Source organism: Prionailurus viverrinus, chromosome B4 (assembly GCF_022837055.1).
Source record: "Prionailurus viverrinus isolate Anna chromosome B4, UM_Priviv_1.0, whole genome shotgun sequence".
NCBI classification, from domain to species: domain Eukaryota; kingdom Metazoa; phylum Chordata; class Mammalia; order Carnivora; family Felidae; genus Prionailurus; species Prionailurus viverrinus.
In genome coordinates this window covers 43,781,245-43,925,423 of record NC_062567.1, presented here as the reverse complement: position 1 = coordinate 43,925,423, position 144,179 = coordinate 43,781,245, and the positions used below count along the sequence as shown (strand labels likewise).

At 44.4% G+C, this 144,179-nt stretch overlaps 3 protein-coding genes across 7 annotated transcripts; 2 read left to right on the top strand and 1 right to left on the bottom strand.

Annotated features, from left to right (window-relative positions):
• The first annotated feature begins 36,837 nt into the window (after positions 1-36,837).
• On the top strand, positions 36,838-52,726 carry GSG1 (germ cell associated 1). 4 transcript variants are annotated; one of them, XM_047867457.1, is made up of 6 exons: positions 36,838-37,061; positions 46,825-47,146; positions 48,498-48,563; positions 49,400-49,552; positions 50,228-50,339; positions 52,311-52,726. In XM_047867457.1, the coding sequence occupies exons 1-6, from the start codon at positions 37,014-37,016 to the stop codon at positions 52,651-52,653; spliced, it is 1,044 nt and encodes a 347-aa protein (XP_047723413.1). In that variant the 5' UTR covers positions 36,838-37,013; the 3' UTR covers positions 52,654-52,726. The 4 variants fall into 4 exon arrangements, with proteins under 4 accessions (XP_047723413.1, XP_047723411.1, XP_047723414.1 ...); XM_047867455.1 differs by having other exon boundaries at positions 48,498-48,686; XM_047867458.1 differs by having other exon boundaries at positions 36,839-37,061; positions 48,516-48,563.
• Positions 52,727-53,444: 718 nt separating this feature from the next.
• On the bottom strand, positions 53,445-89,481 carry FAM234B (family with sequence similarity 234 member B). The gene is made up of 13 exons (XM_047867454.1): positions 89,289-89,481; positions 78,084-78,482; positions 74,588-74,686; positions 71,037-71,225; positions 69,866-69,996; positions 66,095-66,242; positions 65,593-65,734; positions 64,447-64,590; positions 64,202-64,283; positions 61,057-61,212; positions 58,334-58,451; positions 56,553-56,773; positions 53,445-55,971 (listed from the first exon to the last, which is right to left on the bottom strand). Exons 1-13 carry the CDS (start codon positions 89,323-89,325, stop codon positions 55,966-55,968), a joined length of 1,872 nt encoding a protein of 623 aa, XP_047723410.1. The 5' UTR covers positions 89,326-89,481; the 3' UTR covers positions 53,445-55,965.
• A 15,831-nt stretch (positions 89,482-105,312) lies between these two features.
• HEBP1 (heme binding protein 1) lies at positions 105,313-143,902 on the top strand. Of its 2 annotated transcripts, XM_047868188.1 has the most exons (6): positions 105,313-105,324; positions 118,372-118,539; positions 127,211-127,349; positions 129,111-129,291; positions 129,943-130,050; positions 143,312-143,902. In XM_047868188.1, exons 2-6 carry the CDS (start codon positions 118,462-118,464, stop codon positions 143,481-143,483), a joined length of 678 nt encoding a protein of 225 aa, XP_047724144.1. In that variant the 5' UTR covers positions 105,313-105,324; positions 118,372-118,461; the 3' UTR covers positions 143,484-143,902. The 2 variants fall into 2 exon arrangements, with proteins under 2 accessions (XP_047724144.1, XP_047724145.1); XM_047868189.1 differs by lacking the exons at positions 105,313-105,324; positions 129,943-130,050 and having other exon boundaries at positions 118,347-118,539.
• The last annotated feature ends 277 nt before the right edge of the window (positions 143,903-144,179 follow it).

Genomic DNA, 144,179 nt, shown 5'->3' with positions numbered 1-144,179 from the left:
TTAAAAAAAAAAAAAAACAAGTAACACAATTAGAAATTCAGCTCCTCAGTCTCACTAGGCACATTCCATGCCTTGCGTCATAATAACAACCCAGCACTCACTGTAATAAAAGCACGCTGCCACTGAAAACTCACAGGGGTCAGACATGGGGCCCAACATTTCATACATATTGACTCCTTTCATCCCCACCACTTGGGACTATTATTACTCCAATTTTACAGATGAGAAAACTAAGGCTCAACCAGGTTAAGTGATTAGTCCAAGATCACATTGCTGCTCAGATAGCAAACCCAGATACCAATGCTGGGCAGTGTGGTGTCAGTGCTCCTGACTACTATGCCATTCAAAGTGGAGACCAAAATGGTAGCCCTGTTGACTTTTGAAGACTCATCAGGGGAGGAAGGGGAAGTTATAAAAACAATGAAATGCATTGTCAGTAAAATCCAATGGGATGCCTCCAAGATACTTAAGAATAGGCTTGTCAAACATACTGAGTTATTAAGAAGCACTGGCTCCACGGGACAGAGGAGAGAGACTGACAAGTAGTTCTCAAAAAAAAAAAAAAAGATGAAATCAGGTCACTGACCATTGGCAGGGTGAGGGAAACTTAAACGGGGAGGTCCCTACAGACAGGGTGAGGGAGGCATGCTGGCGAAGGGAAACCACCAGAAATTCATGCCAAGTGTCCAAGGGCCTGTCTCCATTGCTTAATGGGTCTGGGACTGTTTGAATGGGTCTTATACACCACTGCATTCCTGGTTTAGGTCTGAAAAAGGGTTAGTCCTGGGTCAAGTGAGCTGAGAGGGTTCTGCCTCCACCCACTGAGGTAGATTTCCTCCATATTTGTTCTGATTTCTTCAGGAAGGGGTGAAAAGGAAGGGACATGAGCTATCATTTAATACAAGCCCCCTATAACATTGATTTAAATCTCCCACATATTCCCCTTTCCTTTTGTCCCTCAGCCTTTACCTTCTAGCCCAGAATTTCCAGAATCTCAGTCTTTCCCTCTGCTCCCCAGTCTACACTTGAACTTAAAAGTTCCACACAGCCTGCTCCTTTTGAAAAGCATTCAGGTTGCCATTCTTTCTGCCCCAAGCAACAATGAAGCATCACGGTCCTTCATAAAGGGTCTGGAAAGGCTAGTCTTGCAGGACAGAGAGAAAGGGTCAGTGGTGACAGAGACCACCACCCCCCCCCCCCCCGGACTAAAACCAACCAGGAGCAGATGACAGGCACAGTTCCTGCCACACGCTAAGGACCCCAGTAGTATTTGTTGAAAGGAAGAGAGAGAGGGAGGCAGGGAGGGAAGGAGAGAGAGAGGGAGGGAAAGAAGACAGAAAAGATATTTTGTTTGATAGTTACAGCTGATTTGATGATTTGGAAACCTCCAGACTGTACTCAGGGGCTGCCAGAAGCCAGTGAATTTTTATTTTATAAAATGAATCAGATAATGCATTTTTATTAGTGACCTTGATGACTGCGTCGTCTATGAATTATGTTCATATCGTCTGTCTCCTGTACTAAAGTATAAACTGCTAAAGGCTAATGTGCTAAAATATTTTCTATTTCTATTTGCCCCTCCTTTATCCACGGTGCCTTTGGGAGGCTTGAGCTCTACCCAGGCTCCCTTGCACTTCATCGAGTTCTCCAATGGGAGGCACCGATGAAAAATTGGAGGGTGAGAAGAGAGAATGTATTCCCACCTGCTAGGCCGTGTTTGGGCCATGGTTGTGTTCTTCTACCAAAAGCCACAACTCTCATCAAACGGCCCTTTTCCAAAAGCCACAGCCCTCTCCAGGGCCGATAGCCACTCTTTCCCGTCACACCTTCAACTGAGAGGTGGTATGGGTTTGCCGCCATATTCAGATTCATCCTGCACATCACACCATCCCTTCCTGGTTCTCTAAACCTTACCCCAGGGCTCTGTAATTGTCCTTTCATTAAACCTTCATTCGCATGTTTATTCATTATGGATCAGTCACTTAGTATGGAGCTGACACTATGTTAGAAACACGCCTTTTTGGTGCTGGAAGCGAGCCCTATTTTGCCTTCCTGCTGCTGTCCTGGAACCCCAACCCCAGCCCTACAGGGACACCCCCACCTAATTATTTTCCCTGTATTAAAATTCCATTGAGGGTGATTAATATACCTCCGGGTTGAGGTTTAGAAATCTCTCTTACAATGTAAATATGACTTCTGGGAGGATCACATTCTTATCTTGATCATTATTGGAAGTGAATAAGCTCATTAGACTTTTTGGGGAAAGAGGGTAAATATAGCATGTTTTAAAAGCCTGTGATTTATTAGCCCTTATTTCAATGTTATCGCTTATATGACTCCCTAAACACATAGTACAGCAGATGTTGCTTCTGATGGGGACTAGGGAAAGGAAAGATTGCCCATGGCAGTGCTAAGGAGGATGCCAAGAGTGGGTGACTAGAGGGGCGTGAGGATATTGAGGACAAGCAAAAGGGAGTGTGTCCAAAGATAGGGAAGGACCCTGAAAAGAAACTGAATTCATTCACATATTTGTACGGGGCTGGGCAGGCCCCACCCATTTCCTTCCTCCTCTTCTCCACCCACCATTACTGCTCTACTTGAACTGCTACTTCCTCCTCCTCCTCCTCCTCCTCTTTCCCTCCTGTGTCTTTGGGCACCACTCATGTATTGCCTAAGTTACAGAGTGAATTCATGCTCATGATTGCCAAAAGCATGCCGGATACCTCTTGTGTGCCATTCAAACCGTTGAGGGTCTGGGGGAAAGGTAGGGAATCTGAAAAAGTGGTTCCATAAGGGCCCCAACATTTGTGGCTTTGCCTGGAATGAGTGTTAGTTGTCCGGATGAAACATCCCTAATCGGCAGGACTCATCCATCCAATGGACCAAGAACATCCATTCTTCCATATTGGTGTTCTCAAAATACCTGAAGGGATGGTGTGTTGGCAAACAAGGAGACCTCTTCCTTCTTCAGCATTTAGATAACACCAGTGCTAATCACATCACACAGGGTTGGGGGTTAATGACTCTCTGGAAGGACTCCCGCAGCTACGTGATTCTCTGAGGCACAGGCTTCAGAGAAGAAGAGAGGTGTCAGCTCTGTGCTCACATGTACAGTGTTGGGCTCTTGCTCATGGGATTTGTGGCTGAGGCAGCTTCTTCCCACTGCAGTATCTTTTCACCTTGTCACCTGGAGAAATAACATTTCCCAGCCTCCACTAAGCTCTGGCCAATGTGTTATAAGCAGAAGCAATGTGTGGCAGCTTCCAGAAATCTCTTTATAAGACAGTTGTCATGTGCTATTTCCTCCACCACCACCATCCCCCCCTTCTTAACTTTCCCTGCCCTCCTTCTGCTATTCAGAGTATGGATGTGATGGCTGGAGTTTGTGCAACCACCCAAGACCATGAGATGGGGGACACATGGAGAGGATAACAGAATATTAAGACCAAAGACTGAGTCCTTGACTGTGCATGATTGTACCAATCCTATACTGCTTGCCTCTAGACTTCTTATATTTGAAAGGAAAATAAATTTCTCTTCTGTTTAAAACACTGTAATTTGGGTTTCTTTGTTATACGTCACCTGACCAGATTCTAATTGAGAAAACATCTCTCCAAGCTTTGGGTATAATACCAAAGCTATCTTAAATAAATTCTAGCCCAGAAAGTCCACTGTCATTTCCTGAATTTCTCTGGAGGTGTCTTAATATGGACCTCACTTTCTCTTTCTTTCTGGGTAAGTAAAAAAGACAATATTCCATGGCCCCTAAAGATGCCCAAGTCAAGGTCAAATGACAAAGCAGAAAGTGCAATGGCATGTAGGGTCTCATCCAGGCCAAGTTCTGGTTCCTACGTTTCCAGAGAACAGCAGTACCCCAGCTTAACTATGGAATAGGTACGTGAAACCCACCTACATTTAGGGCCACGATCGAGATCAGTAATGATTCCATGTCTCTAGATGACTCGGGGACCCTTCATGAAAAGAGGCTCAGGAAACAGAAACACATCCTCAGCTAGAAAACAGCACTCCGTGAGTCAGATCCGGCACAAAACAGGTGCATTGGGCCATTTCAGGAAGTAGTTAACCGTGGAGGGAAGTGGCAAGAAAGGAGAAGGGAGGATGGAGAACAGTGAGCCGTCGGGAGTGGACACAACGTTCCCCATCACTCTTCCCTGCAGCTGTGCTGGTCACATAATGTGTCTTGATGCCTTCGTGATCTTGCCTGATGAATCTCTTTTCTCATCATACTTCACCTTCTCTGCTACCGTTACGCATGCCCCAAACGTAAATGCTAGATCATACCCTGGAGACACTATACCCTCCCGTAGCTACAGGTCTCCCTCTGCTCATGCTATTCTGTGTGTTTAGAAAGCTCTTGGCCCCCTATCAGTTGGAATGACACCTCCTCAGGAAAGCCTCCTTAGATTTCCTCTCGCAAAGTTACAACATTTTTCTTCTGTGCTTTCAGACCACTTTATACAGTCATACAAACTTCCGTTTTAGGGATAACCATGGGGCTGTTTCATATGTACATTTAATTTGCATGGATTTAACTGCACGTGCTCAGTAAACAGAAAGAGGGAAAAGGAGAAAACAAAGAGAAAGAGAAAGACATATTTTTATTCCAGACACCCTACAAAATATAGCTTCATAAAAGAAAAGCAAAATTCTTTTTTAATGGAAGCTCTTGGGGTACATGAGTGGCTCAGTCAGTTAAGCATCCAAGTTTGGCTCAGGTCATGATCTCACGGTTCATGGGTTCAAGCCCCACGTCGGGCTCCACGCTGACAGCATGAAGCCTGCTTAGGATTCTCTCTCTCCCTCCCTCTCTGCCCCTCCCCCACTTGTACTCCCACTCTCTCTCTCCCTCTCTCAAAATAAATAAATAAACTTTAAAAAAAAAAAGGAAGCTCTCACTAAAATGTAAAATGCAAAGACAAAAATGAAGAAAGTTTCTTAGAGTTTACTTATAAGATTTTTGAGGGGGTGACTTTCTAGACTGTCATTTCACTTTATATGCTGACTTTGGACTACAGCTTTGAATAAGATGTGACTCTTCTGCATAGTATCACATAGTGACTTCTCTAACTGTCCCTACACAGACTGCTCCAGGCTGTGAGCTTCTGAATGACAGCAATTTGTGTCATTCATTTTGGGGTCTTCTGGGCCTCGCACGGTGTTCTAGTAGACAGTTGGCGGCCAATAAACATTTGCAGAAAGGAAAGATGACTGGTCCCCGCATTTCCCACTGGCTACACCTGAATTCGAATCTGAGGGAAACTGTCTCACCCCATTCACCTGTACCACACCTTCTCCAAACTGTCGTCTGGTCCCCTCTTTGAAGACACCTAAACACGAGCCATTCACTGTGCAAAGCAGCACACTTCACAGTTTCGTTAGAAAATGTCTGACAAAGTCCAATCATTAAGAAACGAGGACTGTCCGGAGAGCTCACTGGGGCACCATGAGCAACAAAGGGAGCTGAGTTAACGAATTCTGCATCGCCACCACCACCAGTAAAATTGGCTACAGGAATCAGAAGCCTTTCCTTACTGAACTGATACCACTGGCTTTCTGCTATTAGAGTTTGAGAAATTGAAGGTCCACTTCACTCTCAATAATGATCCTAAGAACTGTCTTTGATATCTCCATTATCCAGAGACCAACCTTCAGGAAGGCTCAGAATGGCTGTGAACCTGGAAGTAACAATGGAGTAAAACAGCAAAAACAACAACAACAACACTTTTCATTGGATACGTCAACTTTTGACCACCCATCACAATAGATCAGAGAGATGGGGACCTGAAGGTGACAGTTATTGACTACTTGGCTGAGCCAGGGAGAAAATGAGCTCCAATCACAGCTGGTGCAGAGGGCACGTGTAGATCTTTGGTGAGAAGAGGAAGTGTTGGTTGGTTGTTTATTTCAGTTTCTTTCTCTTCTTCTATCCTCCCTCTACCTCGCTTTATAGGGGACCAAAAATCTTTGTTTTATATTCATCCATTAATTCAAGAAAAAATTTTTTGAATCTCTGCTCTGTGTCAGATACTGTGCTGTGCGGTCTTACAGGGACACAAAGTAACAGGAGATTTTACAACATTGGGTGGTAAGTGCTACAATAGCATACTAATTAGCATAAGAGAAGCATATATGAGAGGCACCTAACCCCATACTGGAAGACAAAATAACAATGACAATGACAACAATGGTAATTACTAAAGCATAGTAAGCGTTCGCTGTGTGTCGGATGCTGTTCTATGTACTTGAAATATATTAACTTATTCAATCTTCATTACATCTTTAAGCGATAGGTAAGCTTATTATCATTCCCATTTTCACCTGAACTAAAGTGGCAGTGGGGGGAAAGGAAGTAGATATTAAGGCCTATGATGACATATTCGATGACAGATGAGAACAGGTGAGGGAGAGGGAGTCATCTAGGGGAAATCTGAGTTTCTGGTTTAAGTGATGCATGGATGGTGGTGCCATTACTGACAAGCAGTTTCACCGAGGAGTTCATGTTCCATCCAGAGCAACCCATCTTTGGGAGGAGAAGGGGAGAAGTCAGCGACTCCCTAACCTTTCCCCATCCAATTCTCTGCCATGGTCAGGTGCCTGAAGCCATTCTACTGATGTCTGCAATCCAGCCTTTCTGGGAGATTCCTATAGGATCCTCAAGAGTCCAGGAGGCCGAGTGGTCACATCAAAGAAGTTAGCGTGGATGTTGTAACAGTGGAGGAAAGACTCACTTGAGACAGAAGACCCTTTCTAGAGCCCGTCTGACCAAAGGCCACACAACTCTGGAGTCTTACCACTGCCTATTCTGAGAGGGCTTTGGCTTGGTCACAAGAAATCGTGGGACTGGGCGGGAGTGGTGGGGGAGTGGATCTGCGTAGCCTTTAGCCTAGACCAATAAAATTTAGCCTACTAGTAAAATTTGTAGGATATATATCAGATGCCAGGTAGTAGCTAGATACCTTTGAGTCCAAGGTTTAAAGAAGCTAGCCTCTGTCAACCCAGTAGGGAGGGTGACTCCTAGAAAACGATCTATGGTATCCATTGTATTGATTGTGAGAATACAAAGCAAAGACTCAACATCAAAGAACCTGAATGGAACAAGAAATATAGAAACAAGAAGGGTGGTTTGGAGAACTGTTCATGCAGAGAAAACGTTGATGCTTTTCAATGGCAACTCAGAAGATAAGATCAAGAGGTAGGGGAGCAATTTATGAAATGGTACAGATGAGCTCAGGTGGAAACTAGATAGAAAGGTATAAGAATAAGAACCAATAAGAAGCACAGCATTGAAACTTACTACTGGAGATGAGGGTCTTTTGGGTCACAAAGGCAGAAAGTCCTTTTTTTTTAATGTTTTTTTTTTAATTTATATTGAGAGAGAGAGAGGAGTGGAGAAGGAGGGGCAGAGAGAAAGAATCCCAGGCAGTGTTCCATGAGATCATTACTTAAGCCAAAGTCAAAAGTCAGATGCTTAACTGACTGAGCCACCCAGAGCCCCAAATGCAGAAAGTCTTTAAGAACTAGGGCCCAAAGAGTAAGAGGTAGGAGATCTAAATAGCATAGAGCTCCAGAGAAAGGATATGAACACCAAATAAGAATACAGATGACCCTGAAAACCTGGCCCTGACCATTCTGTGACTGCAAGTGAGAAAAGGAGTATCTGCCTTCCGGGGACACCAGTAGAGGCACTGTTGGTGGTAGAAAGTAGAAGCTGGGGTGACTGGCCAAAAACTAGGTTAACCAGAGAAGAAAACTACAAGTGAGAGAGAAGCAAGAGGGTAAGTAATAGCATAGAAGAAGATTGAGAAGGAGAGTGCGAAGGGAGGGTGGGCATTTATGAAACGGAGTTATAAGGTTGGCGACAATGGCAAAGCCACCAGTGAATTTAGGAGAAAATGCAATGTAGCCAAGGGGCAGATGCCTACCCTTATAAAATCGTCACCCATGGAAAGAAACTATAACCCTCCCCATGACATCTGTGTTGGTGGCCTCACTACCTGACATGGCCCTTCAGAGGCTGTCCAGTCCAGTGGTACTCAAGAAAAGAAACCTGTACCAGAATATATTCTGAGCAGATTCCCTCATCCAGAACCGAGGTAGGCAAACTACAGCCCCTCCCCCCAGCCCCAAGCCACATCTACCAACACTGGGCACTTCCCAGCTGTGTCAATTTTTGTCAAAAGAAAGAAGAGAGAGAGAAGAGAAAAGTCGTATTGGAACACAGCCACACCCATTCATACACATGTTGTCTATGGCTGTTTCGGTACCACTAAACAGCAACATTGAGTAATTGTGACGGACTGCGAAACCGGACATATTTACTTTCTGGCCCTTTACAGAAAGTTTGTCAACCTTTGATCTAGAGGCCATATTCTCCTTTTAAAAGAAAAAAAAATTTAATGTTTATTTTTGAGAGAGAGCGAGAGAGAGAGAGAGAGCCAGCAGGCGAGGGGCAGAGAGAGAAGGAAACACAGAATCCGAAGCGGGCTCCAGGCTCTGAGCTGTCAGCACAGGGCCCAATATGGAGCTCGAACCCACAAGCCACGGGATCATGACCTGAGCCAAAGCTGGTTGCTTAACCTACTGAGCCACCCAGGCACCCCTAGAGGTCATAGTCTAAAATGTTAACAGAACTTAACAGTGTGTTTAATGACACCATTGATTTAAACTTTGGTGCAAGCGCCCTCACTAGTGATAGGCTGGTAGTGGCCTGTGGGCTGGCTTCTGTGCACACTTTGAGTAGTTCTGTCCGTAGGGCAGTGGGGGAGGATAGCTCCTGCTATCCCAAGGTCAAAAGTGAGTCCAAAGTGCATCCAAATGTCAGGCTCTAAGGAGACAGAGCCACCGTTCTACCTCTGTAAATGCAGTCACCCAACACTACAGAGACCTAGAACACACTGACACCCTAGCCACCATGTTTAAAAGATAGGGGTGCTCAGAAACCACCGAAAGGAGGCCCTGCCTCGAGGTTATTTTGATGAGAGAAGCGCTTATGTATATTTATGCGTGTTTATCCTCACGGTAAAACTTGCCTAACCATAAACGTCTGAGCGTATACTTCATTATGAAAGGTAAACCACCAAACTCTTTGCCAGGACAACAGTAAATATTTATTTTTATTCTCTGGAAACTTTTGTGAAGTAATTTCTCAATTTTAGCATCTAATTAATTTCCTTGGATCTGACTGTATGAGAAGTTCTAGGCAGGGTAAGGAACCATCTCCTTTGTTTCCTGGTGTGTGTGTGTGTGTGTGTGTGTGTGTGTGTGTGTGTTTTAAATCAAGGGTGGCAAGTAATTTCAGAAATACATTTATTATAACGGTAAGAGGGTAAGAAATAAGCTTCCTAAGTTCATTCATTCATTCGTTCATTCAGCATTGCCAAGCCTCATGCAGGAGCTGTTCTAGGTACTAAGGGTACAATGATGAGAAATATACACAGAAAAGATGGAGGTCGACGTAAGTTGGGTGAGGAGAGGACTCATCCATGAATTGATGCTGGCTCTGGTTCTAAATCTGATTCCAGACTAGTTGTTTCATTCATTGCCTTTGGCCTGCTGGGCCCACACAGTTCTCTGACACAGAGATGACCCTGGCTGAATGTGGCCACATTCTGACCCCGATCCCTCTGCTGGGTCAGACTCATCTCATTGCCCGGACACCCCTGGTATACTTGACTCACTACCTCACCCGGGTGGCAGGCAGATGAGTGTGGATGCCCAGAGGAGCTCTCCCTTAGCCACGCCTTCTCCAGCCTTTCCAGAAAAGCCCTCAAGGATTTCTGCAACCAGCCCTTCCAGTTGGGCAGAAATTTCCTGCCTTGGCAATCAAGAGGACTTGGCAATCAAGAGGTATTTTGTTTTGTTTTATTTTAAATGCACAGTACATCCCCAGGCAGCCCCACCCTCTGTTCTCATTCCATTAAATCTATTCCTTTTGGACCTTTATTTTTCTCCATTGGAAAGCGGGACTAGGAGAAAGGTAAGGAGAGAGGCTGGAAAAGTGAGAGTCTTCTATAAACATGAAAATTGAGGGTCCCCTGCACCCCTGTTGGCCTCTTTACTTTCTCCTCCCTCAAATCTGTCCCCTCCATTCATCACACACCCCAGCTTGTGCCCACTCTCTCACCCCAAGGAGTAGAGGCTGCCTTAATTAAGCTGAAATATATAATGTCACAGGAGCTGGCAATAATTAAAGGGTAAAGCAGACATCTGTGTCTTCAGAAAATAACACATATGCATACTGCTCTTAATTTAAAACTAATAACAATGTCACGCTAATATAATTAATGCCTCATTTATTAGGTCCAGTGGGGAATGAACTGTTCTGCATAATTGATTCTCCCAGAATCCTGGAGCCTCAAATTTGGGAAATCAAATTGTTTTAATATCTTTCGTTGTTCTGGAAATCTTTCTAAATACATTGTATTATTCTCTATTTTGCTAAATAAAACGCACCCAATACATTTTGTTACCCTCGTAAGGACAGAACCGCTTCCGACATTACGTACCCAGTGCCTGGTGGAGTTCTCGGCCTCCCAATACATGTTTGTAGAACAAATAAATAACTATCACCTCCAATATTGAATTTTGGGGGCGCCTGGGTGGCACAGTCGGTTAAGCGTCCGACTTCAGCCAGGTCACCATCTCGCGGTCCGTGAGTTCGAGCCCCGCGTCAGGCTCTGGGCTGATGGCTCAGAGCCTGGAGCCTGTTTCCGATTCTGTGTCTCCCTCTCTCTCTGCCCCTCCCCCGTTCATGCTCTATCTCTCTCTGTCCCAAAAATAAAATAAAAACATTGAAAAAAAAAAAAAAGAATTTTGATGGCAACAAAAACGAACTCTTGGGCTTTGCAGTTATAGGGAGCTCTTTGGCCTCATCTCTGATGGTTTTTTGCATTCTTATTTGTACTTTTATAATTCTCCTGTCTCCTCCTTCACCATAAAGTTGCCAGCTTCTTGCTTCTGTTTCTAAAAGTTCCTCCCTGCCCCATTAATGCACTGACTATAATCTGCCATAGATCAGAATTAAGCCTATTAGGTCATGCCTGAAATAAAAGCAAAGAAAAGAAGCAGAGTGGCTCTATGAATTTTTAATGGCCATATTGGCCACCCAAAGGCCTTTTTTTTGCTTCCTTCTGGATTCTCAGCAGTGCTTCAGATGACTGCTCTTGCTAAGGGAGTACCTCTCAGACAAGCGTTGCCATGAAAACTACAATAGAAACTCATAATAAATGAGTCTTACTTGGGTTAGAACCTCTCACCAGAGGTCATCCAGGAAAAGATTGCCGCAGATCATAGGACATCACATTTAAATTAACTGGTTCCTCCACACTTGTGAAGCAAAACCAACTGAGATCACATTCCAGAAAAGGGCGGGGGATGATAGGCTACAATATTTCTCAAAATTCAGGAGTAAACTTCTGCCAGGATATTTCAAATGGATCTTCCATTTGCTGGTTCTCTGGACCCTCTTTGGGTCCCAGAAACTCCAAATTCATTGCATAAGCAATCCAGCAGGACTGAGAGTTTCCCAGAGTTTCCTTGGAGTGGAAAGAATCTCTACTTTGTGCTAAACAGCTCTCTGACAACAGAGAGCAAATGGATGAAAACCCTATTTTCAAGTTTACCAAAAAATCATTTAGCCTTCAATAATATATTCTGTCACTCACAAAGAGTGCAATGAAGGCCGCAATGAACTGGTTTCTAAATAGGGAGGAAATAAGGAAATGAGATTAGCTTAGCATCAGACCATTGGCTCCCACCCTTGGTGTGCCTCTCATATCATCTTGGTTCCAAAGCAAACTGGTTTAGGCATAAGTTTTCTTCCCTGTACATGGTCTGGTCTAGGGCCAGAGAGTTTTTGGTTGGTTGGAGTAAGTAAGGGAACCAGGAGGCAGAACTTGAGCCTTACCCCTGAGTCAGCAGCTGTCTCACCAGGTGACCTCAGGCAGGCTGTCTGAGCCCTTTTGGATTCTAACTCTCTGGTCTGTAAAAGGAATGATGACTGTACCCCTCTGTTCCCAGCATGCTGTGAGACTTGGTTAATGGGTGTTTGGAAAAGCTTGTATCTTTGGATGAAAGCATTTACGAGTTTTGAGCTCTGTTCTTAGCTGAGCTTTTGTTCAGTTGGATTTTCTTGACTGTGGCAATGGACGGTCTATAATCCCTTTGGAGAACTAATTCCTTAACCCTAAGAGTGTGTGAATAGATGGCTTTATAAACCTCTTATGTCTCCCTCTAACTCATGTGTCATCTCATCCATGATCAACATAGATTGCTTCAACTCTAAGAAAAATCCTTTGAAAAGTTTTAATTTTAAAAATATATGGTATAAACTAGATTTTTCTAAATCAAATTGTGGATTAAATGTAGTAGTAAATGTTCCTTGCTTTAAAATTTCAATTTTGGGGGCGCCTGGGTGGCGCAGTCGGTTAAGCGTCCGACTTCAGCCAGGTCACCATCTCGCGGTCCGTGAGTTCGAGCCCCGCGTCAGGCTCTGGGCTGATGGCTCAGAGCCTGGAGCCTGTTTCCGATTCTGTGTCTCCCTCTCTCTCTGCCCCTCCCCCGTTCATGCTCTGTCTCTCTCTGTCCCAAAAATAAATAAACGTTGAAAAAAAAAATTAAAAAAAAAATTTCAATTTTGAATTTTTAGAAAAGATAAGGTTTTTCAAAGTGAATACACCACCTTCTGATATTCTCCTTTCTTTAAACAGCTGTGTTGACGTATAATGACATACGATACGATACGACATACGATAATGACGTATAATGACATACACTGTTTAAACTATATGAGTTGAAAAGTTTTTGCATATATATACATCTATGGAACCATCACTATAATCAAGACAATAAACGTACCCATTATCCTCAAAACTTTTGCCTGGATTCTTTCACTCCATAAAATTATTTTAAGATTTAGTCCATACTCTTAGGTGTATCACAGTTCATTCCTTTTCATTGCTAGGTAGTATTCCATTGTGTGGATATACCACATCTGCTTATCTTTTTGCTTGTTGATAGACATTTGAGTTGTTTCAATTCGGGGATATTACAAATAAAGTTGCTATGGATATTCGTGTACATGTGTCTGCGTGGGTATATCTTTTCATTTCTCTTGGGTAAATACCAAGAAGTTGAATGACTAGGTCTTATGGTACAATATTATCTCCTGCGTACATTCTGAACAAACATATTGTATTTGGAGAAAAGCGTGATACACGTGAATCCCTACATATGGTTCTCGATGCCTAAAATTATCATGGAACCAAAAAAAATGTATACTTTCTTCTTTATTCCTTACATTATGATAATAACAGAAAGAATTTGCTTTTGTGTTACACAATGCAATTTAAAAAATGCTTTTGCACACATTATCGTAATATATCCTTACAAGTCATTTCTTCTTCTCATTCTCTGATTCACTCCAGTTGATTGTCTCCTGACATAACAGCAACACCTCCAAGACTGAATGAAGTATTCTACCTCTCCAAAGAACTACATATCCAAGGAGCTTTTTCTCCCTTGTCTCTCCGATGGCAACACTTACCCCAAGTCATACGCCCTTGCCAAAGGCTGCCTTGCCCTACCTCAGAAGTGAATCAGCAAGGTGCAGACCAGACCCTCCACTGTTGCCTTCTTTCTCTCTCATTCCGCATGTCTACAGATTCATCAATCACTGAGGCTGCGGTTCATATCTTACAAACTTCTTGACTCCAGCCCTTTCACAGATGTCCCAGCTAAGAACATACAGAAACTGCTCTTTGGGTATTTCCCAAACAACAACATCTTACCATGTTGTTTTGGTTAGAAAACAATATTATTGGGGAAATACTGTTGAAAACCAAACTTCACATGTTCACTGTTTCAAGCCAGAAACAACTTCATTCAATGGTTGTAGAAAAATTGCAGCGAGACCTTTAGAACCTTCACTCCAGAAATCCCATCCTGTCTCTCTCCGTTCCCTACTATGCTGCCTGTTGCTAAGTCTTACTGCCTTTTCTCTCTCCGATCTCCCAGCATTTTTTAAGGTGTGGAGAAAACTGTGAAATACTATAGGAGATCATTCTAAAAAGAGTATTTAGCTTTGGGACAACTGGTTTTCTGAATGCAGAAGTTAGGTTAGATTCCTCCCCACACAAAAATGTAATTTAATATGGATTTACCAATTAAAAGTAGAACTACCCAAGCACTGGAAACATATGGAACTTTTAAAGTAACGTTAGGTGGGAGAAGTCTTCCTAAGCAAGACATAAAACCTAGAACGCATAAAGGACATTATTGATAAATTAAGTGGCTACGTAAATTTTCCATTTATGTAAGTGACAACCATTGTAATAAAGTTGAAAAGTAAGAGGCTGATTGGGAGAAAATATATCTCTTGCAATATATCTACATAGAGAAAGAAAGATTACTACTGTTAATATATTGAAAAGCTCCCTACAGGGGCGCCTGGGTGGCGCAGTCGGTTAAGCGTCTGACTTCAGCCAGGTCACGATCTCGCGGTCCGTGAGTTCAAGCCCCGCGTCGGGCTCTGGGCTGATGGCTCAGAGCCTGGAGCCTGTTTCCGATTCTGTGTCTCCCTCTCTCTCTGCCCCTCCCCCGTTCATGCTCTCTCTCTGTCCCAAAAATAAATAAACGTTGAAAAAAAATTTTTTTTAAAAAAAAGAAAAAAGAAAAGCTCCCTACATTGAATTGTACCCCTAAGATATATGCACTTTGGGGGCGCCTGGATGGTTCAGTCGGTTAAGCATCTGACTTTAGTTCAGGTTAAGATCTCACGGTCTGTGAGTTTGAGCCCCCGAGTCAGGTTCTGTGCTGACAGCTCAGAGCCTGGAGTCTGCTTCAGATTCTCGTTCTCCTTCTCTCTCTGCCCCTCCCCTGCTCATACTGTCTCTGTCTGTCTCTCTCTCTCAAAAATAAATAAATATTTTTAAAAAGTATGCACTTTGCTGTATGTAAATTTTACCTCAAAAAATAAAAAAGACTGTAAACAAATATTAAATCCTATTATTGATAAGCAACTGGAATATTTAGTGTACTGATATCTACAACTTTGTTCAAAATGCACAAAAATAAGGTAAATTGAGGGGTGCCTGGGTGGCTCAGCCGGTTGAACATCCGACTTCAACTCAGGTCATGATCTCACAGCTTGTGAGTTCGAGCCCCATGTCAGGCTCTGTGCTGACAGCTCAGAGCCTGGAGCCTGTTTCGGATTCTGTGTCTCTGTCTCCCTCTGTCCCTCCCCTGCTCACACTCTGTCTCTCTCTCCCTCAAAAATAAATAAACATTAAAAAAATAATAAGGTAAATTGATAAATTAATAAAGGAAGAGACAGAAAGATATATGATAAAGTAAATATAGCAAAACGTTAATTATCCATCTAGATGGTAGGTGTGTGGATGTTTATTTTTTTTTTTTTTCAACGTTTATTTATTTTTGGGACAGAGAGAGACAGAGCATGAACGGGGGAGGGGCAGAGAGAGAGGGAGACACAGAATCGGAAACAGGCTCCAGGCTCTGAGCCATCAGCCCAGAGCCTGACGCGGGGCTCGAACTCATGGAGTGCGAGATGGTGACCTGGCTGAAGTCGGACGCTTAACCAACTGCGCCACCCAGGCGCCCCAAAGGTGTGTGGATGTTTAAACTATACAATTCTTTCAACTGTTCTGTGTGCTTGAAAATTTTCATACTAAAATGTTGGGGGAAACCCCCTAAAATGAATAAGAAAATACATATAACTCCTGAGAGCAGAAAACAAAGAAAATCAACAATTTGAAATTGTTTAAAAAATGGATAAAAGAGGGGCGCCTGGGTGGCGCAGTCGGTTAAGCATCCGACTTCAGCCAGGTCACGATCTCGCGGTCCGTGAGTTTGAGCCCCGCATCAGGCTCTGGGCTGATGGCTCAGAGCCTGGAGCCTGTTTCTGATTCTGTGTCTCCCTCTCTCTCTGCCCCTCCCCCGTTCATGCTCTGTCTCTCTCTGTCCCAAAAATAAATAAACGTTGAAAAAAAAAATGGATAAAAGAAAGGACTTTCAATTTCACTTGGAATAAGAAAACATGTATAATGCTTGATAACATCCAACATATTTACACACACGGGAAAAAAATATATGTGTAAGGATATTTATTGCTTTTCTGTTTAAAACAGAAAATAAGAAAGGAAAAAAAATAGAAAAAAAGAGAAGAAAAGAAAAGAAACAACCCAAACACCCCTCCCTGGGGAAATGGTTAAGTAAATGACAGCGTGTCATGGTCCAGAACCCTGTCAGCGGTGACAAAGCGTGAAGTAGTGCTTTTGGACTGACACGGAGGACATCCAAGGTCTGTTGTTCACTGGGAAAACGGGCATCACAGAGCATTGTGTGTAAATGGCCATTTGCATAAAAAATAATAATAAAACTACGTGTGTATACAAATATACAGAAAAGGTGTCTAAAAGCATACATATGCAACCCATGATTCATCTTAGGAAAGAGTGAAATTAGAGGGAGGGATAGAAGACAGAGAAGGACATTTAAACTTCTACTTGGTAGAGTTCTAGATTACTTGGACTTTTTGCAATGAGCATGCAATACTTTGGTAACTTTTTAAATTGCCTAAATTGATCCAAAATGCTAATAATGACTAAAATCTACATATCACTAAAGCGCCCTGTGCAAATTGCAAAATTCAGTCAAGAATGCACATATTTTTCCCCGCCTAACATCAAAAGCCTGAAGTCTTGCAGACAAAACATCTGGTGATCTTTTACAGGATTTTTCTCTACTCTTCATCTCAATGTGTCAGCATTCGTGTCTATGAGCCGAAACAGTCACAAGCCTATAAATCATGTGAAAGCTCTTTCTTCTCCCAATTGCATCCCCCCAGGGCTTCACCCGACTCTGGATACAGTCTGCTCCCAATAGAAGCTCCATTGACAGAAAAGTGTTCTTAAACATAATGGAACACATTCTGAGCGAAATACCAAAGACTGGATGGGTCAGAGAGGGGAAAGTTTTACAAAAACACTGCACGCCAAAGGAAAGAGAAGCAAAGATGAGAAGTGAGCAAAAGCAGAAGGAAGATGGAGGCAGGGAGCAGACGAGGCGAGGGGGGAGAGTGAGGAAAGAGTTTCGATGTTAATGTTTGCAGTATTTTGACCCGTGAAAAAACTCAGAAGGAATTTCGCCACCTAGGCACGCACACATACATGCGTGTGGAGCCCTGTTCAGGAAACCAGAAGAGACTTTCTAGAAGCAGACAGCATGGTAAATCGTTCGTTCAGGGTGAGAGTTTTGGGTCTGCAGATATGCAGACATGGAAAGAGGAGCGGGAAGTGTTGAGTCAGGATACATTCTGAAAGATTGCATGCCTGCAAGGAACAGGTTCCCTGCCCACGGAGGGCCTCGGGGCATACTACAAACATCCTTGTGAGTGGGGAGGGCATTCAGCTTCTTGCCCAACTGCAGCTTCTCTGGTAGGGACTGGATGGTTTGCATCTGGACTCTGGCAAAAATACCTATGCTCAGGTGAAGATGTAATGTAACCAGGACCAAAATGCCTTTCGCAAAACATGTTTCTCACTACTGCTGTTTCTTACTACCATGGGGGGGGGGGTGGAATAACCCCCACCCCATGCCATGCTTTCCAGGGAGGCAGCGGTGCCCTGTGCACATAAGTCCTCATTTCACACTTCCATGTAGTCAGCACACACATATTGGGTACTTAATTCATGCCAGACACAGTGCTTTGTTCTGGAAATGCAAAAATGAGTCATATGACCCTCTCCCCAAGAATCCCACAGTCTGGTGGGTAAATATTTACCCACCAAATAGGACAGATGTTTGCAAAAGGCACAGTGACGGCACAAAGTCAATCTCGAGCAACTGCTGGGGAGGGGAAGAGTTAGACCCAGTGTCACAGAAGGTGAGCTCTGAGCTGTGCTTTAAAAATGAATCAGGGCTAGGGGTGCCCGGGTGGCGCAGTCGGTTAAGCATCCGACTTCAGCCAGGTCACGATCTCCCGGTCCGGGAGTTCGAGCCCCGCGTCGGGCTCTGGGCTGATGGCTCAGAGCCTGGAGCCTGTTTCCGATTCTGTGTCTCCCTCTCTCTCTGCCCCTCCCCCGTTCATGCTCTGTCTCTCTCTGTCCCAAAAATAAATAAACGTTGAAAAAAAAATTCAAAAAAAAAAAAAATGAATCAGGGCTCAAGAAAATGAGAAGATAAGCCAAAGACCGGAAGAAAATATTTGTAAAAGACATCTGATAAAGGACTCTCATCCAAAACACGCAAATAATTCTTAAAACTCAACAATAAGAAAACAAACAACCCGATTAAAAAATGGGCAAAAAGCCTGCTCAGGCACCTCAGCAAAGATACACAGATGGCAAATAAGCATAAGAAAAGGTGTTCAACATCATATACCATTAGGTGATTGACAATTAAAACAGCAATGAGATATCACCACACACCAGTTAGAATGACCCAAATGCAGAACACTGACAACATTAAATGCTGGTGAGAATGTGGAGCAACAGGAACTCTCACCCACTGCCGGTGGGAACGCAGAATGGTACAGCTACTTTGGATGACAGTTTGACACTTCCTTATAAAACTGAACGTACTCTTAGCAAATAATCCAGCAATCACACCCTTTGGCATTTACCCAAGGGAGCTGGAAATGGAGGCCCACGCAAAAACCTGTATGCAGATGTTTATAGCAGCTTTATTCATCATTACCAAAACCTGGAAGCAACCAAAATGCCCTGCAGTAGGTGAGTGGTTAAACAAACTCTAGTACGTTCAGACAATGGAGTATTATTCAGAGCTAAAAAGAAATGAGCTATCAAGCCATGAAGAGACATGGAGGAATTTGAAATGCATATTGCTAAGTGGAAAAAAAAAAAACCAACCTTACAGCTACACACGGTATGGTTCCAACTATGACATCCGTCCCCCCAAAAAAGGTAAAACTATGGAGGTAGTTGCCAGGAGTTGGTGGGAAGAAAGGATGAATAGGCAGAGCCCAGAGGATTTTTAAGGCGGTGAAACCATACCATACATTCCTATAATAGTGGATACATGTCATTACACATTCCTCAAGACTCATAGAATGTGCAACACCAAGAATGAACCCTAATCTAACGATGGACTTTGGGTGATAGTGATGTATCAATGTTGGTTCATCAACCGTAATAAATGGACCACATCTGGTGGTCCATCCAGATGCTGATAGGAGGAGAGGGTGTAAAGGAGAGCCAAGAAGTAGATGGGAACTCTCCGTGCTTTCCACTCCATTTTACTGTGAACTTACAAGTGCTCTAAAAAATAAAGTCCATTTAAAAGAGAAAAAAAAGTAAATAGGAGGTATCGCACCAGCTACCACACCTGTCAACGCAGGTTCCCCCTGTAGGTAAAAGACACAGGCGAGGTCAAGCCGTCTGGATTACAAGTGAAACACTCATGTGAAGAAATAAAAAACATATTTTAAAAACTCATAATTGTATCTGATGAGTTTACCATGTGACCAAGGTCGAGGAAAGCCAGATTATGAATCTAAGGCACGAAGCCCCCACAGTGGTATGTTATAAATTCCCAATACATGGTGGCTGTTGTTATCATCCTCCTTTGCTTCATCATTATCGTCATTATTCAAAGCATTCCAGGGAGGGGGCCACCTTGTTAAAGGCGCAGAGATTAGAAAAAGAAAAAACAGACGTGGAGTTGTTGAGTTCATAGAGAGTGTCTCTGGAACACAGAAATCGAGGTAGAAGCAGTAAGGAGACAAGCCAGGTCTTGTGAAGCCATAATTTACTCCCAGAGAACGTTTTATCCTGTCGATGAACAGAGATGGTCTAACGCAAGAGAGTACTTGAGATCAGATGTGCAGCTCTCAAAGACTGGGAATGGGAGCCAGCCTGGAGGCTGCCGCCATTGTCCAAGAGAGGAATTGTGCACTGCTCTGGAACAAGTAGCAGGAATGAGGGGCGGAGACGGAGATTGAACCGGTAGAAATGATAGACTTTAGTGACCACTGAGATGTTAGAGGAAGAAGAAGAGAGAGAAGCCGAGGATGACATTAGGGTTTCTGGTTTTAGTAAGGGAGAATGGTGGAGACACTAAGGGGAGGCACAGGTTGGGACAAGGCGGTGAGGTAAGGAGAAAAGAGCAAATGGTACATGAGCTCTCTGCCCATAAGTACACCCCAGATGGCCGTGGGCATCATGGCACCACCGACGACCAACATAGGTGCATGAAACACTAAATATGGCCCCGCCACTCTGTTGAGCCTTCTGCCCACACTATCTCATTTGATCCTTCCAAGAGCCTTATGAAATAGACACTGCTGTTATCCTTGTCTTACAGATGAAGAAACCAAGGCTTACAAACTTGCCCAAAGGCAAGCAGTAAGTCGTGGAGCAGAGCTCTAAACCCACGTCTCTCTGACTGCAAAGCTCACGTCCTCTAAACCAAAATGTCTGATCTCGCTGAATCGCCAGCACCTCCAGCCCCTTCTCCTTGTGACCCGGGACATGCAGCTTCATCCTCAAGCACAGCCAATCCCCACCTGAATGCATAGCTTGGTGAGAGAGCCCACTTCTCTTAGCTGGGGACCCTTGGCGGGACACAGCCTGCACAGCTGTCCATGGTGGCCCCGTGCTCTATTTCCGAAGCACAGTTCCCTTGTTCTCATCCTTAGGCAGGACTGGGACAATCGGAAGGGTTTCAGCCCTATAGGGGGGCATGTTCCACTTTGGGTGAACGACACTTCCCAGAGAAATGGTCTTTTTCTGTGTGTGCCTCTGTCCCCCTTGTATGCACTGCCCTGGAACTAAATAAGACATCATGATGAGGTGATTTTCATTAAAAAAAAAAAAAAATACACCTAGGGATAAAAACTGTACCAAGAGGAAATAAAAGATGGATGTGTATTTGGTACCTTTGTCATGAAAACCTTTGGGACTCTGAAATTTGCTCTCCTCAGCAATGTGCAGCAATGGCAATTGCAAGAGTTAATTAATGACTCTGACTTTTCGCATAGCCGTTTCCAAATGCTAGTCCTCAGGCCAAGTAAGTGCTTGAGGAAGTGTCGCTACAAGACAGAAAGAAAAATAGGCACACTGCAAAATGCTTGTGTGTGTGCAGGTCTGTTGCATACATAGGTACATCAGGACAACTTTTCTAACCGCCTTTCTTGGGAAGAACGCTCCTTTATTTTGAGACTATTATCTTCCCATTTTTAGGGCAGTTTTTACATTCTAGGCAGCAACTCCAAAATTCTGGAACAACTATTGCTGTTAGCCAGCCTTATTTCATCATTCAACCCAACGTGCGTTAAGCGTCTACTCTCTGTGCGGCTCTGGGGATGTCCCAGGGAGCAAGTGCCACCAAATGCTGCCCTTCAAGAGATTCCTGGCGGGAAAGATGGGTATTGACGATGCCATCAGAGCACGAGGAACACCAAGAAGGAGAAGCACGGGACATTGCAGAAGCATGTGACAGGCGTCCTCGCCTCGCTGCGGGGGGATCTGGGAAGGCTTCCTTGAGAAAAATGGCATTTAAGCTGAGTAAGAATGAGTAGGGTGAGCAGAAATAAACTGAATGAAGTAGCCCTAAGTGGCAGCAAAAAGTGAGGCAGTTTCGAGGAACAGAAGGGGCTCAAGAGCCAGGGGGCTGGCTATGTCACAGGAGCACTTTATTGTTTACATCTAGATGGTCTATGGCTAAAGAGGAAAGTTCCCCCACCATAGGGTAAGCCTGAATTAAACCCATAGTCTGCATCTCCCAAAAATGCTCCTGATTGCTTGCAGCAAAGTCACCAACGAATAAATGCCTGACTGCACACTATCAAGTAGTGTTTGAGAAATAAATGCTCAATGAGTAAGATTCTGTCCCTGGCTGAGGAGGGTGGACAAACAGGTTACTTTGCTGATCACTCTGTGCTTTGTTTCGTCTTGTTTTTTGTTTTTTTGCTTTTTTTTCTGATGCCTAAAATAAGAGGGTTGGTTCTTAGTGCTCTAAGGTCTATTCCAGGGCAAACATTCCATAACGATAAATGTGTAACAGCTACCATTTATTGAGCATTTAAAAATTGAAGTCACTGTGTTAGATGTTGTATCTGTATTATCAGCAATCCCCATCACAGCCTCACGAGATAAATGTTATTACCACCATTTTATGGATGAGAGACTCTGAGACATAGACCAAAAGTTCCAAGGTCATGCTCTAGTACATAGCAGATCCAGGATTCAAACCCAGTGCTGTCTGATTCCCAAACCCATGCTCTCTCTTACCAGTTTGTGCACACTACCGTGAAGTCTTGTGATGTTCTGTGATTCAGCTCCTTGTCCCTTTGATATTCTTCAGCATGGCACTCAGAGTCTCTTCTGAGCCACTCTTCCCCCTGGCTGCAATCACACTTGCCATGGGGCTGGTCCACGATACTCATCCCCCGGCAGCACTCTGCTTATGATGTTCATCCCTGTTCCCCCCATCACCACCTCCTTCCCCCACTAGAATGAAATCAAGTAAGCAACTGGACAATGGCCCGGAAATAAAACACACCGAGTGGGGTCATACAAGCACACAGGAGCAGACGTTATAAGAGAAGCTATTTGAAGTCCAACCCGGCTGATGGATGGAGTAATTCCTATGGAGTGAGTAACAGGATAAAGGTCTTGGTGGGCCTGTCAGCATCCAGAATCTCCTACAAGTATGACAATTGGACCACGTACACAAATATACAGGCATGATGCTGGCCAACAGTGGCCCAGGATACAGCGATGAAATTCCTGAGACTGTGGGACTGGGTGGACGACCAAGGCAGGCGCTTCAGCCCTGAGGAGCAAGGCAAGAAAGAATGGAGCCCAAGACTGGGGTTTGGCTCATGGGACAAAGAAGGAACCAAATCATTTATGAGGGATGCCTCATATGAGCCAGAACAGCAACAGAACCCACCCCCCCAAAGCAGGACGAGGGCTCTTCCCTCGGTGCTGGAACAAATTTGAGTCTGATGTCTTGGACAGGGAATCAGTGAGATCATTACACTTCTCTTGGCTACTTTGGTTCTAACCCTAGCCCTGATGTTTACTAGCCGGGCAACCTTAAGCAAACTAGAAGACAACTCTCCATGAGTCTCTCAAGTTCACACGTCTCTATGAGAGAGGTGCTGATTACTCTTTGTTCCAGATTTAGCTTTTCAAAGACACTTGTGTAACAAACAGACTTGGAAGATAGAGTGTCCCTTTGGAACAAAATACAAGAAGGCTTATTGCCCTTCATAAAAGATTTGGGTCCCCTAAGCTCAAGCTTCCTCTTTTATAGAAAAACCCACTTCAAGTACAAGTATCATCTGGTCCACCTAGCAGATTTACTCAACAAATTACATTCCTTCCACCACCTCTTTCAGAGAGGTGGTGAAAGGAGCCTAAAAAGCGCTCACCATAAATGCTAATGCCCTCCATTGTTAATAAGTGTTACTAACAATACAAACCCTACAACTTCACGTCCCTGCTCATTTCTCTGTCTCCATTTTGACCTTTTCAAATAGGTGTCAGGACAGAAGTTAGACACATAATTTGCACATATTGTCAAAAATGTTTACGCTTACTTCTTACGCATACCTTTTAGCTCCCTGACTTGATTATTAGTGTTTGAGGGCAGGGATCATATTTCCCACCTCTTCTGGATCAGGTATCTACACTTAGCTTTATGATAAAGATGCCCAGTAAACACTTGTAAATGATGGAGTCTCATATGTCATCGTTCTACATACCTATTACCAGGAGAAGCTTAAGGAAGGTCAATAGGAAAGAATGTTAATTGTTTTTAATCAGTTTTACTGTCTCTGTGATACAGGCTTTATAGCCTGGAAAGAGGGCAGGCTGATAAAAACTGTCCGTGGGATGGCAAGCCCATTGAACTTATCTGAAAGGCTGATTTAGCAGTTAATATGTTTATGGGATATTTGCATCAAGTGTATTATTGAGCACGGGCTTAAGTATTTATATATGCCAAGCAAATTGCAATAATTCACATAAGTTTTTTCCAGCAACTCATCATGTGGAACAAGCCATCTGCCCACCTACAGGAAACAGTCAGGGTCAAACCTCAGAAGCCACATCTTCACCCTGTTCCTGGGATCTCTGAGCCACAATGCATGCCATCTACTTCAAAAAGACATTAACAAAATTAAGCTCTAAGCTATTAGGGTCAGCAAGCAATAACTCCTATGAGAAAAAGCAAACTAAAGCAATGAGAACCAAAATCAAGCTTATTCTACAAATAGTTATTATGCTATTACTGTCATTATAGACAACGGGGTATCCAGGCAGTTTATTTTCTCCAAGACAGTTGTCCTACAGGGTGATAGAGGTACCTGGGTGGTGGCCTCCTAGTCTAATGGCTATACGTCTCGGACACATGGTTAGTAATGAGTTGAGAAGGCTCTCTCAATTAGTTGTGCTAAATATACGAAAGTGTTCCTAGAGTCACCAGCACAAATCCAAACCGATGCTGTCACTGAATATGACAGTCCACAAAGTAGTATATCATTTCACAAACATGCAAGTGAGGATTGGCACTCAAAAAGCACCCAAATGTGGAAGTCTACCAGTGTTATAATCTGACACACTATCAACAGCCAAATTATGGAAAGAGCCCAAATGTCCATCGACTGATGAATGAATAAAGAAGAAGTGGTATATATATACATATATATATATATATATATATATATATGTATATACACACACACACACACACACATATATATATACACACACACACTGGAATATTACTGGTATATATTTATATTACATATATATTTATATTATATATATAGTTAGTGGTATATATTAGTATATTAGTTTTATATATGTGTGTGTGTATATATATGTGTATGTATATAATGGAATATTACTCAGCCATCAAAAAGAATGAAATCTTTTCATTTGTAACAACATGGATGGATGGAGCTAGAGTGCATTATGCTAAGTGAAATAAGTCAGAAAAAAACAATAAACAAAAAACAAAAAACAATTTCACTCATATGTGGAATTTAAGAACCAAAACAGATGAACATAGGGAAAGAGAAGGAAAAATAAAATAAGACAAAAAACAGAGAGGGAAGCAAACCCTAAGAGACTCTTAAAGATAGAGAACAAACTGAGGGTTGCTGGAGGGGACGTGAGTGGGGGAGGGGATGGGCTAAATGGGTGACGAGCATTACGGAGGGCATTTGTTGGGATGAGCACTGGGTGCTTTACGCAAGTGATGAATCACTGAAGTCTACTCCCGAAACCAATATTACACTCTATGTTAACTAACTTGGATTTAAATAAATTCTTGGAAGGAAAAAAAAGAATCTGACCACACTTCAGCATGTTCATCTCCTGTGAGTAGAGAAATACAAGAGGCTCTACTTTCTGGTCTAAAGTACAGATGGCCCACCACATTCCTTAACTTGGATTTTCAAACACTCACACACACACACACACACACACACACGGCTTTCAGGTAACATTACAACCTGGGAAAAGAGGTGAAATCAGAAATGTTTCTGATTCATCATTAGCATTCACTGAATGTTCATTCAGTCCTCTCTTTCCTTTCTCCCTAAAAGAACCAGAAATGAGAGCTAAGAACGTGCCAAGAAGTCAGAGACAGTTAGAGACCACAGCCCGCTTCATCAAATGCTACCTCCATCCTGGCCACTCACACGTGGGGCGGAGGGTGAGAGGAAAACCCAGACAACCTGCTGCCGCTGAGAATGGAAACGCTTGTCTTTAAAAGCTTGTGCTGTGATGAGACCCGCCCAGATAGGTCCAGGTTAGCATCTCTAGGCAGAGTGCTCACTTGGGCCATCAGAAACAGAGCTTTCCCATCTCTTTGTTTCACCAGAACATGAAGCATTTGCAGTGCGAGCGAACTAGACTGAGAGCCAGCCTTTGGTCCTTCCCGGTTGCGCATTTGACAACCCCTACGTCACCCACTACCGTGCACGGCGAACCACGCCGCCCAGGATCGGGCAAACTCCGGCACATCCTCGATTAATGAACCCCGCGGACTTCATTAAAAATCAGAAAACGTGGGTCAGGTCTCACAAACCAATATATTATTGTCATTTGTTTCCACCTAAGAGGTGAAATTCCAACCTTGGGCAAGTCAAAATACAACCTTGGGCAAATCAAAATACTCTCTCTATAAATTAAGTACAATTATGCCTGGCGGCAGATATCAGATATGTCGAGTATAAATAGCTTTGAGATCTCAAGATGAAAGGTCCAGTTCTCTTTGCTCTTTGTGATGTTATTTGCAAGAATCCCCAGATACTGCCCTTTTCCTCTTTTGCCCTGTGCCTTCCACTCCCCTCCCCCAACCCCTTGGCAACTGAGCTCCAGGGAATGCTCCAGACCTTTTGCATCCGATTTGCCACAGGGGAAAGAAAGGTGGGGGAGCTCGGGGTTAAATTCTGAGATTTAGAGATTATTTGGAATAAACTCACCCCTGCGAACCAAAATTTCAGATAACGAGCAATTTTATGAAGTGCTGTATCAGAACGACTTGTGGTAGCTGCCATACAAAAGGTAATGTTTTAATGAGTGTTTTTGCTTCTTTTATTCAAGGGCCTTGGAATCCTTTAGGATGAAAGGTCCTGGGAGCCTGAAAGGGATTAATGACAGGCTTTTCGTGTTATTATCCTCCCACAGAGGCACCTACAATCTAGAGTGCAGAAGGCGAGTTTTCAGCCTGAAGCACTCAGGTGACACGCCGTTTTTGCTGCTGCAGAAATCCTCCTCGAGAATGACCCTCAGTGCCAAGAAAATAAAAGGAGGGCAGGAGAACAGTCACCCTCATCCCAATAACAGCATGCTGAGGACGACAGTTTGAATTTTACATTTTCCAGATGAGGAAACTGAGGCAACAGGAGATTAAGTAACTTGCTCACATTTAAAGATCTTATAAGGGGTGCGAAAACAGAATTTGAATCCGGGGGCACCTGGGTGGCTCAGTCGGTTAAGCGACTTCAGCTCAGAGCCTGGAGCCTGCTTCGGATTCGGTGTCTCCCTCTCTCTCTGCCGCTCCCCTGCTCCCTCTCTGTCTCTCAAAAAATAAATGTGTTAAAAAATTTTTTAAAAAAAAAACAGAATTTGAATCCAAGTAGTCTAATTCCAGAGACGAAGCTCTTGACAGGGAGACAAAGCTATTTAATCCTGTCCATTTCATAAAAGACCAGCTCAGGTGGGAATAGAGTCCCCTTACTCCTTCCCTGTTCCTCCCTCTGTACCTCTGCTCTCAGTGTGGGGGAACACCCATCCTACCCACGAGAGGAAGAGAGGAAGAGAGCAGGCCTCTTCCCAAGAGAGGAAGCTCAAGGAAAGGAGGGGGGAGTCTGCTGAGCATTGGCTCCTCGAGTCTGCCCCAGAAGCTGCTGTGTAAAGACAGATTGAGAGATCTAATAGCTGGAGGCTGAAGGAGGGCCACACTGAGCTCTGGACAGACACTTTCCAGCCCAGACCATGCGGAGCTCATTCAGAACAGCCAGGATGGTGAAAGAACAGAATACTACACCCAATAAGGAATTGCTGAAGGAACAGGGCATATTTAGCCTGGAGCAGAACAGACTTAGAAAACAGGAGGGCTATCCTCACGCACCTGATCTGTTCTCCTGGAAACAGAGATGAGACTTTGCCTGATGAACCCAAGGGAAGAATTTCCGCTAATTTTAGCTAATGCTCAGAGCTGTCCAAAGACCATCGCACCGCCTAGTCTTAGCAAAGGTGTTTAGGTACGAGCCAGAGGCCCATCGGCATCCTTGTTAGTAACACATCCTTTCACTTTCAAAAGGGTCCTGACTTGGGTCTACACTACTGGTCACCGGAAAGAGGGAACACAGACCCTGAGCTCCTGGATGACCTGTGTAGGTTTCAAAACATTTCTAATGTGTCATTTTTAAACTCACATATACAAGATTTTTTGAGATAGTAATCCCGTTAATGATTCGTGACTACAAGGATTATACTTTTTATCTACTTTTCCATCATTTCCATTGTGGTGATGGAGCATAGTCCTTCACAGGCCTGCTCCGCTTTCCTGTCTGTGCGCTCCCACCGGCAGAGGAAACAAGCCCAGGAATGTTGTGCTGAACGGAAAAGGCAGGAAAGTTCTGTTTGACTTGGAATTCTGCGGCATGTGGCAGCAGGGTGGAGGAGTGACTGAGCTCTCTGAACAGGGTGTTCTTTGGGGCCTAGAAAACTTGCTGAAAGAATCTAAGTTCCAAATAAACCGGGAGGGAAGGGCGGAAGGGACAGGCAGGGACCAGGCCAGGGGAAAACAGCGTTCGGGGACACAGTCTCACCCTTTGGTGTGGCAGCACCACTTTGTTTTGCTTCGTGCTCTTTCTTTTTTAAAGAAAATACATCACCAGGCTAGGGGCTAAAGTAGCCATTTGAATTACAGTTTATAGGGAGGGAGGGAGGGAAGAGAGGCCTCAGAAAGGAAAATCATTTAAGAAAAAGAAGTAAAGAGATCCTCGTGTGGTCTAGGTACCAGGTGCCTCCATCAGAGGACGCGAGCTAAAGTTCTCTCAAGTTCCTTTTAGTTTATGACGTGCTGATTTTTGCAAAGAGGAACTGCAGTCCCGTGCAGTGTGAGAGAGCAGAGAACATTTGGCTGGGGTCACCACTTCCCTGCTTGATTCTGGGGCTTTACCTAAGTCACTTCACCTCTTTGAGCCTCAGGGTCCGCATGTGTCCACATGAAACCTTGAGGACACCATGTTTCCACGGCCCCCTCTTTTTTTTTTTTTTTTAAGTTTATTTATTTGGAGAGAAAGCGTGAGCGGGGTAGGGGCAGAGAGACAGGGGGAAAGAGAATCCAAAGCAGGCTTTACGCCTGTCAGCGCAGAGCCTGATGTGGAGCTCGAACTCACAAACCGTGAGATCATGACCTGAGCAGAAATCAAGGGTCTGACGCTAAACCGACTGAGCCACCCAGGCGCCCCACCAAGGCCCCTTCTAACTGAAGTTCAGTGATCCTATGATTAAAGTCTAAAAGAGCTTGTAATTGCCCTGGGCACGTCCTCCAGGTAAGGCAATGAGATGGGAAGAGCGGCAGGAAGGGAATCTGTCCATGAGAGTTCTTGACATGCTTGTAAAAAGGAACTGGGCTGATGAGGAATGCAAGCAGGGAAGCCCCTAGACTTTTCCTCTGTCTTACTCCATGTCTGATGATCACCAAAGAGAAGAGCAAAAACCACTTCAATTGCCCCCCTCTCCTCTGGAAATATCCTCGAAAAATGAGATAATGGTGACAACTGATAGCGTCCCTTCTTCTGAGGGGCTGAGGAGGCACAGACAAGAGGCCTATATGACATCATCAGCTGATTTTATCAGAGGCCAGCTCAGGCTTCAAGCTCCATGGACCAAGCGTAAAGTGAGTCACCCAACACCACGAGTTAAAGCAAAGAATCGGGAAGGAGCAACCTGGCAAAATGTGGAAGGGAAGAGGGGCGGTCTCAGGGTAGGCATATTTGTAGAAGACCCTGAAAGCCCCAGGAAGCCAGAACGGCTGGGGACTAGTTACCTTCCCACACGGAAATTCTGTTCTAGGTCCTCAACAGCATCCCCAGTGCAGCCAGTTGCCTCTTAGATGCCTACACAGGCTCTGGACAAAACAGTCACCAGTCAGTGCAAACACACGTGTTGGAGTGAGGGGAACATATCTGAGCACGTCTCCTGCTGCTTCTGGAGAACGAGGTTTGGGTCTGTGCTGTTTGACAGCCCAGTTTGCGAGCCAGAGAACAAAGGCCACGGAGGGAACACATCCGCTAACGTGCTCTGTACAGCAATCCCTCCCGAAAGCCAGTGCAGCTTTGAATGTAGCTGTCCCCTCTGGGCAAGAGGCCACCAATAAAGCCCCATGCCCCTAGGTGAGTGACATCATAATAGTAGCTGTGTGTGCAAAAGCCTGTGTGTCAGGCTTTACTGTGTGCCTAGCTTTGATGTATGCTATCTCATCAGATGCTATAACAACCCAGTGAAGTAGATAAAACTGATACTATCACCCCTGTTTTAAGAATAAGAAAACTGAAGCTCACAGTGACCCAATGACCTAATCAAGCTCCCACGCTAGGGAGTGTCCGAGCTTACACAGACTTTGGTCCCAATTAAGGAAAGGCAATACTTCAAAAAAGAAAGAAGGAGCCTACCCACTCCTCTTTGCTTCGCTTTGGAATTTACTTGTATTTATGCCACTGTGGCTGTGAGCCCCAAGGAAGAGAAGGGTGTGCGCTTTCCTGCACAAGAGGCTCTAAATACCTGGCCAATCAGCAGCGTCTCCCTGCTCACTCCTCCCACACACTACACACAACTCCCAGGAATCACACTGGGTGGAAAAGTTAATAACGATCCCTGCTACACTCCGACACCAATTAGTACCTAATGTACGGAACACCCACGCAGTCCTCACCAAGCCCTGCAGGGCTTTATGGCCACAGAGAAAATGCTGTCTTTATTCTCAAGGAATTTACAGTCTTAAGAGGAAATAGGAGAAGATGCATATCAAGTTACGCATGGCATAAAATGCTTCACAAAATGCCAGGATGACTGGGAGGACCCGAAATCTACACATAGGTGGACGATGGCTCCAGCGGGAGAGCGTCCTTGGGGTCGGGTCACACTTCTACGTCCAAGGCTAATTGCGTGACCAGGCATATTTGCCTTGCTCGCTGTCCTTATTAAGTAAAAATGCACAGGCATACTTTCAAAGGCGTGCTTAGATTTCACAGCCTTGCATTTACTACTACGATAGCTAATACGCTGCACACTTCCCTTTACCTTTTAAATGCCTTTTGTGTCAATTAGGACTATTAATAATAACAGCCTCCATTAAGTAGATGTTTACTCTGTGTCTGGCACTGTTAAATGCTTTGTATTTACTATCTCATTTAATTTCTTCTAAGACCCTATGAAGTAGCTGTTTTTAGCTTCACTCTTCAGATACAGAAACTGAGGACTAGAGAGTTTTGAATAAACCGACTCAAACTCATGCAGCTTATAAGGAAAAAGTAGATTTGAACCAAGGTCTGTCTAAATCCAAACCTCCTAAGCTTAGAGTCTTCCATTTTAGCTTTATGACACCTTTATGAAGTAAGTAGGAAAGGTTTTATTAACCCCATTTTAAAGATGAAGAAATGGATTTATCCAGAGTATCAACAACTTACCTAAGAGTTTTGGCACTAATCCTGCAACCCATTCCACTTAACAGTCTATCCCATCGTCTTTCCACGGTATCAGCCACTACATACATGAAGAGGGAAAGCCAGAATATTATAATCAGCCTTGAGACCGATCATAAGCAAGAATGCAATCCATGTGTTTTTTAAATTGTTATTTGCTACGTGAGTAGCATCGCATCCAAATGTTAAAAATTCTACCCTTTACCCAGTAGAGAATGCAGGTGGTTTGGACTCTTCCAAGCCAAGCTGGAAATGACCTACATTTGAGAAAACTCGTGTCCTGGGCTCTCTCAAAGCCACACGGTGCCAGAGATGGTTGGAACCTTGAGCAGACTCGTTTCAGCGCTTACCACTCGAAACTAGCAGTTACGTTGGAATCGCCAATGATTCAGACTCCAAACTCCCCCGGAATCCCTCCCTGCAAGCCCTGTCTGCTCTCAGTTTGCCTCCGTAGAGAGTCACCTTCTCTGAACTTCCGCCATGTTTGTTAGTCATCCTAGTAAGTTGGGTAAAACGTGCGTTCAGGCTGTGATACTTTCGCTTCCACAGAAACCCTCTGAGACCTACAGTCCTGCTGTAACTTACCAGAAATTCAAGGGTCGTGATCTATACAGTCATATCCTCGGGTTGCTCATGGATAAAATAATACTAATGAGTCCACCTGACTGCATTACGGGGACTAAATGAGACAATGAACAAAAAAATCCCATAGCAGAATACGTTGCAAGTAATCAATAAATACTAGCTACCCAATATTGTATTACATCACATTATACCGTATTATGTTATTAACAATGTAATATCATTATATTATTACTACTCATGAGGAGTTTGAGTATATTGAATTTAATTAAGGAGAGTATGACTAATCAGTATAGGCAATTGGATTTTTTCTTTAAAAAACTCTGAGTAGGATCCTTTCTCAGCCAAACAATGGTTTAAGAAAGGAAAAGACAAGAGATAGAATTATTTGTATAGTCAGTTTGGATCACGTTGTGCCTGTGATGTCTGAATGGATCAGGGGAAGAAGGCAAGGTTGAGAACCACCTACCTTTCATATATGGGAGGGAAAAGAGGCTTACATGAAGAGCTTGTATTTTGGGGACCTTTGCTCCTTTACTCACAGAATCCTTACGTATTCCATTTTTCTGTTATAAATTAAAAGCAGTAAGGCACAGAGAAGACATGCCTTCCTGCAAGTCTGTGTATGAGCTGGGAGTGAGGATGGAGACTGAAGTGATTTCCATTTCTACCACTGTATTAGTTTCCTAAAACTGCTGTAACAAATTACCACAAACCTGATGGCTTAAAACACCAGAAATGTACTGTCGCCGACTCCTAGAGGCCAAAAGTCTGAAAGTTATTCCACTAAGCCAAAAGCAAGGTGTCGGTAGGGTTGCACTCCCTCTGGGGGCTCAGGAGCGCATCCTTCTTTGCCTCTTCCAATTCCTGGCCGCCGCCATATTCCTTGGCTTGTGGCCACATCACTCTGGCCTCTGCCTCCACAGCCACGTTGCCTTGTCCTCTTCTGTGTGTGCCCAGTCTCCCTCGGCCTCCCTCCCACGTAATGTTCAAAGTTCATCTAATAACAACTTTGTCCCATCTCTGGGATTGGCCATTTCTTTGAGGAACTCTTGGGTTTACAGGCCAAGAATTGAATGCTAGGTGCTCACTGCTACTGGGGAGCCTTTACTTCTAGGCCCTTTCAGTAGACAAAGCTAGAAAAAATATACATATATTTACGCACGTACATACAAACATAATACATAGGTGCATATTATACATATACACACATGCACACACATATGTACAGGTATACATATTTAGGTGTCCATATATATTTATATGCATACATATGTATATATATAAATAATACATATGTGTATATATAATACATATGTATATATGTATATATATAATATATATACAAATATAAATATATATATATATTATATATATATATATATATATTTTTCACACTGATGCCTCTAATTCCAGTCCACCCAATAAGGTTCCTTCTTGCCTTCCCCCATTCCATAGTTTGATGTCACTTTCCCATATGGAAATTCTAGCTCCCAACTGCATTAACCATGTTTCCATTTGCCCAGTGCCACAATACCTCTGAAATGTTTCAAAATTGCTTGCACATCTACCACAAGATGCATTAAGGATATTTACTAAAAGGAGTTCAAGAGGTGGCTGCCATTCTCCTCAACTGAACTTCACCCAAGACAGAAGGTAAGTAGTCACGAGTTACTTGGATTTGCTCTATTCCTTTTTCGCCTTCAGGGTGGTTGTAGTGTTTATATGAAATACAATTGCCTTCGTTTGTTTCCGTTTGTTTTCAGTTGTAGGTTTTTATTTCCCTTCCCATCTTGTTTTAATTTTAGTTTTGAATACGTAGAACATTAACATGCTTCCAAAAGTCAAAACGACACAAAAAACATTGTTCTCAGGCGAGGTGTCACTCCGTCCTGAATCACTTCCATCCCTGCCCCCCACCAAGTAATCAACTTCATTGTTTTTTGGTTTATCTTCCTGTGTCTTTGGTAACGATAAGCAAATATTTATGTTTTATTTGCCCTTCTTTCTCACACAAAAGACAGCATGTTCTATATCCTCTTTTGCACTTTCCAGTTTTGCAGTTAATATTTCCTAGAAATCATACTATATCAGTTCATGGAAATCTCCCTCATTTTGGTGTTTTTTAATTTTTATATAGCTGCACAGTACTCCATTGTTTGTATGTATCCATAGTTAATTCAACTAATCTATTTCGGGAGATTCAGGTAGTTTCCAGTATTTCATGACTGCAAAGAGCACTGCAATGAATAACTTTGTGCATATATATTTCCATATTGTTGGAGGTGCATCTTCAGGGTAAATTCCTAGAAGTGGGATTTCTGTGGTTAAGGGATAAACACACCTGTAGTCTTGCTCAATGTTGCCAGTTCTCCTCCAAGGGGCTGGTACCATTTTGGATTTCTACTAGCAATGAATGAAAGTGCCTGTTTCCCCCACAGCCTTATCAATAGAGTTATATTGTCAAGGTTTTTAATTTTGCCAGTCTGCCAGATGAAAAATGAGATTCCCTTGGTTTTTTTCCAATATGCACTACTCTGACTATAAATGAAGGTGAACATCTTTTCATATATTTAGGGCCACTTATATGTCTCTTTTCTTGAATTGCCTGTTTCTTAATTTTGCCTGTTTTTTTCTAAGGGAATTTTGATCTCTTTTCTCCCTTAATGTCTGAAAAATCTTTATATGTTAGGGAGAGTAGCCTTTTATCTGTCATATGTATTACTCATATTTTCTCCCAGTTATGATCTGTTTTTTACTTTGTTTATGGTGATTTTTGCCATGGAGAAGGTTTTTGTTGTTTATTTGTTTTTTAACGTAGTCAAATTTATCAATCTTTTCTTATCTAGTATCTGGATTCTTAGCCATAGTCTGAAAGCCTCTTTTTCACCCAGATTGTGAAGTAATTTGCCCACACGTTCTTCTGGTACTTGTATAATTTCATTTTTTTTACATTCAGATCTCTTGTCCGTTTAGAGTTTATTCTTGTATGTGGCATAAAAATGGATACAATTTACATTTTTCTAAATAGCTATCCAAGTGTGTCCCAATGTCATTTGTTAAAAAGATCATCTTTGCCCCAGTAATTATGGACATCACCTTTATCATATACTGGGTGTCTATATGGAGCTGCGTGTATTTCTGGACTTCCTCTTCTATTCCATTGATCTGTTGGCTAGTTGTGTACCAGCACCACATTGCTTTCATTATAGAGGCCTTGCAGCCTGCTTTAGTATCTGTTAGGGTTGGTCTCCCTCAGAGCTCTTTCCTTCCAGTATTTCCTAGCTAGTGTTGTGCGTCTGTTTTCCTAAATGAACTTTTTTTTTTTTAATTTTTTTAACCTTTATTTATTTTTGAGACAGAGAGAGACAGAGCATGAACGGGGGAGGGGCAGAGAGAGAGGGAGACACAGAATCCGAAGCAGGCTCCAGGCTCTGAGCCATCAGCCCAGAGCCCGACGCGGGGCTCGAACTCACGGACCATGAGATCGTGACCTGAGCTGAAGTCGGATGCTTAACCGACTGAGCCACCCAGGCGCCCCCTAAATGAACTTTAATATCAACTTGTCTTGCTCTTTAGAAATGCTCACCGGTATTTGTATTAGGGTTGCATTAAATTTGTAAATTAACTTAGAGAGAACCGACATCTTGATCAAGTTGAAACATGCCAAGAACGAGGCATGTGAATTCCTTTTGTTCAAGTTATCAATAGATAATTTCAATCTGGTGTCCTCCCTTAGGCATTTACTTAGGCATCTTAGTGAATACGAAGCTCCTATTGTACAATCGGATCATACATGCTATACAAGTTCAGAGGAAAGGGAGAGAGGAGACCACTAGAATCACAAGAGAAGGCTCTGGGCTGAATAGAGACTGGAATCACGCGTCCTGAAGGTTGTGTAGGATTTAGGTGGGGTAGCAAAGAAGAGGAGGGAATCCCAGTGAGGGGCACACAGGCAAAGCTCAGAGGTGGACTGAGGGTGACCTGTCTCACAGGACAGAAAGCCCCCATCCAGACTCTTAGCTGGAATAATGGGAAAGACACCACCTTGCTCTTTAAACCTCAGAGTTACGTCTCAGTGTCAATAGCTCCCAGATCCTCGTTATGTATTATTAAAATTGTATTAGTGAACATCAACTAGATTTCCAGATACTGGAATGATAATTTCTGCACATTCTTGCCTTTTCTGGGAGTGGTCTAGAGCTGTGTTATCCAATACAGTAGCTACTGGTCACGTGGTTACCGAGCCCTTAGGTGACTAATGCAACCAAGGAATTGAAGCTCTCTTTTTTTTAATAAGGTTTTTTTTTTTAAGTTTATTTTTATTTATTTTGAGAGAGAGACAGAGAACAAGCAGGGGAGGGTCAGAGAGAGAGCCAGACAGAAAACCAAGCAGGTTCTGAACTGTTGGCGCAGAGCTCGATGCTGGGCTCGAACCCACAAACCATGAGATCATGACCTGAGCCAAAATCAAGGGTCAGACGCTTAACTGACTGAGCCACCCAGGCACCGCTGGAGCTCGTTTCATTTTCATCAGTGTCAGCTATTTTTCCATTGAACCCAACTTTATTGCTCTGAGGAGCACTACATTTTATTCTGATGATACCACCGCATAAGATACCATTGTCGCATCGCAACATGTGTGTCCATTTTACTTTTTTAAATGTGGCTCCTAGAAAATTGTAAATTACATGTATGGCTCATATCGTATTTCTCTCTGACGGCACTGGTCTAGAACCTCCCGCCTCAGTGTGGTCAGCAACATGTGGGAACCATCCCTGGCCTTCAGAATCTGCTGGTTCACAAGGATCCCCGGCAGGGAGCGTGTTCTTCTGCCCAGGAACAGCAGCGCAGGTTTGGATGACTCAGAAGATATCCAGGTCTCTGGCAGGTACCCCAGAGTGCCCCCCCCCCATCCTTCTGGGGGTGGTGAGAGGAGGCGGGGGGGTGGTCAGCAGAGATATCCCTACCTCCCACTGTGATGTCACAGAGAAAACCTCTTGTGTCAGCCAGCCCCACCCGCCCTGGGCCGCAGGATATCCTTTCCATCTCCGGCAGCCCATCTCACACCACCTCACCCCTCTGCTGGCAAGAGGGGACCTGATTCGTCTTCACACCAGAAACTCATTCCGTGCAACCGATTAAGGCAGAGCCGAAGAGAAACGGAAACACCCTTGCCTCAGAGCTTCAAAAGTGAATGAGCAAACCCTCCCAACTGACTCAAAATGTTTGTCTCACCCAGAAGGTAGGTACCAAGACTTATTTTTTTTTTTTTCGGTTTTATTTAAATCCAGTTCGTTGACACACAGTGAAATGGTAGTTTCAGGTATACCGTATAGAAATTCAACAGTTCAGTACAACAACACGTCATCACAACAAAATTTTTGAAATCTCATGACTCTCCCCTGCATCATACCCCTTATGGTGGATTTGTAATACAGCATATAAAAATTCACTGCCTTGTTTCACAGGCTCATGGTAAGGAGCTTGAGAACACACCATGGGATTATACAAAACAGGATCAAAATTTGTTACTCAAGCCCCATTTTTATTGATAAACCTGGTGATGGCCATACCTCGGCCTTGGGGTTTTTTTCATCTTCTTCCATTATACTTCCCTTCCCTCCTCCTTTGCCTCTTCATCTTGCTTTTCCTTGCTGCTCCCAGGACTACTTAGAGCCCTCTAGTTCTCCTTTCCCCCCTCCCATCTGTATGATTCCCGCTGCCAAAATCTGGTTCCTGGTAAAAGGCTCAGCGGTAGTGGTAACCACAGAGCTGTGTATCACTCTAATGAAGAAAGAGCAGATTTTAAGTTCTCTGCCAGAAAAAGGTGAGGCATCCCCATGGTCCTGCTGGTAGTGAGCTCTGATCTGGAATCTACTGGAACTAAGGACAGCACAACCTTAGTTGGGCTCTTTCTGGTCTCAGGGAACCTGGGAGTATCTGCAGGGATCCTTGCAGCTCCAGAAAGACCCTCACGGTCGGCAAAAGATGTCTTGGCTTGTTTAGGAGAACTCACATCTGGAAATGACTTGCCTCCCATCTGAGATAGTTGGGAACTGCCATCTTTCCGCTCAAAGGGTTACTAAAAAAGCAAATGTTCATTCGCATACTTCTTGCCTTTCTCGGGAGAGAAAAATGAAGCTTGCAATTCGCCAGAGAAAACCCGCACGCACACTCACGCACACAGAGCAATGTGGTGTGCTGTTAACTGGCTGGATATTAGGGATCACAAAAGAAAGGATAGAAACCCAAAGTGAATAGGTCATAAATAGGAGAACCCACAGAAATGGGCAAGAACGCGATAGAAAAAGCCAGACATGGTAAATTTTATTGATTATTGATTTAGGAGAGACAGAGGAGGTATGGAAGTTTATCTGTATATCTGAAGTATAAAACACAATGCGCGGCATCATTCTGTGTACGTTTCCATAATCTGTCCTGCGATCCCTGTCTTTAAGTGTGTGCGCCTCCCCTTTACGGAGGGGCAGCCTGGGGTTGAAACAAGAGACTTTGAATATTGACTCCACCACTTACTAGCATTGCGGCCTGGAGCAAGTCAAATGCTCCCTCTGGAAACCACCTGTCCTTCAGGCCTATTGTGAGGGTTCAAGGAGATGTTTGTGAGGAGCCTAGCAAGGTGTCCGAAACACCGTAGATTCCCTTCCCCTTCCTCCACACTTTCACGAGGCCTCTTGGTCTTCACGGCGGGACCGTGAGGAACAACTCTCTCCCAATTTACTTCTGAATCACTCAGGTAGGTTGTGTAACTTGGCCGAAATCGTTAGTTAGTCCAGCGGTGGGCGGAGTAGTGACGAGAACCCAGAACTACTGAGGCTTCTCGGTGTCCCAGTTTCCCCTCTTGGGCCCACGAAAGGAGGCAAAGACACAGTCTTGCTTTAGAACAGCGGCCAGGGGCCTGAGCCTTTAGGGGAAGGGCGGGGCTGGGAAACGCCGGACTTTGGGCTCCCCTGAACCCCGAACCTCCTGACCCTCAGGCCTACAGGCCGGGGCGTGACGAGATGATCGGATGACCCGGGCGGCGCAGGAGCCGCCGCCGGCCAGCAGGCCAGCCTTGGGCACCACGTGGCGGCGGCCCGGCCTCCCTCCCGCCGGCTCTCGCCGGCTCCTGGTCTCGGGAGGGCCCGGGCCGCGGCTGTCAGCGGACGAAGGAGGCTGGAGAGGAAGACCGGCCCCAGTCCCCGGCCCCAGTCCCCGGCCCCACCCGCTCGCGTCCCCAGCGCTCAGCCGCTAGGGCGGGGCCTCGCCAAACAATTCAAAACACGCTCCGGGCGCGTCGCCATGGCAACGCGCGCTCGCTGCTAGGCGACCGGGGAGCCATAGTAAACCCGGGGCGGAGGTGTTACTCATGGAGGGAGGGGGGCGAAGGGAGTCGGCGGGGACTCGGCGGGGCTCGGACACCGCGACTGCAGGGGGGGAGGGAGAGCAGAAAAGTAGGGACGAGGGGGGCGGGCGCGCGCGGAGTGCAAATGGGGCGGCCCAGCTCCGGGCCCTGAGCCTCCCTGGGGAGGCCGCTCCCCTTCGGCGCCCCTTCCCGCCCCGCGGTCCCCAAGAGCCCCCAGCCCCAGCTGGCCCCGAGGGCTCGGTCACCCGCGCGTGAGCGATTGCCCCACAGGATGTGCAGATGTGGCTGCCGCTCTGATTCACTCCAGCTGCTTAGGGCATGGAAGAAAGGCCGCTTCCTCTCCTGGAAATGACTGCATTAGCAAAAGCCCTCTAACAATTCCACCAACAACGGAAAGGGAAAGGCGACAGAGAAGAGGCCCCCAAATGCTATTCTTCAGTCCTTCCCACTGGACATAAGTAGAAGCGCTCCCAGAACTCAACTGGGGACCCATGTTAGAAAGGAGTCGTATTTATTCTACACGCCCCTGTTCTGGGGCCATGCGGACACTAAACACTTGCGGGTGAGGTTAACCTGAGGCTGAGAAATCCCACAGCTAAGGGTCCTATGTTAATATTTTGGACATTCGGCACGGGCACTTCGGTGACATGACTCTTCCCTTCTGGGCTGGGAGGCCTATCAAAATGTCCTGCGTGAAGACATTCCTCGTTTTATCAGTGATTCTGTGAGCTGTGGAGCTGTGAAATCTCAGATGGCTCAAGATATGTCATCCGAATGGGTTCCAATCACTAGGGAATCACAGAGCTTGGGAAAGGACATGGCATTTCCAATCCGTCACTGGCTTTTAAGCAATCTGTTTGTACCCTGCTATCTGTGAACCAAAGATAATACTCGTTCGTGAGATCACTGCTGTTTTCTGGGCTTTGCTCATCAAAAAGCAGGAATGTTTCCACAGGTGGGAGGAAATGTATTGGCAGCGGATCTGTTCAGTGAAACTATGGGTGCATCTGTGTAGAAAGGCACAGGGTGTGTCTGTGGACCGGTGGACCTTCTACCTTCTCACTGTTCTCCTGTATGGGAATCAGGAAGATTTGCGCGTCCCTTAACAATAAAAGACTGTTTGGGACACTTTTCTTTATTCACATGTGCTCTTCACCCATAGGCTTCCTCATTGTATTCTGAGCCTGGTTTCCATTACAAACCTCATTCACTGATTCCCGGATGTTAGAAAGTGCCGGGCGCTGACGATCAACAATGAATAAAACACAGCTGCTCCTGTGTCTAGCGACTTAAAGTCAAGTGAGCATGTTATGAGCTGCCTGAGAGGCACACGGTAGGACGTGCAGGAACAAAGAACAGAGGCATGTAGATCGGAGCCAGCGACAGCAGAAACATTTCGCATTCCACTCCAGCTTTTTGTCTGCTGAGTAACAGAAAGGGATTAGTTAATGGGTCATGGGTCAGATAATCTGACTCCTGGGCAAAGGACAGAGATACTACTGCTAGGGAGGGCAAATGAACCTATCCTGGGAGAAGAGGCCACTATTGATAATGGGGCGGGGGACAGACAAGAAGGGATTTGCCACGAGGCTTTGCCTTAGGGAAGTGGTATGCTATGCAATTTTCTCTGGCTCAGCATTCTTACCCATTGTTTTAATCATGTCTAATGGACACTGTATTCACAAAACAATAAATTGGATTCCTGTTTACAGAGTTTGTGTGGGTGTCCCCAAACCATTGTTTCCCTTTGTGTGTACTTAATAAATGTGGTTTCGTACAGTGCGGGGAACAGGGACTGAGGACCTTAGCAAGTATAGGTTAGTCCCAACCCTTGGTTTGGTGATGTCATAAATGCTGAGTCACCTATACATCCCCATGGGGAATCGTCCTGACATGGTAACAGTCCAACATACCAAAGTTAAATACTGTTTGGGGATGTGGAATCTTTGTGTCTGTCCTGAGTCATGAGTTTCTGAGCCCAACCTAATTATAGTCATGGTGCATTGACTAGCAATGACTTTTTCTGTTCTAAGAGAGGAAAGAGAAGAAAAAAATATTAACATGCCTAAATTATAATGAAAGGAAGTGAGTGGGATGCCAGACAGAGAACCTCATGGTTCATCAAAAAGGGGAAATTAGACATTGTGGCATCGGGTCCTCGGGGAGGGAGGTTGTCCTCGAGATGGATCACAGCTAGTAGCCAGCCAGCCCAGCCATGCAAAGAGCCAGCCTTCGAAGGGGTGGATTCAGGCTTTGGGGAGGCCTAAAGTAATGTAACTTTGGAGGCTCTCTTTAAGAAGAATCATACAAAATGAGGAGTATGTAACGGGCTGGGAAAGGGCCTGAGTTAGCAGAAGACCCCAGAGCCAAAATGTCCCTGGCTTCACTCAGTCTACCTCTAGGCCTCCTCACATAACCTCCAGCCTGTGCCGCTCCCGTCCCCTTTCCCTTGGAGAAGGCACATGTAATGCTATGAGGGCAGAGGGGGTGCGGTTTCTGAGCAGAGGCAATAAAAACCAAAGACATCAGACCGTGCCAAACAGTGACTCAAGCGGGATATGAGAAGCGTCTGCAAGTATTTGAAGGGTGTAAGCACAGAGCAGGGAAAAGAATTGTTCACTGTTCTGGGGTGGAAAAGGGAATGAGGATACGATTCAATAAAGAAAAATGTGCACAAAACTCATCAGGAAACATTGGCGAACTCTATTTTCTGACACCGTGGAGTTGTATTTCCCATGGGAAGTATTTGAGGATCTATTGAGTCACTGGAACTGGAACTGGCCACACACACACACAAAAAATGTGCTACAGGAAATAATCCTGCGAGATGTCCTCGAGGGAGCGGCTGGATGCTCCCAGAGTTCGTTCTGAGCCCTGAATTCCAAAAGGCTGACACATGGCATTGTATAGATTAGTGAGTGGGGAGGAGGCCAAAGGAAGAAAAAAGAGCCATCCCCCGCAGGGAGGGACAACCACCTGCACCCCATGACTGGAGTTCAGGACGGAAGAGGAAAAACATGAGGAGACAGTGCCACCCAGCGTCAGGACAAAAGCTGTAGCCAGTTGAAACGTGAAAAGTGACCACAAAATTCCTCCTCCCTTCTCCCAGAGAGACAGCTCTGCCACGATGAATTAAGGGTCCTTTGGGTGAAACGGAGAATCATCGCCTGGGCATAAGCACATGTGTGTCAAATGTGCTGTTACATCAGTCCTAGAAGAGTAGGAAGCAAGATCCAAACACCCATCTGGCTACAATCTGGATTAATTCTGTCAGAGGGGAGCGGGCCTTTGAGTCCCCAAACTAACTGTACAAATACACAACAGCAAAACCATGGCTTGGTTGGTGGCAAATCTGGAAGAGGTGGGGGAGGGCCGGGGTAGAACACGAAGGGTTTCATTAAACCTAAGCCCAAAAATGAATCAAACAGGTATTACTTCATGGTACATTCATTCCCTGGCTGTATATTTTCCAGTCTGTTCAGCCTTTTCCTCATTGTAAAGCTGAAGTGGCAACTTCGAAGCTCTTTACCTGCGGAACCAGAAACCAGAAGTCCATCCCTGGGTATATACGAAGAGTTTTCTCAATTGCACATTCCTGGACCTCACTCAGCCTTACTGTGGAATCTTAGGATGGGGCCCAGGAACCTGAGTATCTTTCAGTTTTCTGATGCTCAGAGGTTGTTCTGATGCTCAGGCAGAATTGAGAACCTCTGCTCTCCAATTAAAGAGTGGCGATCAAGCCAACTAACATGAACCACAGAAAGCATTACGAGAGGGGTGCAGTATGGAAGGACAGAGAGGAGGGGGTTGTTCTTTGAGAGAAAAGAAACATTTTCCAAGAATGAGTGGCCTTAACACTACTCTTGATAAGAGGCAGATCGCCAGATAAAAAGGGACTGAGGGCATTCCAGGTAGAAAAAAAGAGCGCCTGCAAAGGCACCCAGGACAAAAAAAAATGTGTGGCATCGGGTATTTGGAGAATCAAAAGCAGCTGCAGAACGAGCTCCATCCTTGCCATCCCAATTAATTGGTACAATTTTTTTTTCTTTTCAACGTTTTTTTAATTTATTTTTGGGACAGAGAGAGACAGAGCATGAACGGGGGAGGGGCAGAGAGAGAGGGAGACACAGAATCGGAAACAGGCTCCAGGCTCCGAGCCATCAGCCCAGAGCCTGACGCGGGGCCCAAACTCCCGGACCGCGAGATCGTGACCTGGCTGAAGTCGGACGCTTAACCGACTGCGCCACCCAGGCGCCCCTAATTGGTACAATTTTTGAGGATGGAAAGAATTCCTGGTTCTCAGGTGGCTGGCCGCAAGAAGATATGCAATCCACCCCTTACTGGTTTGTCAAATTACTTTTTTAAAGTTTTAGAAACACTTTTTAAAAAAATAAACATTCTTCTTCCTATACCCTGTAATATTTTCTGTGACTGCCATAAAATCAAGCCCAGTCCCACCAGCTACCGAGGGAACGGCAGTCAGATGGAAACTGAATCTTCACTTACTTTTTAAAGACCCGTCCCTCTGAGAATGCAGGTCCTTGCTTCTTTGTGCTTAATCCTGGATCCCTATTGGCAAGCTCTCCCATGTAATCTTCCAGAACAGCTGGGCCATGATTGCATTGTCAATTATTAAATGCCCACGTTCCCTGCAAGGCAGCGGTTTAATCAAGAGGCACTCCAAAAAAATAGGAGGTAGAAGAGGAGGGAGGGGCCGGGAGGTGGGAGGGTGGAAAGGCAGTTTCACTCTGTCAACATTAAACCAAAGGGATTTGGGGCACAGATGGCATCCGTGGTCCTTCAGACAAGCAGCAAGTCGCTGACCATGGCCAAGGTAACCCAGCTTCCCGCTCTTATTGCTCAGACGTACATTCCATGGTTATTTTGCACCTGATTTAGAGGTGTGTCTGTCTCATCAATGTGTTGTCTATGTTAATTCTGAGTTTTTCTGTTAACCTCTGTCGATGGAAGAATTAGTTTTGGCACCTATGCACTTCCAATTGGCCTGAGCCAGAGTGTCAAGGAAGCCACTCTCTGTCCCTTTTCTCAAGAGTAGAGAGTCACCTTGGCGCGGGACTTGTCAGCATATGCAAAGATAAAATTTTCTTTTTTTAAAAAATTTTTTTCAACGTTTATTTATTTTTTGGGGGACAGAGAGAGACAGAGCATGAACGGGGGAGGGGCAGAGAGAGAGGGAGACACAGAATCGGAAACAGGCTCCAGGCTCTGAGCCATCAGCCCAGAGCCTGACGCGGGGCTCGAACTCCCGGACCGCGAGATCGTGACCTGGCTGAAGTCGGACGCTTAACCGACTGCGCCACCCCGGTGCCCCAAAGATAAAATTTTCTTATGGCTGCTACCCCTTCATGATAACCTTAAAGAGACCATTGCAAAATTAGACTTGGCCTTCCAATGCAAGAGGTATCTGAATCCTGGAGAGAAAAGGACATGTTTAGAGGAGAAATAAAATACAGGATGAAGGGCGCAGTACTGTAAGTGTTGAAGATGATTCTCGAAAGGGCTCTTGAATGAATTCCCATTCAATAATCAAAATAATTCTCCAATGAGTCTCCTTGTGTCCATCCTTGGTAGGACACTCCTTCTAGAAGCAGCCTCTTTGAACTTTACTCCAAGCTGTTGTTCATCCTTTGTCTCTCAACTCACTGCTTCCTTAAATTGGTTATCACCTTGGTGCTGCAAAGTGGTTATACCATGGTGTGGGGTTCATTATTCTTCTCTGGCAACAGTCTGCAGAATAGCTTACAAATACGTGTGACTTGAAATGGATTGAGGGTAAAGAAAAAAAATCTGATGTGATAATAGTCAAATCTCCAAGCCATAAAGTTGCTGAAAATATAGAATTGCCTAAATCATTAGCTCAGTCTGTATACAGAATGATTAATGAAGATGTTTCATCTGGAAGTCCGTTGCCTGTTCAAGCAATGGATGTGAAAATAATTAGAAAGAGTAACTTATAGTAACAGAGCAATGACTAAACCAATAGATTTCAGAACTAAAAACAAGATGAAAGCATTCTTTTGGGGGGACAGGGGCAATATGTGACTTCCATACCTGGTAATATAAGATCTTTCTTCATTCCTGATGCTGTGGTTTTCAGTCTTTACCAAGGTCACCCAGAGTCTTGCACAGACTGACAATTCTTGGGGGATTTAATTTGTTGAGTGCTTTTTTAAAAAAATCATGTTAGCAGATTGCTTTCCAGAAGTTGTTTTATCATGTATTTTATGTATTGATTTTTATATGCATATGAACCTTATATATTTCTTATTGCCATAAATAATCTGTCCTTTATCTGTGGCATGCACTGTTTTAGTCCCTGGAAATTCTGAAGAACAAACTGTTACATTTCTAAGATAAAGTTCTCTGTTAAATGTAGAAAATGCTAAGCTGGAGATGATGAGGCAGATTTATGAGCCTGTCCCATTTAGCTATGGTTTTATTTACGTTTCTTAAGCTAAGAAGATTTAGGTCTGATTAATTCTGATATGAGAGATCCCCCGGAAAGCTCAAGATGGTTTACTTAAGAAGCGTCTGTCAGCAACTAAATATGGGCTTCTTTTCTGTTCCGTATGTATTAATGTAACAGTATAAACAGCTCCATAACACAAAAGTGCAAGACCGGTCAGATTTCTTTATTTTCTAAAGTTCAGTCTGGCTCCGAGCCACCACTCATCAGGGTTGAAATATCTACTATCAGTCATTTTTCAGCTGGCTCTCCTCTTAGGCTAAAAGTGAGAAGGAGGTCAGGGGCTCCGGCCAGAGCCACACGGGCCACAGATCTTTCTGCAGGCACCACTGCTGCCTCAAGCAGTGGAGGTGCCCCTCCAGTTCCTCCCCAGTGGCCAAGGGCACCCTCCCTGTGGCTCCATGACCATGACACTTGGTGTCCGGTCTCCACAGGCACCACCCGGATACCTCCCATTTGAGATTCTGTCATCTCTGTGGCAGTGTGTGAAAGCCGGACCCAGATCACCATCTCTCAGAACCTATAGCCCCATCTCCTCTCCCGGGGTCTCAACACCTCCGCGTCCCAGTTGGTCCACTGCCTTCTTTAATCCTGAAGGCCCTAATCCTTGCTCCCCGCCCCCTGACTGGGGTGAGCCACTTTAATGTTTATCGAGAGAACATATCCCCATTTCCTCTCCTCTCCGAGGAATCTGTCAGGCAGAGAAGAGGGCAGCAAAAACTTCTGCTGTTACAATAACAAATACCTCAGCCCATCAGGGCTACTACGTTCCAGTGAAGACAAAATCAAAACAATTCTCAGCAAGAGCATTAGAGTGACCACAATTCTTTTACTCAGCTTGAGATAGACTAGCTCAGTGGCTGAATCGCATTCTGACTGAGGTTATTATCTGATCCTTATTCAGATCATCCTCAGTAAACATGTTCGTGTAATAAGGTCCAGCTTAAACAAACAGCATCGCCACGGCGTCTTCTCCGGGCCACCGCTAAAGCTGAGCCTCCACACGGCTCCTTGGAGAGAGCCCCCAGGGCGGGCTGTGCCTGGCACAGGGGAGGGGCGTGGCTTGAGCCCAGGGAGCCTCAGGATCGGGCACCCTGTCCAGATCTCCGAGGGCGCTCTGCAATCAGCTTCTCTGCTCCTGTGGGTCTGTTACAGGTGGAGCTCTCGCAGGGCTTCTATGGCCAACGGGCATTCCTATCTGCCATCCTCAACATGCTGTCACTCAGCCTCTCCACAGTATCCCTGCTCAGCAACTACTGGTTTGTGGGCACACAGAAGGTGCCCAAGCCCGTGTGCGGAAAAGGTCTGGCAGCCAAATGCTTTGACGTGCCGGTGCCCTTGGATGGGAGCAGCACCAACAACACATCATCCCAGGAGGTGGTGCAATACAGCTGGGAGGCTGGGGATGACCGCTTCTCCTTCCATACCTTCTGGAGTGGCATGTGGCTATCCTGTGAGGAAAGCATGGAAGAACCAGGTGGGCTCCTCACCCAGGGGACCTTACCCAGCCAAAGAACCAGGGGGCAGTGGCACTCGCCATCCCCGGCTGGGCCCCACCCCCGGGCTCGGCATCTCCCACCTCTGTGTTGTGTCCCTTCTCCTCGGACTCCCTTTTTCTTTCTTTGAAGTTTTATTTATTTTTGAGAGACCGAGAGAGAGCGAGCCCACGTGAGCTAGGGAGGGGAGGGGCAGAGAGAGAAGGGAGAGAGAGGGGCGGAGAGAGAGAATTTCAAGCAGGCTCCCCGCCACCAGCACAGAGCCCCAAACCCACGAACTGTGAGATCATGACCTGAGCAGAGACCAAGAGTCTGACGCGCAACCAGCTGAGCCACCCAGGCGCCCCAGGACTCCCTTTTAATAGGGTCAAAGGCCATCTGGCTTTTCCCCTCCTGACTGTCTCGTAGACCCTCTGGTTTAAAATAGCATTACCCTTAAAGGGTTTCATTTAGACTTGTAACATCATGAGAATTCCCACTCTAGTGAGTTAGGATTGCCGTTTGGAGACCCAAGGGAGGAGAGATAATTCTTCTAGAAAAAGCCCTGGCTCTGCCTAGCTGTGACCTTATATGAGCAGCTTCCTCTCTCTACAGACCTTGATTTTCTCACAGGTGAGATGAAAGGATCAGAGTAGGTTACCTGTAGAGCCCCTCCCTCCCCGCCCCCTTCTAAGTATTCTCATTATAATTTACCAGGTCAAGGAACTGAAGCCCAAAGAGGGTAACTAGACCCTGTAAGGGTGCCCTTGACCTTCCCAGGTCTCCTGCCACTCAGCGTATACTGGCAGAGCGGTGCACTGTCATTGTGCATTCCTTTCCTTCACTTGTGGTTCTCGGTCAGGAGCAGTTGGCCTAAGGACACCCCCCTCCCCCCTGCGCAAAGCATTCAGAGGTCACTTGCTAGTGAAGTTTCTCTAAAGCCCAGAATTGTGTACAATTAACCACATGCCATTTCTCCCAATTGGGGCTAAGGGAAAAAGGAGATGGAAGAGAAATATAAATGCGTGTCTATTTAGATTTAGTATGAACGTCCCGCTGAGCACTGCTCCAACCCCAGTCCTGGAAACAATCGAGAGCCATTTCAGACCAGTGGTACAGCGGCAGCAAAAGGTTGACACTAGGATTGTGAACCCTTCCCGGCACGAGAAATGGGGACGTTTCCCTGCGGAAGCCCTCTCAGCGATGTTCTCGTCTTCACTGTCTGGAATCGGGGCGGGGCGCGGGGAGAAATTATTGCCTGCCTACTGTATGCAGGCAGGCGCTGGTCTGAACGGATGGAGCTGAACCAGGTGGGAGACTGGGGGCAGAGTTTTCACCCCTCCCGGACGTCAGACCTCGTCTGTGTTTCAGGGGAGAGGTGCCGAAGTTTCATTGAACTCACACCACCAACCGAGAGAGGTGAGAAAGGACTACTGGAGTTTGCCGCGTTGCAAGGCCCATGTCACCCCACTCTCCGATTTGGAGGGAAGCGGTTGATGGAGAAGGCTTTCCTCCCCCACCCTCCCCCGGGGCTTGTGGCAAGTATGTGGGTTTGATAACAAATTTAGTTGCCGTTGACTTGGGCCTCTCTGGCCCAACCGTGCTCTGCCTTGTACTGTGATCTCCTTTTCTCTTCTTCTGAGCTCCACAGGCTGACGCGCATTGCTTCCAGAGTTGACGCTCATTCATATGCAGGAATGCAGAACAGGAACAGCAGGAACAAATAAAGTTCACAAATAGAAAACCGCTTCCAACCAACCTCTCTAACTTCCTCTTATTGCCTAGTAACCATGTTGAAAAGCTTAGAGGGTTTTTCCCTCCCATATATACATATAAATATATTTTTTTCTATATATATTTTTCAGTGGAATGGAGTGAAAAAGGGGAGGGAGGGAGGGAGAAAGAAACAAAACCGATCGTTCCAAATTCAATAAGGAGAAAAGAGACAAAAATGACCCATAGCAGTCATGCCCCTGGAAGATTTTATGACCATTAGATGGTTTCTTCTGGAATCTCCCTAACGGTGTTTCCAGCCAATCAAGTTTACTTGATTATATATCAGGTAGTGAGCAGAGAGAGCCGAGGGGCTGATAGCAAAGGACCCAAATTGGAGGAAGCTCCCAAGCAGGTTCCAGCTCTGTCTCATTCTCCCCTTCTCTGACTCCGCAAGGCTTTTTCCCGTCTGACAGTCACCTTTTGTACCACGTTCAGTTAACTGCCTGGGTGAGGGCTCTTCTTCTTCTGGTTTCTGACAGAGATCCTATGGTTATCAATGGGAGCCCAGTTCTCCTCCATTGGACTTGAATTCGTCAGCTTCCTCCTGCTACTGATGGACCTGCTGTTCACTGGGAACCCGGGCTGCGGGCTCAAGCTGAGCGCCTTTGCGGCAATCTCCTCCGTCCTGTCAGGTGCGTGCCTCCCGGGCTGGAGGGGGTGGGTGTCCTGGCCACCTTTGAGGCACCCCCGGAGGGCGTGTGTGTCTGTAGGGAGGGCAGGAACGGGGTGCCCACAGGCGGTATAAAGAATGGACATTGCAGGCATGTTTGAGTTGAAATGAAATTTTGTATTAGAGCATTATGTACTCTGCAAAATGATTTATCTCTAGGTTCTTTTTACTTGCAAGCTTTCCCAGTATGTGAAATATGGTTTGGTTTGCTTTTCAGCTATACATATACACACACAGCTTTTCAAGACTCTTTTGGATCAAGTAAGAGAAAGAGATGCAGATATCTATCTTACATCTTATATCTTATATCTGCAGATATAAGACAGATCAGGAATAAAGCTCACGTACAGGGCCTGGGTAGGAAGAAGTAAAAGCCCCAAATGCAGCATTGACGCAGAAACTTTCCCCATAACCCTACACCTAAAGCCTGGGGCAGCCTATTGGAAAGCTATGCATTCAAGGAGAAGCCCCCATTGCAGATGAGTCTCCCTGGGAATGTGGTGGCAGCTGGGTAATGGAACTTCTCAACCTAGGCTGCACCTGATGCAAAACAAGGCGGTTGCTCCAAACTCCTATTCCCTGTAGACGGCAATGCCAGTGTCTCTCTAAAGGCGCTGCCTTCCTGTTCCCTCTGTAGGCCTTCTGGGGATGGTGGCCCATATGATGTATTCACAAGTCTTCCAGGCAACGGTCAACGTGGGTCCAGAAGACTGGAGGCCACATGCTTGGAATTATGGCTGGGCCTTCTAGTAAGTGCTTACCGTCTCCTGAGCCTTTTACCCCCTCCTCAGCCAACCTGCATTAGATGTTCTGCCCTTAAGCAGGTGCTTGCTCCGTGTCGTCCTATCTTCTCTTCAACCTTCATCCCTCATCCCAGGGGTCTGTGGACCAGCGGGCTGGCCCATGAGGTCACATCTATTCTTTCCCCACCTCCTGGGGAGCTACGGAAGGGATTCTGTTTTTCTGATGATATGGGGGTAGCAGTTGCTTCTTCGCCTAATACACATGTTGCTTTGGGAAACGAGACTGGTTTTATGTGACTTACGGAAGCGATGCTCCATGTTTTAAATATTTTGTGGCTCAAGGTATTGGAGGACAGAGCAACGAAGAGATAGCCTTGAGATTTGGTTGGAGTCCCATGGCCTGTGAATGGCTGACTCTTCTCCTGTAATGAAGAGTAACTTCCTCCTACTTCCATTCTTATCCCACCGAACTGTGTGAGAAATAAAACCTCCCCTGCTGGTCATTCCCTAACCCTTAAAGAATGAAGGGGCCAGTTGTTTTCGATTTCTCTTGAGGAGAAGCAGCCACCGTGACAAAATAAACACCAAGTAAACATCCCCTTTGAGAGTTCCTCACCTTCTCCCTTGAGGAACATGCTGTCTCGGCTGCACGGGTGCCAGCCTGGAGTTGCCCTACTGTCTGGGATAAGTGTGAAGTACTTTCATCGTGCTGAAAAGACACGGTGCTGGGCTCAAGGAGGCGATATGGAAGCCCATCCATGTCTGTTAGGAGATCCTATCCCCTTTTCTCATGATAGGAAACAGGCCATTTGATTCAGGCGTCTTTGGCCTAATCCACCAGCCACCAGAACTTATTTTCCAGACACATGGTTTTGCACCTTGTGTCTATCTTTAAGCCATTCTTGGCATCAACATCTGCGGAGCTCAGACTACAAAACCCCCATCAGAAGCATTGCCAACCTGAGCCCACTGAGTCTGTCAGAGGCAGCAGATAGGAACACACTGTGCCAGCGTGTGGCCTGGCTTTAACCATCACTTGACCTCCTGAAATTCCTCGCTAACCTCACACAACTTCCTGTTTCCTGGGCTTCCCAGAATCATGGGGAGATGTAGGGGTTGACTTTCCAAGTTTTTAGGAATGTGTTTGATACAGTTCCCTGGTGGGTTTTTTTTTTTTTTTTCCTTGTCAAATCCATCCAGCTTCTCTTAAATCTCCGGCTTCTCTTCCATCCATTCTAAACTCCCTTAAGCCAAGAACCACACTGTTTTCATAATAGGCAAATTCCACTATTACAACCTATAATACCTCCAGATTTGTAGTATTTCCTGAACGACTCTGAGAGGCTCAATTTGTGAACCCTAAGAATGCTAACGTCAAAACGAAGAAGGCAGAGCAATGATCACTCTCAGCATCTGATCTGAACAAAGGAAAATCTTTGGCAGGGTGTGGGGGGTGCTGAGGGGGGTGCATTGGGCTGCATCCACTCTACACGGCTGAGCTACAGGTTTGTGGAATCTCGGGAGATCACAAGGGTATCTGCAGCTTGGGAAACAGTAGTCCAGAAAACTGTGTGTGTGTGTGTGTGTGTGTGTGTGTGTGTGTGTGCGCGCGACATGTGTGTTTACATATGTATATAAAACAGGCACACTGGGAATAAAGGAGCTCAGCACTGACAACAGATCGATCCAGTGAAAACGAATCTGTTAAACTCCTAGTCTGACTCTTCACACTACTTGACTACAAGAGTCATTCCCTTGGACTACAAAACATTCAGAACGTATCCTACTAAGACAGACCAAATTAAGGCCTCGTGCCCATGGTTCTTGACCTACAACGGGGTGGAGGGAGCACACGCAGGTCCCTAAACCCTGAGGGGCATCGGCCTAGTTTGCTGGTGGGAAGGAATCATGGTATTTTCCCTGAAACCTGTAAGGAGGTCAGGTTCTTACTGTGCAATTTTTTTTGTTCATCCCTAGCACGGCCTGGGTTTCCTTCACCTGCTGCATGGCATCGGCTGTCACCACCTTCAACACATACACCAAGCTGGTGCTGGAGTTCAAGTGTAAGCACAGTAAGAGCTTCAAAGGAAACCCGACTTGCCTGCCACATCACCACCAATGTTTCCTCCAGCAGCTATGTGCAGCCCACACAGGGGGTCCTTTGACCAGCTACCACCAGTATCCCAATCAGCCCATCCGCTCTGTCTCTGAAGGAGTTGACTTCTACTCAGAGCTCCGCAACAAGGGATTACAACAAGGACCCAGCCAGGCTCTTAAGGAAGAGGCGGCGGGGTCAGTCGTAGAGGAAGAACAGTGTTAGGAGTAGTGGGGGGTTTAGAGGGCAGGCTGGACCCAACCTTACATGTTTGTTATCAACATGTACGTAAGCCAAAGTCTGTGTCTTAAGCATGGTTTTGATGGGTAAGAACAAGAGTATCTTAAAGTACAAGACCAAAGGGGTGTGTGCCCAGGTGCCATCGCTCCCTTTTCCTTTCCCACTCCGTCTCCTGTCTCGTTTCACCGTCCCCCTATCTCCCACGTTCAGAATCACCTCCTCTCCTTTACTGATTGCTTGTTACGTGCCAGGTTCTGGGCTAAGCAGCACAGTCCCTGTCCTTTAGGAGTTTATCAGTTTGGTCATCTATCTGGGATTTGGAGGAACGGAGGTGGGCAACTCAACAGGTGATTGTGACTCACCTTTCCACGATGCACTTGAATTTTCCTGGAAGCCTCAGAATGGAAAACGAAGGCCCTTCCGGGAGCTTGGACATGTAGGACAGATGTCCTCCACACTGCCTGCTGCAGTGTCCTGCATCCACGTAGGAGGGTACCCAATAAAAGTTTAATTAGGTATTAACCCAGAGGCCACCAGGAGACTAGTATACACGAGAAGGCTCCCACAGCATGCAGGGACAGGTCCACTTCCAGAAAGGGTCCACTGAGGCTATTCCTCATGGGATTTATGGTAAGGGAGACGTCTCTAATGAACAAGGCCACAGCACATACTCCTCTCTGGAGCCCCAACTCATCCACCCACTCACCGTTTCTCTTTTCCGTAAGGGAAAAGACACCATTCCAATGGCTAAGGAGAATGAGGATAACACACAAGCATGTTTCTACACATAATTTTTATTTGTTCTGCAACAATTCACATTTTTAATAGTGCTTCCTGACCACATACCAGCTGGCTCTTCTGTAGTATGGGCAATAAAAGTAGCAATTCACATTCAAGGGGGTTGGTATCAGCATCCCACACTGCCAAGGAGGAGTAGAGACCATCTACGGGATGGGGGGATGCCGTCTAGGATCGAAGAGGCTGTAAGGATAGCAAGGAGGAAAGCTTGGGCGAAGGAAGCCCCTTGCATTTGCGGAAGTCACTACTATCCCTAAGTGGCAGTCACGCTGGCCTTGCCGGCTCCCCATGCTGTGAGTGGGGGGAAGGGAGGAGCTCTTCCTATCTTAGATGTCAGGTTGGGTGAGTGCCTGTAAGGAGAAGGAAGTGTGGGGACCTATCTGACAGACCAGCACCCAAGCTGGTCAGATGAAGCTCCCTCAGTCCTCAGCCACCATTTCTACCCTCTGCATGGCTGCAGGAGGGACGACAGCTTGTACTGTGTCTAGCAAAAAGGGAAAATTATAGTCAAAACAGCCTATGTTTAGTCAGTCTGTAAACACATCACGAAGAATGTAGGGATGTATGCTTTCCTAGCTTCCTCTTACATAGTTCTGGGACTCACCCAGCATAAACACAATCTTCTACCAAAAAGGATCTCCCCAGAGCAGGCCCTCCGTAAATGACCTTGCATTTTATTCCTCTACCTAAAGTGGCTGGCTTCCCACAGAGCCTCAACATGGTAGAGAACGAAGTTTAGGCATAGATGGCTCAGCCCAGGCCACAGGACCACAACCCAAGCTTTAGGTATTCAGTTGACTATAGATTAGTCCTTAGAATTATCTACTAGGCCAAACAAGATCCTAGGCTCTTCCACCCAAGTAGATTCAAACCCTAGAAATGAATCTAGAATCATCCCCATCCTCTTGGGTTTTCATCTAATTAATTGTTTCCCCAAGTTTACAACAAGCTGGACCCACACGCGCTTCCCAAAGTATTGAAACCAGATTTGCTTTCAGAGACTATGGCAAGGGGGTTTCCAAGAAACATCGCAGGCCAATCTGCTAGTGCTACCAAACTCGTGTTATGTCATAATGCCAACCAGTGGGCAAGTAATATACATCCCTTTAAATCTGGGATCCCTAAATTTCTGTAATCTCTAAATTTTCTGGACTCCCTTTATTAACACAAGCTAAAAACACAAAGGCTCAAGCAAAGACAGAACCTGAGTTGCACTCGGGCATGACCTACCAAAATTATTCAAGAAGAAAAGCAGTTCTTCACCGGCTAACGTGGGATTTTCTGCTATACAAACAATGACCTAGAAGTTTAGAAGAAAACTTAATAGAAGTAACATATGTATTGAAGAAGGAAGAAATAAGCACTGGAAGTAATTCCAAAGAACTTAATTATAAAAGTTATAATATTTACATGGGAATTTCCCCAAAATACAGTGCTTCCAAGGCTCTACAAGGAAGGAGATGTGCAGGCAAAATGGTTGCACACTGGACTCAAGCAAGAGTAAAACTCCAGAAACAGCTTTGCTGTCATGCAAGCAAAGCAAAAATATCTCGGCAAGTGAGAGGCGATAAGGAGGATGCCCCGTAGGAGATGCTAAGAAAGCAGAGTAGAGATGAGGCAGGGATAAGGCTACCCACCTCAATCGTTCCTGACTTCACACACGTAAGGACCACACGCACACAAGCACTCCTGACGTTACTGCCGTGAAAAGGTCGTGATGGGCAGGGCAGAACAATCAAGACCACATGATACCATTGTTAGAGGTCGGTCCCCAACTATACTTCTCTGGCTCCCCTTCTGACAGGAATATGGTGGTGGTTATGGTAACTAAGAATATAGAGATGGAAAGTGTGAGGAGGGAGGCTCTGTATGATAAGAAAGTGCTGGATGGCTACCTCAGCCCCTCACTGCCAGTCTTCTCCCTGCTGTTAAAGTAGGGAAGAAGCCAAGGTACAGGTGGTGAGAGAATACAGAGGGAAATGACAAGTGGCCCTGAATACTGGAATGACAAGAGGCAGGGCACCTGACGTCTCAAGATGACCAAATAACCCAGATGTATTTCAGAAGGACAAGAAACCGGGTCCCTCAAGCTTAAAACAGACCTAGAAAATGTTCCATCACAATACTAATACATACACACGCGTGGCATGATGCAAAACAAAATGTTCTGGGGAAGAACTTCACTGGAATTTCCCAGTAAGAGTTTATAAATTAGACACACAAAAAACAACATGGAAGATTCACATTTGCATACTATCCACAGAGTGCCCAGAGGGGGTTAACGCAGGGACTGAAAACGTAGGTCAGATACCCCAGCCAAATGGATGGTGCTGTCATCAAAGAACTCTGATGCGCCTTCCAAAGTGCTTTGCAACAATTGCGCAGACGTGGTAAAATGAGGTTGAAGTCTTCCTTCTCTCCAAAGCACTGACTCTGCGCTGATGGGGGAGAGAGAGTACCACCCTGCTCACTTCTTCTGAGACTGAAGATTCCATCAGACTATATCTAGGGGAAAGAGCGCGAGTATCAGAGACTTTATTTTTTTCATGGTAGAGAACTGGAGGAAACCTAAAGGTCAGGCTATTCCTCTACTTTTCTGTCCTTTTGTCTAGCCCCAGTAGTTCATAAGTCTTTCCGGAAAGGTGCAGAGACTTTACCTTTTTCCATGACAAACTCATGAACACTGAACTAGACCACAGTATTTGAGGGGTGGGGGATTAGCATTTTGAGCAAGATAATCCTCCGGAGTAACCGCCACAATCACTGCATGACGTTAGCACCACTAGGCCCAACCCAGAAAATTAAAGTAGAAGCCACCCACCTCAGTCACTGAGACGGTGAAAACCATGAGCCCACACTTCCAAATGTCCCCTAAGGGAGATGGTACCATCCCCAGCTAAAAACAATTGAATATTTCTGAATGGTCATGAAGCACCCTGAGAAAAGAGTGCTGCTCTAAAACAACTGGTTCTTGACACCCAAGAAGACTTCCACTCTCCCTACCTTCTAGAGAACAAAGTCGGAGTTGGTAGTATTTGCCCCAAACCCTCAGTGGTAACCAAGTATTTCTTTCAGAAGCGATTCACCTGGTAGGGAAGATCAACAAACTTTATCCTAGAGAGGAATCTTCGCAGCTCCCCGCGGCCAATTTTGGGGGTGGTATCCTCGAGTTGGACCACCTGGCCTTCCATCAGCGCCCACCGTAGACTAAGCTTGCTGACCACCAGGGGTGCTGGGTGGCCTTCGGAGCTGGGCCCTGTTGTCCTGGTAACATAAAAGGCATCTTTCCAGAGGTCGTTAATTCCAACTGAGGAAGGACAAAAACAAGAGCAATTAACATAAAGACCAAAGACTTCTGCTAACAGGAGAGTGGCTCAGTTCAGCAGCTAGATTCATTCATTCATTTACTCTTCCATTAATTCATACACAAAGTTTATTGAGCACCTAATAAATGCAGGGCACTGAGCTAGGCAGTGGGTGCACAGTGGGAATGACTGGTGGCCGGCAAACCAGCACATTCCTCTCGGTCTCTGAACCTTTCCTTCTCTGAAGCTGTTTCCAAGAAAACCCCAAATCAGGAAATGAGGATATGCCAACTCTGGTGACAATTTGGTAAAAAAGTGAGCACGACAAACTAGAACTTCTGAGAATCCCTGGACTGTCAGTGCGTGGTCACAGAAGCTATGTGCCTCCCCAGTGCTTATTTGGCCTCATCCTTAAAACAGGGATCATAAAAATGGTCTGGATTCTTAATCACCATCATTTAGCCCTCACTGAATAATATTTGATGCTAATATTGAGAAACGGCTCATTTAGATCCAATCACAGGATTCTCCCCCACCCCGGCCCCCCACCACACACACAGCCAGCAGGCCAGTATGCCTGCAAGTTCCAGATCAGGTGTTCTTCCCGATGTATCTCAACAAACTGAGAGCCACAATCATTGGCTTTAACTTCAAGGCAAATGAGTTTGTGCACAGTGAGCCAGTCTGTGAATGGCAAGAGAACACAGAAGTAAAGGAAAAGGGGCCAGTCTGGTCTTCCTCTCCACAATACCCACAGCAAGGACTACAGACTCGCTTAGGCCAGAGAGAGGCAAAGGATCTCGGTGGAGGAGACCATCAGACACTTCCAGACCAGGAGGTGGCAGTGGCTGAGTTTCCAGAGCTTTGACCACCTGAATCACAGGACTCCAATACAGGATCCAGATTTTGCTGTATGGTATTATTTACATACATATATAAAGCTGAGGAATACTTCTAAAATGTTAATAGCAATTATGAGTGGTCAGATTCCGGCAAAATTTTTTTTTTCTTTCTCCTTTGATTTTTCTCTTGGCAGCCACTTCTACGCAATGGGCATGTTTACTTGTACTAGTCAAAAGAAAGCCTCCCACTGAGCCTAAACCAATATCCTGGGGACAACATGCTACCTCCAGCATATCCCTCACAGTTAATTCTAAATCCTAAGCTCTTAGAGGGTCGGGAAACCAGTCTTATTTGTATTCCTAGCACCTGGCATGGTGCCTGACATACAGGTGATGCTCAGTGAATGTCTGCTGAAGGAGAGGCTGTGGGAATCACATCCCCCCAAGAACCTCTGGGACATGGGGCTGCACTGGCCCTCGGCTTTCAGGCCTATTCAGAGAATTGGGTCCTCAGCCTGTGAGCCAAGTGCTCCTCCCAGAGGAAGCACTCCGGCCATGGCCCTGGGCACCAGGGTGCCAGGGAAAATGCATGGGAGTGCTCAGCTGTCATTTGAAAGTACACATCCCTCCACTGGCAGGACAGTGATACCCTCACACACAACAGCTGGCACATCTCCTCCCCTCGCTGTGCACGCAGTCCCCACTGTCACTGGGACTCACCCTCTGAAGCCGTCACTGTGCCCGTGGCATTGGCCAGATCGAGAAGAAGAGAGGGGAATGCTGGGTGCAGGAGGTAGAGGTGGTGAAGGCTGGGTGGCCCAGTTCCCGGGATGGTGTCCTGACAATGAGAAGCAAAACGGAAGAATGCAGGTAACTCTACGTTCCCACATGTCAGGTCCTCGGACGAAAAGGGCAGAGGGGACAGTGATTACTCACTCCTCTCTGATGCTATGACCTGACCCCAAATACAAGCATGTGTTTGAGAAAAACTCCCATATAAAAACTCCACATATTGGGGCGCCTGGGTGGCGCAGTCGGTTAAGCGTCCGACTTCAGCCAGGTCACGATCTCACGGTCCGTGAGTTCGAGCCCCGCATCAGGCTCTGGGCTGATGGCTCGGAGCCTGGAGCCTGTTTCCGATTCTGTGTCTCCCTCTCTCTCTGCTCCTCCCCCGTTCATGCTCTGTCTCTCTCTGTCCCAAAAATAAATAAAAACATTGAAAAAAAATTAAAAAAATAAAATAAAATAAAAACTCCACATATTTCAAAGGGCTCAAAACAGACTAACCACTAATTTCTTCAAACCACTAGAGCTGGAAAATGCCCTCTCCCTTATGAGAAAAAAAAGAACGGAAATGTGCATGCCCCAGGAGAGAAGTTTGACGGGGCGGCTCCCAGTCTTCTGCCCGTGGAGTATTACAACACCGGGTCATCTCTTGCAGTAGGTGGGGCTTTGTGGAGACAAAATGTATGTTTGAAAAGACATCTGTCTCCTCTCACTGGATATTAAAGCCAATTACAAGTGTCAAGCTCAAATCCACAAAACTCTTCTCAGTTCCTGAAATAAACAGAGCATTGGCCACACAGAAGCAAATCATTAAAAAAAAAATTCCAAGGCCCAAGTGTCAGTCGTCTTTGCAGAAGACGTGCACATTGGCCCTTCCTTTACCGGTGTGACTTTCGCGCAAGGATGACATTCCATTCTTGCACGTGTGCAGCCATTCGGTTGTTAATGCACAAAAATACCACGGATGGGTTAGTAAATGCCTGCTCTACCAAGCTCCTCGAGGACCTCCCCTCCCCTGGGAGCATCCTGGGGCTCTGCTAGTGGAGGAAGTGGAACCCCATATTCTTAGCATAAGAAGTCCACTGAGTGAGGAGAAACACAGGCGGGAAGCTTGTAGCCACGCTCCCACCACCACACAGAAGAGGGCGTTTTCCACACACACGCTCAGGAGCCCAGGCTTGAGAGGACAGACCTCTGGCTCTGTCCACGTGACAAGCAAGGAGTCAAACTCCCTCCTCACTGCCTAGGGAATGGTGCCCAAATTCCTAGCCTGAAAACCAAGGTCTAACGGCATTTAATCCAAATCTGCCGTTTCCAGCCTCTTCCTACAATTATTTACCTGCCCACCCATGCTTCAGCAACCTCTACTGCCCTTGCCCTCTCTAACCTCTGCCAACCTATTTCCCCCTTAGACTGCCTAACAATCCCTGCAGCCCATTTCCATGCATTAATACAATTCTCAGCCTTAGGTCCCACACCTAAATGCCACCCCTTTCACAAAAAGCTCTCTAACTGCCCCAGACAAAATTAATATCCTCTCCTTTTGTGCTTCCACCTAAACCTCTTATTTGTGCTTCCTTTGCGGCATTTGTGACACGCCTTTGTTTTCTGGTTATTTATAGACACTTACATTTGAGAGTCACTTGCTCCAATCCCCTCATTTTATTAAATGAGGAAACCGGGAAGTTTAAAATGTCAGGCAAACTATTCGTGGGCACACGTTGGGGCAGAACAGAATTAGGACTAAAACCTAGATTTTGAGTAAATCTGATCCTCAAACTGGAACATATTAGCATCTTCACTGACAGATAAAGAGCATGAGGCTCAGAAAAGTGAGGTGGCTCGTCCAAGAGTGCACGGTTGATGAACTCAGGACTCTTCATCCTTTGGGGTCCCCCCCATCTGGGGACCATCTGCCTTCTCCTCTAGAGGACCAGCACTCTTTCCAGGCTATCCTTAGGTCCCTACAGAGAACACGGCATCTGGCGCAGAGTGAGTGCTGGTCAAGACGTGTTTAATTGAACTCATTCAGGGTGGGTCTTACCAAAAACTCCCAGGCACCTAATACAGGTGGCACCCTGCCTCATCAGCCCCACTGAAATGCTGTGTATAGCACTTAAGACATTCCAAAATCTGCCTTCTGGGCATAGGACCTTCTCTCCCACACTTCCCCCGGGTAAACTCTCAACCTCAGCCTCAGCCTCATCATCCTCTCCAACTGCTTGCCATCCCAGCCCCACACCGTTTCTGCAGGCTCCGTTTATTCGCCTCAAAGCCCAGCCTCACCCTCCATGAGACCTCCTCTGCCCATTCCAGACCAGTCACAGTTAGTTCTCTTCGACTGTGGCACAGATGGATCATCTGGAAATCTGGACCTTGTGGGCTTTAGAAGACCTATCCTTTATCTAGCCTCCCACTGTCAGCAGCCAGCAGCCAGGGGCTGTCGGCTTGCACAATGCTCGGCTGAGAGGAAGGCCAGGGCAAGCAGCGCTCAGGAGGAAGCAGGGTCTTGCCCTGCCTGCTCGAGTGCTGCTGTGATCCACCCACGCTCCCCAGAAGCATGGCGGCTCCATGGACCCCAGCAGCCCCAATCAGCCCAGCAGAGCAGTTATCACCTCACCAAGTGACAAAGGCCCCCACCCCCCAGGCCCACTTACAGAACTGGGAGATACCGCCGACATCCCCTCGGCCCAGAAGAGGAAGACAGACTTCTGATCTGAAGTAACCGCCGAGGTGGTTGGCGTTTCCTTCATGTGGCAGGGAGCGTTGTAGGTCCAGGTAACAGAGCCCGAGTCCCCATCCACCACCATCATCTGCAGAAGAGGAGCCTGTGAGTACAGCCTGTCTCCAGAAAGGCAGCAGGCCAAGAAAACACACAGAGCAAAGAAAACCCGCAGAGATCCAAATAACACATGTATTAACAGGTTGAGCTTATTACATGTGAACAAACTGGGTGTTCGGAGAGCATTATATAAGGCCTAGGGACCAAGCCCCACTTTTCAGCAGCTGTTGTCTCCATTTTGTAGAGTGTAAAGGATTGTAGAATTCTCCAGTGGGAAGGAGATGTTAATCATCTGATCCACCTCTCATTCTCAGGGTGAGAGGGTGGAGGCCCGGGACAGGAAGGGACTCAGATTGTTCAGGGTCTGTGACAGTGCTCCGACAGAGAGCGGCCCTCGGAGGGGAGCACCTCCTCCCGCTCCTTCCCTCCCGCCACTGCAGCCACCACTTTAGGGAACAATGACTAAGTGGACACAAGTCCTATGGGCTGTGCTAAAAGCTTTCTGGGTTTGATGATGTCACAGCACATGTAGCTCAGCCCCAGGGTGGTCTCAAATTCAAAAGAGCACATCTAAACAGATGAACACATAAACTAAGAGATTCACTTAGTTTACTTAGATTTACTCCTCAGCTGCATCTCTCAAAGGACAATTAAGGGGCCTGAACTCATCATCCCTGACACACTGCTATCTCCTTTTCACCCCAAATACCTCATACCTCACGGTTTTAGAGCCTCTTCTCGGCCAAAATCCACAAGAAACTCCCCATCCACCTCTAGCCCCTGTCTTTATGGCCCTTCTCCTCAAGGGTCTGTTCTTGGATAAACGGAAGGACTGTAGCTCTGGCAACAATCACTTCCCTATTCTTCCAGCCTCTGGGTCCTGCCCTTCTTTGTCCGTGCTCGGACTCTGCCTCATGGAAGGTCCTGGAACCACACAGAGGGACAAACTCCCCTGAGCCAGCAGTTCAAGATTCCCTCCGGCAGTCTGAGGAGAAAAGTCTTGAGACACCACACTAAAAAATTTTATCCAGTCACACATATTATTTAGCTGTCATAATAACCCTATGAAGATAGGTGATACTCCCACTTTATAAAGCGATGTAGAATCTGCAGTTGGGTGAGATTATGTAATTCACCCAAGGTCACTAGCAAGTAGTGGAGCCAGGATTAAATTCCAGGTTCAAACCCTCAGCATCTCAGCTCTTAAGCAAGCTACATATCCCCTTCTCCCTTAATCCCGCTGGAATGCCCATGGAAATTCCAATCTCTACCTGAAATCTTTTTGAAACACAGCCAGACATCGCTTCCTTCCTCAACAGCACTGCTGGAACTGCTCCCTGAAGTGATGCTTCTATCATCGGCTCTGTCCTCCACTCATGACCAAATAACCCTACTGCCTCCAATACATCACCTAAATTCTGCAGCCTTGCTTTTCAGGGCCCTCCATCATCAGCTGAGCTCACTCTGATCTCTCGGGAGGAAATACCCCTTGGCCTACCCTTATATACCGACCCAGCAAACCACTTCTCTGCTTTCATGATTTGAACATCTCACCTGCAACCAACATGAAGCACCTCTTGACTCCTTGCACTCTATCTGCTCCCCACGTCCCCATGGCATTGTGCAGACCTCCTTTACCTACCCACCACGATGTGGTAGGGCTGTGTGCATACAGGCACCCCAAAGACTATGAACTGCACAAAACCAGGACCTTGTCTTCATTACTGCTGTGCCTCCACAGACATCATCTGTGCATCTGGCACGGAACTTGGCAGATATTAGAGGAGATGATTAAGTGTTGTGTTTGCTCACAGGGAACAGGGCATAATATATAAATATATATGTTACAGTAAAGATAAACTGAAAAGATTGGTCAGTTATAAAAAAGAAATTTTAAAAACTCTAATTCTCCCTGTAATAAGAATGAAAACTGTCTATCCAATCATTATAACCTCATAATATGCAACCTCACATAAAATCAGGAAGACCTATGGAACATGCCATACCATTCTGTCTCTGGGCCACTGGTGTCAGTGTTTCTAACCTAACAAGCCTTCCCAACCACCCTTCCTCATATAAATGTGGTTCAGCTTTCCAGGTTCTGCTCATCATCTTTCCCTCCTTTGTTAAGTCTTTCATAACAACGCAACCACCCCAGATATCCTGCCTTCTCTGAAATCTTGGGAAGATATGTACTGAAGTACTAAGTTCATTTATGCCTGCCTTTCCCCACCAAGAGACTTCAGAAGGTTCCTATTGCCTAACTGTGAGTTAAGAATCCAGAAAGGGGGGTGGGGAGGGCGGCGGGGAGGCGGGCAGCACCTGGGTGGCTCAGTCGGTTAAGCGTCCGACTTCGGCTCAGGTCATGATCTCGTGGTTTGTGAGTTCGAGCCTCACTTCAGGCTCTGTGCTGACAGCTCAGAGCCTGGAGCCTGCTTCAGATTCTGTATCTCCCTCTCTCTCTGCCCCTTGCCTGCTCACGCTGTCTCTGTCTCTCAAAAACAAATAAACACTAAAAAAAAAAAAATTTTTTTTAATTTTTTTTTTTAACATTTATTTATTTTTGAGACAGAGAGAGACAAAGCATGAACGGGGGAGGGTCAGAGAGAGGGAGACACAAAATCTGAAACAGGCTCCAGGCTCTGAGCTGTCAGCACAGAGCCTGACACGGGGCTGGAACTCACGGCCTGCGAGATCATGACCTGAGCCAAAGTTGGCCGCTTAACCGACTGAGCCACCCAGGCGCCCCCCAAAAAAATTTTTTTAAAAAGGAAAAAAAAAAAGAATCCAGAAGTGGGAACTCACGTACAGGAAGGAAGTTAGCTAGACAGGCTTCCAATGCTATAGATTGTAGCACCGAATTGTGAGTTTTCATTTTATCCATCAGCCAGAGTTTGAGTTCTCTGAAGGAAGGGACCAAATTTTAGGTTCTTTTTATTTCTCACAGGGCCTAGCATATGGCTGGACACAACATATATACCTTATATATGTTTCAATTGACTTGAGTCCCAAAGTTTTACCTTTTTCATCCCAACTCCATCCTGTATCTGTAGAAGGAAGTCTAACGTCTGATCATCAGTGAAATACCCAGGAGTAGGCTGGCTGCAAATGAGAACACAGTGATCAGTGGTGAATAAGAAGAAGAGGAAAACAAGGAATTCTCTTCTCCTGCATTGCCCCACATATCAAGCGATTGTTCTGAGGAATTTTGACACATGGGAAAGCGGATCAGAACGGCAAACACACAGAGGAACATGCTGCAAACCTGTGCAGGCCTTGCAGGCTCAATGTCCAGGAAGGTGTCAGATTTTGCCCCCGCAGCAGGACAAGGCCTTGTCTGGCTGTAATCAGGAGGTTGCTGCAGTTGGAATCAGGTGCCTTCACCATCTGGAGTAGCTCGACACCATCACTGAATTAAACAAGAGCCCAACAGTTAGCCTCCAGCTGGGATGAGATTCCCAACCCACCAGCTTGGGCTTTTGGTCTTGGTACTCTTGTATTCATCTCCCACCATTATCTCATCAGGTGGGCATGCTGTCATTCCAGGGAATGTCAGTTTAGAAACCAAACATCCCTAGAGAATTCATGCAAGTTCAAAAGGAACTCCCAGGAGAAGCGCTGCAGAGCCATATCTCTGATGTTGGACACCCTGGGAAAGATAGCAGAGCCAAGGATAATGGCGAGGAAGGCGGATGGAAACCTGGACAGGAGGCCTGAAACTGTCACTAAGCTTGGACAGCAACTCACTTGACACTGCATCAAATTATTTCTCTGTCTGGACAACTGGGACGATTCTATTTAACAACTGCCAAACTGACTGAAACAATGTGATACTGCCAGAGAAAATGCTAGAAAATGATTTGAAACTTCTGACAGAATAGAATGAAGACAATTACCATCCAGGCCTGGGGTTAAATGGGTAAAATCCACTCCATGTGGAAAATGGCATGCTTTGGATTAAGAAATACACAAAAATAAAAAATAATATTTCATGGATGCTAGCCTTGCTTCTGCCAAAATGAGTTTTTAACTAAGAGAAAAACACAGAAAAAGAGTAGGGCAGATGCTTCAGCACAGTTTTACAAGCAGGTATTTTAAATAAATCTGTCTCCCTACCTGAAGGGTTCCCAATCTCACCTATCCCACTCTCAGAACCCTAAACAAATATCCTTCTTTGCAACCTATGTGCAGAGTGATCACAAATCATGATCCCCAACACACAGCTATCAACACATTATGTTACCAAGAAAAGAAAGCTTCTAACTCACCAGACCAGAAGATGGTATATTAAGGGCAGCACTGTTTCCCCCCAAACTTCTGCCCACTTATTCACCAGCCCAACCAAACTTGGAGACTCCATAACACATGAGATCTCAGATCTCACTGTGACAAAGTCAGACATCTGCCCTACCTGTAAATGTCAATGAGCTCAGACAGGTTGATAGATCTTCGCTTCTCCCATTCTGGCTCTTCTATCTGCAGAGAAGGTGGTAAGCTGTCTCGATTTTGGGCCTGAACAAAAATGTCCCGCAGGGCGACAGCTTGGATATTTCCTAGCACCACAGGAAGAACCAACACTGAGAAGTTGAATTTACTAGAACTCTCCCAGGGTGAGGATCTGAGCAAGAGACACAGAGCCGAATCAGATGGGTCTAATATAGCCCACCCAGTACATATCCAACATGGAGTAACTGGAGAAGTGATTAAGCGGATGCTGCACAGTCTTTGGAGAAGGCAGCTGAGAAAAGCAGAGTTAATAACCCGCAATGGGTGGGGGAGAGTGAGAGGCCCCTGGGACAGGAGGTGGCAATAGGGCTGGTGACAGCAATTCCCGAGCTTTCATTGTCTCAAAAGGGAGGCCTAACACACACACACAGATGGGGAACAGCAGCAAAAGTACACTTAATTCTTACCAAAGCCAAAAAGGATATAGACAGCCCCGTTTGTGGTAACGTAAACCTGAGGACCAATCAGATTCCCCACGCCCACAATGTTGTACTTCACAGGTCGGCCCACCGGACTCCCTGTCCGGCCAGACACCAGCAGAAAGCACAGATCTGGCTGAAGAAGCAAAAAAACGGGAGTCAATAGATGTCATATCGTCTCCTAATCAAGTAGCTTCTACAGAAGTCACTGCGCTCTGATTAGCTAAGGGTTCAGAAACACTTCCCAAAGTTGCACAGCACAAAGCCAAACCTGCTTCCCTTTTTTTCCCTGGAAGCAAGAAAATGAAGCCAATGTCCCATTCCTTGTTAGATATGTGCAAAAAGCATCTTCATGGTAGCTCAGGCAATTTCTCTGAAGCATGGTTATTGCTGATTAACAGTCTTCTGAGGCACAGAGTTCTAGCCGAGAGCTAAGTATAGGACAGCTGACTGCTGGGTCTCTATTCTCATACCCAGAAATCCCCAGTAATATTTGGTCCCAACTAAAATCAACACGGGCAGTCTCTCCCATCATAACATTACATGTCTAGCCTGGCCACTATCAACCCTCAAGCAGAGATCAGCAAACCTATCCTGTGAAGAGTCAAAAGGTGGATATTTTAGGTTTTGCAACTCAGATGATTTCTGTAGCAACTAGTCAACCACCATAGTGTGAGAGCAGCCATCGATAATAATAAATGAAGAGGCATGACTGTGCTCCAATAAAACTTTAGAAAAACAAGCAGTGGGCCAAATCTGGCCTGCAGGTCAGTTTGTCAACCCTGCCCTAAAGGGTTTTCTTTAGGAATAGAGTCACCGGTCACTACAATATGAGGATTGTAGTGATATCCTGACTTAAGTAAAGCTTTTGACGAAGTTTAGCATCATGAATTCTTCTGGACAAGACAAAAAGATATGGTTTTCAGTGTACCTAGAGTAAGAGTCAATGTCAATCCAGAGGGAGACTTTTGGTGGGATGTCACAGCACTCTGCCATTATCCCATTGCTACTAATCATTCTCATCAAAGACTTGAATGCATAGCTTATCTCAAGCTTATCACAGAACTGAAAGTGATAGCTAATATGCTATATGACAAACTCAAAATTCAAAGAAGTGTTAGGCTTGGAAGATGGGTCAAAATCTGAAAGAAGAAACGGGGCCACTAATGAGTTGATTAAGTAAAAGGTGTGGGTGCTTTAACGGATTATAAACAAAAACTAAATCTTAGAAAAGCTATCGCAATCTTCAGCTGCATTAATAGAAATATAAAGCCTATATCTAAAGAAGTAATAATTTCCCTATGCTGGTAAAACTGGCTATATCACAAATAGAATATTGTTTTCAGATATGGGTACCACATTTTAAAAGAGATATGGATAAAATGGAGCGCAAAGGAAAAGAAAGCAAGAAAGAGAGGGGTCTAGACTTCATTTTGTACAGAGTACAGTATAAGAAATTGGGGGTAGCCTTAGAGTAGCAGGTGTAGTGGGACGAGGCTAAGGGCTAACAGGCCTACATGAAAGCATGTAGAAAGAGGATTAGATTCTTTCAGAGTAGCTTTGTGGGGCTGAAGCTGGAACAGTGAGTGGAAGCTATGAGAAAACAGAATTCTCACCAATGTGACAGAATTTTCTTGACCTGACCAAAAATGAAATGAACTGCCTTACAAATCAGTGATATTCCCATTAGCCTGAGTACTCATGGAGAGTATGGATGCCAATGTGTCTAGAATACCGTATCAGGCTATAGCACAGTGGAAGAGGGTTCACCACATGGCTTTTAAGGTCCCTTCCCACCTAGAAGATCCGAACTGTTCTAGACCAGATCAGTTCCTCTCACCCCAAACCAGGTCCCACTGTCCCAAGCCCACCTCACTCTAAACCCAGATCTAAGAACAGAGTCACTCTAAGTCATAGGCCTCATATGTTCTATTCCTCAAGAAGAGAGAACCTTCTAAACTGTAGCTTAGAGTAAACCAGCTTAAGTTTCCCAGGTTCTTTGTTGCTGGCATCATGGTCAAGAGAGGTCAGTAGAAAGATGAGGCTACTGCTGTAAACCCATTGCTTCACTAAGATTTTTTTAACCTATCAACCATCTATCAACCATCTATCAACTTTTCAGGCAGAATGTGTAAGTAAGTAAATTCTGTGACACAAGTTGGGTGATACACTTTTTTTGCTGTTTGGTTAAGACGAAGAAAAAAAAAAGCACAGAGTTGGAGCAGACAAGAAGCTAATTCCTCTAATAGAGGCCACCTCACTACGGAGGGTCCTTAGAAGCCAGAACCTCTAGCCTGTCAACCACCTCTGGCTAAAAAGAAGCCAAATGGGGTATTAAGGCCGAGATTTTTAAATTTATCCAGGATATAGAAACTTTTTCAATTTCTTCCTATGCCTCTGCTAACCATACTTCCATTGAAAAGAAACTCACCATACTTTCCACTTTGGCACCTTCAGATAATCACTCCCTGATGGGCATAGTCTTCAAAAATTTCCCTACACCCTGGTCTCTTTATTCACAATGACTGTAGTAAAAAAGGTTATGTAAACAATAGTTGAGTTTTGGGTTCAATCTACTTTGAGACCAACTGGCTAGCTGAAGAAAAACTAACAGAAAGCACCCTTAAAACAAACTAGCCTTCAGAAATTTACCTAACTTCTTTGTTTTCATCTTACAAAGTATCGCCAGGTGTCCTAGAGCAGTGCTCCTCAACACTTGTGATTGGTGAAGCACTCTCAGTTAGTCTCTGGTGCTCCTGGCAGAAAACCATAAAACACTGATAGATTTCACGCTATAAAATAATTTTACTTGCAGATTTTATAACTATACTCCACGTATATGCATTACAAAAATCACAGCAGCAAACACAAGGTCTACTAAAAATTAACATATGCTACCAAATAAAGCAAAATCATCTACATCCACAGTTTTCCATAAATATTATCTGCCAATTGTTCCTGGCAAACTCACATAGGAAGTCTGAGAAAAAGACTTAGAGGAACTCTGACACAAGCTTGAGGAAAAGCTTTAGGAGTAAAAACTTAAAGTTGAGATAAATCTGTTCGTTAACATATTCTTTCCTGTGAATCAGGAGGGAAAACTACTATTATTTTAACTGTGCACAGAATAACTAGTTCCAGTACCCCACAGCTCCAATAAAGCAGAATTGAGAAGCGTAATTTAAAGACCAACGTACTAGACTCAAAGTCTGTATTATCATAGCCTCCGTTACAACTATCCTTTCTTAGGTCATTGTTGTTATTACTTATTCAATTTACAACATGCTCTATGTACATGAACTATCAGCCTATCTTATTGTTTTATGTAAAATTAAAATTAAGTATACATAACTAACAACACAAACACATGGTCCAATAGGCACTATGTTAGGCACTTAAATACATTAGTTCCAACTTTCACAACAATCCTGTGAGTAGACAGAACCTTCCCATGTCCAGGGCCCAGCTGGATCCCATGGCTTGCCCACGGCCACACAGCTACAGCAGAGCACGAATTGAAACACAGACCTATTTGGCTCCAGAGCTCTACCATGTCACAGTCAATGGGAACATAATGAGGCTGCCGGGGAAAACGAGTTCATGATCGTAATTTATTCATTAAATCTCACAAAGACTATTTGCTTAAACCCAAGCCCTAGTAAAAAGGTTTCGAGCAGCATTTATAAGAACAACACTAGGAGCTGACTAAAGTTGGAACATTTCCTATGAGAAACACAGACCATTTAATATAGGGCATACCTGCAATTCCCCAATGGCCAGGACCACAAGATCTCGAACACCATCTTCATCCAAGTCTGGCAGCACCACCCCTGGGGCAGCCAGGGTACCATTGGATAAGTAGTTTGGGTTTAAAGTCCAAATGGCTTTCCCTAGGGGAGGGCAAAGAGGCTGATCACAATTGATAGCTTTCAGACTCTGGAAAAGGCAGACGCCATGCTCCCAGATCAGAAAAGAGAAACCCAATGGGCAAACGACAGACAGCAGCTCTTCCTTACTTTTTTAGTTTTTATCTTACAGGGGACAAACGGAGCAGGGAGTGTAAGCTGAAATCCTCAAGTGTCTGACTCATAAACCTGTGTGATAACTTCATGCCTAGATTTTTTTAGATAAAATAGAAGTGCTGAAGTCTCTTCAAGAAAGAGGAGCCCACTTGTCTGGGGCAGAGAAACTGATCTGTAAGAGATTATTACAACTATCAAGGAAACATCCAGGGGCAGCCAGCCAGACCAAGTCTCCCTCCCGCTACCACATGTTCACATGAGCAGGGAAATTGTAGAAGGTTTTCAAAATGACTTCACTTCTGGAGTTAACTCACATTTAAATTTTTTTCGCTCAAAGTTACCCCACTACCAAACTCCAACCTCTAAAACTGGGAAGGTTGCTATGCATTCATTCAGCTTCGCTCAAGTCCAAGAAATACACTTATGGTGGTGTCGGGGGCCTTCATTATATTTGATTCTCTTTCACTCCTTGTGTCATGGATGTCTGAGTATAATAAGAAGTCAAAAGGCCAAATCAACATGCATCAACAAACCTTAGTTTCTTCCCTGACCTTTGCTGAGGTGGTTAATGGCCAAGTTTACACAGGGACCCCGTATTTATCAGATACAAGAGACAGAGCTTGGCTGTCTTTTGTACACAGCAGGAAGACTAGAAACCAAAAGCCTCAGGGTAGTTTCTGTTTGGGCAATTCAGTTTAGCCCCAACCTAACACCAAACAGGTTTAACCGTGGATCTATTACTCAATCTATTCAAACCCTTTCTCTATCTATCTTAATACTCACCTTCCCAAGTAGTAAAATCAGATTTTCCATCATGCGACAGTGGTAAGGCCCCTTCCACACGAGACTGTTCTGACCAGAGACTGTGACTCACTGGAACAGAGGCTTTTGTGGAAAGTGATCTTTACCTGATGTCGCATTGAACGCACTGAACATCTTATGCGTCCCTGTCACGAGGCAGATGGTTTCAGCCACGCTTCCCGGTATCAGATCCAAACATGTAATATCTCGGGCCTCCTCGGGGAGGGGACTCAACCAGAGTGTGCTGCCATTCATCCCCGAAAGGCACACAAGGATAGCAGCTGGCCTTGAGACACCTAAAAGCACTCGAGAGATACAAGAAAACAAAGGAGACAGAGAAGATAAACAGTACAGGTGAGAAGGAGGCCAGAAAACCAAAAGCAAATGGTGCCGAAGCAGCACCTCACACCTGCGTATTCTGCTCCTCCCCATATTTCTGGCTCCAAGTCTCAACAACAGAGTTCCTCTCATATCTGTTCAACACACTTCTCACGTAAGACAAGAGGTTGTGGACCTCGTCCGGGCCACCTTGTGTGCATGTTGCACCTCCCCCAACACGCTTGTTTACATGTCCGTCACCTCAGCCCCCACTAAATAGCAACACTCATAAGGCTAAAGACTGTCACATTAATTTCTGTATCCTCAGTGCCTCACAAAGCACCTAGCACACACAGCAACCAATCATTTGCTGAATAAAAGACAGGAGCAAAATCTAGAACATGGGAAAGTCACTGTGGAGAACAAAAGCAAGCAAGAGGGTAAGGCATGCTCAGAAAAGTCAGACTGAGCTAGAACATACACAGAGCAGGGGGCAAAGAAATACCCAAGTTCTGAGACACCGGGGTGGCTCAGTCAGCAAAGCCTCCGACTCTTGATTTCAGATCAGGTCATGATCTCACGGTTCATGAGATTGAGCCCTACATCAGGCTCTGTGCTGACAGTGTGGAGATTCCTTGGGATTCTCTTTCTTCCCCTCTCTCTGCCCCTCCCCTGCTCTCTCTTTCTCTCTCAAAATAAATAAATAAACTTGGAAAAAAAAAAAAAAAAGAAATACCTGAGTTCTAATCATCGCTAGCAAGTGCTCCCTGAGAGCAGAAAAAATAAAACATTTTAAAAATAAAATCCTGAACATTACACGTAGCAATGATCAGTAGGCCTTCCTGGTCTAGACTCCCATGGAATCAGCTGATATAGCCCCAGTCAGGAAAGAATACTTGGGAAAACTTAATGTCTATGTTCAAGGACAGCTGGTAAGGGATCAGAGTAGCTCATCCCTTTAGTAAATAATCCTTTATGTCACTTAATTAACAATTAGAATAACAACTTTCTCTCTTGCCAGTTTTACATTCACTTTCAGGATAGGGATGCTGACTCATCTCAACACTTTCCACTTCCAGCAACAACCAATATGGACAAAGCAATTAAGTTTTAGAGCTTCCCTGTACCTATTCCTCAGCACTGCTAATTAAATATACAACCAAAAAACAAGAGACAAGCTGTGGCTCACTGTTTCAGACCCTGTTGCCAGAAGCATTGATACACATGACAAATTACAGTAACATATGTTAGCTTCCGGACTTCCCAGGGTTGCTGTGATTAATATACTGTGCTGTCCTTCCTCCTTAAGGACCATCTGAGACTCCAGATCAATTCTCTGAATCATCTTTTTCCAGGTGGTAATGGGTTATCCGTTCCCCACCAGACTGTGGCTCCTTGAGGCAGAGACCACATTCATCTTGTTTAGCTCAATATGACTGGCACAGCTCTATGTAAGGTGCACAGCAGGTATTCAATTCATAGTTGTTGAATAAACGGATGCACAAATGAATAAATAAATAAGTAAATAAATAACATAATCCTTCTTGTGCTCAGTGGCACAGATCTTTGAACCCACTGGCTGGGGTTATGGGCACAGCAGTTTGACATAAGGGTCAAGGATGTGAACTCCAGAGACTCTCAGCTATACAGTTTGATCCCAGCTCTACCATTTACCAGCTATGGGACTTTGCCAAGTTCCTCAAACTCCCTATGTCGGTTTCCCCATATGCAAATGGGAACAGGGGGATATTAGTCTACCCCACAGGGTTATGTTGAGAGATAAATTTGTTCATAACATGTTATACACTTATACCTGTGCATAGTACACAAGAAGTACCATATGTTAGCTCCAGTGTTTTCATCATCTGTAACAAAATCAGGCTAGTCTGCACTGTGCCCAAACCCATGGCCTTGCCATTAGGAGTCCTGATATATAGCAATCTGTGTAAAACAATAACTAAAAAAAAGTCTCCAAATCTAAAAGGGGATAGGGAAAATTTTTACTTCAAAGGCTAGTAGTCATAGACAAAAAAAATGTAATTAAAGTTCAATCATATAAAAGTCAATTAAAGTCAAAAGTCAACCCTCTAGGCTGAAGTTTCTCTCTGCAAACAGATCTATTCCTAAATTGCTTCTACAGATTACACAAGACCCAGAAAGTTTTTTTCTAATAATGTCAGAGAAGCGGGCAGCTTAGCATTCCCTAAAACATACCTAGATGTTTATTCCAGGGCCTGGATGATTAAAAAGTAGCTACTAAGGCATCCTCAGCCTCAAACCAGAGTTCCTGTATCAGTTTACAGACTACAGTTTGAATCCACTTTAATGGATGCTATAGGACAAACCAGAAGCCCCCATGTACCTACACTGAAAATGCAACTTTTTTTTTTTTTTTTTTTTTTTTTTGTAGTTGACATATATCACACACTCAATCAGGTTAAGTTGTGGTAAGGTTTAATAAAGAGACTGTTTACAAAGTTGTGGTCTGGGTACAGACAAACCACAAGGGATAGCACCACCCCTTAGAACTGTTACCACTCCCAGGCACAAAGAGACAGGAGAGGAAGTGATTCCTGAAATGCCAAAAAAGAAAGTCCTATGAGAAGACCACCTTAAGAGAGGATGTGACCTATGATCAAGGATGTAGCCAGCCTGAGTTCACACTGGCAGGGAGGGAGCCAAGGGAATAAATACCCTCCCCTCACTCTCTTCCTCTCCTCCAACTTCTTGCCTGTGCTTCCTATTGGCCAAACCCAATCAGAAGTTGGTAAGCAAGGTAGCCTGTTGACATAATGCCTACTGGTTGGCCTTCCAGTGCAGAGAGCAGGGTGGGAGACCAGAGAGAATGAGAGAGGACTAAACAGGAGGAAAAAGAAAGCACCTGGCCAAGATATATGTGTGTAAAAATATGTTAGAACATGAACAGAAGCTTTCTGCTGGGGATGGGAAGGTCGGATTGGATTAGCATTTACTATAATCTAAGAAGCAATGGAAAATTGGCCAGGAGAAAACTCAAGAACCCTGGGAACTAATGCTGTTCATTGGTGTGTAGACAAGTCACTTCCTCTCTGGATCTCAGCTTCTGTATTATGGGACTGGGCGACCCACTAAAAGTTCTTCCAGCTACAACTCTCCATGATTCTTGAAATGAGCTTTGCTTACACACAGGAGCTTTCCAATAAGGTTAGTCACATATGATAGACCCATGATGACTTTCTATTGACTCCAGATCCTTTTCTATAGTGCCCTTCTGGAGACAACCCTCTGTTTTCTCTTAGTTCACAGCCCCTCCAATCAATGAACTTCTCCTGTAGCAGCCTCTATAAGACATGTGTCTTACCGACCGCACTCCCATTCCTTGAAGTTACGAAGGAGAGAAGTACATCACGCAGGCCATCTCCATTCACATCAGCCAATTCCAACGGAGACAGGTCCCCACCTGATGAACACATAAAAACAAAAAAGTCCTGAGTTAAGTCACCACAAACCAGTTCTCCCAGGTTACAAAGGGAACAGACACAGAGCACTGCCAGCACCTCCCTACAAAATAGGCAGACTTCTGGTTCCTAGATAAGACAGAGTACACACAGTACTGCCTATTCTTCTAAGTGCAGCTCAAGTCCCCAGGCATTACTGAGAAAACAAATGTAAGAAGACTCTGGAAGGCGCAGAGAAGGTAGCATGGCTAGAGATTGCAAAACCCAAGGAATAACAAGGTGATGACTCCCCTGGGCTTTCTTTTGGCCTGAAATGTCCCAGACGAGGTGCTGCAGAAGCTGGCAACCAGAAATGCCAGCAGGTACAGACAAAAAAGGTCCAAGAAAAGCTGGCTCCCCTAGCCAAAGGACCAGGAAAGGAACAGCATAGCAAGACAGGAAAGTTTTAGATGACAAGTGTTCTACACCAACCAAACACCATACAGATAGAACTGTGCCCCCACCCCACCCCCACAGCAAAGGCCAAGTGAGAGCCTAGAGTTCCACTTTGCCCAGCTGTAATAAGGCACCCTTCCCCCACCCCAACCAAGGTCACATCGGAGAAGGCCAGGTGGGGAGCCAGGACTTTCATCCCTGCCTAGTGCCCTCCACACACACAAGGGAAGCCTATAGTTTTACCCCTACCTGGCATGAATGAGGCAGCTCGTGCTGCCCCTGCCTGGGTGGTGTCAGCAGAGGCCTAGCAGGGAGTCTGGGCTTCCCACTGAGCGGTCACAAATAGATAGTGCCACCCTACCCCTCAACAGTGTGGAGTCAGAGGACACCTGCCAAAGTTGGAGAGAACTCATGCACAGCTGGTGGAAGTGTAAACTGGTACAACCACTATGGAAAATAATTTAACGTAAATTGAACACACGCACACCTTATGACCCAGCAGTATCACTCACAGGTTAATGCTCTAGAGAAATGTTCACACGCTGCATCAGCAAACATGTACAAGAATCTTCTTAACAGCATTATTCATTTTTTAAAAAATAGAAGTCACCTAAATGTTTATCAACAGTAAAATGAATCAATAAATCATGGGATAATCATACCATGGGGAATCAGTGATGAAAATGAGTAAGGTCCAGTTACAGTATATCAATATTGATGAACATCAAAAAGCATTTTATAAACATGCTAAACAAAAAGAAAAAACAAGTCACAGAAGCCTGCTTAATTACATTTACACAAAATTCAAAATGGGAAAAATTACTTTACCATGTGGTAAAACTTTAAAGAAAAGTAAAGAAATAATGACACAAAACTCAGGGCAGTAGAACTCCGGCAGGGAGAGGTGGCTTTGGTGAGGAGGGACACATGGAGATTTCAACGGTCTTTATAATGTCTTATTTCTTAAACTCGGTGGTGGATACATCAGTGATTTGTTCCTAGCCTTACCACATATACAAATATTATAAGAGCTCACTTAGAATCATCAAAAAAGGAAGGAAGAGGTGTGCCTGGGTGGCTCAGTCAGTTGAGCATCCAACTCTTGATTTCAGCTCAGGTCATGATCACAGGGTCATGGGATCGAGCCCTGTGTTGGGCTCTGGGCTCTGAGCTGAGTGTGAAGCCTGCCTGCTTAAGATTCTCTCACTCTCTTTCTCTCTCACTCTCTCTCTTTCTCTCTCTCTCTCCCCCTCTGCCCTTCGCCTCTACTTGAGCCCTCTCTCTCTATAAAATAAAAAAAAAATTTTGTTAATAAATTGAAATCTTTTAAAAAAGGAAGACAGGGGGGCGCCTGGGTGGCGCAGTCGGTTAAGCGTCCGACTTCAGCCAGGTCACGATCTCGCGGTCCGGGAGTTCGAGCCCCGCGTCGGGCTCTGGGCTGATGGCTCAGAGCCTGGAGCCTGTTTCCGATTCTGTGTCTCCCTCTCTCTCTGCCCCTCCCCCGTTCATGCTCTGTCTCTCTCTGTCCCAAAAATAAATTAAAAATGTTGAAAAAAAATTAAAAAAAAAAAAAAAAAAAAAAAAAGGAAGACAGGGAGAGATATCCTGTGTGGTGGGAATACAGCATACGTCACATCTACCCAGTCTTGCCTTAAGAGAAAGTAAAGGTGAGAACACAGAACTCATCAGAAGCTAAATCAACTAAAATTAGTGAAGTGTCAGAGGTAAAATATTTCTAAACAAAGATGATGTAGGGGTTTGGGAGTATTGTAGGGGAGGGAAAATTTCTCCCCTACCTTCTTAGGGTTCCTAGCTGGGACTGAGTAATAAAACATAATGAGATAACCGGTTAAGAAGACAGACTGACGTGACAAAAGGACTCAACGTTCACGGAATGAAATTTCACATGTACGTGGGAGCCCCCACAGAAAAATAAAGACCTGGAGAAGTGCTTACGTACTAGGTTGAACAAAGAGTGGTAGCCATGGGAAGGGAGCTAACACGTCTAAAGAGACTAAAGGAAGAGAAGAGTTATTTTAACAAGGTCTCTGTTTGCACAGACTTCTCTCAGCCTCAACCCCCTGTCTCTGTTGATTAGAATGCTTCTTTCCTCCTGGTACTGGGAGGGCATCTTTCACATAGGAGTTTCATCTCCTGCTTCAGGGAAGAATTAAAGGTCAAGGTCAGAGTGCCCTTCTTGCATCTGCTGCTATTCATGTGCCTTCAACTCAAAATAAACAATATTTTGTTTGCTGTGACATATTTTGGGGTGGTGTTCTGAACCCCCGCACCCCAAGGCAGTTCATAAAAGACAGGACTGTTTGGCACTCACAGCTCAGATGGAATCGCATTCTGGACCCAGAGCAAGCTATTTAAAAGAAACCTGCCCCAGAATGAGACAAAATAGCTAGAATTACTTGGGTGGCACCAACCTAACCATTAGGAGCAAGAAAGAAAACTTACCACAAGAAAGCAAGTCGACTTTACTTGAAAGAAATTATTTCAAAATTCAAATTGGGTGAGGCTCCTATAATCGACAAATGCCTGAGGGTCCTACAAAGCCCTGGCCTCTGGTCTGGCCAGGCCTTGAGCCTTACTTTTCTCTGTAAATAGCCCGTCTCACAGCTTTGCTCTCCCCTGACAGTGTTGGCTGTACTGCAAGGACCCAGCAAACCAATGCTCTGTCCTATCTGCATCTAATTAAGACCAACGCCAATAGAAACACAACAGAGCAGCGACCTTCCCAAGCTTCTGGAGCTGTATCAATCTTTTTGTTTTATTTCCAATTTTAACCTCCTAACCACCTCCACACACAGGGAGAGGAATGCTATATGACACACATTTATTTGTAAAGACCTGGAGGGAATTTTCAACGTCATCAGCATACAGTTTTACAGAAGTTTTACAAAATTACATGTAAACTTGAAGTTTTCCACAATTGGGGCTGGAAATCCTGCAACTCACCTCTCTGGGGGCCCAGGTGGCGGCTCCAAGTGCTGTGCAGATCTCTGGGGGGACAGGGGATCAGGAAAGCACATACGAGCACCAGGATCATGGAGATGACCAAAGTTAGCAGGAAGACAGATGTGCGTACGTAAGACACAATGGAAGAGGTTGCCTTCTGCTCCAGGCCCCCAAGAGGTTCTGAGGGGTACCCCTCTGTGGTGACTTCTGAAAGATGCGGCTTTGCAGCCCCCACAGCCTCAGCATCTGAGTCAGGTTCTGGCACTTCTCCCAGAGGGCTCTTCCCATTTTTGACCCCTCCATTCTTCTGCTGCAAGTTGAGTACAAGGTCATCCTCGCTCTCGTCACTGTCGGCCTGTGTGAGGGGGTCATACTCCCCTAGATCTGGACTTTTCTTCCCTGAAACACAGAAAGACGGAATGTCAGAAAGAACTAGGAAGGAAAAACCCTCAACAATTACATGGCAACTGTGAACAGCTAAAAGAACACACAGAAAACAAAATAACTTAAGTTTACAAACTTAAATCTTGATGGCTATCTATAAAACAGATGCCAGCAAAATGGGGAAAGAATGGGGGGGAAGAAAATCAGTGTTCTAGAATTATTGCTTTTATGACTTTAAAAAATTGGAAAAGAAACAAAGTGGCAAATTTCAAATACCTTTTTAGTTTTTTTTTCAATATATGAAGTTTATTGTCAAATTGGTTTCCATACAACACCCAGTGCTCATCCCAAAAGGTGCCCTCCTCAATACCCATCATCCACCCTCCCCTCCCTCCCACCCCCCATCAACCCTCAGTTTGTTCTCAGTTTTATTTAAGAGTCTCTTATGCTTTGGTACCTTTTTAGTTTGAAAAAAAAAAACTCTTAATTTGTGTGAATCTCACTAAAGAAAGACATGGCTCTTATATCAACCTTCCATATGCCTTATGTGCAGATTTCCTTTGATTTTCTTAGATCTGTGATGTTCCAAACCTTCCTGGAACTTGCCTAAACTTCAGAAGAATCGTTCTCTGGGCACTGCTTCTCACAGTCGGATATTCGTGGCTTCCTAATGGTCTCCACAGAAACAGCTTGCAAAGTAGAACACTGTCACCTGAAAACTCACTTCTGAGAAACTTCCTATGATTCTAAAGCCCTGTCAGTACATGTTTCAGTAAACACTGTTTACCTTTACAAATGCTGTTCTGACCAAGTATTTTAGGAGGGGTGGGATCAAGCAGGAATGCAGCGGTAAAGGATTTTTCTCAAAGCTGGCTTACACAACAAGCGCCCTGTTTTTACTTAGACCCTACATTTATTTGGGGTGGCTGACAGGTGGAAATTATAGGAGAGCTGAAGCAACACTTGCTCCCAAGCCACTCCTTGACCCTCACCGCCCATGACTAACTGCTTTTATGCCTTTAGTTCATGCTATCACCATGCAAAAACCAAGAAAAAATTTCCAGTGTTAGAAATTACATGGTAAGTTGTACTAACATAAACTCCATTGTTAAAGCTTTTATTAAGAAGAAATGTAAAGGGGCACCTAGGCTCAGTCAGTCGAGCATCTGACTCTTGATTTCAGCTCAGGTCATGATCCCAGCACCGTGGGATCAAGCCCCACATCAGGCCCCTGTCAGACTCCATGCTGAGCATGGAGCCTGCTTAAGATTTTCTCTCTTTCCTTCTGCCCCTCTCCCCAACTCTCCCCTCCATCAATCAATCAATCAATCAATCAGTCAATCGTGTTTAAAAAAGAAATATAAAAAAGAAAATACGACCCAGTTAGTTAAAAAGGAAAAAAGAAAAATTCTTGATGTTGATCTCTGCCTCTTGTCACTGTGATCTTGGTGATGTCACTCCATATATTATGTCTCATTTACTCAAGACATAATATGAAGCAATAAAACACTATATAGAAACCAATATGGGAAGTAAGATCTTTAGTGTAAAGCTTAGTGCTTGGTACACAGAAAATCAATAAATATTTTATTAAAAAGATAAACATTACACAGATATACTTTATAACATTAAGTATTTTACAAAAAAAAGCACAGGAGATACTGAGCAAACTGGCATTCTATTAACTAGACACTCCTATGTATTTTCACTTTCAAAGCTATTCATTTTATCAACAAATATTGGATTTGTCTTGTAAAGGCACAAATTGTAAGAAAATAGACCAATTATTAGGAATTTAATTCAAAATAGTATTTCCAAATTATGCTATAAAGTCAGTACAGGTTTTAAGCTAATCTTCTACAATTTATATTATCTACTCCGTGAACCAAATTATTTTATTAATTAGGGTACCCCATTTTCTAACTGTCCCATATAATTTTAGTTATAATAATCTGCAAACAGAACCATAGGCTGTTATAATAATATATTATATATAATATATATTTATTATATATATTTATATATATTAATATATAAATAGTATATATATTTATTATATATTATATAATTATATATTATATTATACACATAATATAATAATATATTAACTCTAAAACTTAAAACAAAAATTTTTTTTAATTAAAAGGATATACCTGATGGGATTCAAAATGTGATATATACCTCCCATGGATTACTATCCCACCTTAAAAAGTAAAGAAACTCTAACATGCTATATAGTACAGACGAACCTTGAAGGCATTATGCTAAGTGAAATAAACAGAGACACTGTATGATTCTTATATGAGATATTTATCTAGATTAATCAGATTCATAGAAACAAATTAGAATGTAGTTTCCAGGGCCTGGGAGTATGGGTAAATGGGGAGTTGTTATTATTTAATGGGTACAGGTTTCCCTCACTATCCAAAAGTAGAGTATTCCTGTCAAAATCCTCCTAAGCTGTAATAGCATAAAACAAAGAAGCAATTATCATTAATTTATATGGAAAATTTTTTTGAGCTTTCCCAGACCCAAGCAATAACCTCTCCTAGGCTTTTCTGATACCTCAGGGCACATCTTGCTAATGGATGCACAAAATAAGCTGGGATAAAGCACAGATGCCCCCAGACACAGTTCAAAGCCCTGGCGGCTTGGGGCTGAGATGCTGAGGGTGGTTCCCAGGCAAGCAGCTCGGCGGGACCCCTCCCACGGCTGGGGTGAGCGCTGCCTCTCTATTGACTTGCTGCAAAACAAGCACCGAATGCTCACTTTTTGCCTTTTTTCACAAAAGCGAAAATCCTCTTTGGATTTCTTTAGGTTAGTGAAAATAGGCACTGACACAGGTCTTCCATAAAAGCAAAGGGACATAATGCAAACTATCAAAGAGCGGGGGATGCCTTACAGAGCTTCAGCTTTGCTAGACAAAGTTCTAGACACTGGTTGCACAACAATGTGAATATGCTTAACAATACTACATTTAAAATTGGTTACATCTTAAACGTGCATTTAAAAATGGTTGAGAGGGTGACTTTTATGTGTATTTTACCATGATTTTAAATTTTTTTAATTAAAAAAAAAAAGACTATATCTAACAAAGAGAAAATCAAACACCCACCATGCAGTCACTCAGCATACACCTGAACATAAGCAGTATGAGGGAAACTCACTGCCCTCCAATCCAGAAAGCAGTTCCATACACTGATTCGAGAATCTGTTTCTGGCCATTTGCCGATTGTCTGCCCTAGTTCTAACTTCTGGGACCCCTCTTCCACATGCAAGTCCTTCAAAACGTGAAGACACCAGTCATAAGAAAAGTATGGCATGGTGTTTAAGAGTTCAAGTCTTTACAGGCAGACAGACAGACAGAGTCAAATCTTGGCTCCATCTCTTTTTAATCATGTGACCTCAATTAATTTCTCAGCTTTAGTGAGCCTTATTCTCCCCATTTCTGAAATGGGGCAATTATTTTTCCCACCTCATGCAACTATTTTTGAGGATTAAATAAGATAACATATGCATGGTCCTTAGGGTCTGGCTTATAGTTGCAGTCAACAGATTTCAGCTTCTATTATTACTGTTGGCGTTATTTCTCCCAGCTGCCCAATCTTGTCTTCCCCAGGGTAAACGTCTCCACCTCCTTCAACTCATCACTTGAAGAAGCACCGTTTCACGTGTCCTCAACATCCTGGTCGCTCTGCTCTGGACACAATGTGATATGTCAGTGCTTCTTAAAGTATGGTTCTTGGAACTGGATACAATCCCCAGGGTGCAGTCTGACCAGGCCAGCGGAGGGCAGAACCATGTCCTCCCTAATCTAGAGAATATGCTACAATTCGATTACTGTAACCTAATATCTTGCCAGCTTTCTTGGCAGTCACATCACACAACTGATTCAACTCAAACTCCCAAGTATTGTCTACATACACTCAGGTCATCTTATATAACGGTACAATTGGATTTTTAGCATCAAGTGAAAAATTTAGCATTGATGCTTACGAAATTCAACCTTGCTTGTCAGTTGCCACCTTGCAACAAATATACCAGTCTAAAACAGTCAAAGTAAAACCCTTACTAAAATATTGGCTAACAAAACAGTTTAAAAGAAATGCATTTTATGATATCACACACTATCACAGGCAGGAAGAGAACTTGGCTGCATATGCTACAGAAACTAGTAAAATCTTTACTGAACCTATAAAACTAATTTGCAAGCATCCTTTGAAAATCAGCTACTCTTGAAATGGTCTCTGTAAAATACTATATACTTCCAGTTGATGATAGCAAAGGAAAGCCTTTCTGTCAGTATTCGTCCTAAAAACTGGGGGGTGGAGGGAGGGGTGTAATAAAATGGGAGAAAAGAAAACAACCACATTCCCAAACTACAATTTATGAAAAATTGTTGCCAAATGCAGCAAAACTTGTATCCTATTGAGGAAGCACAGTAAGAGTAGATGCATGCATCTCAGGTCCCCACCAGTGAGCAGAGTTCACAGAGTTAATAATGACAACAATAAAGATGATGGCAATGATGCTAACTGAAAAGGAGGAGTGCCTACTATCCTGGGCACTGGTCCAAGCATGTACATGTTAATTCATTCCATCCTCATGACAACCCTGGAAGGTAGGTATCGTTGTTGTTGTTGTTGCTGTTGTTGTTGTTGTTATTCCCATTTTACCAACAAGAAATGAAAATATAGAGAGATAAGTTGCATAAGATCACAGAACTAGGGAGAAAGAGAGCCAGGATTCAAACTCAGGCAATCTGACTACAGAATTCACAATCCTAACCAATCAATTGTATTACCTCCCTTGTTCCATGGATATATAGCCAAACTGGTTATTTCTTGCTTAGAAAGACCAAGTCTGGGGTCCCAAAGGCATCGATGGGCCCCATTCAACACCATAGACTCAAAAGCAAGGTAAGAGTAAATGAGAAAGGCTTCTATGTTTACAGGAAGCAGGCTGTCAGCCTGGCAGGTAAGAAAAGTAGCTGTAGACAGTCAGACCTGAAGAGGGGGATTTTTTTTTTTTTTTTTAAACAGGCTGGGGCCCAAGTAGATTAAATTCTAGCTTCTAACTGCCCTGGCTCACTCCCCCAGCCTCTGCCTGCATGTCAGCCAAGAGCTAGCTATAAAACAAATGACCATTAAATATGATTTACAATCAGAAAGAAGCCATCATTAGTACTTATTCTATGAGATACTTCAAAGTTCTGCAAATATTCAAGAAAGAAGTTACAAAAAAACAGCCAACAAAATCTACTGAGGAACCAATGCTGGACAAATAATGCCACAAAATGGAAGAAATAATGAACAGATACTTCCCCAGGGAATCCAAGAAATTAAAGAAAACAGTTTCTCTGAAATAAGAGTACACACACACACACACACACACACACACACATAATATTTCTAAGAATAAAGGACAACTGAATAGAGAAGATGAGAAGTAAACAAGCAGGGCTCAGAAAAACAATGGAAAAATTAATAAAACAAGTTTAGAAAAGATACTCTTACTGGAATGAGCAAACGGGCAGACATGGCTGAAAAGAGTCCGAGATATAAAGGGCAGACTGGTGGAAAATCAAGCAAAATGAAATGGAAACAAGAATGGCTGGTAGTTCCAAGCACTTAGTATGCCCTCTTCCACACCCTTTTACTGCCTTATCTCTGCAATCTTCATAACAACTTTTGGAGACAGAAACATTATTATCTCCGTTTTCAAGATGAAGAAACTGAGGTTTGGAAGTTTAAGTCACTGGGCCCACAGTTAAACAGCAAGTAAGCAATAATGCAAGCATTCAAATCCAGGCAGTCTGGTTTTGAGGTCTCCCATGGAAAAGATCAAGGCTTTCAAGAAGACTAAAAAGGCATAGATACAGACAGCAAAAGTGACCCAATATATGCGTAACTGAAGAAGACAACGGAAAAGAAAATGGAACAAAAAACAATAATTAAAAGACATGCCAAACAAGCTCCTGTAATATAGCAAGACCCAAAATGGTAAAGGGTACACTGAGTCCCAAGAAAAACTGATACAGAATAATCAATACTGAAATATATTGCAAAAAAGGGGCTAAATTTCAAGGACAAGAAGAGAATCATATATGAGCAGCCAAGCCAAGGGAAAGAGAATCCAGTCACTAAAGATGGGAACAAAAACCAGGCTAACTTAGTAGTGCAATTGCTGGGTTGTAGGGTTTTGAAGGGGCACATGCACCCCAATGCTTACAGCAGCACTATCAACAATAGCCAAAGTATGGAAAGAGCCCAAATGTCCATCTACGGATGAATGAATAAAGAAGATGTGGTGTATACACACACACACACACACACACACACACACACACACACACACACACAATGGAGTATTACTCAGCAATCAAAAGGAATGAAATCTTGCCATTTGCAACTACATGGATGGAACTAGAGGATATTATGCTAACTGAAATTAGAGAAGGACAAATATCGTATGACTTCACACATATGTGGAATTTAAGATATAAAACAGATAAGCATAAGGGAAGGGAAGCAAAAACAATATAAAAACAGGAAAGGGGACAAAACATAAGAGACTCCTAAACAGAGGGTTACTGGAGGGGTTGTGGGAGGGGGGATGGGCTAAATGGGTAAGGGGCATTAAGAAATCTACTCCTGAAATCATTGTTGCACTATATGCTAACTAACTTGGATGTAAATTTTAAAAATAAAATAAAATAATCAGGCTAACTTCTTATCAGTAACCTACATTATCAAAAGATAGTGTATTTTTCCAGACGTTACACAAAGCCCAGCTTAATTATTCCAGACTATAAACTTGATCAGAGAACTCCTACGTAAATATGTTTGCTATCTGTCACAGAAAGACAAGGCATTGTGAAGTATAAAGTACACCAACTTGCCTGAAGTTATAATCATGATCAAAATCACACTTCAGAAGGCAGGGCACTTTAGCACTCTTTTCTCTACTGATTACAGCCACCACCCATATTTTTAATCAATGAAAGGTTTTCAAAGAATATAGGAGAGGATACTGATTTCATAATGTATCAACATAAATGAGCTTTCCACAGCTATCACTTTTCACCTTAGGAAGACTGAGGATGCCAGTTAAACAGCATTCCCAAAATGGTACAGAGGAAAATAGGAAGGAAGTGCAACTGTATCTTCCCCAGGTATGTTCAGGAAAATATGGTGGAAAACACACCATTCTGTGATATGTACTATACATAGACTACACTCTACTGCAATTAAAGGTAAATCACATCATAGATTAGATTATCCAGGGCCCATAACGATTCTAAATTACACATAATAAAACAAATCGTTACAGTAACATTGAGCTCTGATATACCTTTCAGGCTTTGACCTTCAAACTTTAAAATGGACTAAAAAAATATTTACTTAAGATAAGTTGTTCCACAGGCTGCTTTATGAATGTCACATTGTCCTTCTGTTACTAATTTACCCTATCATATGCATGTGAGCCAAACATCTTTCCATCTTGGGCTTAGTGGAAGGGTAAGAGACTGAAATAGATTCCAAGCAACTGTCCTTTCTTCACCAACTTGATGACATCTGTCATTAGCTCACTGTTACATTAGGCCTTCCTTCAGGAAGCACATTCCTAAATGAGCCTGGTGCTAACAAAGATGATAATAAGAACTAACACTTACTGAATAATAACAAACCTCTTCAGTACATCCATTTCTTCTACTAAGACAAATAATCCCGGGGCGCCTGGGTGGCTCAGTCAGTTAAGCATCCAACTTCGGCTCAGGTCATGATCTCACGGTTCATGGGCTCATGCCCCGTATCCGGCTCTGTGCTGACAGCACGGAACCTGGAGCCTGCTTCAGATTCTGTGTCTCCCTCTCTCTCGTCCCTCTCCAGCTCGCAGTCTCTCTCTCTCAAAAATAAATAAACTTTGGGGGCGCCTGGGTGGCTCAGTCGGTTGAGCGTCCGACTTCGGCTCAGGTCACGATCTCGCGGTCCGTGAGTTCGAGCCCCGCGTCGGGCTCTGGGCTGATGGCTCAGAGCCTGGAGCCTGCTTCCGATTCTGTGTCTCCCTCTCTCTCTGACCCTCCCCCATTCATGCTCTGTCTCTGTCTCAAAAATAAATACACGTTAAAAAAAATTTTTTTTTAAATAAATAAACTTTGAAAAAAATTTTTTTAAATTTTTTTTAACATTTATGTATTTTTGAGACAGAGAGAGACAGAGCATGAACGGGGGAGGGTCAGAGAGAGGGGCAGACACAGAATCTGAAACAGGCTCCAGGCTCTGAGCTGTCAGCACAGAGCCTGACGCAGGGCTCGAACTCACAGACCGCGAGATAATGACCTGAGCCGAAGTCGGAAGCTTAACTGACTGAGCCACCCAGGCGCCCCCCAAAAAATTTTAAGCCAAATAACCCCATGAGGTAAATATGAAGCAGAGTGTGCAGTACCTAAAGAATTTTCCATAATAATAGTATTACGACACATGAACAAACTAAAGCTTAAAAAGATTAAATAACCAATCTGGTAAACACTGGACTTGAACCCAAAGCTGTGTCATGCTCTTAGTTACCATTCTAGTCTGCTTCCTTACACATAGAAATAGTGAGGATGTCACTGTGGTGATCATTTTGCAATATATACAAATATCGAATCATTACGTTGTATACCTAAAACTAATAGGATGTGTCAATTAGACTTCAGTTTAAAAAAAAAGAGACGATGTTAACTAAGGTAACATAACACAGTAGCCCAAACTGGATAACAGCCTCACAGTTCCAATCACAGGAAATCCAAAAAAAAGTTATTAAGAAGGCAACTTCTACCTAAAAACTAAAAATTGTATTTGGGGCAGTGGGGAGAAACGACAAAAGGGAGACAAGCAAAAGTACTAACAAAAACAAACAAAAGAAACCACAACCCACATCATCGAAGAGAACACATGGCCATTGCACCCGGGCCTTAAAAAGTATGGAACATACCTGTCTCTTCAGGTCCAAGGCGCTGTTCAAACACAGGCCCAAGGTCCAGACTATACTTTCCCTACCCTGTCAGCTGACTGAGTTACTGCAACTGAATACTCCAGGGAGTGATAGTGTCACAGCCTTACAACGTGAGAATGCAAAAGAGCTCAAGAGTTTCAAAAGCGTTTTTCTTGCATTCCCATCCTTAGAGAAGAATAATTATCTATGCTGGGAAAAAAGAAAAGGAACTTAAAAGAAATAAATCTAAATATGTCTGATATCTCATTATCCTTGGAGAGGATATCATCCTACACTAAGGATATACAAAGGTACTCTCTTTAAAGTTAATTAATCCTGGGGCGCCTGGGTGGCTCAGTCAGTTGAGTGTCTAACTTGTGATTTCGGCTCAGGTCATGATCCCAGGGTCGTGGGATCGAGCCCCACGTCCAGCTTGGTGTGGAGTCTGCTTAAGATTCTCTCTCTCTCTGCCCCTCTCCCCCACTTGTACTCTCTCTGCATTCTCTTAAAAAAAAAAAAAAAAACTAACTAATCCTGCAGGTAAAGGCACACATCCATCCCCCACTTCATTCCAATGTTACATACACATTCCAAGACAGATATTATCAATGTCCCTTCCAATGTTCTAATGAGCCCATGTCGGGGGAAAAATGTCTCAGGTCATGAAGTCTGGGGACAGAAATGCAAATTCATACCCAACCCAGTGTCATCCATGGCACAATGTGGCAGCAGGCTGGAAGCTCCTTTAGAATAAAGTCCCTGTGATACACCCTGTGATGCCATATGCTGGATTATCCACCAGACACCAAACTAGCCCTTTCTTCTGATGCCAGTGAAAGCAACTGTTTTTCCTACTAACCCTGCTTTTCCCACTATCACCGTATCAGCAAATACATGTTTGCAGCTTAATGTTTAAAATTTATTTGGGCAGGACAAATATACTCTTATTTAAAAAAGCAAGCTTGTAGCGGCACAGTCCCATTCTGGAGGTTTAAGCGAAAATTTTTAAAAACTTGAAGCTGCTGCCCAAAGTACTGAATTAGCTCTAGAAGTTGTCAACACTACCAGTGTGCCTCCTTAAAGAACATTCCACAATTTATCTGCAACTTTCAGGGGCCAAATCCTTTCCCTCCTCAATACTTAGCCTTGAGAGCCAGAGGCTGATCAATAGGAATCAAACCCCAGGATCTAGAATCAAGAGACCCCAGAGGTTCTAGTCCAGGCGTTTCCAATACCGTTTTTGCGACCTTGGGACAAGTCAATTAGCCAAATAACTCTCATTTTCCTCTTCTGTAAACCAGAAGGGGTAAACACCTGTGCCGCTTACCTTATGGCTGCGTCAGTGTTGTCATTAAGTGGAGAGGCTGCTCCAGAGGGTGGCCCGCTGTCCTACAGCTCCTGTCCCCCCTCGCCCGCAGAGCCAGCCCAAGACAGAAAGAGCTGGGGACCCTGCGGTATGTGGTCCGCGGCGCTCAGGAAAGGATGCTCCCCTCACCAGCCCTCCCTTTGGGATGGCGGCGACGCGCGCTCTGACTGCCGCCCTCTAAGCAACGCCCGCCTGCTCCAGGCCACCAGCCCCGGGCGCCTCCAGCGCTCCCTCCCTTGAGTCTCCCAAGCTCGCCCCGCGCCCGCGACCCCCGACCAGCCTGGCGCCCCTCTCGCCCCCTGGTGGTGACAGACCCCCAGCCCGTGGGGGCTGCACCGGCTCGCCTCCGCGCGCCTGCATCTACGCTGGGGCTGGGGCTGGGGCCAGGCCCCGACCGGCTTTGCCTCCAGCGCCTTGCCTCCCAGTCTCCCCAGGGCCCGCGGGAGCAGGGTGGTCGCGAGGCTGCGACTCCTTACCCGGGAGCTTGAGCGCCCTGGACAGCACAGTCGCCATGGCGGAGGCCCCGGTGCGCGTGCGCGCGCCCGCGTCCTGCCGGGAAGTGTAGTTCGCAGCGGGCCGTGCGCGGGACTGGGACCGGGGAAGGTGGGAGCCGCGAGGCAGAGCGGAGCCGGCGGAGGCGCGGGGTTGCGGCACCGGAGTCCACGTGCACGCTTCTGCCTGCTCTCCTCCCGCCCACTAGGAGCCAGATCCTTTTCCCGGCAAGTCACTTCACTGCTCCGAGTCTCACTTTCCTGCTCAGTGAAATGGGGAAATAATAACTACCCCGGAGGCTTGCAGTGAGAATGGAATGAGATAGCAGGTATTAAAGCAGGCACTGGTTGTGAAATGAGCCTGGGCTTTGGAGTTAGGCGGGATTTGAATCCTACCTGCATACCTTGCCAGCTGGGCCATCTTGGTCAAGTCACTTGGCATGACTAAGCTTCAGCTTCGTTTTTTAAATGGAGACCCTACCTAATTCACAGGCTTATTGTGAGAATTAGATAATCTGTTTAAGACACAGGGCACACAGTAAGCGCTCAGTAAATGTGTTTCTTTATGTTTCTTAGGTAAAGGGTGAGGTTTCTTAGGCCTCTAACCTTAGTCTGGTGTTTCCAGTTCTTCACAGGTATCTACTGGACACCCTACCCTGCAGCTTCTGGCTTGAAGGGTGTAGGAAGCAGGAACTGACCTGCTTCTTCCCCACAGACACCAAGAGATCAGCATTTTAGCACAGGATTGCTGAAGATGTTATTTATCTTAGACTTGGGACGGGTCTTAGAGGTCACCTAGTCCACCGTCCTTGTTTCTCTGAAGAGAAAACTAAGATCTAGAAAGATGATGTGACTTCTTAGTGTCAAACAAAAGCTCTAAGATACCTCTCTCTTGGGCTCTGCCCCATTCCCATGAGAAACCGTCAGTGGGTATCCTGTGCGTGTAATTCACATCCCATCACCCTTTTCCACTCAAAAACATGTCATGGACTCTGACAGGGCACAGAGTCTGGGGACAGGCCACTGAGTTTGAATCCCGACTCCACCATTTCCTAGCTGCCAGATCTAGGGCTTCTTGCTTAATCTCTCTCTGCCTCAATGTCCTCATCTGCAAAATGAAATAGTTCTAATCCCACAGAGTTGTCCTGAGAATTAAATGGATACATGCAAAGCACTTAGAAGAGTCCTGGCACCTAGTACCTGTCATATAAGTGTCAGTGCTTCTTTTTATTAATAAGTGATTAATTTTTGACAACTTAATAATTTAATAACATAAATTTAATAATAACGGATTGGTAATTTATCCATTTATTCTTTCAGAGTTCTACAATACCCCAAATGTTTACTCTTTGCCATATCTCTGGAGGTATGATTAAAAATCATATTTTACGTCTATGTAGGTCATCCTGGACCAACAGCACTACAGATCACAGTAAGCCAGTAGTGGCTTGCCTGATACCAGATTAGCTAATTAGAACACATTCTTGAGATATGGAGACTGAGGAAAATAACTTTAAAGTGAGCAGGATGCGGGGCGCCTGGGTGGCTCAGTCGGTTGAGCGTCCGACTTCGGCTCAGGTCATGATCTCGCAGTTCGTGAGTTCGAGCCCTGCGCCAGGCTCTGGGCTGACAGCTCAGAGCCTGGAGCCTGTTTCAGATTCTGTGTCTCCCTCTCTCTCTGCCCCTCCCCTGTTCACGCTCTGTCTCTCTCTGTCTCAAAAATAAATAAACGTAAATAAATAAATAAATAAATAAATAAAGTGAGCAGGATGCAGGATATGTCAGTGTTAGCTGCAGAAGAACAAGAACTTGAGTTTCTAGGAGAAAGCAGGTGGGCTGGAACAGCCAGGGTACACAGAAAGGAGAGAGATAATCTATCCACTTTTCATAGTAAAAGGGTATATGCTTCTTATGTGACGGAAGTAAAAGTATACAGCTTACAGTTTGATTAAAATTCTGCTTCAAAGGGCATAGTCACCAAAAGCACCAACGTGTGTACATAATTACCTGTGAGCACATAAACGCGGGTGAATGTACACATATCCCAGAGCTGTGTCCTCTCCGGCCCCTCAGCTTTCCATGCCTAATCTTTGTGGCATTTACAATCTCCCTATAATCACCCCAGCTTTGCCCAAATGATTTGCAGGGGGAAGCAGATCGCTGAAGACTCCTTCTCAGCTCCCTGAGCGGTCCCCCCTCTTTGTTTTCCTTGGCCCTTCCAGAAATCTCTTCCATCCTCCACTTTTTTTTTTTTCATCTTAACACAGGACCCCCAGCTTAGAACATTGTTTCTCAATTTCAACGTGCTTTGCTTCCAAATGAAGGAAAAAAACCTCAGAGCAACCACCAAATGAATCAAGATCCCGGCCTTTTACAAAGAGGAAACCTGCAAGTTCCTCTCTCGTTACCTGCAGGAATGTGCCTTCAGTGCCCAAACACCCATTGAGGTCACTGTGGAAAACGCAAACATCCTGGGTTTCCTGACTGCCCAACTTGGCTTACCTCCCGGAGAAGTGAAATAAGGGGTGGCCGGGGAGGGACGCCTGTGGACAGCCTAACCTGCCTGAGTGTTGTGCCTGCTACGTGGAGAAGAAATTCTATTTCTGGAACTCATTAACTGAAGCCAGAAGGGCCCCTTCTCTTCTTCCTACATGATCTGCATTGGGAGAGTTCCTTCCCAACCTTCCAAGGTTCTAATACTTGGTAGAGGGGACCCATACTTGCTGCTTCTTATTACCATCATGCTTTCCCAAGTTTTGCTCAAAATCTCGAAGCGTCCTACATGGGTTCATCTGGTCATCTAATCCTTAACATTCCCTGGATGCTGTCACCACTTCTGCTGGCTGTGACCCTCGCATTAGCATTCACCGCTTCCCCTGGGAACCCGTACTGCTGTGTCCACCAGCAGCTACAACCCCTCTCTCTTGGTACTACTGAGACCTCCAGGCCTCCTGGCCATTTCTACTTCCTTTGAAAACTGCTCCTTCTTCCTCTGTCTCCCATCAGTTAACGCCACTTCATATTTTAATGCTGTTAACATGGCAAAGCTGTTTGATGCAGTGGCAACTAGGGAAGACTGGCTCTCTTCTTTTTTTATGTTACTCTTTATTAGAAAAATACTAACGCTATGCTGCCCATTCTTCAAGGTCAGATGCAGTATTTTCATTAAACAGAGATTTCCATTTTTACTTAGCAAGTCAATCAGGGCAAGGTTATTGCTGTTAACGAACAACCTCACAATTTGTATGGTTTTAGAGGATAAGAGTTCATTCGGGCTCATGTCACCATCAAGGTGAGAACGGGGATAGGCAGCAATGGGGTTCTATTCCTCCCATTTATTCAGGGCTTCCATCTGGGGCTTCATTCTTCATCCTTAGGGCCTTGGATTCCTCCACTGGATTATCTGCATCCCCAATCATGCAGGAAGTTTCATGTGCCAGGCCTGGAGGTGGTATATGTGACTTCTGCCCACATTTATTTGGCCAGAAATCAGACAGAGAGTATGTATGCCAGGAAGGTATGAGCCCAAGAAGGAAAGGAAACAGTTCAGTGAGGGTCTTTTCAGTCTGTGCTATAGTAGACACCCTACCTCTTTATAGCATATAGACCTGAGTTCTTGGTAGTGGGGAGGGGGTTCAGCACTGCTCTACTTAGAATTACCCTTCTCCTCTAGAGGCTAAAGCTTTGCTCCTGAGCTGAGCTTGTTGTCCTGAGCTAAGACTTCCCAATGTGTGTCAGATAAGGAAGGCTTTCCCAGGAGGTTCCTCAATCCCTCCACAGACGGATGTCCAGGAGGCATTTCTACATCCGTCAGCAGGACAGAGACAAGTCTGAACCCATTGGTAGACCCATCTCAGGCTCATCTCTACCCTCTGCTTCACTGGTGCCAAAGACCTAGATCAGGAAGCAAAAGAGAAGCAAATCGCAATGACAGCAGGGGAATTGAGAAGAGCAAAAGAGGCGCACAGCAAAGATTACTTTGGGGTTAAATGCCAATGTCAAGAATCCTACGAAATCAGCCTTGCATCTGGATCAGGAAGTTCTAAAAGGGCCCACGCAAGTGGCATATTCGCTTCTCGTCACAGACGACTTGATTCTATGACCAGAAGTGGTATGGCTTATTGCAGGTTTATGTTCTCAGAGCGTCCTTTAGTAAAACACAAGGGCTCATCCAGCTTAGATTCATGCACATAGAACTTTCTAGAGTCTAGACTATAAAATGCTTTCTGGGCCCTGAGATTTAAACAAATGCTTCTTCTTAAGTCTCTGGCTGGAACATATGTTTAAGAATGACAATATAGTTAAGGACAGACCTGCCCAGGGCAACTTGGCTCTCCTTCATCTGGGCCTTCATCATAGCTTGTTCCTATGTCTACCAAAGCACTTGTGGTAGTAATGGGCATGCCGATAGTTACCATGTACTGAGTACTGATCTCCTACAGGAGAAGACATTGTTTCAGACCCTTGCCAACCTTGATCCAAAACTCAGCCCTTCACCAGCTTTCAAAAATAAAAAAAAAAATTCAGTGGACCAAGTATATTGTGAATTGTGTAGTTTTCCTGAAGATTTAAGGGGGCCAGAGGGTGGAGTCACGGGGTACACATAGCATTTCACCAAAAAATATTCTCCCGGGCCCTTGCTCCTGGATCCATCACTGGGTCTTCCTCCACCAGGACCCCCTTGTGTCTGTCCCACGTTTAAGCTAAGCTCTTTCTTCTCCTCCCTTGTATGCCTCCTGCTGCCCTTAGCCTTGACATAGGCTGGAATCTTACCTCCATCCTACAGTTGGCATGATCTTTGCCTGGAAGCCATCACGTCACACAGTGGAATTGTGACACGATGTGTGCCATGTTGTCCCTCCTTAATTCTCACAAGGGTCCTGTTCCTTAGGTCTTACCCCAATCTTACGACGAGGATGTATAAGCTAGATGGATAAAGCCACTGGCCCAAAGTCTTACAGCTCCTTCACACTGGAAGGAGGATTTGAATGCAGGTTTGTGGTTTTTCTTTTTTTAATTATTTTAATGTTTATTTACTTTTTGAGAGAGAGAGAGAGAGAGACAGAGCATGAAGAAGGGAGGGGCAGAGAGAGAGAGAGGGAGAGAGAGAGGAAGGCACAGAATCTGAAGCAGGCTCCAAGCTCTGAGCTGTCAGCATGAAGCCCGATGTGGGGCTTGAACTCACAAACTGGGAGATCATGACCTGAGCTGAGGTCGGACGCTCAACTGACTGAGCCACCCAGGTGCCCCCAGGTTTGTTTTTTTTAATCACAAGCAAGGACATCAAATACATGACACGTGGACTACAGTTTGTCTTCCTTCATCCCTGGCACACATCAGTCACCACCACATTCTTTCACGGTGAGCCTACACACAGCTTCCAAATCCTTAACTCAGCTATCTGGGGAGTCACAACCTATCAATTTCTAAAAACTGGCCTAAAAACTGAAAACTATTTGTAACCCTTGCCTCACTTATGGCATGGTAACCACACTACACACCCCTTTAAAGATGGTACCTGATTCTCAACAGGTGTTCAGTGTTGAATGTAGCTGATAACCGGCCAACAATTGCTCTAATTGGTCAGGAGTCCTAGATGATTAGTCAGACAGGTTCTGGTTGGTCAGGACCTATGTGGTACTGGTTTGTTAACATCTAGACTACACCCCAGGCTGAGTCTTTTCAGTTCTGCACTTCTAGCTCACTGGTTAAGTCCTAAGTAATGCTCTAAAAGTCAGTAAACTAGGTTTTTTTGTGTAACTAACTCCTTTTTTCTGCCCTTCTTAGAGTATCACAGACAACTGCGTATTGTAATCATTTGAATATATGTCTACCACATTAAAACTCCCATACAAAATGTTGACTTCTTAAGAAATAGAAGTGAGATTCTTGTATCTTTTTTTAGCCCTATACAATGCAGAGGACATTGCTTTCAGATGTTTATCGGATAAATGTGAATTCATGAATAAATGATTCATGTGTGAATAGGATGAAATCAATTTAGCAACAAGGTCTTTAAAAATGAGATCCTTTTTATAATGAAGGAAGCCTTTTTCCCCCCTAAGTTCACATTCCTTGATTCATGTAACCCAAATGTTCTTTCACCACTGCTCATGCTGCCAGGGCCATGGTCCAAGCACCCAGCCTGCCTGACTTCAGGAAACCCAGTCCCTTTGCAGAGCTGCCCCTTAGTAGTGCTTACACACACCACATATGCCTCGTGCTGTTACTTCTCCCCCATCACTCTGGTTAGGTGGAGTCAGCTTGTCTGATAATTACCTCCGGTATTCTCATCTCTGCATTTCCATAAGGCATCATACTACAGAACAAGAAGCATTGACACTTATATCAAGTGCCCTGCTCCTGGAGTCCACAGGCTATGTCCTTCTCAAGGGGCCACTCCTGGCCAATTCTTTCAGCAGAGCTGAATGTAAAATACATTCACGGGGCACCTGAGTGGCTCAGTTGGTTAAGCCTCCAACTCTTGATCTCAGCTCAGGTCATGACCTCATGGTTTGTGAGACTGAGCCCCAAATCGGGCTCTGCAGCTGACAGCATGGAGCCTGCTTGGGATTCTCTCTCTCCCTCCCTCTCTCTCTGCTCTCTCTCTCTCCCCCATCTCAAAATAAATAAACTTTTAAATATAAATAAATAAAATAAAATAGTGAACAGAAGTAGCAAGGCCTTGCAATCTACGGGGAGAGATGGACATCAAGCAAGTAATAAAACATGTATCATTACAAATGGTGATAAGCACCATGAAAGAAAAGAACCTAGTGCCATGAGAGAGAATTACAAGGAGAATATCGAATAGGTAGGGACTAGGGGCGGGGGGGGGGGGGCGGGGGGGGCATGGGCACAGGAAATGGCTCCCTGGGAAACTGAGACCTGAAGAACGGGTAAAGGTTGGCTGAGGAAAGGCTGAAGAACAGTGCATGTGAAGTCACGAGTCAGACAGGAGCTTGGTTGTATGGAGGAAACCAGTGTGCCTGGAGGACAGTTGCAAAGAGCCGGTGGTGAGAGCAAGAGGTGATGGGAGTCAGACCAATCATGCAGACGCCTTAAAAACTGTGACATGAAGGACTTCAATCAAAAACCGATCTGATCTAGTTGGCTGCTATGTGAAGAATAAATTGGAGGAAAATAAGAATGGACACAGAGGGAGCAGTTATAAGAAAGATATCATGGTGCATGAGGTTTCTCATGCTTTGTCTTTCAGACAATATATGCACAGATTCTGATTTTTCACCTGCTTTCCTGTTCTGGAAAGAAAGAAAATATGGGGATTATCTATTCTCCTCGTATCATGCAAACTATTAAACTTCACAGAACTCCAGCGTTTTCTCCTGGGAGCCTGACTGTAGATGGCACAGTTAACCACACCCAACCTGACATCAGCAGCCAGCCTCTCTGTAGACACAGGCAGCTTGCATCCATAGGAGTCCTGGACCAAATCACACACAGACATAGGCTCCCTGGCTCTCTCACACCCTGAGTGATGCCACTGGGCTGTGTGGAACCATTGCCTTAGGTGACACCCCAACATGCAATGTATGGAAATAAAACTCTTTCCCTCTACATTGATCTGCCATGAGGGGAATATAAACGGCTGCCATATGAAATATACCATATAAAACTATGTTTTCTCTAACACACAATTATGTTAAATACTATCCAGGGGCGTCTGGGTGGCTCAGTCAGTTGAGTGTCCGACTCTTGATTTTGGCTCAGGTCATGATCCCAGGGTTGTAGGATCAAGCCCTGCATTGGGCTCCAAGCTGAGCGTGAAGCCTACTTAAGATTCTCTCTCTTGGCCCCTCCCCCACTTGCAAGCACATGCCCACTATCTCTAAAAGAAAAAAAAAAAAAATAGAGGCACCTGGGTGGCTCAGTCCGTTAAGCATCGGACTTCAGCTCAGGTCATGATCTCATGGTTCATGGGTTCAAGCCCTGCATCAGGCTCTGTGCTGACAGCACAGAGCCTGAAGCCCGCTTCGGATTCTCTGTCTCCCTCTCTTTCTCAAAAATAAATAAACATTTAAGAAAATTTTTAAAAATACTATCCATTATTTTCATTCCTGTACAATTAACACTTTCAGCTTTCCTTATTTGAAGCACATTGCTGTAATTTAATGAATTACGTTAAACCTAAAAATCATTTCTGAAATATTTGTCCTAAAATTATCTCTTAAATATTTTTCATTATAATCTTATGACCAAAACTTATTTCTTAAATATTTTTCATTAGGATCTTGCCTCTAAGATAATCTAATAAAACCCGATTACTGTTTACTTCCGGCTGGCTTTCTGGGTTTGGCAGTGAGCTTGTCTGGTCAGCCTGGAGTTTACTATAACACAGGACTTATTATGATGCTTCATTTCTCTCTAGAATGTTCTTTGAGGTTTCGAGAGGACTGATCACAATGGCAGAGTTGACAGCACGTATGTAACTAGAAACCCTCCAAAGGTTGGGAGACAAATACATCCACCGTACCTTTGCCACCACAAATATTTTCATTCATTCTTTTTTTTTCTTTTCTTTTCTTTTCTTTTCAAGAGTTGGTCCTTGGGGTGCCTGAGTGGCTCAGTCAGTTAAGCGTCCGGCTCTTGGTTTCAGCTCAGGTCATGATCTCACGGTTCGTGAGATTGAGCCCCATGTTGGGCTCCGCACTGACAGCACAGAGGGGATTCTCTCTCTCTCTCTCTCTCTCTCTCTCTCTCTCTTTCTCTCAATAAATAAAGAAATAAATAAACTTGAAAAAGATACTTAAAAAAAAGAGTGTGTCCTTAAAGAACTAAAGGCTCTGAGAAAATTTTTCAGAAACTCTATATAAAGCTGATTTTTTACTTACCCAATTCATAAAATCACATTCATTTATTTTTCTTCTTTCCTATCACAAATATCATTCTATCTTAATCTTCCACACCTGGGAATTTTATTTTTTCACCTGAGTAACAACTTTTTATTTCCTTACCCCGGCCTTAAAGACCAAAAGTGGGTTGCTTAGAGATGACATTTTGCATAAGGTTATGTCCTCCTTCCCAACACAGATTGTCTCATTTTATTTCTTTCTCTGGGTTAATCTTAAGAATTTGAGTTTTGTTCTTCACCTGGAAGGTTTTGCATGAAACCAATCTTTTTGCCACTTCCCTAGTCTTAAATACTAGTGCGGGTCTTATGTGAGGAAATGTTTTATAATAGGTTGTTATATTTTTTCCATCACTTTTTGGGGGGACACTTATTCCCCAATGCTCAGATTTCCTTCCAGAGGGATTTCCACTAGAACATCATGGAAGAAGTGAGTTTTCTGATCCGGTGAGATCAGAAGAAGGAGGGCATGCTTAGCATAGCTATTTCTCCTTGGGACTCATATATTCATTCATTTTAAAAATTATTCATTCAACCAGTATTTGAGTGATCACTACTTTCCAGGCCCTATTCTCGATGCTGGGGATAGAAGATCAAACAACACAGACAACACTCCTTACTCTCTGGCATATGTGTTTGTGGGAGCAGAAGAGCCAGGGAGGGAAAAAGGTAGATAAATAAAATATATGCTGTGTCAGATGGTGATATATGTTATGTAGACAAGAGAGAATAGGGAAGGGGAAATGAAGGATGGAAGGTGTAGGTGGTGAGGGGGGCAGAGTGCCCAATTTTAAGTGGGATGGTTAGAGAAGATCTCAGTGAGAAGGTGACATTGGAACAGAGATTTATGGAGGCAGCATGAATAGGAAATGAAAAGTCTTGGAGGCAGAAGCCTGGCCTATTTGAGGATGAGCAGAAATGTGGCTTGAAAGGATGGCTCTAAAGAAAAATTAGTAAGAGATGAGATCAGACATGGCCAGAGCAGAAACAAGTTATGCAGAGTCTGCGGGAGACCCAAGGAAAGATTTTTTGGCATTTAGTCTATGTTAGGTAGGACTTTGAACGTTTGGGGGCACATAAGTGTTGCTTTGACTTAGATTTCAAAAGGATTCCTGTGGATCACTTTCCTGTTCTGAGAAAAGACGATGGGGATGCTAGGGTTGATGAATGCTTTCGGCTAGTGCAATAATCCCAGTGAGAACTGATGATGGCTTAGACAAGAATGGTGGCAGAGGAGGGAGGGAGAAGTGGTCAGACTCTTAATTTATTTTGAAGATAGAGCCCAAAGGATTCTCTGATGAATCGAATGTGAGCTGTGGAAGAAAGAATTAAGGAGACCTTGAGGCTTTTGGCGTAAGCGACTGGAAAAAAACAATGAAAGGGAGACGGAAAGGACCAGGATGGAAAGAGGAGATCAAGGTTTGGCTTGGGGTGTGCCAAGTTGGATATCCAATTGGACGTGCAAGTAGAAATGGCAATTGGGCAGTTGGATATCAGAACATGGAGACAGGGAGAAGTACTAGGTGGAGACGTAAATTGGGGGTTGTTAGCACGGAGCCCAAGCCCATATTCGAAGCAGGTCAGCATAAGGAGTGAGTGTGGCTGAGGAGAGCGGGGGAAGGGGAGGGGTAGTAGAGTGAGCCCTGTGGCATTTCAACATTCCTGGTTCTTGGAGAAGGGGGAGAACCAGCAGAGGAAGCCAGCAGGAGTCGCCAGTGAGATCAGAGAATAACCAGGAGAATTTGGTGTCCCAGAAGCCAAGAGAAAAAGTATTTGGCAGTGGGAGTGCATCAATCGTTTGAAATGCAGCAGAGAGACCAAGGAAGAGTAGCCTAGGAGTGATCTGCCTGCTTTCAGAGCGTTTATTTTGGTCTGTTCTCTGCAGTTGGCCTGCTGGGTAGGTCTTCCTAATTCAAAGAAAGACTCTGCAAGCCCTTTTCGGCCCCAGATCCAAGCCATGTTATTCAGTATAGCTTTCTTTTAATAGTGAAGCCAGTATTTTTGTCTCCACCTTCCCATCCCTTTGCTCTATCCTCAGTTCAGTCAGAGCTATGCAGGGAAGATGGGTATCAATTTATTGTCCCCCTAAACCTTCAACAATCAAAAATATTCTTTTTGTATCCCTCTGCCTGGTAGGTGTCTGTTCTCTCATACTACGTTTCCCAATGATGTTATTTCCTCTTCTTGCCCTGTCTTAGGTTCTCTCCCAGGCTACTTTCTTCTCTAGCCCCCAGCTTTTAACACCTATTACAGGAGCTACAGATACCTTCACGTGGAGCCAGACCCTGATCTAGCCACGGAGCGGTTCCTTCTTCTAATGGGGAGCCAATGGAATTAACACACCATTCCTAATTATTGTTCTTAAACAAGGTTACAAGGTTACAAGATTTGTAAACCTCTTCCCAGAAGCCAGACTGTACATCAGACACAAAGGAAAAGAAGGTACATTTCTTTTTTTTACACCGTCACCATTAAAAGCCCCTCCTTATGGAGAAACCAGGCTTGTATCTTTTCATATTTCTAAGAGGACAGGAATAAACATGCCCCTTGGTGACCCAAAGGAAGTGGAGGAGATGATGGGTTATCTCCATGATCCCACAGTATCTTCTCTGAGCAAAGTAATATAGAGAGTGAAAAACAATCCTACCGGTTGAAAAAGTCACGAGGTCATGCCTGCAGGACGTTCAGTTGCCCACTCTCTCCCGAGTCCAGATAGACAAAGACGCACCAAATCTGGGCCAAGGACCCCTGGGAGCTTTAAGGAAGACCCCCTGAGGCAGACGACAACAGCAAGGAAGGTCATAAAGGTGTTGGGCAATCCTCTGGTAGCCTCTGGCCCTTGGTGTCTGGAATTTCCCTCTCAAGATCAAAAGCATCAAAATGCAGTCTAGCTGAGACACGGCACTTGCCCCAATTTTGGAAGAGCCTAAAAATAAAACCCATTAGGATTTATTAGACATAATAGTGCGTGGGACTACTCTTGCATGAAATTAAACTTACTTATTCTTCATTCTATCTTTTACGGTGGCGTTAAAGAGCTTGGATTTTTTGTTGTTGTTGTTTGCCTTGTCGTAGCTTTATAAACGATTAAGTAGGATTCTGAGATTTACATGAAGCTATTTTCTTATTATCATCAACAATATTTTCATTCTAACCTCTCCCCCGGGGGCTAAGATTTTATCCTTTTATTCAGGAGACAGTACCCGAAGCTACATTCTCATGCCTGTGAAAAGCCCTTATTTTTATGTATTTACACAAAACATTCTCCTTCAGTAATAGAGTCTTAAAGTCAGGTAGATTTCTGACAATGGGCATTTCACATAATGCCAACCCACTCTTAAAAGTACAAATTCCCTTTTCTTCTCAGCCTTAAACATTTATGATTGAGTTCTTTTATTGAGAAAATCTGTGCACATCTCTCTTTCACCTTGAAACTGGGTTAGAAATATTAAACACTGGAGAATTTATTATCCTTTGGCTTTACATGATATAATTCTTTCCAAGTGAAATAACAATTTAATTTTCGATCTATCTTCCATTACATCATTATGCAGGTTTTAAAATATTAATCTCATCGATGATATATCATCTCCTCCAGATCCTGGTATATGGTAAACTACATGTTCTTCAGTTTTCATTTAAATGAAGAAATGGAGGGGTGCCTGGGTGGCTCAGTTGGTCTGACTTCGGCTCAGATCATGATCTCATGGTTTGCGGGTTCTATGCTGACAGCTTGGAGCCTGAAGCCTGCTCCCGATTCTGTGTCTCCCTCTCTCTCTCTCTGCCCCTCCCCTGCTCTCTCTCTCTCTCTCTCTCTCTCTCTCAAAAATAAATAAAACATTAAAAAATAATTTAAAAATTAAAAGATTTAAATGAAGAAGTGGAGGAGAAAACTTGGCAAAAATCTAGTTAAAAATGGAATAAACAAAAACACTTCATTAATCTTCATCTACCAAATTTAATGTCATGCCTTCTAAGTAAATCCAGAATGAGAATTTCAGATGAAAGGGCAGTGAGTACAGCCTTCACACCAGGGCAAACAGGGTTCCTGTTCTGGGCCTTACAGCTCAGAGAACACCCAGTTTGAAGAGCCTTCCTTGATAGGTCCTAAGACCCCTCCAGCGCCTGGGACCAAGTGGGTGCAATGCATTGTTGTCTCTCTCATTAGGGAAGCTCTGCAACCCTGCCCCCACCCACATGCCCATGAATTTTCCAATACTTTTTCAATCAAACTGTTTATATTGATGAGGCCCTGCTAGAAATATTTCCCCAGGTCACCCCCCACCCACCAATAGCCTCCCCACCACAGAGAGACACCCTACCTCGCTCCCCGCCAGGTCCAGGGCCAGTCTTGCTGAAGGGGATTTGAGGGCTTGGGGTTGTTCCTTTTAGTGACATTGGATCTCAGTGTCGGAAGGGATTCCAGATGTCTGCAAATCTAACCCTCACCAACTAAGAATTACTTCTGTACTCCCCAGTCGTTTCATTTCTGCTCAGGTATTATCAGCCTCTGAGAGCCCGTGGCGTGCAGCAGATACCCGCTGTTGGATAACTTTGCGACTGCCACCCGTGACCCCCATCCAGCGACAGTAACGCTTCCTTCCAAAGCCATAGAAGAGGCCTAATCCCCACGCCATATGGCAATCCTTAAAATGCCTGACATACGAGGCAGGGTTCTCAAGAAATTTCGCTTGAAGTTATTTCCCCTTTTCTATCAAAAATATTTTTCTTTCTCCCCCTCCCCTTTGCCTTAGGTATATGAAGTCTTGTCTCCCAATACAAGAGGTTCACTTTGACGTTAATTTCTCCTTTCAGCAATCAAGCCTCACATTCCTCAGAGAGAAGGTTTTTTTTATGGAGTTAATCCCTCCTTCCTCTCAAAACTGTTTTCTCTCAATGCATGGGCTTTAAATCCTTAAAGACCTTAAATGTCTTTTCTAAAAGCTGAAAACGTCCATTTCCACTGGTCAAAGCTTGACGTTCAAGAAAGGCTTTTTTCAGAGAAAGGAATGTACCTAGAGCTACTTGGACCTATCCCATTCCATCACAGAACTCTCTCTGTTTCCCTTTCTATGCTAACCTTAAAGAACCAAGTTTTTGTCCTCACTTCTAAGAATGAAGCTCTGTTCTTCATTAGGCCAACCTTAAATAAGAGAAAGCACCTTAGAGAAAGGATTTTTGCATGTTTTTCTGCCTATCCCATATAATCCCTTACAAATTCTTTCTTTCGCCTTAATTTATTTTTATTTTTTTTTTTATTTTTTTTTTCAAAGTTTTTTTTATTTATTTTTGGGACAGAGAGAGACAGAGCATGAACGGGGGAGGGGCAGAGAGAGAGGGAGACACAGAATCGGAAACAGGCTCCAGGCTCCGAGCCATCAGCCCAGAGCCTGACGCGGGGCTGGAACTCACGGACCGCGAGATCGTGACCTGGCTGAAGTCGGACGCTTAACCGACTGCGCAACCCAGGCGCCCCTCTTTCGCCTTAATTTTAGTCCTGCAGTGCTGTTCCCTCATCTGAGAAATTGTTGAATATATTTTCCTCCACTCCCCTGTCTTTTTTTTTTTTTTTTAACGTTTATTTACTTTTGAGACAGAGAGAGACAGAGCATGAACAGGGGAGGGGCAGAGAGAGAGGGAGACACAGAATCTGAAACAGGCCAACGCGGGACTCGAACTCACGGACCGTGAGATCATGACCTGAGCCGAAGTCGGACGCTTAACCGACCAAGCCAGCCAGGTGCCCCATCCCCTGTCTTAAAGATCTTGTCTTAAAAAGCAAGAGTCCATTTGCTTCTTTTACAAATGTATTGCTTTCTACACATTTGCCTTATAGATCTGCGGATTTGTTCTTTTAGTGAATGAGCAAAAAATACAAGCTGGCATTTTAGAGAATAGATACATCTGGGACCAATAACCAGATACTACTTATTCAGATTATGTATATAATATTTTTATTTTAGAAGAATGAAATAAGGGTATGGTTCATTTAATTTTATCTTTTTGTGTATCATTTCAATGAAATAAAAATGTAATTCATTACATTTGGGGGAAGGGTGGACGAAATAGGGGAAAGGGATTAAAAGGTACAGACTTCCATAGGGCGCCTGGGTGGCTTAGTCAGTTAAGCGTCTGACTTCAGTTCACGATCTCATGGTTCCTGGGTTTGAGCCCCACATCAGGCTCTGTGCTGACAGCTCAGAGCCTGGAGCCTGCTTCAGATTCTGTGTCTCCCTCTCTCTCTGCCCCTCCCCTGCTCATGCTCGTCTCTCTCTATCTCTCAAAAATAAATAAATGTTAAAAAAATTTTTTTTTGAAAGGTACAGCCTTCCAGTTATAAAATAGTAAGACACAGTGATACAATGTACACATCAGAAATATAGTTTATAGTATGTAATAATTTTGTGGTGACAGATGGTAGCTACATTTATCATGGTGAGCACTTCCTAATATGAATAAATGTGGAATCATCATCTTGTCCACCTGCAACTAAGTTATAATACAGTATGTCAATTTCCTTTGATACAAAGGAATACATGATATAAAATATGTTACAATTGTAATTATTTAGCGGTCATTCATGAACTTGATACCCAATCCAACAACTAAAACATTCCCAATAGTTTGTAGCCATGTGTTTTTTCTCTATTCAATGTCTCTGCTTCCCACAAGTGATAACCAAGATACCGAAGACTGCCTTTCAATTTCCTTTAAAACATGAAAATGTTTTAATACATGTGGATATATACCTAAACAATAGCTGTTTAATTTTGCTTGTTTCTGACTTTATGAAAATGGTATCACATATTATCATCTTCTGGACTTGTTTTTCCCTTAAACAAATATTTCAAGGATTCATCCATGTTATTGTAAGTAGCTATATTTCACCGCCTTTTCTATTGTCCATTGGGTGAATATATCATGATTTATTTTGCTATTCTCCTGTTAATGTATGTTGGTTGTTTCTGTATTTTCCCATTATAAGAGTGCTGTTGCGAGATTCTTGCTATTTGAGGGAAAGTTCTCCTGCAATAGACACCTAGGGGTGGAATTGTTGTGTTGAAGTGTATGCGAAGTACAACTGTATCAAAATTAAAAATTTTTAATTTAAAAGTTGTACTACTATCATTCCCACTAGCAGTGTATTAGAGAGTCCGTTGATGTCCATACATCGTTGTCAACACATGGAATTGCCAAAACTTCTTAAAGTTTCTGCTAATCTAAAGGGTATATGCAGCATGTAATTCCCTGATTACTACTGAGGTTGAGAATATTGTCCTATGTGCTTCTCTTATGTGCTTCTTTTTCTGAGAATTGTTAGTTCTATCTTTTGCCCATTATTCTACTGAGTTGTTTGAAGTAAAAAATAGATTTCTAAAAAACATAATTTGTTAATATGTGTGCAGAATGAAAAAAATAATGACGTAGATCTAAATGTAGTAAGATGGGAACATATCCATCATAAGTTTCAGAAACATATAGACAATGATCCTGCGTGTGCATGTGTGAGTTAATGTACATAAAAAGATGCAATGGACTGAATGTTCGTATCCTCCTACAATTCATGTATTGAAACCTAATCCCCAATGTGATGGTATTTGGAAATGAGACTTTGGGAGGTGATTATATAAAGAGGGCAGAACCCTATGAATGGAATTCGTGCTAAAAGAGACCCCATGAAGCTCCTTCACCCCTTTGCCATCTTAAGACACAGCAAGCAGACAGCCATCATGAGCCAGGAAGCAGGTTCTCCAGACACCAAATATGATGGCACCTTGACCGTAGACTTCTCAGCCTCCAGAACTGTGGGAAATAAATTTTTGCTCTTTAGAAGCCACCCAATCTGTGGTATTTTGATTATAGCAGTCCAAATGGACTAAGATAGGAAAGATAAATCTAAAACTGTCAAAAGTGGTTATCTCTGGGAGGAATGTTGCGTTACATCACGAAGGGAGAGTACTGTTACAGAACTTTCACTTTTGACTCTGTATTCAGTTGTGTTCGTGGGTAATAAACACATATTCCCTATAAAATATTTTAAAGTTGCCACCAGAAGAGAAATAGAAAAGAAAAATTAAATATACTAAAAACATAGAGTCAGTCAAGAGAAGTTAATGTAGATATAAATTTCTATCAAAATGCTTTTCTAATACCTAATATTAGATATCTAATATTTAAATTTTATTAACCTCAATTATGTCACGGAGTTTAATTTTATAGTCTAATGGTGATTGTATTTAACACTGATTCCAGTTTTCCTGTGAAATAGTCTGTGATGAACTTTGGTATCTCTCCTCTTGCATATTGAAGACTAGGGCTATATCTCTTAAGGAAGCATTATACATGTTTTCCCACCATGGAATTTCAGAGTTTTTATATCATAAGAATTCTTTACAAAAAATGCTTTCTTTTTCCTAGCGGTAGTCAATATTTTATTTTCTCACCCAGCATGCAGTTCCCAGCTTTACTGAATGCCTGTTTTCCTCAACTTGACTCTAATCAGGCTCAATTTCTCTGGGGTGTTGCCATAGAAAATTTGGAAGAGATGATAAACCAGCGTTTCCCCATGTTTTCTCTCTTAAAAAAAAATAAATGTCCCTTTCCCTTGTTTAATTTTAGAACTCAAATAGAATGTTTACTTCCTGCAAAGATGGAAACCTGGCACAGATTGCTGGCTCCCTTCCCCAGGTGATTCAATGAGGAAACAATTGAAGGGGATGTGAATTCCAGGAACTAATGACATGGATAGTCAGAAGTTCTGGGGAGGTAGGAGTTGTGCACCTGAAGCGGGTTGGGGCACATGTTGGCCACAGCCTGGGGCAGATGACTGGCAGCGAGAAACAGGTTAGTGGAAACAAGTTTACATTTCCTCTTGCCTCTTCCTTATTCTGCTTTGAGGCCATGACTGTCTTCCCATTTGCCAGGGAAATCAGCGAAATAGGGACCCAGCGGATAAAATCAGGCAACTACAATCTCAGCAGGAGTTACGAGTTAATGAAGACAGGGGAGGACTGACCAGCCTGAAGCATTTACTCCTCCAATCCTTCACCATCCCCTCTGGCTATTCACTTACAAGTTACATGTCCAGGCTGGACCTTGCCCCTGAACTCCAGGCTCAGATAGACAAGTGTCTACTCTAACTCTCCCTGGATATGAATAGGCATCTCCAACAAAACGTGTCTTCAATCGCACGCCTGATAGTCCCCTTAAAACCTGTTCTTTTTGCAGTCTTCCCCATTGCAGCAAGTGATAACTCTACCCTTCAAGTTACTTATTCCAAATCTGCTTTATCTGGATAAATTCACACTGTGGAGAACTATGCAGCTGTAGAAAGGAATAAGATTTCTATGTACCACTATGGAGTGAATTGCATATGTTTATTTTAGTTCAGTGAGAAAAGCAAGGTGAAACATAAAATTCTACTATTCTAAATTTTACATTAAAAGTGAGGAAATATATTGGAGCTTCTGGGTGGTTCAGTTGGCTAAGCGTCCAACTCTTGATTTCAGCTCAGGTCATGATCTCATCAGTTGTGAGTTCAAGCCCCAAGTCAAGTCAGGCTCTGCGCTAACAGTGCAGAACCTTCTTGGAATTCTCTCTCTCTCTCTCTCTCTCTCTCTCTCTCTCTGAACCTCCTCTGTTCGCATTCTCTCTATATCTCTCAAAATCAATAAACTTTTTTAAGAATTGAGGAAATATGAAAAATGCATATATTTTCAAAGATGGAAGAACAAATTAAAATGTAATGGAAAATGGTTACTTTTAGGAGGAAAGAGGAAGCAGATTAAAGGGAACAGGGCTAAAAGCCAAATTTCTCTGAACTTACTTTGGGTATAGCTTTTAACTTAGAAACCATGTCAATGGTTTACATAATTATAAAACAAAATTAAATCAAGTTGGGAAAATATCAGTCCCAGAAATTGAAAACAAGATATCAAATATATCAAGTTTATGTCATAACTATATAGAGAAGATTTAATTTAGTAACTTCTAAATATAGCAATTTGACTGTATTTTCCCAGTGGGATGTATTCTAAAGGGAAAATAAAATTTCAAAGAAATCTTAAGTTGTATTCAGGGCTCATATTGCTAATAACAATAGTATGAAACTATTATACACATGTATATAACAGGATAAAGCCAATATGTAATTTGCAAATGATGTTTGAAACTATTATATATACACACAGAGTAAGCTAAAGCAAGTTAAGTAATGAGTTATGTTAATGAGTAAGAGTAAAGAGATACAAATATAAAATAAATGAATTAGGTAAAGAAAAAATGTAATGTTTTGAGTTGGAAGTATGAGAATTAACTCTCATGAGGTATTTTTCTTTTTCATACAAGAATACATACTTCTAGTTCTGTCCAAGGAAAACGCGATGGCCAACGCAATGAGGACCCCTAGTGCCCAGATTGAATCTCTAAATACTACTTCTCATGAAAAAGCAACCAGTACTCCTTGGAACAATAGAGGAGTTTCAATTGGGAGCAGGAATGAGCCTGTAATATCTAGTCATGCTAGAAACAAGGAAGCTATTAAAGTCCACTGGGGTCATGTTGAAAGGTCACAAGAACCAATCTGAAGGAGCTCCCAATGGTCAAAACTGCAACAATTTGGGGGCACCTGGGTGGCTCAGTTGGTTGAACGTCCAACTTTGGCTCAAGTCATGAGCTCCACGTCAGGCTCTGTGCTGACAGCTTGGAGCCTAGAGCCTGCTTCAGATTCTGTGTCTTCCTCTCTCTCTGCCCCCCACCCCCCAACCACTCACACGGTCTCTCTCTAAGAATAAATAAATATTAAAACATTTTTTTTCACTGCAACAATTTGAAGGTTATCATTAAGAATCATGATTGCAAGAGAGCGAAACATACAAAATATGTTAAAATCCGTAAGTTTGTAATGACACATTAAAAAAAAAAACCCTTACTGGTCACTTTTGGAGGATACAAAAGGATGAAATAATTTTTCTAAAAACTGGAAATGCAAGAGACTTAGTGCCCCATGGGACAACCCTCATACAAGAACAGGAGGCAATGATAAATATTCCCTTCCCTTCCCTTTCAAGCAGACAGTTCTTACACACATTCTTCCCTAGCAGGGTTCACCTCGAATTCCTCACAGTGGGTCAACTCAGTGAGGTGCTCTTAGGTTATCTGTTCTTCCTTTCCTGCTTCATTCTTCCTTCTTCTGCTCCTGGAAGGATCATTTCCCAAAATAATGACCATCAAGCAAGTCCTTGTCTCAGGCCCTGCATTTTCTTGAAGAACATCGGCTAAAACAACTGGTAGTAGAAGTAGGTCTGGAAAGCAGACCCTCAGAATGAGATTCTGGAACTGGGTCACTATAGGTCAGCCATGGGTAGGGATTCCATTAGTGGTGATAAGTAAGAAGGAAATAATTATAAAGACTGTGGAGTTGGCTGGCTTTTGTTCATAGCCTTAGAAGCCTTGAAGAAAAAAAATTAAATTTAAATTTAAATTAAAAAAAAAAGATGGGTTCAGGTTAACCAGACAACTCAAGACACCCTGGGAAAGTGAGAAAACCTCCATGGCAGTGTTTAAAGAAGTGCTTATCCTTTGTAGCCCAGGGGGCAGACCATGCTGAAAATCAAGTCCAGAATTTCATTACTAGGCTAGCAGGGCTCAAAGAATACTGAACAGCCGCCTAAACAGGTCTCCTGTCAAGGTCAAGGACCTTGTATGATGATAGTGAGAATCAGAGACCTAAGATGGGGATATCTGGGTGCATGAGCCTAACAACCTTGAACCCTGATACCTCTTAACCCTCCCAGTCCGCAAAAGCAGCCCCCTCCCCGTGGCTAAAGGAGAATAGCCTCCATTCCATCGGAGGCTCCAAAAGACCTCAGCTGAGGCAGGCACTTCACAACATGGTGCCTGTCCTTCTCAAGACCTGCCTCCACCTTTTCTAACTTCCTCCCAACCAATGACTAGGGAAAAGTCACAGCTCCGCCCCAATGGGTAACACCTCCTCTGGAAACGTGTTGTTTCCCTCTTGGAAACGTGCAGCGAATGCAAATACCTGGCCGACAGGTATCAGCAGGAATTTTTTAGATGTCCTTGCACATGTGGGAAAGGATATGTGTAGGGAGTTACTCATTCCAGCATTGTTCTCATTATCAAAATTGTAAACGGCTATTGATTGGCTACTTTTTAAGTGTGGCACCTCCACGCACGGGAATCTCCATAGCTGTGGGGAATATGAGGATGTTCCTGATATACCAACACGGGACGAATTCATTCTGTATCGGCACATAAAACAGTTTATAGAAACCATGAGTATAGCAAGCTACCATTTGTGCAGCAGGAGTGGGGAGACCAATAGCTGCACGTATTTGTCTATGTAGAAAAAGAAATCTGGGAAAAATATATCTGAAAGCAATGTAACAATATATGCTTCCGAGAAAGGGAAGTAGGTAGCTGAGAAACAGGGGCTAGAAGGAAACTCTTTACTACGTATCCTTCGGTACCTTTTGGGTTTTTGAAATGTACACGTGACTCAAAAAAAAAAATGGCATGAAATTTTTAAAAAGTTAACTGTTTTCCTGTTGTCCTCTCCCAGAGATTCTGATTTTGGGCCAAGGAATCTGCATTGATACAGAAGATACAGGAGATGCAAAGAGCACACTGTGAGAAACTCAGACTGACATCACAGGTCCACATATCAAAGTATTCTATGTGAGGTATCACCAGGAAGGGACAGTGAAGTGACACAAAGATGACGTCCAGGTGTTGGTACCATAAATGGGGAAATTAGAACACTGTTCTGAACAGGATAAGATGGAAGGGGAATTCCCCAAAATAAAGGACAAGCCAGTCCACTTAGATGTAATTGGGAACTAGATCCTTTCTGCCATACTAGCTGCAATTTTCATAGAGATTCTGTCATCAAAAAGAAATCGCTGACATGACAATGGAGTTATGGGTATGTCAAAAAAGTTCCTCTCTTTTGATTCCTCTTTTTCCCCAAAACTGCTGACTATGATCAACTCTGTTTCAAACAAGCACATTTTTACAACTTTTTCCTTCCCCTCCTAAAACAGTGCACTTGGTTGGTATAGGATAGAATATGAGACACTAAGACACACACACACACACACACACACACACACACACACAGTCTCTCCAATAACTGTGCTCATGTTGCCCACTTTCCTCCTAGAGTCCTGCCCCTCCCACTCTCCCCCTCCCACCCTCTCACACCCCCTCCCATCTTCATTCATTCAATAAATATATATTGAGAACTTATGTTTCTGACACTGGGTACTGGAGACAGAGTCCTAATCAAGGTTCCTTGTCTCATGATATGTACATACCAGTGGAAAGAGCTAGAAAAAAGAACGAAAAGTATAGAAATTAATTAATTAAATATTTTCAGATAATGGTAAGTGTTCTGGGGGAGAGGGAACGCTTTAGGTTGGGTAGTCAAGGGAAGTTTCTCTGAAGAGGTTATCTGAGGCCTGAATGACGAGAAGGAGCCAGGCAAGTGAATTCCTGGGGCAAGAACATTCCAAGCAAAGGAAATAGTCAGTGCAAAGGCCCTGACTCTTGAGGAATACAAAGAAGACCAGTCTGGCTGGGGCAGAGTAAACTAGGACGAGGGCACAAACGTATTAGGCGAAAGAAGAAGGCTATGTGGATGCTTGTGCATACCTACTACAATTTATCTCCACATCTTTTGATAGTAGGCTGCGTATATCATGCCATTTGTCACCTTAATACTTCAGTGTATGTTTCCTAAGAACAAGGATATTCTCCTGCACAATCACAATACAGTTATTAGTTGCAGAAACTTTAACGTTGGTACGTTTATCTAATCTACAGTCTTATTCCAATTTAAACAATTAATGTTCTTTACAATTAATGTTCCACTAATGTTCTTTATAACATTCCTTAGTACAGAGTGACTCTGGTCCACAGTCACAGACAGCATTTACCTGTCATGTCTCCTCGTTTCCTTTAAACTGGATCAACTTCTCAGTCTTTCCTTGTCTTTTAACATACTGGCCAGTAATTTTTCTTTATTAAGTTGTTTTTTTGTTTGTTTTCAGAGAGAGAGAGAGAGAGTACGAGCACATGCAAGTAGGGAAGGGTCAGAGAGAGGGAGACAAGAGAATCTCAATCAGGCTCTGCGCTGTCAGGGTAGAGCCTGACGTGAGGCTCGACCTCATGAACTGTGAGATCGTGACCTGAGCCAAGATCACGAGTCAGTCCCTCGACAGACTGAGCCACTCACATGCCTCCCAGGCCAGTAATTTAGAGAATTTTCTCTTATTTGGTTTTTCTGATATCTTTACCATTCGATTCAGGTATGCCACATATGTCACATGGGCAATTTTCCATCCTCAGAGCATTAGTCCAGAGGCACGTCGTGCCTCGTTGGTGACGTTAATGTTGATCGTTTGTGGAAGGGATCATCCAGGTTCTCCGCTGCGCTGTTACTTGGTGGGGAGATACACATTAATTTATATCCAACAAAAAATTGACTGTCACTCCTGGGTTCGATTTTATGGAGTAGTTAGAAAAAAAAAATTAACCTTTAGTTTATCTCAGTCAGGGTCCAAAGAAGGACCATACAATGCATTTGGTTGCTATGTCACCGCCCTGTCTAAAGTGGCATACACAATGGGGCGCCTGGATGGCTCAGTCCGCTGACCATCCAACTTCGGCTCCGGTCATGATCTTGCAGTTCGTGGTTTCAAGCCCCGCGTCAGGCTTTGTGCCAATAGCTCGGAGCCTGGAGCCTGCTTTGGATTCTGTGTCTCCCTCTCTCTCTCTGCCCCTCCCTCACTCGCACTCTGTCTCTTTCTCTTTCTCTCTCTCTCTCTCTCTCTCTCTCTGTCTCTCTCAAAAATAATAAAATTAAACAAATTTTAAATAAATAAATAAATAAAGCGGCACACACTGACACACCTCTGGCTCAACACACACCACCTGCCCTATCATATATTTATTGGTGCATTTATTTACTACCTGTCTCCCACATTAAAAATGTTAACTCCAAAAAAGCAAGGGCTTTTGTCTGTTCTGCTCACTGCTGCAGTACACAGCCTACCTAAACATGAAGAAGTGCTGAAAATTAAAGGAAACAAACCGGACCTGAAGAAGCGTTGAAAATTAAAGGAAATGACCTTTTGTTTTTGTAATCCGGAAGCAAAATTGCAAGGAAGCAATTAATTCCCTGGTGTATCAATATCTGTGGTACTGATTTTTTGCTACGTTCTAAGAGGAGGCAGAGGAAAAGGCATCACTACCATGGGCAGAGAGTGGGTCTTCCCTGAGGTTAGAACATGTGCACAGTCAAAAAGGACAGGGTAAGATATCGTTGATGAGAAAGGCTGACCGGGGAGGCAATCTTTGTACAAACAGGGGAACTCATCAGAGGGGGGAACGCCTTCTTCTCTGAACCTCAGTCTCTTGGACCCGCACTCAGAAGCCTCTTGGTTACACCAGATGACCCTCTCTGCTAACGTGAGTCAGGAACACCAATTATTTAGCCCCCCTATGTAAAAATCTTAGTGGGATAGATCCCCACTACCTGGACCATACACTCTAGGCTTCCTAGTATTGCATACAACCGATTGCATGCCTTATCACCAATTACGATTTGGTTTGCTGATGCTTTGCCTCTAGGGGAAAAAATGGTGCCTATTCTGTCCTGTACTTGTTCTATTATTCTCATAATCTACTCACAGAGAAAAGAAAATCTTTCTGACATGGGCTCCTATACCATCCCACCTACAACCTCCAAAAGCATAGACACCTATACTCATCTCCTCCTTTTCTCTCTGCATAATGGAAGATACGTCCTGATGTACGTCTTTCTTAACTTCTCAGAAATATCACTCAGCCAACCACCTCACTCCTGAATCTTGACATCTTCCTCCTTCCTAGCTCCTTTTTTTCAAAATTAAAGTAACTTGCTTCAGTCTCTCCATGGTTTAAAAAAAAAAAAATGTATCTTGACCTCTCCTCATTCAGCTGCTGTGTGTCACCCTCCTTGTAACAACTAGACTGTGCCATCCTCTTCTGTACCATCCACAACCTCCTTGGATCACTCAGTCTGATTTCTGCACCTCTCAGCCTGCGGTGTAACTGTTCTTGCCAAGAACAGAGGCTTTCTTGTTGCTACATCCAGCCAATGCTTCCCAGTCTCTTTCCTACTTGGCTTCTTAGCAGCATTCGACACTGTCCATCAGTCCTTCTTGGGACACACATACTCTCCTCTGGCTTCTTGGCTTAGTGGCTCCTTATGTCACAACTTTTTCTCATTCTCCTTAGTACAACTGTCCCCCACTTCTGCCCCCTTGAATGCTGGCATTCCTCAGTGTCGTGTCTAGGCTCTCCTTTCTTATTCTACCTTCTCTACTTGGGGAATTTCATCACTTCCAAGGTGCCCATGAGTACTTGAAGACGCTAATGACTTTTCATATCTGTTTCTCCAACCTACCTCTCCTCCCTGAGACAACACAGTTCTGCCCTAATTGTCAGCCTCAGCTTTTTTAAGGCTCAGAAACTTGGTCTACCTGCTTTTTAAAGTGGCTTTTTCTCAGAGGAAATTAAGTTATAATCGTCACATAGTAAAGATGCCAAAAATGTTAGGAGCTATTGTCATTGCACTGATATTATCAGTGGTATCGTTAGCATATTCATCACAAATATTTTTAGCGTGCAAGTGATTTTTAAACAATAAATCAAGCCCATTCTGAAAGGGGCAGAGGGACCAAAAACAAAATGGCTCGTCATGCTTGACTGCAAGAACCTACAAACAAGGGAACACGTCTCCATTATTCTGTCCTATTTGAAGGGAAAGATGTCATATTGTACAACCTCGGTGTAGAGTGTGTTTCTGGACTTCAATTCACAGGAAGAATAAAACTGAAAATCAAGGCCAATCAAATGTTATCCAAAGTAACTGAACCTTGTCTCCTTTTAACTAAGGCCAGGCTCAACTCTGACTTCCCATGCAACCCCCTGACTTGGGAAAGTATGTTGGCTTAATGAACATTTCCTGCAAAGAAGGAAGAGGCAATTATCGTATGCTTCAGGGTAAAAAAAAAAAAAAGCCACTTCCATTTAAAGTGTCTTTCCTCAAAATCGTCCTCTCTCCTCAGTAGCTGAATTCTCCCTTCTTACCATGCTCACTTCACCAGACTCCCTTCCCACAGCTCCTGGTCTCGCTCTCTCTTCCCTGTAAATGGTTAGTAGGCAATTCAACATGCATACAACTTTGGTTCCTAGAGTTCTGCTTTGTTTTGCCTTACACATAAATATTACTACCTGCATGATTTCCCTCTCGGCCTAGGTAAACCCTGCTTCTGAGTGTGCCTCCCATCAAGCTCCAAATTTTGAGTGGGTTCTTCTGCTGTAGATATCAACCCCCTCATCCACCCCCGATCTCATGAACTTGTCTCTCTTCCTGGGTATCATTTCCAAGGAAACAAAAGCAGCTGTAGCCATTGCTGTGATTCATTGTGAAGTCTCCGACTGCCCTCTTCCCCAACCTCTTCAGCACTTGGTGATTTGGAAATTGGGTGGGTCACACTTCCTGCTCTAATGCCCTAGATATTTACAGAAGCATTCAGAGCAGCATGACTCTGGCCCTACAGTACCTGCCTTTGAACCCTACCTTCACCGTTACTAGCTGCCTGCTCTTAGGTAGATTACCTAGCCTTTCTATGCCCCAATTTCCTAATCTACAACACTGGGGAAGTCCTAGTACCTTCCTCCCAGGGTCACTGTCAAGGTTAAAGGAGATAAACCAAATAGATAGAGCACTTCTGATGCTAACTGGTTCATATACAGCCCTTAAGGAGTGTTATTATTATCCCTCTCCTACCAAATTCTGCTTCATCATAACATTGCATCCTTAAAACCCCACTACCTAAACAATCCATACGGTATCTTTTGTCTATAGTACATACACAGTCAACATTATTCAATTTTAATAGCTAATAAATTGCAAAGGGAAGTATCTCACAACATATCAAAGTCTTCAGAGAAAGGAAAACTCCTAATAATCTGTGCTTTAAAATGATGCATCCATACAATGCTCTTGAAGCAGCTGGGGTCAGTTGTAGGTAGTACAACCAACTTAATCCTAGGAGTAGGGAGAGTCTAGCCCTTAACAGTCCACACAGTGCTTTTAAGTGCCTGAGCAATTTCTATCCTGCTGACAGCAATGTAAAGGGACATTATTACCCCAACATTGCAGATGTAGGAACAGAGGCCTACAGAGGCTTGGGAATTTGCAGAGGAGACACTAATCACACTAGCAGGACAGAGCCAAACTGGAATCCAGATCTTCCGACCCTATGTTCTTCTGATTCCCAAATGTTCTTGCTACTTACCATGCTGAGAAATAGGCCCCATTTTACTGTAACTAAAACAGATGATTAGATCTAATGTCAAGAATAATTCTGTTGGGGCGCCTGGGTGGCTCAGTCGGTTGAGCATCTGACTGTGGCTCAGGTCACGATCTCGCAGTCTGTGAGTTCGAGCCCCAGCGTCCAGCTCTGTGCTGACAGCTCGGAACCTGGAGCCTGCTTCGGATTCTGTGTCTCCCTTTCTCTCTGCTCCTCCCCCGCTCATGCTCTCTCTCTCCCTCTCTCTCTCTCTCTCTCTCTCTCTCTCTCTCTCTGTCAAAAATAAATAAATATTAAAAAAAAAGAAGAAGAAGAATTCTGTTAATCATTGGAAAGCCATTGAGCAACCCTTGGATGAGGGTAACGCTAAAGAAAAATAGATCTTTGCCCTTTAATAGATTAGTTTGTAATAAAGGGGACATGGCTATGAGAAGGAAAGACCCAGGAACTCTTACAAAGCAACATACAATCTCTTCCGAATCGTAAACTGCATGCTATTTCACATTTTAATGTCCCTGGATGATTTCAAATCAATTAAATATCATAGTTTACCAGGTAACATTTGTTTTCTTTCTTGGTGGCACATAAAATAACAGTGCCTCATAATCAGTGTCATCAAGTAATTAAAATAATTAAATAGTCATTTATTTTATAGTAATCAACAAATATTAGTCAAAAGTAAATCTTGTTTATACACAATAAAGTTAACATATGTTACCACAAAACTGGAGGCCATCAGCATCACCATTATTGATCACCACTATCTGGCTCAGGTTCAAGGTCCTCTCTGTCAAGATGCAGGCACAGCAGGAAGTCCTTCAAGATTAGGGCAGAGCGGCCTGCACAAATGAGGCTAACAATTAGGTTAACAACTCCAGATGACAATGATTACCAGTGAGTTAAAGGTGCATTTAAATCCCTCATATGGACAGAACACTTTGAATAAACAAAATGGTGGGTGGGCTCAGACAGAAGGACTGCACGGTGTTTCCAGGGACACAATGAACGTTGTACTGTCAGAGAATATTGACACCATGCATATTGACAGCATGCTCAGGGATTCAAATCCTGGCTAAGCTGCACACTGGTTTTTCATCTTAGGAAAGTCAATTATTCTGAGTATTGAGTTCCTCCTTTGTAAAATGGCTATAAAATATGCATGTTTAGTGGTGAGAGGAGGTGATATTTGTAAAATGCTTGTCAGGGGGAACAGGCACTCAACAAATGGTAATAACATTGGTTAGAAGGTTTTGAATAGAAGGGATGAATGAGCAAAGCCACGAATTGAGAAATTAACGTGGAATTTGTGATTAAAACTGGTTGCAGGAAAGAAAGTGGTAAGGAGAAAACTAGTTAAGATGCTTTTTCAATCGTCCAGATGAGAGGTAACGGGGTGGAGGGGGGGGGACACACTAGGATATCTGTAGGTGGAGATGCCGCCATCAGCTGTCTCCAGGGGTCAGGAGCTACAGAGACTTTGAACCTTGTCTACTCAGTCCCTGCGGGGGGCAGAGCCTTAAGAGTGGAGCACCAAAAAGCCCGAGAGGAATCAGAGGCTTGGAAGTTTGGTGTCCAGGTACCTGAGAGCAGAAGCAGCCGTGGACAGAGTGGAGGGCGGCGGGATGTAGGAAGTTCTCCGTTACCGATGCCTAAATCCCTAACGCGGGAGAATCTGTTTCCAGGCCCCCCAGAACAGTCGCACTCAGTGGAGGAGGCGGGGCCGGCGGAGGCGGAGCGCGGCCCCTCCTCCGCCGCTCCCGCCGTGCCCCGCCCAGCCCGCCTTCGAGCGCCGCTCCGCGGGGCGGAGCCCCAGCAGCCCAGCCGGCGGCCTGCGGCCCCGCTCGCCCTATCCACCCTTGCAACCCCGAGTCCGCAGGTGCGTACGGAGCGCCGCAGCCGCACCATGTTGGGCATGATCAAGAACTCGCTGTTCGGGAGCGTAGAGACGTGGCCTTGGCAGGTCCTGAGCAAAGGGGGCAAGGTAGGCCCGCAGGGCTGCCGAGGACCTGAAACGGGGCGGCACCTCCCACCGCACCCTGATCGGAGGGGGGGCGGGGGCGGGTTCTGACGCGCAGGTGGGACAGCGCTGTGCTCCGGAGTGTGCGTTTTGGCGCCTACCGGGGGCGCGGCCCCCCAGTGCCCAGCACGTGAATTGGGAAGGAGGAAGTAAGGGAAGTCCAGCACAGCAGGCCTAGGGCTCTGCTGGGAGGAGGGGTGACAAAAAGGAGAGGTTGCTTTGGGGGAGGGGTACCCCGTGGCGATAGAACTGCGCCTGTTGAATGTATTCCTTCCTTTAAACATCCCAAGCATTCTGCTCTTTTGCTTCCTGGGAGACCTTCGGTTGCAGAAAGACCAGAAACATGCTTGTCCTTAAGAAACTCCCAACTCCTGGAGGACTGAGTATAAAGGAACAAGATCTGTGCTCCACAGAGGCACAGGGGCAGGAACAAACCATTCTGCCAGGGGCTGATGAGGGGGCCTGCCCTGAGGAGGTGTCTTCAGCTGGGCCTCAGGGAGGTTAGAAGTGCACAGAAAAGGAGAGAGCAGGTGCAAAGGCCCAGTGCTGTGAAATGATGTATGTTGGCCAGTGGGACTCCCAGAGTTGGGTCCTAGAATACAGGTTGGGTGAAGAGGGTGTAACTGCTGTCTCCCCCCAAATTTACATCAGTGCTAACACAAGCAAATGGGACTGCCCCCTGAAGACAGAGTCCCCCACTAGAGCATAGTCTCCTGGCAGACAACTACTTCGTGCACTTTGTAGACTCAGCTCCCAGTTTCGCATCTCATATGTTAAAGGACTGTGTTGTCTGGCGGCCAAGTTCTGGTACCTGCTACAGTGATGGTCACAAAAGCCCTCAACTAGACTCTAGTCTGCACTCTTCAAGCAACTATAACCAGAGGCCTGTCCCTTCATCTGTCTGTCTCTCCGTTTCCTCGGCAGCACATAGAATGATCAAGGTTAGCCCAGATCAAGGGTGACATAGTCAGATGCCCACAAGCATCCAAGCAGGTAAGGGGAATAACGCTAGCCGTGTTAGGTGCTAGGGCAAGGTGGGGTCTGAGGCAAATCAGAGAGAACTCAGGGCCCCCTCTACAAAGGCAGTGATGTGGCTTCACAGAGACGTAAACCAGAGTTGCCAGATTTTTAAGGAAGACCAGAAATCCAGATTCTTCGTGTGAACTCTCCCAAGTTAAAATTAATTTATTCGACAAGGAAGTACTTGTCGAGTGCCATCTGTGTGCCAGTCCGTCTTACAGGCCGTGGAGATAGAGCAGTGAACAAAACCAAAAAAATTCCATGTCCTCATGGGGCTTACATCTGAGTGGTTAGTGAACAAAAAAACAGGTCAAACATCATTATCAGATGGTGATCAGGGCTGTGAAGAAAAACAAGCAGGGGAGAGAGGAAGGAACAGGGAATTTTAGGAGTGAGGCTGTGCAAATATGTCGGTTTTAACTGTGGATAGCTGCCTACGAATGTTTGTAAACTGCGGGCCATGGGATCTGTCTGTGCCTAGACCAGGCCTGTGTGCCTGCCAGTCTGTGGACTCAGCCCAGGGATGTCTACGGTGCTTTTTGGCCCTAACACTTATAGAATCCACATGTTACCAACAAGTTCCAGAAAGCTTTCCTTTCTATAGTGGAATCCAGCTTACTTGGTCTCTTTAGGTTAAGAGACAATTGCAAATTCAGGTCTGAGTTGGTCTGCTGCCTCTTTGCCCTCAGATCCCATCCTCACCCACTCCCTGCTTTGCTCTCTGGGTCTCTGTGTGGAGTGGGGGCTGATCCCAGTTGCCTATTTCCCAGGCTCCGATGTCAGGCACCTGGCAGTGAGGTTCACCCAGTGGGAGGCACTACTGGGAGATAAGAGGGTGGGAGGAAGGGAAGAAGGTGTTTCTCCAAACTATCAGGTCTCTGGCACCAAGAGTTTCTCTGTGGATCCAGGTCTTTCTAGACGGGCCACCATGGTTCTAGCTTCCACCAAGTGATCCAGGTGTCTGAGCTCAGGTAGCATAATCCTCCCTCTACCCCTCCTAAGGTATTCACTCACCTGTGGGTTGCCTCGCTGCTCCCTGTGGGGCATCTCCACTCTTTTATTATTTATGAAATTAGTTCCTTGAATCAAGATGCCTCTGTTCAAAATACTCTGGTAGCTTCTGTTTCCCTTATGGGTACAGTGTCACCTACCACTGATTTGGTGCCTCTAAGGACAAATACAACTCCCTGATAAGCATCTTCCCTCAACATTTGATGGGAGTATGGTGCTATCTGGGATGTTGCTATCAGGCGGATGCAAATCATTTAATCTGACCAACCTCAGTTTCTGCAGCTGTAGAATGGATATAAAAATATCTTTCCCAACTGCTCCCAGTGTTACCATACATATTAATTTTTTAAAACGCATGAAAATGCGGGGTGCCTGGATGGCTCAGTCGGGTAAGCGTTCTGACTCTTCACTTCAGCTCAGGTCACGATCTTGGGATAGTGAGATTGAGTTCTGCATAGGCCTCTGCACTGAGTAAGGAACTTCCTTGGGATTCTCTCTCTACGTCTCTCTGCCTTTTCTCCACTTTGTGCTCTCTTTCCCTCAAAATAAATAAACATTTAAAATGTTTACCCCCTTCAAATGTGGTAATATCATCATGTCACAACTCAGCTCTGTTCTTACTGGCTGTGTGGTCACAGGCAACTTACTTAACTTCTCTGAAGTAAGCATGAGAGGAAATAATTTGTATCTTATAAGATTGTTTGGAAGCTTAAATGAGATAACCAATTCAAAGTTGTTCAACAAAATACCTAACACTTGGTTGGGTATGGTGTTAGTATCCCTTTAGTTTCACAGGTAATTTTGGGTAAATTACTTGACCTCCTAACCACTCTGAACCCTGAAATTCCTCAACTGTAATACAAGAATCACCATGCCTATGTGACAGTTACTTAAATATTCAAAGGTAGTTAAAGCCTTTTTAAATATATATATATATATATATATATATATATATATATACACACACATACACAAATTCAGGATGTTATTATTTTGAAAACAGACTCTCCCTGAAATTGAGCATCTTACCCTGGAAAGAGTCTGGGTCAGGAACTGTTGCCTACTTTGCTGGGCAAATTGATGGCAGGAAGCGTGTCCTGTGTAGCTCAGGTTCAGGCTCACCAGATGTTCAGAACTGATTGTGATGGGGGAGGTCCAGGCTGCTGCAGACCTTATCAGGTGCCTTCCACATTGCTTCTGGAGAGAGGAGGACACACTGCTCTCTGTGTTGGATTGGGTGGGTCTTGTGGATGCTCAGAGCAGGACTGACATCAACAACTGACATCTTTATGGGATTTTTTTCCAGCCTGTGCACATTGGTTGGGACCCGACAGCCTGGGTTGGAATCCTGGCTCAACCACCTGCCCGCTGTAACTTGGGCATGTTATTTAACCCCTTGTGCTCCAGTTTCATCTGAAAATGAAGATAAAAACACTAACGTCTTCACAAGATCATTGGAGGGACTGAGTGAACGAATCCATGCAAAATATTTAAAATAATACCCGGCACATAGAAAGTCCTGAGTTAGGTTGATTGTTATTATTATTTTCTTACAATGAGAAAGCTGGCTTCCGGAATTAACATGTACACCCACCACATCAGGTGGCAAGGAAAAAAAAAAAAACTGACCTTGCAGAGGACCTTGCAAATACCGTTGCAAGAGGCATTGTTGCAAGATCCCTGTCTGGAGTTTGAACTTGACCAGGGTTCCCATCGAATGCTGAATATTGGTGTTTGTAGTCATGGGCCAAATCCTTATATGACTGGGAGCATAAGCTAGCCGGATCTGGGGCAGAAGTGGGCTATTCTGTTCCATGTGACAATGAAATACACTAGGGGCGCCTGGGTGGCTCAGTCAGTTGGGCGTCCGACTTCGGCTCAGGTCATGATCTCTCAGTTCATTAATTCAAGCCCCGCTTTGGGCTCTGTGCTGACAGCTCGGAGCCTGGAGCCTGTTTCTGATTCTGTGTCTCCCTCTCTCTCTGACCCTCCCCCATTCATGCTCTGTCTCTCTCTGTCTCAAAAATAAATAAACGTAAAAAAAAAATATTTTTTTTTAATAAAAAAAATTAAAAAAAAAAAAAGAAACACACTAAAGACATTAAATCTGAAGAACCAAATGTGTTAACTGGGTTAACCTAGGTGCTTTGTTTTCTGCAGAAATGGAATTCTATTTCAATTCCCCCTCGAGAACTAGAGTAGTTTTGTAATATCCGTCACTTAGGTTTGAGCGATCCAGTAAACAATGAGAGTTTATGGACTTAGATGCTGTAAAAACAAGGTGGGACCTGCCATGGTACCACCTTTAGACATCGTGGCCCTGCTTTTCTTTAGCATAAATATAACTAGACTAGTTTCTTATCTCTCTACCCAGCTATGTCTGTTGTATTCCTTGTCGTTAGGGTAAGACCAGGTTTTACCCTCCTTCCCCACAGACCCTTGCAATACCTACTATATGCAAGACACAGCAGTACATGCTAAGAGACGCAGACAGCCCCTGCCCCCATGGGGCCTGTGATTGCAGGTGGAGGTTAAACACGTTATTCTTCAGCTGTAATGACAATACGTATTGTGTGTCGAAAGGACAAGGGCCTGTCCAAAATACCAGGGGAACTTGTTTTAAATTGGGATCCTCTTTGGGAAGCGACTTTTCGGTTGGGGCTTTTTGGATAAGTAGGGGTTCGCCAGGCAGAGACAGGAAAAAGATATTCCGGGGAGAGAAAAGAGGCAGGTTCAGAGGCCCTGAGGCAGGAATGACCATGGCACTGAAGGCAATAGAAGGCCAGTGAGGAAGAGCTCTGAGTGTGGCTGGCAAGGCAGACAGAAGTTAGGCGGGGCCTAGACCACCTGGGATAGGTTAAGAACCTGGTGAATGAAGACTTGGAGGTAGGGGATTAATTAACATGATTAAGTGATACTGAACGCTCATTTGTTCCCCAGGCAATCTTCGCTCCATTCACAGGTTTAGTTACCCCTTCTGCTGATGACTCCCAAACTTATATCCCTGTATCAGTGTCTTGCTGAGCTCTAGACCCACGTGTCCAGCTTGCACAATGGACAGTTTGCTCATCTATAACAGGACGCAGATGAACAGATAGATATGAAAGGGCCCTTCTAACCTTAGTCTTGTCTGCCTTCCGAGCTCCTCGGAAGGAGAAATCACTCTGGAGGAGGAGGTGGAGTTGAGCCTTAAGGGTGGGTAGACTTATCACGGAAGCCTTATCTCTCTGAATCACACTGGATTCCTTTCTTTGAAGCCCTTCTTCCCTGTCCCTGGACTTTCTGCTTGGGGGACAGGCTGAGAGCACGGATCGCCTAGACCATCCCCAGAACTCTCCTTTCTGCTCCGGGACCCCTCCTACTCGAAATTCCATATCTGGATCACAAAGTCATTTGAATTAATGTGGGGTGGATGAAACTGACTTGCACACTCGGCTCACCGTCACTAGGACAGTTGTCACAAAATCCTTCTCCCTGTGACAGCCTATGAGGTCTTTGTGCGTCTGGCCCCTCTCTTGCTGTGCCCTGCTTGACTGCCTTTGCTCCAGCCCCAGTGAACCGCATCACTCTCAGCAGTTTGTTCTTCTGTTCTTTTCATTTACACTCGTGTCCACGACCTGGAATCGCCCTCCCCGACCTATCAGAACATTTACTACATCATATGATAATTTTATAATCTTCTCACCACCCAACCAGACTGCCCATATCATATTAATCTCTAAATCTATAGCACCCAGCAGAGGTTTTCAATATTTATTCAATGAATCAATGCATCGGTGACTGAATGTCCAGCTGGATGATCTATAAGCACCTCAAAGTCAGCCTGACCTAGCCAAACACGTCAACATGCACCCATGCCCTGCAAGACAACCTGACTAGTCTTCTGTGTTCCCACCCTGCCCTGCCTCTCCTCTTAAACATATCAGATTATTACCTGTTAGCCCGTGCCCCTCCTGATGTCAGAGACTCTGTCTCTCTTCTCTGTATCGTAGCCCATGCCACAGTGCTCAGCACACGGTAGATGCCCCATAGTTGTAGGTTGAGTGAATAAAAAGAAGGAAAGAAAGAACAAAGGAAAGAGCCAACCAGCTCTTTTCTCCATTGAGAGTTTATCATTGGTTTCTCCAGTTGTGAGAGATGAGGGTCCATGAAATGAATTTGGATGCCCCTATTCTGAGTTTGACGCAGGCACACAAATGTCTATCAGAAGTAACTAACTCAGGGCGCCTGGGTGGCTCAGTTAGTTAAGCATCCAACTTTTTTTTTTTAATGTTTTATTTATTTTTGCGAGAGAGAGCGTGAGCGGAGGAGGGGTAGGGAGTGGGGGCAGAGGATCTAAAGCAGGCTCTGTGCTTACGGCAATGAGCCCGATGTAGGGCTCAAACCCACAAACCATGAGATCATGACATGAGCCAAAGTCGGACACTCAACCAACTGAGCCACCCAGGTGCCCAAGCATCCAACTCTTGATTTCAGCTCAGGTCATGATCTCACAGTTCATGAGATCAAACCCCACGTCTGGTTCTATGCTGACGATGCAGAATCCGGCCTGGGATTCTCTCCCTCCCTCTCTCTTTGCTTCTCTCTCTCTCTCTCTCAAAATAAATAAATAACTTAAAAAAAATAAATAAATAACTTAGTAGCTAAAGAAAGATGCTTCAAGGCACTAACATCATCCCCCATACAGTATAGAGTCCGGCAGTAAGCATTAGACTAGGGTTTGGAGGTGTGAAGTCTGGTTCCAATTTCACCGCTTAGTAGCTGTGTGTTCTTGGGCCGTTCAATCCCTCTGGTTCTTCATTTCCTCTTTGGGAAATTTCAGGCTGAAATTCTGTGACTCACGGAGTAGCATTTCTGGAATTTAAAACATAAATGGCAGGACTCGGTGGGACCTCCAGTGGAAGGTGTGTGTCGTCTGTGCTGCGACAGAGCCAGAACGAGCAAAACCGCCCCGTTTACACAGCAGGGTTTGCTACTGGAGACTCTTTGGTAGTGTGATGCTCTCCGAGGGGAGGGCCTCACAGCAACCCTTGGAATTAGTAGCCGTGGTAGATTTGCAGCCTCTTGATTCCTGGTCTGGTGCAATTCCCGCCCCCCCCCCCCCCCTTCTTGCTATTCTCCTTTAATTTTGCATTACAAACACAATAGGTATTTTTCTCATTCTAAACACAAAACTATAATGCAAATGTACTCTTTCAGACTATTCAGGCCACTTAGCCCCACCTCCACAGAGTCATTCGGTCCCCTTGGGAGTTGAGACCTTTCAGTCTAGGATGTCATGGGAAGTCCTGTTTCCCCAGCCAGGGGCAGCCAAGTTCTCTCTCCCATGTGTCTGGTTTTCATCATCATTAGTAAGCGAGGCAGTTCCTTAAGCATCTAATTTATGATGAGCATCTCATTTATGATGCTTCGTGGCATAGCTCTTGTCCACAAAGACTTCCTGGCAGATTTTTCAAACTGCACCAGTGTTTCCTTACCCGATAGCTCAATATAGGGGACTTGTTTCTTCTTTTCTTGGAATAGCATGAAATTTACTTGAGTAGAGTGGAAGTCAACAGGGAAGAAAGAAAAGGCTTGATGCAGAATGTATCCCCTCCCTAAGGGTAAAGTATTATTTTTGTGAAGCTTTGTTTCTCCTTGTAAAAAAAATACACATTTCTTGTTATGTGTCGTGGTTCTCTTTAACGTTTGAAAGACACGGTCTTATAGTGTATGTTGAGGAATATGAAATTATCGGAGATATCACAGGGCAAGGAAGAGGAGGAGGGAGTGAAGGAGAGCTGCGTGGGTCTCTATGGCAAAGGACCTTCGGGCAGAGACCCACACAGAGAGTGGTCATGCTGGGGGTGGCGGGGGTGGGGTCCCGCCAGGAAGGCTCTGGAGAAGTAGTGGAGCTGAGCATCCTGGGGAGTGGGGGAGGGGTACCATTTAGCGAGACAGGAGTAGTGTCTGGAAGTACTGAGTGAAGAGAACTACTCTGTTTCTTCTTGCCCTGAGTCCCTGCTTCTAGAATGAGGCCCATCCCGGAGCCTTGGAGTCTGTGGCATTGTTGTTGTATCTCTTTGTTTCCTCCTTTGCAATTCTCTTCTCTTTTTCCTGGTTCTCCTGTCATTCAGGTGTTGGATCTCCTGGCCTGATCCCCTGATTTCCTTTCCTCCTCTGTTTTCTACTCCTTTGCCTTTTCACTTGACTTTCTGGAAGATTTCCTTCCGCTTTATCTTCTGACCTCTCCACTGAATTTTTCATTTCTGTTGTATTTTTAATTTCGAAGAGCCCTTTGATCTCTGGACATTCTATTTTTATAGCATTCTGGGGGACGTTCTGAGTGGCTTGGGAATGCGGTATCTTCTCTTATCTCTCTGAGAATATTGATTATACCAAGTTTTTTTTTTCTGCTGACTCTACATTTGTAAGAAGTCCCAGAACCTTTTTCTCATGGCCCTTCGTACCTCTACTGTCATCTCTTCTACCCTGCCACCATGCCCGGGTTCGTCATGGAAAGTTCTTTAGCAGTCAGGGTCTCTTGTAGCTGGACCGTTACTGCTTCTGGAGTCACCACAGGTTACCACTTTACATCTCTTAAGCATGTGTATTCTGCCCCTAGGAAGAAGTCTCCTATGAGGAGAGGACCTGTGAAGGCGGACAGTTTGCCACAGTGGAAGTGACAGATAAGCCTGTGGATGAGGGTCTGCGTGAAGCCATGCCCAAGGTCATGAAGTATGTGGGGGGCACCAATGACAAGGGTGAGTATCCCTGAGGGATGTGGCTCTAGTCTCAGAGGCAAGCTTGGTACGGCTCCCGTCATCAGTGGAAAACACAGGGAGAGGCCACAAGGCACATGTCACCGTGCGCTTCCGTGGCCTGTGAACTTGTACTGTGTGCACGGGGGCACTCGGCAGGCAGGGGGGTGGGAACCACACTGACTTCATCCCAGCCTCCCCCTCGTTGTGTGGTATCCCTTGCTCAGTATCACTGCCTTCCGGCTTCTCTCCCAGGAGTGAACATACACTCTGGGGTTTTTAACCATACGGTGCTTATCATGACTGAGTGAAGGAAGCCAAGTCACAGAGCCAGGCCAACCTCTGACCCGAGACCTCTGCCTCCAGGCTGAACATCTCTGCTCAGTCCCCTGGTCTGGTTGCTCAGAATCTGCAGGGTACTGAGGCTCAGTGAGTGTTGAGTATGGCAGGTCCCCGGCTCTGTTCTAGCAAATGAAGGGTCTGAGAATATTTAAGCTGTCCCACTCCTTACAGTCTTGGCAGTCTGTGATGGCTGTGCCCCTATTTTTAAAATGATGGGCGTGAAGTTTCAGTGTGCCTGTCAGCATGAAAACCATATTTAATATGAATGTAACACTAAAGCTCTCTAATTTAAACTACCCTTTATGATCAGTGCAAACCCAAATTGGATCAGAAAGCAAGGTGAAAAAAGAGATGTGATGTTTTATTTTTAGGGTATTTCTCAAGCTGATAATTTAGAAAGTTAGAAACTGGTATTAACCTCAGTAACATTTACTAGGACTAAAGTAATCAGGCTTTGTATAAGTCCACCAGTAGGAAGTCAGAAATCTTTTCCTTCTTAATACTGTCATAACTTTTTTTTAGAAGAAAATATGTATAAAAATTATAAAACTCGTTAAAGAAAATTTTGAACATAACACAACAGCACCCCAAATAATACAATCATTGTTGTCTTCTGAATGTATTTCTTTAGGGCTTTTTGCTAGGCTTTTTTTTTTAATGTTTATTTTTGAGGGAGAGAAAGAGCGTGAGAGGGGGGAGGGACAGAGAGAGAGAGGGAGACACAGAATCCGAAGCAGGCTCCAGGCTCCGAGCTGTCAGCACAGAGCCCAACACGGGCCTTGAACTCACAAGCCGTGAGATCATGACCTCAGCCAAAGTACGACACTCAACCGAGTGAGCCACCCAGGCATCCTTTAATAGGCTTTTAAAATGTAATCATAGTGTTTGTGCAATTGTATACCCTTCTGTTACTTATTTCATAACTATTTCCACCTTTGAGAAATTATCTTCTTAAGCATAATTATTGATAGCTATGTTATATTGTATCATGCGCCTATAATTCACTTAGACATATTGCTGTTTTGAACACTTATATGGCTCCCAGTCTCTCACAATTATAGATTCTGCTGCAATGAATATCCTATCACCTGTAACCTTTTCCACATTTTGGATTATTTCCTTAAAATTTATATTTAAATAGAGAGTAATTAGATACTGATCTATTTACAGTCTTGATATATATTAGCAAATAGTGTTTTCCAAATGAGTTGAATCACTACACTCCTATTTCCAAAATATACAAATAAGAGGTGTTTTGTATGTATCTGACTATACAGTTTTCATACCTGAAAGGTTTATTATTAATTTCAAGAACAAAATGAATCCTGATTTGGAAGAAGAATGAGACCAGCAGATCTTTCACAGTTCTTAGCCAAAGTTCTGTCTACAATACCCTCACTCTGTGGGTTTTTATGTTTTCAGGAATCGGGATGGGCATGACCGTGCCTATTTCCTTTGCTGTGTTTCCAAGTGATGATGGCTCCCTGCAGAAGAAATTGAAAGTCTGGTTCCGGATTCCAAACCAGTTTCAGAGCAACCCGCCAGTTCCCACCGATGACAGTGTTAAGATTGAAGAGAGGGAAAGCATCACTGTCTATTCCCTGTAAGGAGAGGATTCTGTGTGTGTGTGTGTGTGTGTGTGTGTGTGTGTGTGTGTGTGTGTTTAATTTATTTATTTAAATTCAAGTTAGTTAACATACAGTGTGGTATTGGTTTCAGGAGTAGAACCCAGTGATTCATCACTTAGTGTAACACCCAGTGTTCATCCCAACAGGTGTCCTCCTTAATGCTTATCACCCATTTAGCCCATCCCCCCACCTCCCCACCAACAACCTTCGGTTTGTTCTCTATGTTTAAGAGTCTCTTATGGTTTGCCTCTCTCTCTGTTTTTATTTTATTGTTGTAAGGAGAGGAATCTTTAGGCATCCAGGGTAGCACGTGACTTCCATCACCACTCCTTAATCATCTGGAGGAAGCATTTACATTACATTTATATTTTATTCCAGTTTTATTGAGATATAATTAAAATATAACATTATAGTGACTTAAGGTATACAATATGTAATGCTTTGATATAGGTAAATATTATGAAATGATCACCATAATGTTTAGTTAACATCCATCACTTGACATAGTTACAATTGCTTTTTCCTGAGATGAGAACTTTTCAGATCTGCTTTCTTAATAACTTTCAAATATTTATTACAGTATATTGTTAACTATAGTCACCTTGCTTTCTATTATATCCCCCCAGGACAAATTTATCTTATAGCTGGAAATTTGTACCTTTTGACCACCTTCACCCATTTCTCCAACTCTCTGCCTACATCCCCTATCGTTGGCAACCATCAAGCTCTTCTCTGTGAGTTCAGGGTTTGTTTTTTTTCAATTCTACATATAAGTGAGATCATATAGTGTTTTCCTTTCTCTGTCTGACTTATTTCACTTAGCATAATGCCCTCAAAGTCATCCACATTGTTACAAATGGCAGATTGTCCTTTTTTTATGGCTGAATAATACTGCATTGTATATATGTACCACATCTTTGCCATTCATCTGTTGATGGCCCCCCAGGTTGTTTCCGTATCTTGGCTATTATAAATAATGTTGCAGTGAACATGGTAGTGCAGATATCTCTTCAAGATAGTGATTTTATTTCCTTTGGATATGTACCCAGAAGTGGAATCGCTGGATCATATGGTAGTTCTACTTTTAATTTTTTGAGGACCCTCCATACTGTTTTCCCTAGTGGCTGCACCAATTTACATTCCCACCAACAGTGCACAGTTCTCTTTTTTCCATAGCCTTGCTAACTCTTGTCATTTCTTGTCTTTTTGATAATAGCTATTCTAATGGATGTGACGTGATATCTCATTGTGGCTTTGATTTGTATTTCAATGATGATTAGTGACGTTGAGCGCCTTTTCATGTACGTATTGGCCATGTGTATGTCTTCTTTGGAAAAATGTCTATTCAGATCCTCTGCCCACTTTTTTAAAATGTTTATTTATTTTGGGGGGGAGAGAGAGAAAGAGTGTGTGTGTGTGTGTGTGTGTGTGTGTGTGTGTGCGTGTGTGTCAGCAGGGGAGGGACAAAGAGAGAGGGAGACAGAGGATCTGAAGCAGGCTTTGCACTGTCAGCGTGGAACCCAAGATGGGGCTTGAACCCATGAACCGTGAGATCATGACCTGAGCCAAAGTCAGATGCTTAACCAACTGCCCATTTTTTATCAGATTGTTTGGCTTTTTTGCTATTGATTTATAGGAGTTGTTTATATATTTCAGCTTTTAACTCCTGATCAGATATATGATTTGCAAATATTTTCTCCCATTTAGTAGGTTGCTTTTTCATTATGTTGATGGTTTCCTTTGCTGTGCAGAAACTTTTTTGTTCAATGTAGTCCATTTGTTTATTTTTGCTTTTGTTGCCAAATACAAAAAATTGTTGCCAAGACTGATGCCAAGGAGCTTACACCTTATGTTTTCTTCTAGGAATCTTATGGTTTCAGGTCTTATGTTCAAGTATTTAATCTATTTTGTGTTGATTTTTATGTGTGGCGTAAGATAGAGGTCCCATGTCAGTCTTTTGCCTGTTGCTGCCCTGTTTTCCAGACACCATTTATTGAAGACACTTGGCTTCTTTGTTGTGAACTGGTTGACCATATATGCATGGGTTTGTTTCTGAGCTCTCTATTCTGTTTCGTTGATCTGTATATCTGTTTTTATGCCAATGCTGTACTGTTTTTATTATAATAACTTTGTAATACAGTTTGAAATCAGAACATACACTTCAGCTTTATTCTTTTTTTCTCAAGATTGCTTTGGCTATTTGGGGTCTTTTGCGGTTCCATACAAATTTCAGGGTTGGTTTTCTAGTTCTGTGAAAAATTCCATTGGAATTTTTATAGGGATTGCATTGAATCTGTAGATTGCTTTTGGTAGTATGAACATCCTAACAATATTAATTCTTCCAATCCATGAGCATGGAATATCTATTCATTTATTTGTGTCTTGTCCAATTTTCTTCATTAATGTCTTACAGTTTTCAGGTACAGATCTCTTACCTCCTTCGTTAAATTTATTCCTAGGTATTCTTTCCTATTTGATGTCAATAGGATTGTTTCCTTAATTTCTCTGTATTGTCGGTGAATTAAGTTAAGAAATACTGAGTCCTGACAATTTCTCACTTCTGTTTCTTCAGCTTACAACGCACAAACATTTGTACTGTACCTGAATAAATGCATTTGCCAGTTGTCACATTCACCTGGATAGAGTATCCCCACAGCTTAAGCTGAACATCTACATTAGCCACAGCAGGGTTCTGGGAGACTCTGGGAATATCTAAGTCAAGCGGTAGTTTGGGGTCACGAATATGTAAATGAGTACACAAATACATAAAGGACTTGGGGGAATCTCCTTTTTTAGCCCATGCTCCCTTTGAATGCCAGAAGGGCAGGGAGTATTTGCCAGAGCTGGACTGCCACCCCCTTAGCTGTTCATTGTCCATGGTCCTTTGAGCAGAGCACTATTATCATTCTAGTCCTGTTGCCAGGGCCTCGAATGGGGCCATGTTCCTTTTGACTGTAGAGCACAACAGGTACAGATGGTTGCATGTTTTTATTCTTTGGGCCCCAACCTCCCTTCAGAAACCAAGTCTCTCGTAGGTAATCAATGACTCCCTGTTTTCAAAATCCTACTTTGTGACAGGCACTGAACCATGTATAGTCAGAGACCAAGAATGTCACCAGTATCAACTATAGGTATGGATCTGCTCTTGCTCTGGAACAACTTAAAGAAAAATAAATATACAAATTATCTTGCACTGGAGAGTTTTTGTCCACGCCCAGGGGCCTCCAAACATACTTATTTGACTGCCCCGCCCCACTTCTGCACCTGAGGATGCAACTTTCTCTGTTGCCAACACTAAGGCTGGGAATGTGAGTTTGGCTGCTCTGGGCAGTCCTAGGCCAAGCGACGCAGGGCCCCCCAGAGGACAGTGCGTGTACTGCAGTTGGACCGCTAGCACTGGAAACTCCGCTTTTCTCCAGTCATCAGACCTTCCAGCCTTCACTACAGAGTCTGCAGAGAAAGCAAACTCTAAGTAAAGAATGTCTTTCCCAGGTCACCTGGGTGGCTCAGTCAGTTAAGCATCCGACTTCAGCTCAGGTCAAGATCTCAAGGTCCATGGGTTCTGGCCCCGAGTCGGGCTCTGTGCTGACAGCTCAGAGCCTGGAGCTTGCTTCGGATTCTGTGTCTCTCTGTCTCTCTCTCATAAATAAACATTAAAAAAAAAAAAAAAAAAAAAAAAAAGAATGTCTTTCCCAAGGGCAGAGACTAGAGTGGGGAAGCGAGGTGAGGTGCCTGTGGCCCAGAATTTAAAGAGACACCCACTTTCACAGTTGTCCAAGTGTAGGGTTAGCACTGAGAGAATAAGCACCTCCTTAAATCTTATGCCCTCTGTCTCACCTATCTGACCTTCATGCCTGATCCCTCTGTTCCATTCTCTTCCCTGTGTCTTGGGAGGCAGTCTGGTATACTCCAATGAATAAGTATATTTTCGTTTGAATCTCAGAGGCTTGGGAAGTCCCTCACCCTCTTTAAGACAGTTTCTCCATCTGTCGAGTGCCATAACAATGTCCCTCATAGGATTATTACTAAAGAGTACCTTTCAGTAGCTACTAAGATGCTTCCGTCTTTACAAACCACTTCATGACCTGTGGTAAGTTTCAGTAATTTTTTTCCCCTTCGCTCCTTTTGATTTCATGAGGAATGAGGTTGACATGGTTAAATCAGTTCGCATAAGACTTCAAGCGGACGAGGCTGGCTTTGAATCGTCTGTTTTACCAGACCCAGGGTGATGAGTTGGTATGATTTTTTTTCTTTTAACATTTTAGTATGGAAATTTTCAAACTTATAAAAAAATAGAAGATAGTAAAATCCTACATAACCCATCACTTACTTTCAATGATAATTAATTAACTCAAGGCCAAACCTGTGTAATAAAAAGATACAATAAACTTAATGACGTCCTATGTAACCTATCACTCACCTTCAAGATAATTAACTCAAGGTCAAATCTGTGTCATGGGTACCCTCACAACTACCACCCAGCCCCTCCACTGGGTTATTTTTAGGCAAATTCCAGACATTTTATTATTTCATCCACAAATACTTCAGTGTGACTACAAAAGACCTTTTAAAAACACACTCATAATGTCTTATTACTCCCAAAATTTTAGGGGCGCCTGGGTGGCGCAGTCGGTTAAGCGTCCGACTTCAGCCAGGTCACGATCTCGCGGTCCGTGAGTTCGAGCCCCGCGTCAGGCTCTGGGCTGATGGCTCAGAGCCTGGAGCCTGTTTCCGATTCTGTGTCTCCCTCTCTCTCTGCCCCTCGCCCGTTCATGCTCTGTCTCTCTCTGTCCCAAAAATAAATAAACGTTGAAAAAAAATTAAAAAAAAAATTTTAACATCATTTCATTAATGTGATAATAATATAAAATATGTCCAGTGTTCAGATTTCTCCCACTACCTGAAAATTTGTTCTTAAAAGTTTGTTTTGAGCCGGGATCCAAATAAAAACCATTCATTGCAATTGGTTGGTATGCCTTTTAAGCTTTTACTAATCTGCGGCCTTCCTCGCCACTACACCTTCTCATTTTTCATTACTGCCTAGGGGTCATTTGTCCTCTTGTTTCCAGGAGTCTGAATGTTGCAGATTGCCTTTCAGTGACCTTTTAACGTGTTCCTCTGCCTCCGGCACTGCCTGAAAATTAGTCGTTAGAACCAGAGGCATAGTCAGATTCCAGCTGCTGCTTTTGGCAAGGATGTTTCATAGGTGGTGCTGTATCCCTCTATCGGGGGCCCATACAGTTTGCTTGCCTCTGTTTTTGTGAGGTCAGCGACTGTAGATCACCCTTGCCTAGAGCCCTTTCTTAGAGCTGGTAGAGTGATAATGTGCTCTATTTGTCCTTCAGTTATTAGCTGGAATACTTTGATACAAAGAGAAACCTCTCCTCGTCTGCCATTTGACTTCCCTGAGATGGAGTCGTAGAGAAAAAGCGAGATACCTTCTCTGTAGCTTGTTGCCTTCTCCTTATCTGTTTTCAGAATAATGACTTCGTTCCTGAACATCTGCCACACGCAAGGTGGTGTCGATCTGTTTTTTGAGTGTCGGTATAAACACAGGAATTTAGACATAATTGGTGTGTTTCAGTTCTTTGTAGCTGTTCTTACTGATGTTCAAATTGTCCATCTTTGGCCAGTGGGAGCCTCTTCCAATTGGTTTCTGAGTCCTTTGGACATGACTCTAGTGCTCTATGGTAGCTTCCTTGCTTTCTGGTGTCACAAAAATGTTTCAAGCACATCTGGGCATTTCTTGCTCTAGAGCTGGAATTAGCCATTTCTCCAAGGACCCTGGTTCCTTATAGTGTGAGAGGGTATCTCTTTAAAAGTACTATTAACATCAGGTCTGTGGAAGTTTCCTTTTAATTCTCTGAAATCTAAACCGATGAAAATGATGAATAATGGTATCTTGCATGGCTTAGTGAATTTTTTTTTTAACCGAACACATGGTCCTAAATTAACATATGTTATTCCTCAACCAGCCACTGGGTGTCACTGCAAGTCAAATGTGCATTTAAAAGTACCTTTATGTGGAAGGCAGTGTGAATGCGGTAGTAGAAAGTCAAGTACACAGTATGTGCATTAGATGACCAAAAAATTAATTCCACAATGAAAGCTTTGCATCCTTCATGCAGCCTTCCTTTTGTATGAGCTTGTGAAGGGATGTTCAGAAGGGGGTATACATTTATTAGTAGTATGTGTTAGCAGTCAATGAACAGAAGACTAAGAAAGAATAATACTATCAGAATCCTTTTAGTATTCACAAGAGGCAATAGAAATACCCTCACATTGATATGAGTGGCCCCATTCCAGACCACTGTCCTCCCTCTGTGTTCCACAAAGGCCACTTAGGTTACAGCTCAGCCTCCTCAGCGTAATTCAGCACTGAGTTCAACAGAGACCGATGGCAGGAGAAGGTTGACAGTTTTAGTGAAATGTCTGGGTATAAAGTGTTGGAAACTAGGAGTTCATTGTCAGGGTGACCTGAGATCCAATGCTAGCTCAATGGCCACGGGACCTTTGGCGTGTTGCCGAGCTTCTCTGTGCCTCAGTTTCCCCAAGTATAAGATGGAGCAAGAGTACCTAACCCACAAGGTTGTTGTGAGGATGCAATATTGTGTATCCACAAATGCCTACACATCGCGAGACATTAGGTAGACCCTTGGTGAGAGTTAGCCTCTTCTCTTCTTGACTTCACTTCCCTCTGAGAATCAGGTCAAGTTTTACTAGAATTGACAAAAAAGTCAAGCTACTACAGATACACTTCAGTTCAAACCTCAACTCTAATAATTATGAGTTTTACAGTTGGGCTTTCTGAGCTTTAGTTTTCTCATCTATAAAATAGAACTTATGGACACCAGGGTGGCCCAGTCAGTTAAGCATCCAACTTTTTTTTTTTTAATGTTTATTTTTGAGAGAGACAGAGTGTGAACGGAGGAGGGGAAGAGAGGGAGGGAGACACAGAATCTGAAGCAGGCCCCAGGCTCTGAGCTGTCAGCACAGAGCCTGATGCGGAGCTCATGACCTGAGCCAAAGTCGGACGCATAACTGACTGAGCCACCCAGATGCCCCAAGTGTCCAACTCTTAATTTTGGCTCTTAACCCTTCCCAGGATCATGAGATCGAGTCCTGTGTCGGGCTCCATGCTGGGCATGGGGCCTGCTTAAGATTTCCTCTCCCTCTCTCTCTCTCTCTCTCTCTCTCTCTGTCCCTCCTCCACTCACAGTCTTGCTGTCTCAAAAAATTACATTAAAATAAAATAAAATAAAATAAAATAAAACTTATGATGCACTGTTGTTAGGGTCCAGTGAATGTGCATATGACACAACTTTGTCAGCCATGAGGCAGCAACGGATGCTGATGATGTTTTTCTCTCTAAATGACCAGGCCCTTGGGGCATCTGGGTGGCTCAGTCGGTTAAGTGTCAGACGATTTCAGCTCAGGTCACAATCTCATGGTTTGTGGGATCGAGCCTCACATCAGCCTTGTGCTGACAGCACAGAGCCTGCTTAGGATTCTCTCTCTCCCTCTCTCTCTGCCCCTCCCCTACTCTCTCTCTCTCAAAATAAATAAATAAACATAAATAAATAAATAACCAGCCCCTAACTGAGGACACTGGCAGCTTGGGAAGTTCAGCCTAGAGAACATGAACTTTGGTAAAAAGAGTACAACTGCTAAGCTTCTAGGGTGTTCCCAGAGCTATAGACCAGTGTTAGCCAAGTTCGTAGATAATTCCAGCACCCATCTGTAATCACAGGAGGCTCAGGCCGAGGGTGACATAATACAGTTTTGCCTCCTTGGTCAGCTCAATACTCAAGCTCTGTCCTTTTGATTGCAAGGAGCCTCACCTTCTTTCAAAAACCTCACCCCTTCCTTTTCTGTCCCCTCACCCTTTATTTTCCTCACCTCACTTATTCTCACTCGCATTATATACCCATTTGTTCATTTGTTTATTGTCTACTCCCTCACCAGGATATTCTTGAGGACAGGACCTTGGGCTAGTCTCTAGTAAGTGCTCAGTTAAAAGTTGAATAAATAAGTGAGTGAAAGTCTTGGTCCTTGCCTTCCCTGCACTTCTCTTTTTTTGCTGTCCTCCCTAAAGATCTTGGTCCCCTCCCACAGCTTCAACTGTCACCCTTCCATTGGTAAATCTCCAGCCTGACCGTCTCTCCAGCTCCCTTGAATGTCTTAGCAATCATCAGACTCAACATGATGACTAAGGTGAGGCCATTTACACATCCATGAATTCATTCAGAAACACCACATATTCATTATTCACTTACTCTGTGCCAGGAATTGCTATAGGTCCTCAAAATAGTGCAGGGGAACAAGCGACGTGGCCGCCCTTTGAAGCCCGAAAAACATTCTAGTGGGGAAGAGAGATGAGAGACAGATGATGTCTCAAGTATTTGAGGACTGTGTTATTTCCAAGATAAGAAGTCGTGTTTGTGGGTTGAGATTATAGGGGAGCATATTTCTTACTCTGGCATGAAGTATCTAACAGTAAGAGGGACAGGTGACAAGGCGAGGAAGCCCTTGCCCTGAAGGAGTCTAACCATCGTCTGGAGAGACGTGCAGCCCGTGTGCTGTGTAATGTTCGTACTAACTAGGAAGTTTGGTTCCACTGGGCAAATGTCTATCGAGTACCTCTGATATTTAAGCCGCCTCCCTTCTAAGAGCCTGCCAGTGATGAGATTCCGAATCTAAAAACATTTCCCCCCACAACCGGTCAGGTGTCCCGCCAGTCTTCCGCGAACGGGTACTTGGAAGGGACTTCAGCCACCATTTCTGGGCGGATGAGCCTGAGTCAACACGGCTCGCGCTGCCTTGTCTCCCAAGCACCAGCCTCTCGTTCCCAGCTCCCCAGGAGGCATCTTTCCAAACACCTCCCCAGGGTCTCCCAAATCAATACGTCAAACATGGAATTCAGATGTCCTCCCCAGATCTGATGCCCTGTGTTCTGTCTTACCAAAGGTCCCTTCTGTCCTCCTACTCGTCCCGTTCAAGTGTCATCCTGACTCCTTCACCTGGCACATCAACTGTCGGCCAAGTCCTGGTCACCCCCCCAGCCGTGCCTCCCCTTGCATCCGCATCGCCTCGGTCTTCGGCACCTCTTGCCTGAACTGTTGCCGCGTCCTCCTGATAATTTCTAGTTCTTCCACCTCTGCCCCTTCTAAGTTGTCCTTTTATCACCACCTTCCGTAGAGCGTGGGACCGATCGCACTCCCTCCCCCCTGCTGCTCGACTCTGGTCACGGGCCTCGGGCCTGCCTCTGACCTAGGCACGCATCAGGGCTGGGATCTAAGCCCAAGCTAGTAATAAAATGAGAAGGGGGATGGGGAAACTTTGGGCTGGGTCCCCGAATGTGTAGCCAGGCAGCGAAGCCTAGTAAAAATGCTCGGTCATGGCATCGCATCCGCAACGTCGCCCCACTCCGTGTCCACCTGATCTCAGCGCACGCCGCCCCCCAGCTCCCAGGGCCCCCCTCCAACACATGCACAGGCACCCTCCACTTCCATGCTTTCACTTTCACCCAGCTCCTCCTACAGACTGTCTCCAGCTTCTGCTTCTTGGAAGCTGTGTGAGGACAGGCATTTTTGTCGTATTGTTCATTGTTGGCATCAGGAAGGGATGCTCAATAAACAAGTGCTTAATATCAGGTCCTCCATGATGCCTTCCCTTCGTGTTGTAAGTCAGAACCAATCATTCCCTATTCCCCACCCCCAGAGCATTCCATTTGTACCTTCGACCTTCATTCTAGTGCTTCCTTCTGCCCTATATAATCTTTATGTGTGTTTCTGTCCTGACCACTACAGTTGGACCTCGAGAGGGTAGGCAGACGTCTTCGTCGTCTTTACAGCTCTGTGGTGTCTAGCTTGTGTTTTGTGCCCCGTGATGCTCGACTCCATGAGCACGGTTCAGTCTGATGGCCTGACATGCCTTATGGTGTGACTTCTTTCCTGTGGACGTGAAATTATCAGCTCCTAGTCTTAATTCCTCTTTTGCCTAGCACAGGGCTACATGCACAGCAGACTGTCTCTAAATTTGTGTGGGCTTGTTGATAAAGTTTTAGACCAAGTTGGGTGGTCAGGCTAGACCGTGCATTTCTCTTCCTATTTTATTTGCATGCCTGAACTATTATTATCTTTTGCCTCTTTGGACCAAAGCCTCTTGTCTGTTGGCCTGCCTCATTGATGCCTGCATCATCCATCACCACCACCCCCCCTCCCCAACCTCTTCCAGACCTTTTTAGTCAGCTCCTTTCATGTTTCTGCAGTCTAGGGTGTGTGTGTCTTTCCTCGGTTCCCATAGTAACCCAATTCTTTGTTCCAAATGCTGAACTCTGACGTGAGGGGAGATAAAATACAGTGCCCCGGAGGAGAGCTTCTTTGAAGATGGAGTCTGAGACTTGTTAACAGGCTTACAAAAATAACGTATAGACTTCGTGTTTACTTCCTTTGAGGAGCTCAAAGCGCGTTACGAGAATTCTTGAAATCACACTCAAACGTGCTTGTGAACTTGGAGAGCCATGGGCACTGTGTTACCCTCCGCGGAGAGCTTGGAAGCTTGAGGCAGGGAGGAAGGAGGCAGCTTACCTGTGAACAGGCTGAGGAGCCAGCACTGGGCCTGAATCATTTATTAGGACCGCGTGCCCTGTGGGGTTTGGTTTTCTGGCCTGTTTGTGCAGTTCTGTGATTGGGTATGGGTGAGTTGGTTGATTTACCAGTGAGGAGAACACATGTATCTGTTTCATGGCCCACTCGCTTGGTTCGTTATCTAGTAGAATACCTCCATGGTGAAGCAATAGGGAATTTTTATTCTCATTATCAGCATCTCAGTCAGCATGGGAATAAATATTTTTTAATTTTTTTTTTTTTTTAATGAACTTAAGAATCCCCAAATGACGACATTCTCCATGTCACGTCTCAGACAAGCTCCTTCTCCAGTGGCCCTTGCCAAGGCCACTTTTTCCGCTCACCGCTTGGGGAGTAGGACTCCCAAGAGCAAACTGCTGACCCTCTGTCTGCTCACCATCCAGGCCTCGTCTCCCTCCTTACCATGATGACAGCCAGTAGCCTCTCACTGAGGACTCCCAGTAGCTGTCACTAGGCCCACCTTCCCAAATCAGGATCTCTGACTCCAGTTCTTTCCCAGGTCTGAGGAGCTTTTCACAGTGCCCGACACACACTTAGGTACACAGTAATAGTTGCATGAATGTATTTCACAGATGCACCTTCATACCAACATGCCCCCAAACCAAATTATTTACCGTCCTCACCCCACTCCTTGTTTTCTTCAACCTAGCGTCCCTATTCTGGTTATTGGCACCAGTTGCCATCTAGAGACTTTACTGGAAGCCCTGGAGAATCTTCGACTCCTCCACCTCTCCCTGCCCTCCCCTCATATCCAGTCACCCCTCACCTGTGCCTTTGTCCAGAAGCCTTTTCCACCTCACACCTGGCTGTTCCTGGCCTCCACTGACTCTATCTCTCCCTCCACTGCCACCAGAGGAATTTCTCCAGGACACAACCTGATCATGTCAGCCTCTTACTTTCAACCCCCTTGTAGGTCCACCTTTGCATCTAGGATCAGGTTCAAAGTCGGCATGGCATTCAAAGCCCTTCCCAGTGTGACTCCAGTCAATCCAGTTTTCTTGTTACCACTACTGTCCCCTTAGTATGTGCTTCAGATTTTATTACATGAGTGAGTGAATATGGAGGCCAATAGACCTAAGTGCTATCATCTTGAGGTCTGTCAACCTGAAGACCCTAATCCTTATTGTTTATCCCAAAATTGTTCATCTCGCCAATAGATCTAATATGTGTCAGGCACTGTGTTAGGTGCTCAGAATATACCAGGGGGGAAAGTGACAAAGATCCCTGCCTTCATGGGGCCTATATTTCAGGAATTCAGACCATAGACAATGAACACAATAAATGAATTATATAGTATGTTAGAAGGTCATAAGTGCTGAGGAAGGAAGGAAGGAAGGAAGGAAGGAAGGAAAGGAAAGAAACAAAAGAGAGTGAGAGAAAAAAAGAAAAAGGGAAAAGAAATGGGGGCGGGGGAAGTGGAGTGAAAAAGTAAACAGGGTTTGGAGAGAGGGTCCAGTTGAGAAGATGAGATTGTTTATCGAGTCGGTTCTTCATTACTAGGCTATCTTCCCGGGTTCCTGATATTACCGTAGATTACCGTCATGTCCCCCACCCCAAAGGCAGGGAACCAGATAGCTGTTCTGAGCAGAATTGCAAAGCAACAACAACAGCTTCTGTTTGTTGTGGGCTTACTTTGTGACGGGCACTGTGCTGAGCAGTTCACAGTCTTTTCTCCCTTCATCTTTACAACAGCCTTCTGAGATTCTGCTGTCGACCCTATTTAACAGTTGAAGGATCTGAAGATTAGAGAAATTCAAGCATTTGCCCAAGACCGTGAGCTAGGAAAGGGCAGAGGTAGTATGATTGAGCACACAACTAGCCATTTTGACTCCAACTGATGAATGAAGGTATTTGAGGACCACACCTTCTTTGGACGTTTCAAAAACCCAGTAGCCTAAAGAGCCAACATTGTTCATTTTCAAGGATAAAATTTAGTGTCACAGCATGAGAGGGGGATGCAGAGGGCACTCCGCACTCCTACATTCAGCATCTGATTCGTCTCAGGCAAGTGGCTCTCAACCTATAGACATTCTCTGAAAATAATTCCAATGTCTTGCAAGCTTTTATTGCCAGAACAGTCTTTCTTTAATGTTCATCGTTGGTCTGCTAATCCAGTTTCCTCTCATTGAGTTAGAGTTCAGCTTTTCTTCAACTGCCTTGTAGTCTTTCTTTGATATACTTGAACCAACTTTCTTCTCTTCCAGATTGGTCTCAGCTTTGTCCATGTTCTGTGGCGATTGTCTAGACACTGGAAGAATCAATCCCTTAAAGATGAAATCCTGGGTGTTTTTACATCAGTAACCCTGTAATCAACGTGCTGAATGCTTGCCCAGCATGACTAACCGCTTATAAAAGAGCAAAGCGTGACTCAGAGAACCCCACCAAAAATAATGCATTTGGCCTAATCTTGGCCTGGTGCAGATTCAGACTTTTGAGTCATAAAGCTCATTAGAATTGGGGACATATTTGACTCTAATAAAGATTTTAGTGCAACCCAGATTTAGAGTGGTATATTTAGGGTAGGCCACAGGATGAATTTTGGAGCGTAGGCAGATGACGTAAGGAGGGAATAATCATCTTGAAAAGGCAAGCTTTATTCCTTCTCTGTCCCCACCTTCTGCCATCAAGAAAAAGCCTGATTTAGGAAAGTCTTTTTACTTGCTAGAAAAAGAAGGCTTTCATGATTCGAACAGGAGAAGGGATTTATTAGAAGTGATTTCTTTATTTGGGGCATGCTTACAGCTTGCCAAGGGGCCTCCCAAGCCTTCCTCGGGTCTCTGCCTTTGGTCGCTCTGTGTTTTTAACAAAGCTGCTACCTGTCACTGCTGGGATGTGCTCCCTCCTCAAAAAGGATCTGCTGGGGAAGAGACATTAGCTTCAGCTCCACCCCAGCTAACGCCCCTGTCTCCTCCTCCTTCCCCAGCTAGAGCCAGAGGGGCCCAGAGGAGTGGCTGCCTGGGCGGTAGAGAGATCTAGAGAGAAGGGTGAAGGCACAGCCTATGGGAAGGTCAGCCTACCCTCGCTCGGGGAGATTCCAGAAAGGAAAGGGAAGCTCACACTTGGCACTTGACTCCTGTGTTTCAGGCTCTGCATTAGTTTTTCACATCCATTACTCTATTTAATGTTCATAACAACCTTGGGGGGAAAAGACAGCACATCCCCATTGTACACACGAGGATCTGAGGCTCAGAGGGGTCAAATCTCCCCATCTAGGAAGTGGCAAACGTCTTACCGCTCTCACGTGCTTGTCATAGTAAGAGCGGCCAGTGACTTCTTTTTTTAAAGACTCCCCCCTCTCTTGGAGACCGCGTGCTTTCTTAACCAGCCCCTTGTTCTTCTACCCTAGGCAGTTTGGTGGTTATGCCAAGGAGGCCGACTATGTAGCACACGCCGCTCAGCTGCGGACCGCCTTGGAGGGCACAGCCACTTGCCGGGGTGACATCTACTTCTGCGCTGGGTACGACCCTCCCATGAAGCCCTACGGACGCCGCAATGAGGTCTGGCTGGTGAAAGCATGAGTAATTCTCTGAGTTAGACCTTCCTGGACGTGTGTTCCTGTGTCCGCTTCCTCGGGGGAGAGGGAGGGAGGAGCAAAGGTGCCGGCTGTATCTCCAGCTTAACCAATCTTCCTTCCCTCAGAGCCCTTCACTGCCAGTTTTCTGAAATCAGCATATTCCATCCCTGCACTTTTTCTCGTGGGGGGAAATAATACAGCCCAGGTAGGCGGCATCCTTCTGACTGACTTAGAAAGCTCTGTGGTAGACCAGAAAAAGAATCAGCAACGTTTTTCCAGCTATCTAGGGCACTCAAAACTGCTTTTTAAAAATTATTGGACTTGTATTTTTGCTATTGAGGGGAAAATGTGATTTGTGCGTGATCTTTCATCTGTGGTCCTTACGAGATCTTTGTCTGAAAATAAAGATCTTCGATTCAAACAGCTGGTACCGATCCTAAGTATAGTTATTTCCACGACTTCAGAGTCTCATAAATAACACCGTATGGGGGCGCCTGGGTGGCGCAGTCGGTTAAGCGTCCGACTTCAGCCAGGTCACGATCTCGCGGTCCGTGAGTTCAAGCCCCGCATCAGGCTCTGGGCTGATGGCTCGGAGCCTGGAGCCTGTTTCCGATTCTGTGTCTCCCTCTCTCTCTGCCCTTCCCCCGTTCATGCTCTGTCTCTCTCTGTCCCAAAAATAAATAAACGTTGAAAAAAAAAT

Bases quoted from the DNA above. Each gene is read 5' to 3' on its own strand.
- GSG1 (XM_047867455.1), top strand. From the start codon at position 37,014: ATGAGCAAACCCTCCCAACTGACTCAAAATGTTTGTCTCACCCAGAAG. The intron at 37,062-46,824 runs GTAGGTACCAAG...GGTCTGTTACAG, and splicing joins ATGTTTGTCTCACCCAGAAG to GTGGAGCTCTCGCAGGGCTT. The intron at 50,340-52,310 runs GTAAGTGCTTAC...GTTCATCCCTAG, and splicing joins AATTATGGCTGGGCCTTCTA to CACGGCCTGGGTTTCCTTCA.
- FAM234B (XM_047867454.1), bottom strand. From the start codon at position 89,325: ATGGCGACTGTGCTGTCCAGGGCGCTCAAGCTCCCGG. The intron at 74,687-78,083 runs GTGAGTTGCAGG...TGTGTTCATCAG, and splicing joins CCACCTGGGCCCCCAGAGAG to GTGGGGACCTGTCTCCGTTG. The intron at 61,213-64,201 runs GTAAAACTTTGG...CCTCTTCTGCAG, and splicing joins ATGGAGTTGGGATGAAAAAG to ATGATGGTGGTGGATGGGGA.
- HEBP1 (XM_047868188.1), top strand. From the start codon at position 118,462: ATGTTGGGCATGATCAAGAACTCGCTGTTCGGGAGCGTAGAGACGTGG. The intron at 129,292-129,942 runs GTAAGGAGAGGA...ATATCCCCCCAG, and splicing joins AGCATCACTGTCTATTCCCT to GACAAATTTATCTTATAGCT. The intron at 130,051-143,311 runs GTGAGTTCAGGG...CTTCTACCCTAG, and splicing joins CAACCATCAAGCTCTTCTCT to GCAGTTTGGTGGTTATGCCA.